The sequence below is a fragment of the Ursus americanus genome, chromosome 4 (genome assembly GCF_024610735.1).
Source record: "Ursus americanus isolate L20-20 chromosome 4, mUrsAme1.1.p, whole genome shotgun sequence".
Lineage (NCBI taxonomy): Eukaryota > Metazoa > Chordata > Mammalia > Carnivora > Ursidae > Ursus > Ursus americanus.
In genome coordinates this window covers 72,080,132-72,202,027 of record NC_142130.1, presented here as the reverse complement: position 1 = coordinate 72,202,027, position 121,896 = coordinate 72,080,132, and the positions used below count along the sequence as shown (strand labels likewise).

General features: G+C 37.1%; 1 protein-coding gene and 1 non-coding gene across 2 annotated transcripts; one reads left to right on the top strand and one right to left on the bottom strand.

Moving 5' to 3' along the window:
* Window positions 1-253: 253 nt before the first annotated feature.
* LOC123784154 (multidrug resistance-associated protein 1-like) lies at window positions 254-86,198 on the bottom strand. Its single transcript, XM_045785441.2, has 28 exons — window positions 85,971-86,198; window positions 80,775-80,836; window positions 73,780-73,927; window positions 72,902-73,044; window positions 67,407-67,584; window positions 58,126-58,380; window positions 55,766-55,831; window positions 53,596-53,733; window positions 51,638-51,784; window positions 49,298-49,382; window positions 49,138-49,204; window positions 48,631-48,757; window positions 44,219-44,395; window positions 40,986-41,153; window positions 39,025-39,187; window positions 33,631-33,700; window positions 26,394-26,454; window positions 25,717-25,936; window positions 18,507-18,661; window positions 16,441-16,596; window positions 12,940-13,139; window positions 11,090-11,216; window positions 9,400-9,501; window positions 6,819-6,962; window positions 4,315-4,473; window positions 2,878-3,044; window positions 1,727-1,921; window positions 254-1,380 (listed from the first exon to the last, which is right to left on the bottom strand). Exons 1-28 carry the CDS (start codon window positions 86,040-86,042, stop codon window positions 1,254-1,256), a joined length of 3,879 nt encoding a protein of 1,292 aa, XP_045641397.2. The 5' UTR covers window positions 86,043-86,198; the 3' UTR covers window positions 254-1,253.
* On the top strand, window positions 50,558-50,664 carry LOC148110269 (U6 spliceosomal RNA). The gene has a single exon (XR_015724311.1). It is a non-coding gene; the product is annotated as a U6 spliceosomal RNA (small nuclear RNA).
* Window positions 86,199-121,896: the final 35,698 nt, after the last annotated feature.

The following is a 121,896-nucleotide window of genomic DNA, read 5'->3' as shown; positions in this document are numbered from 1 at the left end:
TCTTTCTTAATGGAATTCAACAGATATTTATTCATTGTTTACTGAGTGCAAAACACTGATGGGCACTTCAGGGACTGTAAAGACAGGATAACACTTCTAGTGGCTTACGTTCTAATGGCAGGAGGCTTTAGATAATATAAGGTTTTATAACCTAAGGCAACTTTTCATAAATACCTGTAGGGGATGAAGCGAGGTCGTACGTGGTTGTGCACAGGAAGGAGAAAAGGTAAATAAAAGAAATAGTTGCTAGGTCTTCAAGAACATGTTAAAATATTTTATTAAGACCATCTTAAGAGGAAAATAGCATTAAAATTTGAACACCTAAAATTTGAAGGGCAATTCAAGAAATAATATTGCTTCTATTACATAAAACTACTCAATTAAAAAGTCCTTCAAAATATGATTAGTATTGCAAGTCAAGAATCTTCTTGTGAATGCATACTATCTGATACATAAGTCATAGAGGTTAATCCAGCCCAAAAAAGAATGTTGCATAGAAAGTATTGTTTTTTACTCAAAGTCAATAGTAAAAAATATTATAAAATATTATTTTTAAATGAAGTACACCACAAAATTCAGTTAATATATAATCACAATTTCCAAAAAGCTACTGAGTACTCCTAAGATTTTTTCTGTGATTCCCCCATCATTTTATATACTGTACAGTGGCTCAACACATATTATGTCTGTCTATAAATCCCTGTATTATATTACTCAAAAATGCTACGTCGTTAATTCTTCAAACATTGGCTGGGTATCAACTAGATGAAAATCACTATGCTAGGAACTTAACGTACAAAGATGACCGACACTGGCTACTTGCCTTCAAGTAGCTTTAATGGGAAGGCAGACTAAAATAATGACAATAGACTATGGTCCCTGCCATGAAACCTGTATGCACACGGGGATGGTGAGAGTACAGAAAGGGATAACTAGATCGGACTGGAGAGCAGAGGAGAAATCAAGGGACACTTCACGGAGAAGGTGACCCCTGAACGAAGTCAGAGACTTAAAGGATACATGGCACGTAGCACTTTGGGCAATACGGAGAAGGCAGATAGATATTCCAGAAGGCATGAGTGAAAGAGAGAAGACTGGGTGCAGCCCAGGATAGTTGGAACACTGATGCTTTTTGGTATTTATGCCAACATGTAGCCAGAGGCCTGCCTTTGTGCAGTTCTCCCCATTGTTATTTTTAAAGATATTAATCTATTTTTTATTCAGTATAATCAATCTATAGCTAAAAGTACTTATTATTTTGTCACTGAGTCTTGTGTTATTCCAGCTTCTGTTAGCATTTGAAAGAAAAGTCCTTTCTGGCATATCAAATTCTGTGGTGTTTCAAATTCTGTAATCCTTCCAGAGTCTAGAACAAGTACCCTGCAATGCAAAAAGAATCCAGTCAGGTAACCTAAATCAGTTTTCCGGTTTATCTTTATTTTTCTTGCTGATGTAAAACGTAGATTACCATGTGAGTTATGTCACTACAAAATATGGGTACTATTGAACTCAAGAAGTATATCCAGTTTTCTAATATTTTTTTAGCATTAACATATTCTTCTAATTGTTTGGAAAATATGTTTCCTACTATTCAGGAAAATTTTCTATCTGTCAGCATGGATACAATCCTTTATTAGCGGCAATTAGTATGTTTGGTATATTCAGTGGCTATCACTGTAGAGAGATACATAGATGTGTTTTATTTCTGAAACCAAATAAAGCTTACCTATCTGAATCGATGATAGAGTGCAGTCTATGAGCAATCGTCAGGATGGTGCAGTCAGAGAACTCTTTCCTGATTGTGGTCTGCACCAAATTATCAGTCTCAAAATCAATGGAGGCTGTTGCCTCATCCAAAATGAGGATTTTTGTTTTTCGAAGCAAAGCACGAGCAAGACAGACAAGCTGCCTTTGTCCAACGCTGTTAAAAAAAATAGTAAAATAATTTCTACAGTGGCCTCTATGGTTACACACTTCCTGTTCTCAAATTCTGATTATATCACTACTCACTCTCTTTCTAAGCCACACTTTCATTCATTCTTTTACTCAAGAAATATTTATTTTGTCAAAAGGGACAAAAATCTCTACGTGGAGTTTACATTGTCGTGGGAAGACAGAAAAAAATAAACATGATATGTGAGTAAAATGCATAGTAATAAGAAGAATTCAAGCACACAGAAGGGGAGGGCATAGAGTGTGGGCGTGGGGTGGACATTTTAGATGGGCCTGCCAAAGAAACCCTCAGTGGACTGAGGGTGTTGCCTTTAAATTCAAGACCCTTAGGAAGGGGAGAGTGAGCCATGCAGATTTCCAGTGGAAACTTCTTCTTGACAAAGGGAACAGCAGATGCCAAATCCCTGAGGCAGGCAAGAGCTGGCCTGGCATATTCATGAAACAGCAAGGAGGCCAATGCGGCAGAAACGGAGAGAGATAGGGAGAGCAGTCAGAGAGACCGAGTCACGCAGTGCAGGGCTTGAGGGGATCTAGCTCACTTTCCTTGGGTCTCTGGTCACGTGAAAGGGACTGTCATTGGGTATCAAACAGCCACGAAGGAAAAAGGAGCCATTTATTACATTCTTAAGGAAGAAAGCTATTCAAATAGGAGTCTTTACAAAAGAAGAGTCAATTAAATAGTGACTTTTCATACTGTATTGTTCCTTTTTCCCCCTTTCTTTCCTTCACCAGCGGTTTCCCAGCCAGTGGTTACCATTATATTCCTTGTCCCTCTTCCCTAGAAGGAATCAGCGATCGTGTGCTTTGCACAGACCAAAGGAGGTCCTGGGTGATTCAGGAGCAACTTCTCTTTGAGTCTAACTCAGAGTTTCTAAGGAGCCTTGGAATGAGTAACTTGGCCAAGCTGTGCTCTTAGCAGCTTACCTGAGGTTTTCACCTCCCTCTGAAATCTCATGAAGCAGCTTCTTGGGAAGGGACTGCACAAACTCTTTTAAGTGACACAGTTCTAGCACTTCCCACAGCTCGCTGTCAGAATACTTGTCTAAGGGATCCAGGTTCATTTGAAGGGTACCCGAAAATAAAACAGGATCCTAGAGGACAAAATTGTCACCAGTAATCTTACTGTCACATGAGGCACATACACATTTTTTAAAAATCAGATTCAGAAAATAAAGAAAATGCAAAACAATCAAACCTAAATAGTTATAAAATTCATTTTATATTGAAAACAAAAGCAGAAGAGAATCAGGATAAGCTGTAAGTGAATTAAATCATTATACATTTCCTGATCATCTTTCTCCTTCTCATTAACAATGTCAACACCAATTACAATAATAATGATGATGATAGCTACCATTTAGTCAGAGACAATAACATAGAATAGAATAAATGCAAACTATAGTATGTATATAATATTATCAATCAGCATACCAACTCAGAAAGATGGAAGTCAATATCCCCATTTCCCAGAGACTGAACTGGAGGGTCAGCTCGGGTCCAAAGAGCTCTTGTTCAAAGCCACACAGAAGGTAAGTGGTTGACTAGAATTTGAATAGGACAAGTCCACGCTCTTTCCAATATACCAACATGCCTGGTGAAACTGTATTTTACTACACCTGTATTTGCTTATAAGAGAGGAATGACTAATATCTCTTTTCTTCATTAAATTTTTTCTCTGCCAGAATTCCATTCAAATTTGCTTTTGAAGTAAATTCATGAATAAAAGTATATTTCTAAACAATATTGAAAAGAGATTATATTTTAAGATATTTTTAGAAGGTAATACAAAGATATCTCATAAATGCTCAGCTTAAATCTCTCAAACTCAACTGAACAAGTCATCTTTGACTGTAGATAAATATTCTTGAGCCAATTTGCATATTTGTTAATGATCAGGTTCCTTTGATGCCACAGACAGACAAATCAAAGGACTTGAAAAAATGATCTAACTGAATTATTGTTCTTTTCATCTTTTAAAATGTTTTTAAACTTCAAATCAAAGGGGCAAAATTCTACACTCGTTCTACCAATTAGGCAAAAGCCTCAGTAATTTTTTTCTTCCAAAAAATACCAATGCATTTCAGTCTGATCTCTTCATTCAAATTTTATTTGCATTTACTATTATGAAGGAAACTTGTAAAGCAACATACCAGTTTTTCAAATGGATAAATGCATTTAGAAAGACTAGTTTTAGAGTAAGAGTGTTTAATAGGATTCAGTTATGTAGTGATTTTTCATAACACATTTAAATGCTCTGGCTTCTAAAAATGAATTTAGTTGCTTGGAAGGAAGACATTTAAAGAAAAAAAAAAAGATCACCTAAAGGGAGTTAAGAAAGTCTACTGACAAAGCAGGCTTTACCTGTGGAATAATATTAAGTTTGCCCCGAAGGTCATGAAGTCCAATAGTTGATATGTCAATACCATCGATAATAATTTTGCCTCCTGATCTTTCCACAATTCTAAATAGACAATTTGAAAGTGTTGATTTGCCTGCTCCAGTCCGTCCCACAATTCCAATCTGTAATGAAATGATCATAAAGCATTTGCGCTGTGCTTTTTGTAAGGGACTGGGGCCTTTGCACTGACACCAAATACATTAGGTGTCAGGTCAGCGGGATTGAATTTTGCCAAACAGAACAACCCTGCCTGGCATGGAAGATGTAATGTGACTTCTAAGGATCAGTCTTTATCCAAACACCCATTACTCACTGGAAAGGCTCAGGTTAGTATGTGAGTTTTCTCTACCTTTGAGTAATTTAATAACCACCTGACTAGAGAATACCAGCAGCACCAAGAAGAGCAGATCACTCCTGAACCGTCCTGAGACTAGCTATTCAGAATGTGGCCAAAGATGACTGATAATGGGGTGGTTTTCTTGGGACTTTCAAAATGAGGCTTCTCTACCCTCCTTCCCCAAATAAAACAAACAAACAAACAAAGGGGAAGGAACCCTTTGCCAGAAGGATAGAAAATCCAAAGGAATGTCTACAAATTTCCTTGGTGTATCAAAACAACTCTGGCATTAAAACTATTGAGGACGGCTATGGGTAACATCTGAGGATCTTGGATTCCTGGACAAAATAATCAATTTGTCATAAATATCAAGTGATTGCACATATTCCTTTGACCATGAGGATTAAAGCAATCCCTCTGGGTGTTGATTTGTGTCTCAGTTTTAATGGGAACATTAGGCACAGAAAACTTTAAGGGGGCTGATTTGTTCTCATAAAAGATCTTAAATCTTAAATCTGACATACTATACTAGAAATATCAAGAATCTGTTGAATTAAATGGGAGAATTAAAATTCCACAATGACTTTCTTTGTTCCAAAGACATTTTTTGTCCTTGGTATTACTACAGTGGACATGGTTCAGAGGGTTAGAAAAAGAGATGTTTGGGGTTTATATATAAAAGCCAGGTCTTTAAGAAAGAAAAGTGGGACATTGTTGTCAATTTTTTTCCTCATTTTTTACTTTTATTTTCTTGTAAAATCTTTCTAAGGAAATAATATGTTTTCATAAGACATTCTGGAAAATGCGGAAAAAACTATAGTAGTAGAAATTATTTATAATCCCGTCACCTGAAGAGAACCACAATTTATGTTTTACAACCGTTCTAGGATTTTTGCTAACGTAGTCTACCTGTCTGCTTTTTTAAAACAGAAAACTGATACACTATAAACAGTTTCATATATAGCTTTTAGTAATCATATTACATCTCAAGTATTTTCTCTTCTCACTAATAATCCTGGAAAACATGATGTCAATGACTACACAAATATTCTCTCCTTTGGATTTACTGTATTTTAGGTAACTTGATTTTATTGTCTAATAAAACAATTGCTCTTTACTTAATAGAGGAAGTAAAAATAAAGTATACTACTACTGGGTATATATCCAAAGGAAATGAAATTAGTATCCTGAAGAGAAATCTGCACTCCCGTGTTCATATTCACGATAGCCAGGATGTGGAAACAACCAAAGTGTCTGTCCATAGAAGAATGGATAATGAAAATGTATACATATATACATATACACCAGAATGATTCAGCCATAAAAAGGATGGAAATCCTGCCATTTGTGACAACATCGATGACCCTGGTGGACATTATGCTAAGTGGAATAAACCAGATGAAGAAAGATAAATACTGTAAGATCTTCCTTATATTCAGAATCTAAAAAAGTCAAACTCAAAAGCACAGAGTAAACGGTGGTTACCAGGGACTGAGGGGTGGGGAGAATGGGAAGATGCTGGTCAAAGGAAATGAACTTTCAGATAAATAAGAAGAATGTGTTCTGGGGATCTAAAGTACAGTGAGGTGACTATAGTTAATAGTACTGTATTATATACTTGAAATTTGCTTAGATAGCTGATCTTCAGTGTTCCTACCACATCCAAAAAAAATTAAAACAAAACAAAAACAAAAAACCTTGTAACTATGTGAAGTGATGGATGTGTTAATTTGATTGTGGTTATCTTTTATATATATATATATATATATATATATATATATATATATATAAATATACACACACACATACACCCATATATATGTATATATAGCAAGCCATCACGTTGTACACTTTAAATATATGCAATATTTACTTGTTAATTATAACTCAATAAAGCTGAAAAAATAAAGTATACTAAAATTATACTTCATAATATAGTATGCACAATTTAAAAATACTTTTTTTAAAGAGGAAAACCTTTTTCTGTACACACCAACCACATGAGTTTATAACTTTTATATGAAATTTGAACAATGACCATCTTACATTCAATACCATATCATAGTTTGACCTTACAATGAATGAATTCAGATAAAAGGGAAAGTCAAACTTATGAAATATGTATGGTACCTTCTCTTCACCATGAGTCTGGAAAGTGATATCTTGTAATGCTAAACCAAGATCATCTCGGTATCGAGCCTGATAATTAATAAATTCCACTATCCCTTTATCAGGCCATTGTGATGGAGGCCTTTTAGACATTATCCAGGGTGCCTTAAAACAAAGAAATATTATAATAATCACCAAAAAAAATCATGAATATAAACAAAAGTGATAGAAAACATTCATGGATATTATGACCTCCTGAAAATAATTAAATATTACCAATATAAAACTTCTCATCTAGTTACAAGAAAAGCTTAGAAATAAGTTTTTGGATGTAACAAGGCTTCCCATCTTCTATACAATTATTAAGAAGAATCTTCTAAAACTCTACAAAGTTGCTGAAGGTAACCTGCTTGAAATTTTAGCTGAGATGAGGACAGTTTGTCATTCATTCCTTGCCCAAATACTGAGTATTTACTATGCTAGTCAGGGCTTCAATTGATGAAGATTCATTAGTGAGCAAAACAGATATAAATTCTTGTCCCTACAGAGCATACAGGATGTCAGAGAGAGACAGAACCACACAGCATATGTAAAATGTTAGATAGTGATAAAGCTTCGGAAGATGGGAGATAGGCAAGGTTAGTGCTGACGGTGTAATTTTAAGTAGGGTGGATAGGGAAGTCTTGGTTGGATATGATACGAGAACAAGCCATGTGGATTCCAGGCAGATGATTAACTGCACATGCTGAGGTCCTGAGACAAGGGCCTGCCTGGGATGTTGGAGGAACAGCAGGAGGCAAAAGAGTGTGGTGTTTGGGCAGCGAGGTGAAATGTTTTCATCAGAGGGAGTGATCACCAGTGTCAGAGGATGGATCAGGTCAAGTGAGGACTGAACGGAGACCACTGGTGATCTTGACAAGGGCAGGTTCAGTGGAATGGTGGGATTTAAAGCCTGTTCAGAGAGAGTCCAAAAGAGAATGAGAAAAGAATAGGCTCTGTCAGAGAATTCTTTTGTACATAGGTACAGAGAAATGGGGTTACAGGAGGGTAAACAGAATTATCTGAACAATTTACTTCTTCCAAGTCAAGAGTTTTTTTAACAATATGTGTCACATCGGCATCAAATTACATAAAGATGATTTTTTTTAAAGATTTTATTTATTTATTTGACAGAGAGAGACAGCGAGAGAGGGAACACAAGCAGGGGGAGAGGGAGAGGAAGAGGGAGAAAGAGAAGCAGGCTTCCTGCTGAGCAGGGAGCCGGGTGTAGGGCTCAATCCCAGGACCCTAGGATCATGACCTTAGCTGAAAGCAGACGCTTAACGACTGAGCCCCCAGGCACCCTGAAGTTGATTTAAAAAAAAAAAAAAGTATGGGTGTATGTGTTTTACATATTTCATTTTTTTCCAATATGAAAAGAATATATGTTAAAAATTTATACATACATAAACAAGAAGTTTATATACAAAAGTATAGTATACAAAGTATACAAAAAACTAGAAAATAGAGAAAACAATAAAATTATATAGTGGTCACCACATGGTAATAGACTGAGCAAACTGAATACTGATAATTGGGGGTTGTAAAGGTAGATTAATCTTCCATGAAATTTGTGTGAAAAAGGAAGATAAGACCTGGGGAAGAATCTAGGGGAAGATTCAAAATTTAGGTAGGAGATGGAGGATGAAGATAATATTTTAGCATATATATAGGTTGAGAGGGGCAAGGGGGTCAGGGTGCAGAGATGTAGAAATTCAAGAAGTGGTTAATGGAGCAAAGTCTGACAGAAGACATGAACAGATACCACCAAAAATATAAGCGGAAACTCAGGTTTTCTATTTGAAGGAGGGACATCTCTTTCTGAGAGTCATCAGCAAAAGAGGAACATTTCATGATTTAGATACCTTTACAAGGCGGACTGAAGAAGATACAGAAATTCAAGTCAACTTTAACATCTGTCTTGTTAATTCATGGAACTGGGGGGTAGAAGTAACCCAGATGAGCAAAATATGCAGATAACTCAAATATTATACTCTGTCAATAATCTAACTCTTTTCCTTTCTGAATTATAATTAATTAAAGGGAACAAAACAGACTGATTTATTCTCCTCCTCCTTCCCATCCACAGAGATTTTTAATGATTAGTAAACGGAGCAGAAGGTATTAAGAATAAAGATGTAGTTAATTTAAAAATTGCACAGACTTTAATTATGACATGACTATACTAAGACACTTTTCACAACGTAAATTCCTCACAAAGTTATAATCTTAGGTTGCATATTTTACTCTACATTGGTAGAGGACAAATCATTATGCCTTCTAAAAACAAGTAATCATAGTTAATCTTTACAACATAACGTATCTTATAATTTATGTACTATCGCAATTTAGGAGACTCGTATTTTTTCTATTTTAGTGATATATAAAATAATGGTGTATTTAACAGTAGATTGGGTTTTAATTTCATTGAAATGCTGAATATTACAACACGAATTTGGAAAAGCAGGTTTTGTTTAAAATTTATTTTTTTTAAATGTCAATTCAAGGTGCATTAAAATACCTTAATCCTGCATCTATCTATTGGTTATTTAGGAGTGCTTACCTCTTTATCCATATTTTCATATTCACAAACTCTTTCAATGGAAACTGCATTGGTTTCAATTTCACAAGCTTTCCTCACCCAAAAATTCAGAGATTGAGTAATCTGGAGGAAAAAACCCAAGCTTCATGAATGGTTCTTTAGTCTTATACATAATGTTAACAGTACTTTATAAAGTTTCACTCTTCATGGTTTTCATATACATTCTCTCTTTTGAGTATTTAACAACTTTAGAAGTAAGCATATTTATACATAAACACACAAGTGTTTAAGTATACTAAATTCATTCATATCATGAATAATGGTTTTTTGGCAGAAGATATAGTTCAACATATGTTGAAGGAGTCCCCATTTGGTGTAAGGAATGATGAACACCAGTATTATGGGATCTGCTTCAAGAAATGCACACCCCGGGGTGCCTGGGTGGCTCAGTCGCTTAAGCATCTGCCTTAGGCTCAGCTCACGATCCTGGAGTCCCAGGATCGAGTCCCGCATTGGGCTCCCTGCTCAGCAGGGAGTCTGCTTCTCCCTCTGACCCCCCCCTTGTGCTTTCTCTCTCTCGCTCTCTCAAATAAATAAATAAAATCTGAAAGAAAGAAAGAAAGAAAGAAAGAAAGAAAGAAAGAAAGAAAGAAAGAAAGAAAGAAAGGAAGAAAGGAACATCCCAAGTGAGAAAAAAGTTGTGCACAATATTACCTTTGGCATTCCTCACTATCTTTCATCGGAGAGAGGATTGTCCTAAGTTTTGACCACTCTTGTCTCTTCTTCTTTTTTTTTTTAATACTTTCTTCTCACCATACCCACATATATAGGTTGTAATTCAAAACTTATTCTAAAAGTCAAAAAACTCTGCCAATTCAGTTTTTTCTCAAGTTTGGTGCCAAATCATTTGATGGCCAACCTGACTTGAGAACTGATATGGGGCTCTTTAGAGTCTTTATTTAACCCACCTAGGGTAAACTTTCACACATTCCACTGCAGAACAAGTAGTTTGATTATGGGGTTCAGCCCCAGACCTTGACTCCGGTATGTGTATCATATTTCCCTACAAGCCTAAATTCTGATTTCTTTTTTTTTTTTTTAATTCTGATTTCTGAAATGCAATTTGGATTTTGGATAAGGGATGAAGGGTAGGTACTCAAATCATCTAGACTTATCTTCTAAGTAACGTGAATTATTTTTAGTAGTTTAAGGAATATTCTACTTTACAAAAAGGGCATAAACACACTCATACCATGGGTGCTTTTCAGTGTAATATAAAATAAGGCTTATTAGGGAAAAACTTACAAGGAAAGAAGAAGCAGAGCATATATTCTCCCCAGAGTTTGGATTATCTCCTTGGTTAGGCTGGGCAAACTGGAAGGACAGGCCATGGAAAGAGGAAAGAGGCCCTACCACTGTTACATTCTATACATCTAAAGGAGAGGAGAAGAGGAAACTTCTAGGTAACTAGGCAACCCCAGGAATTTCTGAGACTTCTAGCACTCAGCCTGTTCTTTCTGTGAGCTAACTTAGAATTGCTGAGCCAGCCTCCTGCTAGTAGCAAGGAGGAAGAAATGAGCCTCCAGGGTGATCCTGATTTGTTTCTCATTACTTCGTTAATACAATCTATAATTCAGACAGGCAAAGGAGAAGAGAGTTTAATTAATTGGATTATAAACACATCAACTACCACAGAATCATTAGTACTTACATTTAGGGCATAGGATATGGACAAACCAACTATTGCTGACTCTATAGAATTGGCAGCCAGCACAGCAAGCAGGGCAGCAAAGAATACCATTAAGTTGCCAAGGAATTCGAGTCTAACAGACAGCCACCTGTAATAATGGAAAACATTCCTCAGCTGAGATGCAAAAATTTGGGTGCACTTAGTATGAACTCTCCTCTGGGAAATGAAAATGTAAACATCAATAGCTGCTTGCTTTTTTTCCTCACTTACTTAGAACTCAGTCATAATAGGATCATTGCAGTGACAACAGATTACAGGATTCCTCTGCATAAAAACACACTTTACTTTTGCAGAACTTTGCTTTAAAACTTAGAATTAAAAATCACAAAAGAACACCAGCTAAAACAATGCGTCATGTTTTAAAATCTTACTGGAAAATCAATCACCTTTCTGATTACGTATCCTTTTTATATAATAAAATTAGTCTCCAAAAGCTAAAATGTACCCGGCTACCATTTAATATTTCATTTTTCTCCTTTATGTGAAACAATGACCTCAAATTTAAAATATAAATTATTGTATGCAAATAAAATATATTCTACAAATACAAAATATAACATAGAGTCATATTATGAGAAATTCTAATAGCATCTATATAACCTTCAAAAACTTGGGACCTGGGGCGCCTGGGTGGGTCAGTCGATTAAGAACCCAGCTCTTGGTTTTGGCTCAGGTCATGATCTCATGGGTCATGGGATTGAGCCCCACATCGGGCTCCGTGCTCAGCTTAAAGATTCTCTCCTTCTGACCCTCTCCTCATTCGCTCTCTGTCTCTCTCTCTCTGTCTCTCTCAAATAAACAAATATTAAAAAAAAAAAACCTTGGGACCTTATTTTCATGTAAAGTAGCATGTAGTTTTTATTTGAATATAAATAGATGCATTTTAACTTAAATGTATATTAAATATTAGAAATATTTAAGGCTTTCTTCTTTTTTAAAATAATTTGATGAAATGCCATCACAGAACACGCTTTCTGTTTAAAAGGTAGTGCACGAATGGCAAAAATAGACAAGGCAAGAAACAACAATTGCTGGAGAGGATGTGGAGAAAGGGGATCCCTCCTACATTGTTGGTGGGAATGCAAGTTGGTACAGCCACTCTGGAAAACAGTGTGGAGGTCCCTTAAAAAGTTAAAAATTGAGCTACCCTATGATCCAGCCATTGCACTACTGGGTGTTTACCCCAAAGATACAGACGTAGTGAAGAGAAGGGCCATATGCACCCCAATGTTCATAGCAGCAATGTCCACAATAGCTAAATCGTGGAAGGAGCCGAGATGCCCTTCAACAGATGACTGGATTAAGAAGTTGTGGTCCATATATACAATGGAATATTACTCAGCTATCAGAAAGAACGAATTCTCAACATTTGCTGCAACATGGACAGCACTGGAGGAGATAATGCTAAGTGAAATAAGTCAAGCAGAGAAAGACAACTATCATATGATTTCTCTCATCTATGGAACATAAGAACTAGGAAGATCGGTAGGGGAAGAAAGGGATAAAGAAAGGGGGGGTAATCAGAAGGGGGAATGAAACATGAGAGACTATGGACTATGAGAAACAAACTGAGGGCCTCAGAGGGGAGGGGGGTGGGGGAATGGGATAGACCGGTGATGGGTAGTAAGGAGGGCACGTATTGCATGGTGCACTGGGTGTTATATGCAACTAATGAATCATTGAGCTTTACATCGGAAACCGGGGATGTACTGTATGGTGACTAACATAATATAATAAAAAAAAAAAAAAGGTAGTGCACAAGACATCTAAAAAGAGACTGGTCTTGAAGTAGGTATATGGATATGACTTACCTGTTTGAAATTACGTTATTGTAGAAACAGACCAAGTTCTCATTCACCACCTCTCTGTTTTGCTGGATGAACCTCTGTTCGTGCCCAAATGCCCGGATAGTGGACACTCCTGATAAAGTCTCGCTAAAGTGTGAAATGATAGGAGAGCGGGATGCTCCTGCCAACCGTCGAATCTGCCGAGAACTCGCCACGTAGTATCTCTAACCCAAAGACAGAAAGAGGCAGTTGGAAAGATGGAGCAGAAATTGCTTCGATGGTTTGAAAATGGCAAGACATTTGAGTGACCCCAAAAAGCGAAGTTCAAGTTTTAATGCCAGTTCCTGTGAACATGGCCTTATGTGGAAATGGAATCTTTGCAGATGTCATTAAGGATCTCGAGATGAGATCATCCTGGATTTAGGGTGGGCCCTAAATCCAATGCTGAGTGTCCTTGTAGGAGACAGAAAAAGAGAAGACAAAGACACAGGGAGAAAGCCATGTGAAGATGAGTTTGGAGTAACGTGTGCATGAGCCAAAGAAAATACCAAGGATTGCTGACAGCCACCAGAAGTTAGGAGAGAAGCAGGAAGCCAGCTCTCCCTCAAAGGCTGCAGAAGGAGCCAACCCTGCCTACACCTTGATTTTGGACTGTTAGCCTGCAGAAATGTGAAAGAATACAATGGCTGTTGTTTTAAGCTACCAAATTTGTTACAGGAGCCTTAAGAAACTGATACACCCCTGGAACAGTAAAAAGCCCAAATTCTGGACAGCGTAACTAGAACAGAATTGGGCAAAGCTCCACTTTGATAATCCTTTCAAACAACCATTATTGAGGACCTACTATGGAAGAAGCTCTATGTCACATGTTCGAAACTCCCTAGTTAACCCATTAAATGGAGGAAGTCAACCAAGTGTACTGACAATATTTTTGTATCTAAATATAATTATTAGAAAAAAGGAATTATTTTTTTTGTCTACAAAAAAAAAAAAAAAAACCACCAGTGCAGCCACAAGTGTAATGGGCTACTTCTCCTCTAACTTGGTTGAGACTAATTGGGATGGGGGGAGACTGGAGAGCTGGAGGGAGCACGCCCTGAGTTAATTGGACCATCATTCATCAGCCCCAGATAATCGCTACAAATTGGAAATGAAAATCAAGAGTTGCCACCTCTTGCAATTTTTTCAGGAAAATATTTGGATCTGGAGTTTTACATAAAATTCCTGATTTGAAAATGTCTTCATTTTGGTAAAAACACTGAGCAAGCTGAGCAAAAACATATCTGAAACTACCTGTCAACTTGCAGTCTACCAGCTCTGCTCTATGCAAGTGCCCTGGAGAACACAGAGGATTACGGCATTCTGGGACTGCAAGGGGACTTCAGAGATAGTCATAAAGAAATTTTCATAAAATTTCAGTGAATTGTAGAAGCCCTGGAGTCCTTCCACGAATCTATCCAGAGTATTTAGCTTAAGAACCATTGGTCTAGATCATGTTTCTCACATTTTAGTAGAAATCACCTGGAGGATTTATTAAAACACAGACTCTGGGCCTTACCCTGATAGATTCTTTATTTCCTCCCAGTTCTATTAGGATGTGATTAACAAATTAAATATATATATATATTATAATATAATATATAAAATATAAATATATATATTGTAAAATGTGATTTTTGTAAAAAGAGGTACAACTAGAGATTCTAATTCAATGGGTCTGGGGTATAGTCCATAGGTCCAGGGACTCTAATTCAATGGGTCTGGGGTATGGTCCATAGGTCCAGGGACCATCCTTTGAGTAGTACTGTCATAAAGCAAACCTATTTTACAGGGGGAAGCAAGGAAGCCTGGAAACGGAAGTGATAAGCCAAGCATAGGAGTCAGGAAAGTAACTAGAATTTGAGGCTCCTGAATTCACATTCAGGGCTCACCCTATACAGTGTCCCCTAACAAGATATGGTTTCTAAGACTCATTTCCACTCCTGGTCATCCTATTAGAGGTAACCAACCACAAGACTATCACATATATTTTCATTTGGGATATGAGGGTTTTTTTGGTTTATTTTGTTTTTTTGAAGATTTTATTTATTTATTTATTTGACAGAGACAGAGACAGCCAGCGAGAGAGGAAACACAAGCAGGGGGAGTGGAAGAGGAAGAAGCAGGCTTCCAACAGTGGAGCCTGATGTGGGGCTCAATCCCAGAATGCCGGGATCACGCCCTGAGCCAAAGCAGATGCTTAACAACTGAGCCACCCAGGAGCCCCTGTTTTTTGTTTTTTTTTGTTTTTTTTTTTTAAGCAGGTACAATTGATTCTCAATACCATCCCTCATATCCCAGATTTTTGTCTTTTAGCCCTAAGACACAGTGTCTTCCCTGGAGGACTTACAATCTCATTGGTGAGACAATATGTGGTCTAAAAAAGATAGCCTATAATACTAGCAGTATAATAAATCCATAATACCTGGATGAGTCTGATCTCTTAGCACTATTTTGGTAGAGAATACTTCACATAGAAATGAAATATGACCTAGGCCATGAAGGGTAAGTAAGATTCAGTCAGGCAGACAGAATAGGGAAAACATAGGAAGAAGGAGGAATAATAATAGCATAGGTGTAGGAATGAGAACATGATTAACATTCTGGTTGGGGCAGATTAAATTCCAATATGAATTTTAAAACTTGAGTTTCGGGAAAACATTGAACTATAAGAACTGCATCCTTTTATGTAAAGAGCCTCAAAATGGTTTCATTTTTAAATTAAGTATGTGTTAAGAAATTTTCTTTTACACTGTAGCCTCGCAGTGACATAATTTTGGAATGTGGTTGACCACATTTTAATTAGAATACAGAGATACGTATCATGAGAGATCTGTTTAGTTCTTCTAGGAGTCCTTTGCTGATGTTAAGGATAACATGACAAAAAGTCAGTTACTGGTTTCTCTTTTGGATTTATAGGCCAATTCACTTTCTGCTAAAATGTAAACACCATATAGATTTTGTGATGGCCATAAAAATGCACGACTCAGTTCTGCAGCCACAGGGGGCACAGCTAACTGGCAGCCTGGTCAGCCGCTGTCCCTCTGGATCTACTACTCTATGAACATGGAGGCCATGTTTCCCACAGGTTGCCTCCAGGCAATGACTGAGTATGGAAGGGGTGCTAAAGCAGGCCCATTTCAGGGACCCATCGGACACTCCAATAGGCGACACTGGTAGACTTCCCATTCGTGCAAGGAACCTTTCATGGAACCGTCCTAGAACCCAAGATTTTGCCTACCCAATGTTCTTCTCTACCTCACATGAATCAGACCTATATCACTGTCTGAGGGCTCACCCAGGCTTCTCTTGCTCCCTCTCCTTTATCTTTTATAGGCATTCCCCAGGAACTCTCTACTATATGGAATCCTTTCTTGGAATCTGCTTTTTGGAGAACATGAACTAACTAACCATTGACGTGGGTCTGAACCTATATTTGACTGTGAACTTATGTTATTAATACACATAAAAAATCCATGTTCTTACCTGTATAGTGAAATAGAGGAACACCAAGGGAATAACCCCCAGAATGAAGAGTGGTAAAGCTCCTGCAATGACCAAAACTGTTCCAATAACATCCAATGTGCAATTCACCCAGGTCCGTAAGTAGTAATGGAAACGTATATCAATTATAAACATGTCCTGAAAAAAATTGATATCAGGTCACTTTATTTTTAACTTTTCATGGTTTAAAATAAGGAAAAGAAGAAATATATCATTCAATGAAAAATTTAAAAAATATTACCCAGATGATCAGATAAGTCTAACTACATGGTCTTTGCCCTCCCCAGTCCACCCTCATATAATTTCCCCCTGTGGTCAGTTGGAATAGTTAAGAGGACATTCTAGTAACAACATGCCTATGATCAAGCAATTTGCTTTCCCAGTGACATCTACACAGCACTTAGATTATATGACTAATGTCAGATTCTGCTTAAAAAACATTTAAAAAATAGAGTCCAAACCCCAGTAATTGGGTGTTTAGGGGCACTGGCCTACCACTATTTACTATTCTGTAAAATACTAGTGAGCCATTCTTATCCACTGAGAACATATTCAGTGGTCTTTTGGGTAGCTGGATCCTGTCAGCATTCCAAGAGGCAGAAAAACAAAATAAACCTCATTTGCAAAATTAGACACTGAAAGATGGAAGAGACAATGAATGAAAGAAGAACATAGGAAGGTCATGCATCAATGCACATATAACTTAATCAAATCTATAGCATAAGGTATGACCTAAAAAATCCCAGGGAGTAGGAAGATATTCAACCTAGAGGGATGGACGACTACTCAGTTCACGACAAAACTGACACAGAGTAGAGATGGAATTTTATTAATCTCAGTCTTGCTGTGGGATTTCTCTGATTATCTCACATACCAAATAGTGTAAGAGCATCATATCCATATGTAGTTTCCTGCCTGTCCTCAGAACACGCCTTTCCATATTCTCATCTGTTTAAGACCCAAGCACTGGACATGTTACTGTATAAAAATGACAGTTACTCAGTAGGGTCCTAGAGAAATGTCCACTGACAGATAAAAATGCTGGAGATCAAATTCTTCCATACATTTTCAAAAACAACATGTGCATTGGTATGATGAAGTAAGATTTAATATTCCACCAAACATTTATTATGCTAGGTACTTTCACTTTGATTTTCATGTTTTATCCTCACTTTCCCCATACACACACCAAAAATTTTTTACATGTACACACAAATGTATTGGCATATTTTATAGTGGTGGCCCTGTACTATCTAATTCAGGAACCACTAGCAATATGTGTCTATTCAGCACGTGACACATGGCTACTGCAAACTGAGATGTGCCATAAGCAAATAATACAAATCAGATTTTGAAGACTATGTAGAAAAAAAGAACATGAGATATTTAGTTAATAATTTTAAACAACTTTAAACAAGTTTGAAATAATGTTTCAGGCATTCTATGTTAAATAAAATATATTATTATAATTATTTCCAGCTGTCTCTTTTTACTTCTTTATTGCGGCTACTAGAAAATTTAAAATTACCGATGTGGCTTGCATTACATTTCTGTTGGACAGTGCAGTTGTAAGTGTTTGATAGTAAACACCAGGAGGAAAACCCTGTAGGTAAACAGAGACATTCTGGGAAGCCCCACCTCTCTCCCATTCACCATAAGTGAGTTGACAGTTTTCTTAAAGGCAGAATGCTTAAAATCCAGTTATCTTCATATAGCTTATATTTGTTTTACTCTCTCAGCCCAAAACAGTGATTCTCAAGCTAAATGGATGTAAGAATTGGAGTTGTAGACACCAGAGCACATATGCTCTTTGGATCCTTTCAGCAATTTTCAAGGGTTATTTTGATTGTGTGTGTAAGATGTGGTGCTGCTATACATCCATTATAATGTCCCAAGAATTAGAAATAAAATAACAAGGAACGCTATACTGAACATAATGCCATCTTTTCAGGGTGATTTTTTTTTTCCCACAAATTCTATTACAAGGTACTAACTATGGATCATCATTTTTAGGTATGCTATATGCAACAAGGTGTGGGTCTACTGACCTTGGTGAACCGACTGATGATCTGGCCTATGGGATTGGTTTCAAAAAACCTGAGCGGGAGGTGTAGCACATTATCCAATAGCTGAGTATGCAAAGTTCGAGAGGCAGCCAGGGATCCTCTGGTGAGTATATAGGCTCCAGAGCAGACGAAGAGACCTAACCACAAAATGTTATCAGGGGTATGTTAACCTCCCAAAGGAATTTGGTAACTTAACTCTCAAAAAGTTGCTTATCATAGCATTTTTAAAATGGAAAACTCAAAGAGCACACTTAACAACGTGTAATTGTGGACTGAACTAAGTATACATCTATATGGTGCACTGATAATAAGTATATACTCTGATGGGTTGCCATCTTATCAAAGAAGGGCTCTCCTTATTCATGGGCATAGATTCTAGAGAAATGCACGAAACATAACAGAACACCCAGGTTCACAGCATACTAGCAACTTATTAATTTTGTAATGTCCTATGGGGCAATACGATAGTCACTGGTGCTGCTAGCCAAATAATTATAGTTCTCCTAGCTTCTAGGTCCATGGTAGAGTTGCTCTTTCTGGCCTCCTTGTGATTTATGGGACCTTATGAAGAGTTCTGAACAAGTTGAAGGAGAAACAACACATAATACCAGGTTACAGCATTTAATTGCTGGTATCAGAACTGCTAAAGTTTATTACTTTTGTACGGTGCCTGCCAATATTTATGATGGTGGATGGATTGCTTCTTCAACTTGGATTCCAAGAATAAGCAATAAACCTTTTATTATTTATTTAATTTCTGGTCAGTTAACTACTGAGATATGGTTGGTGGAAGGGTGGTCCTTGCAAAGACTGAAAAGGCAGACATATAAATAATAACCATATAGCTTTAGTGGAAGAGGTTGGAAATAGTTATAAGCACCTATTGATGCTATAACAATATAACTGTTGTTACCTGCATTTGACAAACTATGACAAGAAAGAGACGAGCTCATAAAAGAGCTATCCATGTGCAAGAACAAATGAAAGGACAAAAAGTTCTCAAACTGGAGGACTTGTAAGGCTGGAAGAAGACATGCTTTGTTACAGTGATTGGTCAAAGACAAATATGTGACTCAAATTGCTTCAAGGAGAGTAACTTCATGGATTTCTATGGAGGGAAGTTCTTTGATAGAGAACATTTCCAACACCATGTGAAGCCTGAGAATTAAGCCAATGAGGACAACAAACAGAGCTAATAAATAAAGAGTAGTGGACACTTCATCTGAGCACAGGGATGGAGTGTGTATAAAGACATATGCCTGGACTTTTTAGTTTGGGGAGTCAATAAATTTCCATTTTACTTAAGCTAGTCTGTTCTGAGTCACAGGGTATACACAATTGCTCCATTGTTCTCTAATACACAAAATTGCTAATAAAAGTATATTGCCAATATGATTCTTATTCTTTTGTAAGTATGTGTAAAACAAAACAAAACAATGATAGTTGACCCTGACCATCTTAAATTATTTCAGCTAATTCCTTTACATTTTAAATAATATCACATGCTGCTGTTAAATGATTTCTTAGCTTTAAATATTTTCTATTTTTTCCTACCTCACTCCCCCCATACTTCCTTTTTCCTCTTTCAAAAACAAGTTTCACCGTCTTTCCTCAAATAAACATTCAATATTTATACTGCCACTAAGCATACATTATGCATGAAGTTCACCACTTTTTCCATATTCTTAGTTTCCTATGCAACAAGCACTAATTTATTCCCAAACACTTCAATAGTCAGCAAATCTCTTCTGAATATATTCAAACTCATCAGATATTCTATTATTTCCTTCATCCTATTTAGCCCCCTTCTCTTTGTAACATAAACTACTCTCTTGGAACCCTCTTTCTTTCCACTCTAAATGGAATGGTTACAAGATCAGACATTTGCATTCTTCACTTATGGGAAATGTTAAATATTATGAATTTGATCATTTTCACTTGCATTTACTGAAAGACACGTGAATGTTGAGCTTCCTGGATTATTCCTCTAATTTTCTCATTTATCATTTTTCATCTATCTTTTCAATGTTATCATCTGGGATAATTTCTTCTAATTTATCTTCTCACACTTGTACAATCTCTTTAAATTCTTTAAATGTTTCGAGATTTTTTTGTCTAAGATTGAATTTATTTCAGCACATTTTCACACTTGCTTTGTGGATATAATATTTTGAATCTCTGAAGACACTAACTTGACATTTTAAGCTTCTATTTCAAATAGGATTGTTTTATTTCTGGACTCCATTGCTTTATTTGTTAGCTCTTATTTATGCTATCGGTTTGATTAAAATGCAAGACCATCCATTATTATCAGTTTAAACATAGGAGATAAACCCATGGTTAATTAATAGAGGTACTTGGTGTGGCTTCCTTCTGCTACTGCACACATTAATTTCTTGCAACATTTTTTTTCCTCTAGATGGAGAGGATTGCTTCAAATTCCACATAAGTGGGCAGATGTGACAGAGAGTGTGAATATTGGGATCCAGACATGTAGACTGGAGCTTTTCCAAAAGCCATTTAAGGAGGATTTCTTCTATGTATGCCACACACATTAGGAACCCTAATTTCCTCTTTAGATATCAGCTTTCTAGTTTTCATTGTATTGTTACAATGCCAGCTGCTGTGCACATGATGGTGGTGGGTGTTGTAGGAGAGACGGATGGGCCAGGAGAACAATGGTCTAGTGAATTATTTTGATTATTTCCGTGGAATTCAATCCTACTCTCTACCTGTGACCATGAGTTTAGTGTTTCGCCATTGCTCAAATGAACATCTCCCTCTTATGTTATAGCTTCTCCCTTAACCGTTCCTGGCACAGGTTCTTCTACCCTTGATTAACTATCAGTTTAATTGCTTATGCAGAAATTTATCATTCTGAAATCTTCTGAAGTCTTTGCTTTTACATTTATTCACTGGCATCTCATTGGAATTTTGTGAGATAAATTAAGTAGATGATCCACTCACTCAACTTAAACTAGAAGCAGCAGTTTACTCTTTAAACATTGCACTTTGAAAATAAGGTGCCTATGTTTTTCACATTGGATTGGAGAAAGGAAGTTCTTAACAATGAGGCATAAAGCATAATAGATTGGGGATATTTAGAGTGTTCTAAAATATTCTAAGGAGAACAGCTGGGACCTAGGGGGAAAAAATGTTCAGAACTATTTCTTACTTAGAAAATGAGGTAAGATTTGTATTATTGTTACAAAATAACAGATCTGACATTGTGCTTTAAATGTTTCTTTTGAATGTTGCTTTCTATATTATTCACAGTAAGTCTGTAGTATTAACATGTGACAGACAATGCTGCTTATGCTTTAAAGCACCCCTGCCCTTTTTATTTTGTGAGCTATGATGATGTAAGGAATACAGCCTCCCCCTCATTGGAAAAGATTCTGTAAGATGCAGCTGTGGTCTACTGAAAAAATCAGAAATTACACATTTTCATTTCTTAGGCTTACCCACTTACAGAAAACTTATAATTGCGTCTAATAATAAGTCTTCAGAAAATTTAAATTTTTAATGCAAAAAAATTAAAAATGAAAGAAAAATTAGAGAGGATTCTTATTTTTTTTTATAGTAGGCTCCACACCCAATATGGAGCCCAATACAGGGCTTGAACTCATGACCCTGAGATCAAAACCTGAGCTGAGATCAAGAGTCGGATGCTCAACCGACAGCCACCCAGATGCCCCAGGAAGATTCATATTTTAATGACTGAAGACCACTCTACACAAAAAGCCAATCAGGAAAAAATTTTTTTGACTAGACTGTATAATCTGTTGCCTCATTACAAAATATTTCCTATACCTACTATCTAGTTAATTAAAGAGAGTCTCTTCAACAAATGGTGTTGGGAAAACTGGACAGCAAAATGCAAAAGAATGAAACTAGACCACTTTCTTACACCATACACAAAAACAAATTCTAAATAGATTAAAGACGTAAACATGAGACCTGAAGCCATAAAAGCCCTAGAGGAGAACAGAGGCAGTAACCTCTTTGACATTAGCCATAGCAACTTCTTACTAGATATGTCTCCTGAGGCAAGGGAAACAAAAGCAAAAATAAACTATTGGGACTTCAACAATATAAAAAGCCTCTGCTCAGTGGAGAAAACTAACAACAAAATGAAAAGGCAACCTATGGAATGGGAGAAGATATCTGCAAATGCTGTATCTGATAAAAGATTACTATCCAAAATATATGAAGAACTTACAAAACTCAACACCCAAAAAACAAATAATCCAATTAAAAGATGGGCAGAAGACACAAATAGACATTTTCCCAAAGAAGACAGACAGATGGGCAATAAACATATGGAAAGATATTCAACATCTCTCATCATTTGGGAAAACAACTCAAAACTACAATGAGATATCACCTCACACCTGTCAGAATGGATAAAATCAACAATACAAGAAACAACAGGTGTTGGTGAAGATGTGGAGAAAAAGGAATCCTCTTTCATTGTTGGTGGGAATGCAAAGTGGCTCAGGCACTCTGGAAAAAAGCATGGACGTTCCTCAAAAAGTTAAAAACAGAGTTACCCTATGATGGAGAAATAGCATTAATAAGTATTTACCCAAAGAATAACCAAAATACTAATTTGAAGGGATACGTGCACCCCGATGTTTATAGACCATCATCTATATTAGCCAAATTATGGAAAGAGCCCAAATGTCCATCCACTGATGAATGGATAAAGAAGTTGTGGGACGTACACACACACACACACACACACACACACACACACACACACACGAATATTCCTCAGCCATAAAAAAGAATGAAATCTTGCCATTTGCAATGACGTGGATGGAGCTAGAGAGTATTATGCTACGCAAAATAAGTCTGTCAGAAAAAGACAAATATACGATATTATTTCAGTCATATGTGGAATTTAAGAAACAAAACAGATGAATATAAAGATAAATCAAAGAAAGACAAACCAGAAAACAGACTCTTAACTGCAGAGAAAAAACTGAGAGTTACTGGAGGGGAGCTAGGCAGGGGGAATGGGTTAAATAAGTGATGGGTATTAAGGAGTGCTCTTGTTGTGATGAGCACTGGGTGTTCTATGTAAGCGATAAATCACTAAATTTTACACCTGAAACTAATGTTACACTGTATATTAACACACTGGAATTTAAATAAAAACTTGAAAAAGATTAAAAAAAGATACATGGCAAATGAAAAAAAAATATATCTTAAACTAATATTACACTGTATGTTAACTAACTGGAATTTAAATAAAAAGTTAAAAAATCTGATTAAAAAAAGTAAGACTTTACAATAGTAAAACTGTGAACACTAAACTACATGCTTTGTCTAGTATAGGAAATGATAGTGGCTGACTTAAAATATTCTTAAAAGTATATTGAATTTCCCCTAAACTTGTAACATGAGCTCCTGGATTGGTGTGAGTTTAACTTTCATATGTAGATGTGATAGACATAGATATAGAGATATTTGTATATATGGGTGTTTCTTTTGCTGCTCAGAATTCTAGACTGCTATATCTATTCTTTCCTCAATGAGTTGCAAGTTGCAAGCCAATAAACTTGACTCTCACTAATTCAAAACTAAACACAATGTATCTTTCATACTATAGACATTTCTTATATCTTGTTTTAGTCATTAACATCTCTTTCCCCAATGAATACTGCTAACAGAATGGCAAAATGAACATAAATCTATCTCATAATATTTGCATACTTTTGATGGAGACACTTACAAACAATACTATGGCCACACAATAAAGATGGGAAAGGAGAAACAAGAAGCAAAACCCTAAGTTTCATATTTTTTATCTTCATTTTTTTTTTTTTACCAAATGCATGTATCTCTTTGTGTTTTCCTTTATGAATATCCTTAGATAGCATGACTTCCACGTATTTTTTTTTTCTTGTTTGAATTCTCCCTGAATATCATTCTCCCTCAAGGTGCCTTTCTTTCCTCTCCTTATTTTTGTCTTCACCATTCTCCAGTTACCCAAACTGAACTTCAAAACCATGAATAAGGCCCTCTTAGCTTCAAATCACCCATTCTTACATATGTTTTCACTGCAATGTCTTTCCTATCTATCCTTTTTCTCCAATTGCATTGCCATTCTCTGACCATTCATTTATTTGTTCATTTATTTTCATTCATTCTTTATTCATTCAATCCTATTCCATTCCCTACTCACTGGTTAGCACTAGACTAGATGCCTCGGGTGATGTGGAGATAGATCAAAGAAGAATCTTTCTGCATTAGATTATCTTCCATCCAGACTTCCACCTAGAAGATACTTGTTTACTCCTTCCCTATCAATCCCAAATTCTTCCTGGTTTCTGATTTAATCCCTCCAATAAAAGTTCATCTTTCTTTTTCATCACTGCTAATTCATTCTTAGTTTGAAAACTAACTCTAGTTCACCTCTTTTCCCTCAAATTCTGAAAGTTTTCCATTGCCTTTCCAACTATCATCTCCAGACTACCTTCCCACTTCTAGTTCCCCTACTGCCCTACCAATAATCTGAGGACCACTCAAACTGACACCCTCACTCATGCCTCCAACCCTCTTTCTTTCCCCACCCCTGTCTTTACTCACATCTTTCTCTCTGCATTTGTCACCTCTTCTTTTCCATGATCTCAGTCTCACAAAATTCAGATCATTCTTTAGTGTCACCTTGAATGACAACTATTCCTTGGAAATTATCTTAACTCTCAGATATGGCTTTTTCTTACTCTGTGTCCTCACGGGTTTTCTTTTATTACCGGTATAACACTTACTGCTTGCCATGTAGTCTTAGACTTTACTCACAATGTAGTTTTTAACTGACTCACTTATTGATCTTCATATCAATCACAGGTCTCACATACACAGTGAGTAGCCATGTAGTCAAGACTTCTGAGTCCTGAATAACTTAGCGTATGTGCCTCATTTTCCTCGGCTGTAAAATAGGAATAATAACACCTTTCCAAATACTTTTTTGTCAAGAATAAAAGACAAATACATTATTTAGTGTGGTTTACTTTCTCAAATATGATGAATTAAAAACATATGCATTTCAATTATCTCAAAATATTTGAAAAATATGGCATAGATTTTATTTGAAATAAAATGATGCCATACGCTTGCATTTGAATAAGTTAGGTCAAAAGAGAAAAAAGAAGCAGCTGGACCTTTTTTTTTTTTTTTTTACCTTGCATTAATCCCAATAATCCATAGATGTTAAGTTTATTGCTTCTTATTTGCTCCCATTCTGTGAACTCACTCATGTGTTTTGCTTCTTTTACCCAGGCACTAAGCCATAGGTTCTGTCCAATGCCCACCAAATTCTGCCCGAGGTAAGCAGCCAGACTCAGCCACACCCAGAGCCAGCCGAAGGCTTGGAGGTACTTCAGAATGACTGAGAACTTCACCTAAAGGCAAAATTAATATAAAATTAGGTTACTGTACTTAAAAGTCAGACAAGGTAGATTTAAATCCTACATGACATTTCCTAAGCTTTCTGATCTTGGTCAAGTCACTAACTCCTCTAACTCCCAGATGACTCATCTGTAAGTTGGAATTTTAACAGCAGTCACCTTATAAGTCCATGTAAAATGCCAGCATAGTCCTGAGCACTTAAAAATGATGCATGTTCAAATAATATTGGCTACTATCATTAGTAAACAAGAATACACATAGCTAAGTAACATGTAATCCTAAATAAACACCACTATAATAAACCAACAGTTTCATTTAATGTAATTTCTTCAAACTATTATATAGCAACCCTCCTCAAATGAAAAATATATAATATTTATTAATAGTGCAATATAATCTTTTATATTTGTGTGATTAATAACAAATAATACTAGTAATTCTGGTGCTTACCCCACCAATAGGGATCTTTTCTTTTTTCATTGAGAACTGTTTTCCTTGATCCAATGAGGGCCTAATAAAACAAGATAATGTACATTTTGTAGTTTCAGATCAACCCCTTTTTTAACAGTTACACATTCTCAACCATTTTATTACATATTCCTTTGCCCTGATAACATTGTTCCTTTAATCTTTTTTTTTTTTAAGATTTTATTTATTTATTCGACAGAGAGAGAGACAGCCAGCGAGAGAGGGAACATAAGCAGGGGGAGTGGGAGAGGAAGAAGCAGGCTCCCAGCGGAGGAGCCTGATGTGGGGCTCGATCCCATAATGCTGGGATCACGCCCTGAGCCAAAGGCAGACGCCTAACTGCTGTGCCACCCAGGCACCTCTATTCCTTTAATCTTTTTGAATGGAGATTGTTTATTCTCCAATATCCCATATATTTTAAAATCAGAACGTATAGTCTGATTTTTTACTGCGTCTTCTAGGTAATTATCCTTCAAACTTGTGCCAAATCCCTAGATTATTTTAGCTAATGCCACCTGGTTGTACCATGCTCTATGTCTTCTCATCTACTTGCCTCCTGGCCTCTCAAGACTAGCATTAAGGGACGCCTGCCTGACTCAGTCAGTAGAGCATGAGACTCTTGATTTCAGGGTCGTGAGTTTGAGCTCCATGCTGGGCATGGAACCTACTTAAAAAAAGAATAAAAATTAAAAAAAAATTTTTTTTTTTAAAAGGCCACCTGGGTAGCTCAAGTTGGTTGAGCATCTGACTATTGCTTTCAGGCCATAATCTCAGGGTCATGGGATCAAGACCCATGGTGGCCTCCGCACTGAGCTCAGAGTCTGCTTGTTCCTCTCCCTCTGCTCCTCTCCCTGCTCATGAGCACTCTCTCTCTCTAAAATAAACAAACAAATTAATTAATAAATAAAGTGGCATTGGGCTCTTCATCCCACTTTGTTCTGCCTCCATTCTAGGTGATGTCATAGTTTACATAAGCAGCTTATTAAACTCAATCTCTTTTCAATCTTATGACCTTCATACTTCCAGGTCCTTCATCTGCATTCCACTTTGACCATCAACTGTCAGGACTTTAAGTCATGAATCTTATAACCTGGAACTAACCCACCTTGGAAAACCCAACTCAACATTTCAATCTCTGGCTATAACCCCTTCTATTTCTAAATTGTACATTCAATAACTCTCACTACATTTGGTTTCAATTCCATCTAAACTTCCAGCTCCTGAATCCACCTTTCTACCATCCTTGCTCTCCTAGGATGATCAATGATTCTGGTTTCCCAGATATTCCTGGTTTTAGCACTGACTGTCCCACATTCCAGGAAACCCTCAGTCCCAGGCAAACGTATTATCTCTCTCTGTTGCCTTCATTATCCAGCCTGTAGTCCACGATTACAATATCATCCAAACTGTGGTACTATTCTGAACTCTCAGGCTCTGCTTTCTTTCCATTAAACCTCCGTGTTAGAACTTACATGTCAGTCTTCATCGCACTTGCTTCAAAAAAATCATGCAGCTCTGTAAATTGGTTCCACCATGAATTAACATCTTCCCTCTGCCTGGGCTCTTAATACTACCTAGAAATTCTTGCATGACTCTTAGAAGGGGCCCACATCCTACTTGATGGAGAAAGTAAAGGCAGACAGGAAAGTCAGTCACCAAATCTCTACATTTATATGCACCTCTATGCAGCCTTTTCTAAACCACATAATCTGAATCCCATTCTGTCCCATTTTCTCAAAACACGTTTATTAACTATAGTGTTTCCACACTGTCCTGCCAATGAGTCCCTTGATGGTACTTGTTAGAAATAGAGATTATAGGATTTCCCCCTCTGGAAACCTGCCTTTCAAACAAATGATCCAAGGGATTCTCATCTTAAGGCAAATCTAAGAAACCCTAAGTTGTTCCCAATTTTTTCTAATCTTCATTTTCATCCTCCCTACTCCTGTTCCTTCCCATCAGCCCATAGAGAACAACACGTTCTTCTCATCTTAAAACCAATACCATCACCACAAAAATGATACTACTCTCAACTCCATGTCCCTTGTCAGTTACTATCCTACTTCTTGCCTTCCTTTCATAGCCAAAGATTTTTCTGCTAAACCACTTTGCCTCCTTAAACTGTGTGGCACCTGGCTGAAAGTGTTTCCATCAATGGTGCCTTGATGAAATGAGTAAAATACTTATTGTTATATCCATGGGCTACTTTAAAAATTATTTCACTTAAACTCTTCATGACATTTAACATCATTGACCACTCCCTGTTTAAGGAACATTTCCTTTTACTTCCCTACCAACACGCATTTGTATTTTCTCACACCTCTCTGGGCCTCCATGAGTTTCTCTCTTTAGGCTCCTTTCTCTGTCATCTCTTTAATGTTCATGTTTCCTCAGGCTCCATTGTAGTCATTATAGTCGAACCTTGAACAACACAGGCTTGAACTGCGGTGGTGCACTTAAATGCAGATTTTTTTCAATAAATATACATATGGTACTCTAATTGTATTTTCCTTTTGATTTTCTTAATAAGATTCTCTTTTCTCTAGCTTACTTTTTTGTAAAAATACAGTATATAATACATTTAACATACAAAATATGTGTTAATTGACTGCTGTCAATAAGGCTTCCGGTCAACTTATAGGCTATTAGTAGTTAAGCTTTTGCAGAGTCAAAAGTTATACTCAGATTTTCAGCTGCATGGGGAGTTGGTGCCCCTAACCCCTCACATTGTTCTAGGGCCAACTCTATTTCCTTTTTATGCTCCACACTCTTCTGAGTAATCTCATTCACTCAGTTTCAATGACCTTCTTCTTTGTGGGTGACTCTCAAATTGATTGTTCTAGTCCATACCTCTCCCTTGAGTTCCAGATCTATACGGTAAAATGCTTACTTCATCTCTTTGCTTGTTTATCTCTATACCACCAGATATTTCCCTACCTCCTTTAAAGCTTTCTCTGGCTTTGTAAAGGGCCACAAACACTTCCTTTGTCTCAATCTTGGCACGTTTCTAACCAATCATCCTGTACATGTCAATTCCTCTAGAACTGTATTATTGGAAATAATATATTTGGAAAATACCTAACAGCATGAAGAAAAGTAATGGCAAAGGAGGAGGGAAAAAAGAGGAAGAAGCGAAGCAGGAGAAGGAAGATTCATAATCCTATGTTCCAGAGACAAGCTAACATACTTGTGAATTGCCAGTCTTTTCTCTAAATGTGTGTAGTATCATAATACAAATGTTGTTCTAAAACCATTATTTAACTTTTAAACAATTTTATACATGGTCTTTGTAACTCAGTATGCAATGAACCTAAAATATTATTCTATAACTGCATTATATTTTTCATTTTACTGTATAGTAAAGTTCTAGTGGTTGTAGTTTTTTTTCCTACTTTTTTGCTGTAATGATCATTCTTTTTACACATCTCTCATTGTCCCCTGTAGGGACATAGAAACATGTTATATGTTAAGTTCTAAGTCATTTGATATACCTAATATCAAAGTGACCTCTGGAAATACTGAACTCAGTTTAATTTCCCTCATTTCTCCATGTTTTCCATTTTATTTATCAGAATAAGAAAGGCTTGGGGCGCCTGGGTGGCACAGCGGTTAAGCGTCTGCCTTCGGCTCAGGGCGTGATCCCGGCGTTATGGGATCGAGCCCCACATAAGGCTCCTCCGCTATGAGCCTGCTTCTTCCTCTCCCACTCCCCCTGCTTGTGTTCCCTCTCTCGCTGGCTGTCTCTATCTCTGTCGAATAAATAAATAAATAAATAAATAAGAATAAGAAAGGCTTTATTTGATCAGTCTGATGGCTCTTCCCTTTCTATCTCTCGCACTAATGTCAAGAAACATTCTTCAGGAGGTTGCAATACATGGCCTTTGTAGAATCAGCTTCACCATCAGGAAAAGATACACTATTTAACAGACACTTTCATTGGAACGGCTCCTGGTATATGATTTGGGTTAATTACTGTCATCATCCTTCAAGCCCTTGGCATGGCTTCTGTTTGGATAAGCAAATTCAGCATTGGTGTCAAGCCAAAAAATTAATTCTTAATGTAGTTGGATATAAAATGCTATGAAACCCAACTGTTAAAAGGGAATTAAAGCATCCTAATTAGACACAACTAACAAAGACCAAGAATTTATTGGACACCATACAGGAGGGCACTGCTTTTGCAAACTACAATGTTATTTATTCTTTTTCCACAAAAATACTGCATTTGGTTCTGGGCACTTTGTTGTGAATAACAGGTTCCATCTGAATTTTAAAAGAGCAAATTATTTTATGCTAGTAGAGAAGTTTTAAAAATGAGCTTTGGGTTGTCCTTCAGAAACCCTCAGGAAAGTTGGCACAATACCCATCTGCATATTTTTGTATAAAAGATATAAAATTAACATACTGAAACCATTATCCCCGAACTGAGCATGCAGTTAAAAAGTATGGAATATGTATGGGAGGATTAAAGTGATTAAAAGAGTCTGACGTGAAAGGCAGAAGGGGGCAGTCTAGTTACTGAAATAACATTCCTGACTTATTTTATCTGAGGAAGGTATTAATAAATACTTAAAGAAATAAAATAATTAATATATACCATGGAAATTTAAACCAGAAAGTGAAAAGTAAAATGTAGAAACAGTTCAAATTATTTTAGTCCCTATTAGAGAACTGAACTAATGTGTCATAAAGTAATTCTAAGTCTTAAATTTCAGACACTATTTAGTCTGACTCCCTTTTCACACCCGTCCTGATGGGCAGTTAGCCACTTCCTCCATGAACTAACTCTTCCATGAGTAAGACTCACTGCATTCTATCTCAGTACATCCCATTGTAATGAGTCTCTAACTGCTGTAAAGCTCCTGCCTGTGTGTACCTTCCAGCCCCTTGTCTTAATGCTGCACTAAGTGGAAATTGGGTAATTCTAAAAAATAGAAAGTTAGGTTAAGAAGCCAGGAAAATTTTCTCCATGTAATATTATCTTGCCATAGAGTAAAGCATATAAAAAAATGAAAGCTAGAATGAGAAGTAGCAGAGAAAATAACAAACGAGGAAATACATAGGAAGCAGCCCAACATGCACATATTTTGGAAAATTGAAATAGGTCTCTGGTCTCTCGAACAAGAGATAAAAAAAAGATTTCTTTACTATGACGACAAACAAGAAAAGATCAGCAGGGGGGGGATTCATGGACCTCCAATGACATTTTTATTGCAGTTGTTAAAAAGTAAGCTTGTATTAACAAAGACATAACATATTGGAATTGAGGTCATCTTCCCAATGTACCCATCGCTGGAGAAGCAAGTTTCAGAATGCTGGCGTCAGTCTGAGCCTACACAACTTCAGAAATGTTTAGAAATCAATTCTGTAAATACATTTTTATAGGGATTGGGATTCTTGCTTCAAGAAGAAACTTCCCAAATGTGATTCACAAAAACTTCAAGGGGTTCGATTTAGATATTGTGATTGACAATGATTTTATAAATGAGAACAACTGATGTATTCTAGAGAAACTGATGTATGTATTACATACTGATGTATATAGAGATTAAGTTAATAACTATACTTACTTATTTTTTAAATTTAAGCTTTTAAACAAGTTACATATTGACTGCATGGTAAAACTATACACAGGTGAAAATTCTCCTAATGATCAGAGATGTGTGGATCCTACAGCACATGAATTTCAAAGTCTGGGTCAGGGGTTCTGGACTCACTTGGGGATCCTCAAAAACTGACACTCATTTAAATGAAAGGCATTGTCATAATGGTAAAAAAAAAACAAAAAACCCAGAATAAATGATGGATTAAAAGACCCTTGCGTGTTCTTTCAGAATTCAGTTACTTATTCATCCATTCAACAATTATTTATTGAAATCAGCTTATATGTTATAATAACATATAACACAACTTTTCATTCAGTGTTTAGTTGAAACTTGTTTAGACGGCGATAAAGCACTGAACAAAAATTTAGGCTGTTATAAAGCTTAAAACCTAGAAGTGAAAGACAAAATAAAAGTAAATTTTTCCAGTATACTGAAAATTAATAAGAATTATAGGGGGAAAAATAAGCCTGGAAATGGTTGGGAAGTATTGTGATAAAATAGTGTGGCTAAACCCAAAGTCTTCATCGATAAGGTAATATTTGAGCAAAGACCTGCAAAAGGCAGGTGAGCAAGTCATAGGGATATCCGGAGAACAATTTAGTGGATCTACTGACTCAGCGGAATCTGATACGAAGGCAGAACTCCAACCTGGAACATCTACATCACCCACACATCCTGAGGAATAGCCACTCTTTTCAAAATAAATAAGTAAATTCAAGGTCAAATCTAAAAAATTCTGAGCCAATGGATCCCAGAGTGCTTGCTTCCCTATAATCCATCCCGATTGTCTGTTTTATAAATAGCAATGTTGATGAATGGCTGCTCCCTATAATTCTGGCACCCACTTCTTAATCTGTTTATTCCTATTATTTTTCTTTTTTTCTTTCAGTCTCCTATCTGTAACTGCTGTGGGGAATATTGGGGCAAATAACAGATTAGGGTAATTTGCTTTAATCACTGTTCATTTTAGTCACTCTTGAAAAAAAAAGTATAACAAAATCTGATCATGCTCAATGTTTTATTATTTTTATTTCTCTTTCTCCCATCCTTCTTTCACTTCCTCCCTCCCTCCCTCCTTCCCTTCATACCTTCTCCCCACCTCTTCCCTCACTTCCTCCCTCCCTCTCTTCTTTCCTTCCTTTCTCTTGTTTTATTTAACAGATTCTTCAATTCCTACGCCAAGTCCCTATTTCTAAGTCACATATCTCGGCCTGATAATCATACCAGTCCATTGTAGAATTTTCACATCTATAGCTTATTTTCACATTTACATCAGCAGTGTGTATGAATGTTATGGGTTGGGGAGAGTGCGTGCACGTGCGCGCGCACACACACACACACACACACACACACACAAATTCTGCTACCAGAATTTAGTCTAGAAGTTAGTGAGAGTCTGTGAGCACGTATTTCCCAAACTAATTCACATCCATCTCTCTTAAAACCTTAGACACATCCATCCAACTTAGAGTTTAAAATCTGGAAACCACTAAGTACATTTTGCAGCCATTGTAATGTGTAGATCCTTTATAAAGGATGCATTTTAAATGCTAAAAGTATTGTAATTAATTAGTCCATAATCCCAGTGAGCCTGGTATTATCCTAATACTCACCTATCATTTTGCTCCAAGATTTGGTCTTTCAGTCTGGAGTTGATTACACTGACTCGCTTTAAAGCATGAGCTGGAGAGGAAGATGGTGAGTGCTTTTATATACATATAAGCAAACAATGCATAAAACAGAGAGAGATAAGATGAAAGATTATACAAGTTGGAGAAATTTTTGTGTTCTGGATCCACACATATACAGGAAGCCCTTTCATTTTCCCCATTATTTCCCCTTCATTTGAAGTATCTTCTAACATCTTCTAAAATTAAGACTTCATAATGAAAAAGTCTACAGAAATTATTTTTTTGGAGATTACAGAGGAGTACTAACTTGTTTTAGGACTTACACAGAAGGGCTAGGCCCAAGAGGAACATGACTCCAGTCTTTAAAAGAAAAATGCAATTTAATGAAACCTTATAGACAATTGTGATTATTATAAAGATTACTAACGAAACACAATGGTAAATTCCCCAAGTCTCTGTCATGTTCTTTCTAATGTCACTAATACTAATAATAGCTTCCTATGTGGCAGGCCCTTTCCTAAATGCTATATATACATTCTTAATTCTCAAGGGTATCCCTACGAGGAAGATAGTATAATTATCCCTTTTTTCTAGGAATAAAAAGACAGAGACACAGAGAAGTTAAGCAGGTCACACAAACCAAGGTCTCACATCTAGAACTACAAGACTAAGGTTCAAGTTACTGCTTGTGAGTTTGATGGGAAACATCTCAGAGCTTGGCTGAGCTTTGATTTTTTTTTTTTTTTTTTTTTTTTTTTTACAGTATGATACTTAAACTCCTTGAATTTCAGACTTCTCATCTTTAAAAGAAACGAACTGGGCTTGGGAATTTCTATAATCTCTTTTACGGATTCTATATTTTCTTATTTCTAGAAGTAAACATCTAATAGCCCTTAATGGAAGAATCTGACTTACATCAACTATCTCTATGAAACACGGTGTTCCATGTCCCACAGAATGAAAATCTGATCTGGAGATGTTTCAGTCCCTCCTGCCTAAAGCACATTTTCATTTTTATAGTTTACAATACGAATTTTAAAATTTATTTATTTGCAATTGATAGAGTGCTTTCAACATACGTTACATAATTTGAGTACCAAATGAGCTTCTAAGATAAAGAGAATAGTTAAGCTTATCCATATTTTGCAAGGGAAAAATAAAACTCAGATAGGTTAAGTGACTTGCCTGAAACCAAGAGTTATCAAAGAGAGGGAGAGGAAGGGAGACAGACAGACACAGAGACAGAGATAACAAGAGTGAGGTGAGCCACACACTCCTTCCTGTCTCTTCCCACCAAGTCAATGTACTTGTTCCTGCATGTTCGATATAATGTTTAAGAGTTTGGATGGCTTCTGGCATGAAACAGAGGTAGTATCAGATTCAAATTCTGCCACTTACAATCTGTCTTAACTTGTGCGAGATATCTAATCTCTGTAAAATAAGGACCATGTGGTCTCAGGAGGTTTCCGGGAGGATTAAGTAAAGGTAGAAGTTGTGAATGTATTGACTTAATATCCATGACATCCTAGCTATCACCAGGATTATAAATGTGGGGAAGTAGCCTAAACTAAACCCATAAATATGTAAATTTATCATTAGTCCTTATATCTTTCTTCATTGACCTTTCTTCTCACCTCTGGTTGAGTCTCTAATATAATATCCCCATAAGGTGAGACTCGTAGACTTTTCAGAGCTGGATGGAGTCTTCGAGATCTGATGTATCCAAACCCAAATTATACTATAAAAATGACTTTTTCTAAGTTATCTGTTATTAACCCCAACAGTGAAGGTGAGGATGATAGGAAAAGAAGAAAAAGTGGCTAAGTCATAGTTTGGGGGGCAAGGGAATGATAAAAATATACATTGTTCAATCCTGTATTAGCCACCAGGGGAAAAAAGACTTAATTCAAGTCCCAGTTTTCATAAATGGGAACAACCAGAGGCCTTAAGTCATCTCTGTGAAGACTCACATAGTTATTCAGAGTCAGAACTAGAGCCTGGGACAACCTAAAACTGGCCCAGTGTTTTTTTCACAAAGGTTGTGCTTATTTTTACTTCTACTCTGGTGTCACATAAGTTAACACGAATTTTTAAATGGAAGGATTATGTGCCTTTTAAAAGAGGTGTTTTAGAACTGGGAATCATACTTCTCAAATTCTACTCCCTGTCCAGGTAATCCTTTCCCCCTAAATCCCAGTAAAAATGCTCTCAGATATAATTTGAGTTTTCCCTACTATTTATACAAAGAAAAAAATGCCCCACAGGGACAGGCCTGCACCTCACACAGATGGGTACCAGGGCAAGAATATAAATGAAGGCCCCAAATACCATATTCTTAATTTTAACAGTAACAGATGGAACCAACAGGCTCATAAGTAAATTCTATTGCTTATCCTGACCAATACACCTTTCCAACGACCTGAATGCTAAGGTCCATGTGACAGTGTTTGGAACCCTGAAAGCTCCTCCGGAAACATGACAGTCCTGGGTGAGGTGGTCCCAGTCAAGGCCCTTGTCCCCCTCTCTCTGACTCTGTCCTGCATCATGTCTGTGCATACCTCAGCTCGTATGTCCTGGCTGTATTCACCCTAACCCCTCCAAGAAAGAAAAAAATTCCTCAGGCCAAAGAGTGGCAAATGCCAGTAGATTAGCCTGCCTTTGGGAGCATAGGACTAAGGAGCAAGTTCATGTCATCTGGGCAGAGAATTCTGGAATCCCAAATACCTGGAATGCTCAAAAAGTAAAAGATTGGAAGGGGACCCCTGATGGGCATAATCCCTTAGGCTCTTGACAAGAGAGGCAGCTAAGAAAGGCCAGAATGGGGACTCTCTAAAGCATAGAGTACAGTACTAGGTCATGCTGGTCCAGGTCTAAGGGCAGCACTGTAAGAACCTGACACTGGGGGCGCCTGGGAGGCTCAGTCAGGTTAAGCATCTGACTCTTGATTTCTGCTTAGGTCAGGATCACAGGGTTGTGAGATGGAGCTCCGTGTAGGGCTCTGGGCTCTGGGCCCAGTGCAGAGTCTACTTGTCCCTTTCCCTCTGCTCCTCCCCCCCACTCATGCTCACATGCTCTCTCTTTTAAATAAATTAATTAATTAAATATTTTTAAAAGAGAACTTGACACTGAATGTAACCTGGTTTGAAGCTATTGTTTAGTGGGGTGTTTTATATCATCAAAATCTACTTTTGTCTTGCTCTGTGTGGCCCCTAAGGGAATTACACTACACCTGGCTGAACTTTTACAAATATCTTTCTAACATCTAGTATTATCATGTGTAATTTTATGACTGCTTTTAAAAAGCCTTTACGTTTTTTTATTCAGCATCCAAAAAAATCAAAATCCCAGAGATATTCATTTTCAAGAATGTATTATTCTTAGTACAAAAATTATCTCTACCTATCACCTTCCTTTATTTTAACAGAGAAGACACAATATCGAAGTCCTTAGGAAAAAAAAGTTCAATTTGCATTTTTTTTAACTCTGGCATATTTCTGATGCTGATATAACAGCCCAACTTCAAGAATAATACTGCTTTCCATTTGTTACCATAGAGGACTCATGTACATAAGAAGGTATACAGAAATAAAAGAGAAGGCATGATATTTGTTTCCAAAACTGGGGTTTTAAACAAGAGCAAATTCCACAACTTTCAAAAGATACACTGTTTGTAATTTATGGTAAATTAAATATTGAACATAAAACTTATGCATTGCTTGCTTTTTGAGCTATATTTTCCAAAGTAATACAACTTATATTTCATGTGGCCTTTAAAATAAATGGCCACATGAAAAATACACTGGCTCGTAGCATTCCAACTCATCCCACTGACTCCTGAGGAGACATACTTCCAGCAGATTCACCTGTTCAACAAACAGCTACAGAGGACCTGTAATGTGCCTTGCACGAGGCTACCTAAGTGCTGGGAATAGAGAAAAATGAGAGACCACATTTTCATCCTAGGAGACACTCACAGTCCTCTCTTTCCCATGCATACAGTAAGCATAAATTATTACTTAGCCTGGCCAAAAAGGCAAGAGGATCATTTCTAAAATTGCTAGCCATTAAGAGAAGAGAAGGTGCTTCTTTTATTAAGAATGACCATAGCCATCTGATGATGCTTCAGATATTTCTGAATGCATCTACAAATAGAATACTTGAATTTAAGAAAGGAATAAAGACAAGAAATAAAAAAAAAATAGTGGTATATAACTAAAGTGTCTTAGCTTAGGTCCAAAAAAGAAACACATCAACAAAATCACTTTGGTTTTTGATTTCACAACATTCAAATAATAAATTGCACTGATCCTGTTATAAACTGGTTTCATATTTTTATGACTTTTAGCAGTGTAAAGTGATTAGTAGATACAAGTTTATATAGGAAATACTGAGCTATAGCTCTATATTTCTTCTGTTACCCTGGAATTATGAAGCAGTTAACTGATTTTATAGTCATTTCTCAGTGGTATTCTGGAAAGTTATAGGACAAGGCTTGTAGCGGTCTACCTGAGAAAGCATCTACAGATTAAAAAAGGATGATGCCCAATACACTTTTCTTTTTTTTTAAATTTTATTTATTTATTTGACAGGGAGAGAGCGTGCACACAAACAGGGGGAGCAGCAGAGGAAGGGGGAGAAGCAGACTCCCTGCTGAGCAGGAAGCCTAATGCAATGTGGGGCTCCATCCCAGGACCCTGGGATCATGACCTAAGCTTAACCGACTGAGCCACTCAGGCGCCCCTACACTTTCAAAGATGGGAAATAACTGACCTCTAGAATACTAAGCTAACACTCGACTTCAAACATCCTTGTGTCTTAATTAGGTAAGGATCAAACCACTTCATTTACATAAAAATTTGTAATCTTAATTTAAAATGGTAGGAGTGTAACAAAAATTAGTAAGTAAACTCAATTGTTATCTTAAATAGTTAGACAAATATCATTCCCCTTTGTCTTTCCACAGATTCCTTTTCTGTTTGTTCGTTTCTCCTCCTCAGCATGCAGCAATATGTTTAAAATATTTATTACTTACTTGACATGGATTTATGCTTCCTGTTCTTAATTTTAAAGAAAGCAGAATGTTTTGACCCATTATATTCTAGACCCACAGTACAGCTTATAAATCATCTAATCTTTTATTTCATAGATGAACAAACACATCTTGGGGCATAACATTTTGCTTAAAATATCATAAATGAGGTTAATTTTTACCTGATGTGTCCCAATGTATGTTTCTTTTCTAGACAAAGGAAGGTGCCCAGCTCCTGACTTAAGCAGGATGGATGAAGAAAAATGCATTGTAAGAAATCACACAATTAATGGACTTTCGGAATGGCTAGGCACACAGCATCGTAGGCTTATTTTTCATCGTCTCACCTTTTTCTTGTTCACTGAAGGCCTGCAGCAAATTTGTGAGGTTTCTGGTTTTAGACAGCAGCTCCTGGTACGTTCCCATGTGTGCCACTCTGCCACTCTCCATTACAACAATCAGATCCATCTGTGGCAGAAGTGTGAGGTTATGTGTCACCAAAATACGAGTCTGAAAAACAGAGTGTTTTATTCCTTGGGTTACCAAAAAAAAAGGCAAAAATAATCTGTTTTAAAGAAAGCTGTAGTCTCTCCTTTTTTTTTTTTTTTTTTTTTTTTACTATTTCAGAGCGCAATTGTTGGTAGGTACCAGTTTAAGGCAGCATATGCCTATTTCACAATGATGATTATACGCTGTTAGACAAAAAACAGATTAAAAAAAAAGGTTACAAGTGTTTTAACACTTTGGTTCAGGTATTCCTCATTCATTAAAAATGAATCAATTTCACAACAAATTTAAAAATTTCGTATCTATCATTCATGCTTACTTTTTAAAGGTCCTACAGCATTACAATAAAGTGTTTGATTCCAGTCATAATTCATAGTATTTATTTTTAAATCTTTGCATATTATTGTACACATACACATAGGATTGAACCAGAAGTTCTTATTTTGGGCTCATTTTAATAAGTAAAGATATTTATCTATTATTTACTTAGATATATACTTTAACATTTTATGCATTTATTTAATGTTTTCCAGAGTGCCTAATATTAACAAGTTTATAAATGCATATTATGAAGGAATGAGTATGGCTTTGTGGTCAGACAGACATTTTAAAATCTCTGCAGTTCTTTTTTTTTAAATTAAAGTACAGTTGCCCACGATATTACATTAGTTTCAGGTGTACAACATAGTGATTCAGCAACTCTACATGTTATTAAAACCTCTGCTGTTCTTTTTTTTTTTTTTTTAAGATTTTATTTATTTATTCGACAGAGATAGAGACAGCCAGCGAGAGAGGGAACACAAGCAGGGGGAGTGGGAGAGGAAGAAGGCAGGCTCCCAGCAGAGGAGCCTGATGTGGGGCTCGATCCCATAACGCCGGGATCACGCCCTGAGCCGAAGGCAGACGCTTAACCGCTGTGCCACCCAGGTGCCCCAAAACCTCTGCTGTTCTTAAGCTAAGCAACCTATCTCAAATTATTTTGAATCTCAAGTTCCCTCATAGTAAAACAGGAATAATGATAATACCTATTCAGAAACTTGCTATAAGAACTAAATGAACTAATTTAGTGTCAAACATGGTATGCACTTGGTAAATATTAATTCTCTTCTTCTTGGCCCTTTCACAAGAGAACTGAATTGTTACTGTTATGTTAATAATACCATAATTTTAAGTAATAAATAATCAGTAAAATTAATAATAGAAAATCAGTTAAAACAGCACATTTTATGCAAGTGCTATGTATGAAAATACCATTTAAAAATAAATCAAGTAATCAGGGGTGCCTGGGTGGCACAGCGGTTAAGCGTCTGCCTTCGGCTCAGGGCGTGATCCTAGCGTTATGGGATCGAGCCCCACATAAGGCTCTTCCGCTATGAGCCTGCTTCTTCCTCTCCCACTCCCCCTGCTTGTGTTCCCTCTCTCGCTGGCTGTCTCTATCTCTGTCGAATGAATAAATAAATAAAATCTTAAAAAAAAATTAAAAAAAAAAATAAATAAAAATAAATCAAGTAATCAAGAACCAACTCATTTTGACATACAAATCCCCTTAGAGTATGGTACCAGTCTATAAGGTAGCAATCACACAAATTATTGTCAGAGTAAACTCGTAAAAAACAAACAAACAAAAAACTTTTAAAAACATTCATTAAAATTTACCTGTAAAAAGACCAATATGACATTCCCTTTTTCATGTGAAATTTCACTACTTCAACAAATGAACAAAATATTGGAATTTCAGGCACAATGCTGTGCAGATTATCCTCCCCTTTCCCCCCAAAAATATAAGTGACACTATGGCTACCTTGTTTTTCAAAATACCCGAGGGCCCAATCACTTTCTCAAAAAGTTGCTTTCCAATATGAACATCAACTGCAGCAAAGGGGTCATCCAGGAGGTAGATGTCAGCCCCACTGTACACAGCTCGGGCCAGACTTACACGGTGCTTCTGGCCCCCACTTATATTCACACCCTGGAAATGGAGCAGGAGGAAAAAACCAAGACCAAAAATGTGTAAATCTCAAAGCACATGTAGTGACATCCAATTTCTCTTCTAGAGCATGGATAGAAAACAACTCAAGATTAACCCTCAAACCATTCTTTATTCCCAAATCCAATGGCCTACTCCCATCCCCTATCTCCAATGCTACTAACTTGTGCAAATTAACAGATATATCTACATTCTCTTAACTGCTTGCTCTCAAAAGTAGGTACTAGCAATTAAGGAGAAAAGAATTTCCAATCCCCTAACTCTGAAAAGTCATACCTCTGAAATATTAAATGAGACTTTTGCTGCCAACAATATACTGACACCAGTGATCATTTTTGAACTGACACATAGAAAATTGAGAATAATGGCTAAATTACCAAAGCAGTAATCACCATGTCCTATTTTATTCTGTAGAAAAGATTAGTACAAGTCTTGTTGGCAAAAGTACAACTCTAAGAAGCAAGAATAAGGAATATACATCATTCTGTGTGAGAATTAAAGTCGACATGTACAGCCACGTATAGAGAATTATGGGGCCAGGCCCAATTTACTTGATTTATTTTATATTTAGTGTTTACAGATCTGGCTTAAAAGCCCTCCTTGCAGCACAGAACTCAGCCAGCTACCTCTAATTGTAAAATGCCATTGCTTTTTTGCCTTTCTCATCCTCTGTCTACTCAACAAATACCTCCTTTGTATAACCATATTCTGGGTGCTATGTTAACACTTGGGATTCAAAGATAAATGAGACCGAGCCTCTATCATCAGGAGGTCACAGTTTAGCAGGGGAGATAGGCATGTAAAAAAATATATATATATAAAGTAATATGATACATGTGTGTGTATGTATGTGTGTGTGCATGTGTGCATGTGATTATAACAGCCCCCAACTCATGTGTGTGTCATGAGCATTTAATAAGATGAGTGTGAAACATTTACAACAAATCCAACACCAAGTACAGATGCAATCAACATCAGCTCTTATCACCCAATCACTCCTCTCTCCAATGCATGGTCTGCCTTGTCATTGCATATCCTGTGATTACGTAATCACCGTGTTTAAAAACCTGCGATGCCCACATCTCCTGCTATCATCCATGAGCAACGGAGAATTCCTTAGTATAAATCTACAATACTTATGTTCTCGTATTAACTCATCCTTCAACCACTCTCCCAATACCATCTTCATGTGACTGCAGCCTGCCAACCGGACTAGCAGAGGCTGGTCACTCTGCTAGGGAGCCCATATACTCCCTTTTCAATTCAAAAGCTGTTCACTCCAGGAAGTCCTCTTTGAAAGCAATCTTCCACCCAGTGTTCCAAGTAAACGGATTCGGATTCGTTCCCTCCATTTTCCTGTCCTAGAGGTGCTCTATTTAGTCATCCCATTGCCAGAAATGGCTATACCCACATCAGTCTCCCTCACTAGACTATGAGCTAATTCATCCTTGCACTCCCAGCACACAGACTGTGTCTGACACGGGTGATTAATAAATATTAATAAAGACAATTGATAATTTCATTGGCAGAGATCCACTAGACTAGAAATCTCTTGAAGGCAAGGTGATAGCTCTCTTGCTCATCACTGTGTACCCCACAGCAGAATAAAGGCATATAATACATTAGTAAATATTTGTGGTCAATTGAAGAATGCCAAAGGAAAAGATAGATACAACTGAGGAAAACTCTCCATTTGTTATCTTGGTTGTCTCCAAAACAGCTATAAACAGATTGACTTCTGAAATATTCAATTACATGTTTATTTTAAAATATATCATCAGATTGGGATACATTTAATAATAAAAAGCAGAAGTTATAAAAGACAATAACATTTATGCCTATATTAAATATATACTTCATATTTTGAATTTTTTTCTTCTTTAGATTCTTTTTAGTTACATACTATAAACTATCTCATATTATTAGAGATTGCCTTTATTAGTAGAATATTCAATATGTATTAACAAGTTTGAAGAAGTCACATTTCTGCATAATTTTAGCTATGGTGCCATTTTGCCTGCAGGTAATGAAGACACCAGAAAAAAACACAGAAGTGAGGAAAAAAACTAAATCTATTTAATAACTTGAGAAAATACATCTGCAAAGTAACAGACTGTGAGCGAAGCCAACGTAACTCTACTTAAAAGGTAAATTTGGCCTCATGCGAGATTTTTAAATATGTCTACTTTCTATAATTTTGTTCTCTATTTTATTTATCAATTCATATAAGAGGACGATTAAACAACAGGGGGCCAGGGGGGAAATGCCTAACAATGCTACGCTGACTCTCTTTTCAGAAATTCAAAGCACTTGGCCAGGATTATTGACTCATCTTCACAGCACACATGAATCGCAGGCAGAGGCTGCTTTTGCATTCGTGTTTAATTAATGGAGATTTTAGTCACGGGTCGGAGATAATCTCTCGGGGTTCATGCTTTGGCTCACGCTATCTTGTTTCGTTTTGTTTTAACTCCAACACACGGGCAGCGTAATGACTATTCATTAATGCAACGAAAATAAAATAGAACAAAGACTATGGGAAACAAGATCCTCTTAGGCAAGAATGAGCAAACACGGAGAAGGCACATTAATGACAGCATCGTCCCTGAGCCTCTTTAGAACCTGGGCTCTGTGCCACCACTGGGAGACTGGCGCTCTGTTGCTACTGTCCTAGGCGTGACTTTGTGCACAAGAGACACAGAGAAAAAACCCCCCACAAAACTATCATTCACTCATTAGATAGTGAACAGCATCATGCCAGCAATGAAAACAAAGTGCTGATGATCCAGTTGGTGGGCTTTCATTCCCCCACGCGGATCCTAACGACAGAATTTCCTGCTGATTTTAAATCTGTTTTCCAAATAGTCAATTATAGATAATTATTTGTCCTTAATATTGCCATCTCTTTCATAGGAATTCTGTAATGATTTTTTAAAATAATAGTTGTGTATGGCTCTCTAGGACCTCAGGAAAAAGACTATAAATATTTTATTAGCACGGCTGAATGGAGTTTTATTCCCGCATATGATAAATTATATCTTCCTTACTCTTTCTCCAATCTCAGTTTGATCTCCATTTGGTAACTGCTCCAAATCAGGAAGGAGAGCACAGGCTTCCAACACTCGCTCATAAAACTGCTTCTGCATGATAGAGCCAAAGAGAACGTTTTCTTGTAAAATGCAATTCTGAATCCAGGCCTGCTGGGCAACATAAGCCACAGAACCCTAAAAAAGGAAGAAATAAAACAAATACTTTTAACAAGGGAATAGAAAAAGTTGCATGTACCACATGTAAGGAACATATTCAGTCCATGGTTTTGCTTCCTTTTACTTTAAACTGAATTTTTAAAAAACTAGGTTATTTCTTAAATGTAAATATATCCTATTTACATGTTAATTTTATCTATGTTTAGAGGCCCCTTCAAATGAGTTACTTGGTGCTTCTTATTTGCTTTCACTGTAGTTTCTGTCAAAGTTATTTTTCTCTGGTGGAGTTTTCTGGAAGGAGAGGCTGAATGTATTAGTTAGCTCCAGTTGCCATAACAAGATACGACAGACGGGGTTGCTTAAACAACAGAAATTTATTTTCTCACAATTCTGGAGGCTAGAAGTCTGACAACAAGTTGTCGGCAAGGTTGATTCTCCTGAGGCCTATCTCCTTAGCTTGCAGATGCCTGTCTTTTCCTGAGTCTTGACACGGCCTTCGCTCTGTGTGGGTATGTGTGTCTTAATTTCTTCTTCTCTGAAGAACATCAGTCATCTTGGATTAAGGGCCATCCTATTATATTTTAACTTAATTAACTCTATCTTCAAATACAGTCACATTCTTGGGATTAGGACTTTAACATATGAATTTGGGGGGAACACAGTTCAGTGCATAACCCTGAGCCTGGAGTGCAAGTTGTTTCTTTGGGATCAATTCTTGTGGAAGGAGAGAAGGTAGGAGGGTTGGGTGGATGGAGAAGTCGCACCGTGATCCAGATCCAACAAAGCTTTGACCAACCCTCTAGAGAGATGTAGAGTATTACCCATCAGAGCTGTTCCATGTTAGGCTAAACTGGCCTGGCTTTTGATTGTGAGGCCAGGCTGTTCTCATCAGGCCAACCCTGAAGGAGCTGACTTGCTGCACACACGCCCATGCTGGGAGGCAAGCGCTTGCTAGACAAGGTATCTGGGTGGCACATCTGTATCTTCCACATACCCACTGCTCCTACGCTTCTTTTTTGATGATTTTAGGACTCAAAATGATTCCTGAATATATGACAGTCTACTGTATAATATATCCTTTTAACTAACCCTTCTTTTCTTAGAAAGGACCCACAATATTTGAACTAGACTTACCTTTCAATCTGCCCCGTGGACTCTATCCAAACATTGATTTTAGAGAATTTATTTTGACTACTGTGTGCTGTATAACAATACAATATACTTAGAGTACTTTTTGACCTACGAACCTACGTATATGTATGTAACTATGAGCCTTTTGATGTTTCCAGGTATTTAAAGATCAAAGATTAACTTTTAATTCTTTGTTGAGCACGTAAGACATGGAGTGGCTTTTGATCCCAAACAATATAATTCTGATCTGACTTGATCTTGAACACAAAAGTAATTGCTCTTGAATTGCCTTGCCTAGTGAATAACCTTTGATTAAAATAATATTAAATCAATTCTCCAGTGATAGAGATTTTGAACACTTCTGTATTTAGCAAGATAAGGGGAACAGAGGAAGAACACAGAGAAAAAGACTGAAGAACAGGAAAAATGGTGCAAAATATAAAACAGAAACTAAATACTACATTGAGAGGTAAAGACTTGATGTGCTGGTATGACTGGAGCTGAAGAACAGTTGATCCATTTTCACAGAGGTGTAAATTTTTCCTTTAATTTTTAGAATAATTATTATTTCAATTTCACATATGAATGAAAAGGTGTTTTTGTTTCATTTTATTCTTAATAATGACACCACAAGAAAAGTTTTGCTAATTCAAACACTGTCTTCCAAATCTCTAATGTTCCATCCAAGAACACTGAATACAGAAAACTCTGCATGAATGGTGCCTGGTGTGAACCTTTGAGAACAAGGGGACTGAAGGTTGAACGTTGTGATATATGCCTCAAAAAAATGCTCATGTGAAACCTTGAGGAACAGAAAGATAAAACACAAAAGCACCTTGTAAACACTTAGTGTTAAGTCCATTATTATTTATTTTTATTTTTATTTTTTTTTTATTTTATTTATTTTTTTTTTTAAAGATTTTTTATTTATTTATTTGACAGAGATAGAGACAGCCAGCGAGAGAGGGAACACAAGCAGGGGGAGTGGGAGAGGAAGAAGCAGGCTCATAGAGGAGGAGCCTGACGTGGGGCTCGAACCCGGAACGCCGGGATCACGCCCTGAGCCGAAGGCAGACGCTTTAACCGCTGTGCCACCCAGGTGCCCCTATTTATTTTTATTTTTATTATTAAATGAGAGATGATAAGAATCACAGTTATAAAATTAGGATTAAAAATGTTTTGAGGGGTGCCTGGGTAGCTCAATCAGTTAAGCATCTGACTTGGTTTCAGCTCAGGTCATGATCTCCAGGTTGTGAGATTGAGCCCTGAGACGGCCTCCACGCTGGGTGTAGAACCCACTTGATATTCTCAAGATTTTCTCTCTCCCTCTCCATCTGCCTTTCCCCTGCCCTTCTCTCCCTCTCTTAAAAAAAAAAATGTTTTGGGAAAGAATTTAGAGTGTGACACCTCTAAATTCCGGACCAAAGAACTTCCTGCCATTGTTCTGGACCAAAGAACTTCCTGAAGGACAAAATTGTCGATTATACTGATAGATACTATCTTTTCTCTTCCACAACTCTGGCTTAATATAAACAAAGGGTGTCCTCTCTGTCTTGTGATTAGTAACAGTTTTGTTATGATTTCTTGCATCACCATGAACATTTTCTTAATTTCAAACCCTCAAAGGTATCAGAAATAATCTTTAAATCTTGCCATGAGAGCTTCAACAATCATAATAAAGATAACAATAACCATAAAAATTCACAGGGAGCTAGCTGACTGTGCTAAGAACCAGGCTAGGTCTTTGCACATTAATGCATTAGATGAAATCCAGAATTAATAATGTTTTTATCTTGATCAATTCCTAATTATTTTTTAAGATCAAGTAAAAGGCTACCATCTCTCTGATCATTTTTCTAACTCTTCAGAGTTTGTTGTTTTTTATACTTTGATTCATTTTTTTATCTGATTTAAACACCTCTCATAATTGATTTTAGTATCTCCCTCACGAGACTATAAACTCTGTAAAAAGAGGGGAATATCATATTCATGCCTGTTTCCCTTGTACTAATGCCGGACACATAATATGTGTGCAATAATTGCTCAGTAAAAATAGCTGAAGACACTAAATAAATGAAAATAAAGTCAATATGACAATCATATTTTTAAAGGATACTCACTGACCTAAGATAAGTTACAGTCATCTTCAACGATAGACAAATGACTGACAGCAATCATTATGAAGAACATAAAGGTACAAAGACGGTATACTTAAGGTTAAAATGTAGTGCTATTCATGAAGTATACTCTTATTAGATAAAGTCCCAGATATCATAGTAGATCCTAAAATAAGTAATAGTAATGCTGAAAGAGAAAAGAATAAAGAAAGGACTAATCATTAGAGGACTGGAATCAGGAAAGATATAAGGATATGAGGAAACACATATTATGAAGAAAAATTCAAGAATTAGAGTTGATTCTTCCTAGAGAGAAAAACTGCAGAAACTTGTCTCACATCATAGAACTGCTCCATCTTGTCAGAAGTGAGAAGGAGGGATTAGGTTAGTATTTTACCCAAGAGTTAGTTAAATCTAAGGAAAAATTCATTAGATAGTCTACGGTTTCAAAAAATAATGGCTGATTAAGAACCTGTTGAATTCTTATTCCTATTGACCTTTAAGAATAGAACAAAAGGCTTGGAGTAGTCCTCTCCATAGTCCAAGAGCTGAAATTTAAAAGTAAGCTATTAATATTATTATTTTTCTGATTTTTTTTTTCCGGGTCAAAGATCCTACCCTTGAGCAACAATAAGACTTCTTAGAAATGTGGCTGTAATTGCTTAGGCAACTTTGCAATGAATGATAATTAGAAACCAAATCAAATTAAAATATAAATCACATTAGTTTCTCTATAATTGGTTGCAATTCAGTTAATATCATCAAACAATTACCATAAGCATTCATAAACGATTCGCTAAAGTATTAGGTGCACAGAATGCTGTTACTAATCTATCCATAGCTAATCAATTTTTGTGCAAATTGAAATGTTTGCGACAAACTAGAAGTGCCCATTAAATACTTGCATCTTCAATTTAATTTGATAAGTTCTTATTGACGCTAACCATGGGATGGCCACAGCCTACTACACTAGGAGATGTGGGATGGATGTATTTTTGGCTTTACCTTTCTTTGAACAACTCCTGTAAGTTTCTCCATTTCCCCCAGAATGGCAGAAAGCACAGAAGATTTTCCAGATCCAACTTGCCCTACAACAGCCACTAAAGCTCCTTCTGGAATCTTTATGTTCAAGCTGCACAAGAAAAGAAGAGATAATATAGGAAGTTCTTGTTACATTTTTAATGTTTATTCCCAGATAAGTTAGAGTACCGAGCATCATCCTTGAAATTGTTGCTATTCATATGATACTACATTATTCTATGAATACCCAGCCCTCCAAAATGCAAACAACAAATGCTGCAGAGGAAACGGAGGAAATGAATAGAAAACAAGAGCGAAAAAAAAAATTCCATAAAAATGGAAGGTATCGTGAAAAGTTAAATAAAAAAGTCTTGTAAAATTTAATGTATTCATCTTCTCCTTTAAAAATACTAAGAAATAAAAATATGGAACACTATAGAATTCAGTGCTAAAAAAATTTTTGTTTTTCATCTTCCCTAAACTGTGACTTACTTTTCTAGTACTGGAATCCCTGTTTTATCCCAGGAGAAGGAAGCATTTGTAAAACCAATGGCATGATCTGAAAAGAAAAATAAATACAATGGTGCCTTTTAGAGCCAATTATCTTCAACCTGGAAGTCAAATAAATATTGAATGCTGTGGAAATGCTGACCTCCTACGTAGTTTGTTTCAATATTTTGAGGATGAAGCTCCTCAGTGTTGAGAAAGTCTTCCAAACGATCCAATGATATTCTTGTCTATCGAAATAAACACAGACAGAATTTATTTGGAGGTCAAGTAGAACTTCAATTAAAAAGATGATTAAAAATTTGTGATGCAAATTGAAGATAGTGAAATAAATATTCAGCAAGCATAGCTTGAATTGTTTTAATGTTTATAAATAATTTCATTTCTAAAAAGAAAGAACGGCTTCAAGAATCAAAGATCAAACCAGATGTCATTTATGCAGGAAGGCATGAGAAAAAGAAACAAAAATTCCTCCTTAACACTCAAGTAAAGCCATAAAAACTAATTAATAATTATAGAAAGATAAGTTTTTAAAAACAACGTCAGAACTGTTGAATGAATTTGGCTTCTGAATATTAAATGATAGCTTTGGCAATAATAACACGGAGTTTCAGTAAAATAGCTACAAAATGCTTAGCTACAATTAGGATAAATAAGATCAATTTTGTTTTCCTGAAACTGACTTACATGAAATCTCTAGTGCATTTTTATTCACTCTACGCTAGAAGACATCTATTGTTAGTGGATAAGATGTAACTGGGCCATGGTTTTGTTTACCAAGTGCATCATATTAGTATGCAGGGCTGCTTCTCTTTCTTTCCTTTCTTTCTCGTTCTTTCTTTTGATGATTGCTCTTGGTATTTATTAAGTGAAGGCAGAAGTGTACCACTAGGAGTTGGAGAACACTTTGAGATAGCAGACCTTTAGCTAGATTCTAATTTCAAAAGCAAAACAAAACTTATTCGAAGAATGGCATTTTTCTTAAGAGAAGAATGCTATGAAACAAGTGTTAAAAGCGTCACATCAACAGTACTTCTATGCCCTCTGTTGGTCATTATTAGTAAAATAACAACAACAAAAAAAGGTATGCTATAACAAAAGTGGATTACTTGGTATTCACTAATTATTTACTCAAATGATATACTATTATTACTATTATAATTTTAATATAATTAATATAATTTAATATCATCATTACTATTATAGCTACTATGAAGTAACCATAAGTTATTATTTATTCAAATGATATAAAAATTTAAAGGCAAATTTCTTAGATCAAAAAGCTGGTTCCAATAAGCCAAGCTTCATTTTGTTTACGAACTCAGACTTGAGAAAAAGGATTCAGTGGGGAATACCCAGGCAATCCAAACCTGACATTCAAAACATTTAACAGAAAATCGGGGCAGTGCTCGCTTCGGCAGCACATATACTAAAATTGGAACGATACAGAGAAGATTAGCATGGCCCCTGCGCAAGGATGACACGCAAATTCGTGAAGCGTTCCATATTTTTCAAGCAGAGAAAGACAACTATCATATGATTTCTCTCATCTATGGAACATAAGAACTAGAATGATCAGTAGGGGAAGAAAGGGATAAAGAAAGGGGGGGTAATCAGAAGGGGGAATGAAACATGAGAGACTATGGACTATGAGAAACAAACTGAGGGCTACAGAGGGGAGGGGGGTGGGGGAATGGGATAGACCGGTGATGGGTAGTAAGGAGGGCACATATTGCATGGTGCACTGGGTGTTATACACAACTAATGAATCATCGAGCCTTACATTGAAAACCGGGGATGTACTGTATGGTGACTAACATAATATAATAAAAAATCATTATTAATAAAAAAAAAAAAAAAAAAGAAAGAAAATCTTGGGGCAGAGGATTCAAGGAACTCACTTCTTCACATACCCTGTGGTTTTAGCAGCTTTCTACTCATTATAGTGTTCAAAGAGCCTCCAGAGACTGGAGATTACAATAAAGGTAAACTGAACCAAATACCTCACACATGGTTTGCTGGCAGAGTGATATTAGCAATGCACTTGTCTCCCTGCTTTATTCATTCAGTACAGATGAAATGCTGCTGAACCCTGGGAAAACATTCATATCCAGTTCCATGCAAAGCATCACATTAAAAATTTTTTCAACTGGAAACAGAAAATGAGCCTTTTGATGACATAGTGTCTGACACCAGCTTTTAAAAAGCTAAATAAAAGAAACTAATTTTTAGCAAAGAAAACAGTATCTTATATTGAAATACTTAAAAGTCATTTTGATAGAAAAGCATAGGCAAAGAAGACATGATTCCTTCCATTCTTTAATGTTTTCTATTACTCATTAATTCAGGGAGATAAATTTGGAAAGCAGTGTAAAACAACCACAAAAAGTGAAACAAATAATGAAAAAAAGACAGATATAAAATGTGCAAAACCACAGATTCCAGTAGATGAATGATTCTTAGTTTAAGCATATTTTGGATGTACCTGGACCACTGCTGAGATCACCATTGGTAAATCAAACAAAGGAAGCCTCAAAATATTAAACAAAGACATAGATGTGAACACTTTGGTGGCTGTTAAAATGTTTCCTTCATCCAATAAGAAATAGATGCCAAATGTCGCCAGGGACACCTGAAAAATAGAGATATGTTCCTTCCTTCAATTACTCCATGCTAACAACAGGATGAGCTAAGGTTCAAAAAATTAGGAGAAAAAATTTAAAACCTTTTTTATTGTTGTTTACCAAAATTCAGTACTATACAGTACTATTGCTGAAGAATATAAATGTTCAGTACACTAAGATATACAGACCATACAATTGTATATCTTAGACCATGGCATCCTTGAGACCATGTGGTCCAGCTCCCTTCTGTTGTAAGACACTGCGCTCTTACTAGAGTTACTTCTCCCATTTAAAATGTATACTAATTGGGACACCTGGGTGGCTCAGTGGGTTAAGCATCTGCCTTCAGCTCAGGTCACGATCCCAGGGTCTTGGAATTAAGTACTGCATTGGGGTCCTTGCTCTGCGGGGAACCTGCTTCTCCCTCTGCCTCCCACTTCCCCTGCTTGTGCGCGCTCTCTCTCTCTGACAAACAAATTTAAAAAATAAAATAAAATAAAATGTATACTAATTCATCTTTTTTTCAAGATGGAGTTATTATGTAAATTTATTTTCCAATGGTATGTGTATACATTCTGATTCATATGTAATGATTATGCTTTCTGTGAGTCATAAAATTAACTGAAGAAAGTATGAATAAATTATGGCTCATAACATTTATATTTACTCTTGTAAGTTTCATTTAGAAAAGGCAGAAAAGTTCATATATGCATGAGATGTACTAACTATCATGGACCTAGGACTTATCGTCAGCAAATGCTTCTTGGACATTTTTACCAAAGAATTCCAAATGTATTTGTTAAAAATAAAAGATAACAAGATTTTATTTTATTTTATTTTAAAGATTTTATTTATTTATTTGACAGAGATAGAGACAGCCAGTGAGAGAGGGAACACAAGCAGGGGGAGTGGGAGAGGAAGAAGCAGGCTTCCAGTGGAGGAGCCTGATGTGGGGCTCGATCCCACAACGTCGGGATCATGCCCTGAGCTGAAGGCAGACACTTTAACCGGTGTGCCACCCAGGTGCCCCAATAACAAGATTTTAAATTACCAACAAGAGAGATATATGGAACTTTTCCTGACCCTATGACCATCGGGAATGGTAACTTTGATTAAAACTGATGCTTCAGTTCTATGTGGTTTTGTTATCCTTTGGTTTTCACTCATTGCTTCATACCTCAAAGCAATTTATACTCTAGTTTAATCAGCATGGGATTCCTAATGTTTACATGGTATGATAGAGAATGCCCTCCGTCCATATCAATTTGCCTCCAACTACGAATTCTGTAACTTTAAGGATGTTTCCCAAACTAGAATGGGCTTCCATTTCCTACTGTGAAATCAGAAAAGCAATGCCTTATTATTGCAAGAATGAAATAAGGCAATCTCTGTAACTTGTCTGGCATGCAGGAGAAACATTCAATAAATGTTAATTCTCTTTCTGACTCCACATAGGGTGTCTTTGGGTCTTGCCTAAGAGGGATTAATCACACAAATCAAGACATTCTAGAGCTGAAATGAAACTCAGAAATGCAGGTTATATTTTAAGAATAGAACAGCACATGTTTGATCTGTGAGAAATTTACAAAGAAGTAAAATTTTATTATGTGTAAAAAATACAGACCAATGAGAATGCATATATTTTCCTCTTCTTTAAAACTTCCATTCCCTAATCTATATAAATCGGTGACTGCATTTCTTGAAAATTTTATTTCAGATATAGAGGATTTCACTTTGGATACCTTAATTCCAGGTAATCTGGAGGTGAATCTGCAAACCAAATTTGAAAATCAAAACCAGAAATATTACACTCACTCACCAAGAATGGAATGCAAGTTAATGTCAGCATAGAAAATACAGCAAGATACCCAGACAATTTTTGGACTTCCAGTTCCTGTTCCCGAATTTCAATAATCTTCTTTTTATAAGAGGGTTCCCATGCATAAAGTTTAAGGATCTATAAAAGAGTCAGACAATGACTATTTGATAATCAATATCATAGAAAAAAAATAAAAGGATGCATACATGCAATTATACACACTATACCCCCCACACGCAGACAACTGTAAAAGTTAAAAAAAAAAAAAAAAGATGGTCAATTCATAAAGTAAAATGCTCCTATATCCAGCAGAGCCAAAATATTCCCTTGAATTGTGTTTTTTTGGGGGATAGGTGGCTGGGAGAAGAAAATCATCATCTCTCTAGCCTTATGTCCTTCTTACCCACCAATAGCTTATTCCTGAGTCAGACTTGGGCAACATCTCAGCTCTTGGCATGAGCTCCACAGCAGTTTGTTTAGCTTAATCTTGGTACTCTTCCTGCTGGTCCAACTCACCTCAATTGACTCCCCATTTCTTCATAGCTATGCTCCTCTCTTTCTGGACTCCCAATTTCTTGAAAACTGATGGCGTGGGGCTTCAAGCCATTTTCAGAAAGGTGACTGGTGTTTTGAGATTGTAAATTGGAATATATATATTCCCACACATCCTCTTGGTTCTGTTTCTCTAGAGAACCCTAAAAATCTCTCACTGGCTCTGTGAACTTAGACATGATACTTAATTGATGGAGACTTTGTTTCCTTGTTTGGAAATGAGAACGAGAAATTATTTTCTTGGGGTTCAATAAGAATTACATGAGGAAATAGATATAAAGTGATAAGTACAGTGTGTGATCCACAGAAAAGTTCACTAAATGGTAGCTATTATCATTATCAGAGAGAGGCTATGGCATCTGTTATCTTTACCCCAGGGATACTGACCACCCACACTTTGAAACTATGCTATATTCAACTTGCCTATACTTGGTCCTCTACCAGTATTCTAATGTATTCACTGCTGGGACTGCTATTTCGAATTTCAGACTTTGCTCAGATCTTTAGGAGATGTTCTTTTATTTTATTTACACTGTCCTAGTCCTTCTGATAATATCAATTTCCTTTTAAGAATATCAATATTTAAAACCTATAAACATATATTGGTGTACTTTTTATGAATACAGGGTTATCAATTAACCCACTGACAGTACAAGATGCATTTGGATCACATTACTTTGGGAGTGTATGATCTCATTACATAATCTCAGTTATTCAATAATTTAATTTGAGTTAAATTTCAGAGCTACTTAAGGCTATCCTTAATTTCAGATAAATAAATGAATATCAGCCTCTTTTCAGGATATCTTTTATCTAACAACGTCTTTCACTTTAATTTTCAATGCTGTGAAAGTTCTACACAGAACTTTTATTGATTCCTAAAGTGAATCAATGTGTACATATAATGGGCATATCCTATGTTTATAGTGATAGATACACCAGACAGAGGAAATTTCCTATGCAATTATCAATTCCAGAAGGAAATTCCACGTGGGCTTTGCAAATTTTGCCCTCTAGAAAAATCTGATAAGGCATAATCCAGGTGCAACAGGATTTGAAATTCTATCTATCTATCTATCTATCTATCTATCTATCTATCTAAAAGTTCATGAGGTTGGTTTCACTGTTTTATCATACAGAAAATATTAATGGCATGGGTATAGCTTTTCTATGGAACAAATATTTATAACATATCTTTTGCAGAATAACATTTGTATGATCATTTCTATTCCACATAAAAGAACCTGAATGACATGTCATCACTTCCCCTGTATAAATCTGCCTTCACACTGATGATAATGTTATTGCCACTCTTGCCTGCGTCATTCCATTTCTTCCACCCAATCCCCTCAAACAAGTCACAGTTTGTGTCTTTTGGGATATTTGTGTTCAGTTGTTGGGTGAGAAACAAAAAGAAAACACCTGCATTTTATTTGGTTTTATTTAAATGCTATTTTAGCAATAAGAATTCCTATACATCTGAAATCTGATATACTCTGCCAACAATTTTATATACATATATAATTACTTTGATATTAACAATGAAAAAAATTCATTTATTGACTAACACTGCTATATTCTAAATAGTGAAATTAAAATCATATTCCTTGTATATTACCTTAATTCCATGTAAGATTTCATTGAGTAGTTTTATCTGTTTATCTTTGTTCTTCGTTTGGCTCTTCTATTTAAGGGGAAAAAAATGATAGCATATTTGACAAAGGTTGCTAATAATTTAACATATATGGCTACAGCTATTTTTAAAAAGACAGTCTATTCTCTCTATTTTATATAATATTTAGTTGAAAACCATCTTAAATTAAAATCACATAATATTATTCTGTTAATAATGTTAAAAATTAGTTATAAGTAGATTTTTAAAACTTAAAAGTAGTCAGCAGAAGAGTATAAGCAAGGTGTATATTTTACAAAATAATAGAAAATGCAATATTTGTTTAGATATAATTTGTTTCAAACTGAGTAATAAAATAACATCCATCTTCTATTAAAATGGGATAAAATTCCCCAAACTCTATCAATTATTTACATATAAAATACATATATAACAGAAGTATCACAGGAATAAAAAACAGGTCTGTATATTGTAAGTATACTATCTTGAGTGTTAATGCTTGTGATTAAAATGTGTATTTTCAAATATTGACTCTTTTTTGGCAAATCCTATGTAATTACTGTATATGTATTCAAATATTTAACATTTATTTTATACTTATCATTGCTTGGGTATTGCTTATTAAGGGTTTCTTCCAATAATATTGTCATAATTATGATATAAATAGTAATAAGTACAGTATTAGTATATCTAACAAAGTACACATTTACAAGTTAACATCCATAATATTATTTGTGTGATTAAAGGCATATTTTCTGCTTAGCATATTTGTACATAATATTGCAGTCTTTGAAAATTTTAGAGCCCTATATTAAGGTCCCCCAAATCTATTTCCATTCCTAAATATTTGAATTTAAATTATTTAAAATACAGAATTTTTTAAAAGCTAGTTTAAAAGTATTTATTAAAATTATAAACAAGCTTGTTATTCTAAATACTAGTGTGTTAGTAATTCATAATTCTTTCTAGTTATATAGTATTTTCTAGTTCTTATCTTTAAAGGCTAGTCATCTTTTCGGTAATTATTTGGTAATTAATCTGAATTTTAAAAATTTGGAAAAATATAAAAGAAGGTGTAAATCCTCATCACTTAAATGTATTAAAGTAGTAGTGAAAAATCTCCCCTCCTTCCATCTAATTCTGCTCTATAGGTAAACTTTTTTTTTTTTTTTTTTTTTTTTAAACATAGGCTCCACACTGGGTGTGGGGCTGAACTCACGACCCTGAGATCAAGGTCTGAGCTGAGATCAAGAGCTAGCGAGCTAAGTGCCTGAGCCACCCAGGCACCCCTATAGGGAACTATTCTTAAAAGATTGGTGCTCTATCTCTAGATTATTTCTATGCTTATACAAATTCACTTATATCTGTATCTATATAACTTCATTTATGCATCTCTATCACATCCACGTGCATTGGTATATTCACATTTTAAAAACTGGATTAAGGATATTTATGTACATACATACATACATATGTTTCTTTCTTTTTTCCCCTAATACACGACTGACACAGTTCCATGTCCATACATAGATATTATTAATCTTTGATCTATTTAAAATAATAAAATAGGTGTCATAAGCAATTGCATCTGTTGTTACTTTAACACATGAAACCATCTGTCTCTCCCCTGATGGTGTGCGTGGCTTTTCAGTGTAGTGAACTATGTCCTGTCTCTCCATTCCTACTGTACAGCAAAGTGCACACTGCCTGGCACATGGCAGATGTCAAAAAGTGTACTGATAGCAAGATGAATGACTGAATGTAAAGGAAGAATATTCAAATGAATTCAGTTAAGCACTTACTATCTACTTGCTGTATGAAGTCAGTCCTTGCTCACTGTAGCCCATTCTTCAGACAAAATGAGCATACCCTTACCTCCAGGCTGTGTGCACACTGTTCCTTTTGCTTAGTAAATCTTTTTCTCAGACATCCATAAATCTTTCCTTCAGGCATCCACATGGATTCCTTCCTTACCCTGCTATATACTGTTTCCTTCCGGAGGACTTTACTGCCTCTGTATGTGAAATGGTGCTCTTTGTTACTCTATCACCCTAGCCTACTACGTTATATTTCTTCGCATACAAATTAACACCAGGCATTATATGTTTTTTATTTATTTCTTAATGCCTGTCTCCTTTTAATGAAAGCTAGAACTTATCAGTTCTCCTCACTGCTGTACTTCGGCACAGAACAGATGTCCAATCAATACTGGTTGAATGAATGAACGAATGATAAATCTGGATTATTTCCACATGTACAGAATTAACTAGATGGTTATTGTCAACTCCAGTCAGAAAACTCAGCTTCTGTTTAACACACGTAACACGAGGCTGTCTTTTTCTTACCTTTAGCTTTTTTACTCTAGTTGCAACTAAAGCATTTATTGGTATAACAAACACAAGGACTGCCACCCCTGCTAATACTGCTGGACCCAGCTCTTGCCAAAGAAGGGATACGGCCATCAGGATTTGAAAAGGGGCTGACCAGAGAAGATTGAGATTTGCGGTCAAGTCCATGAGCTGCTGGGCATCTGCTGACATCAAGTTAATAACTTCCCCAGTTGAAAACCTCTTTCGAGAAACATTAGATAAAAGTAGGGCCTGAAAAAAGAGAGGCGAAATATTTAAAGAGTTCTGTAGATCATGGGGCATCTTTATCGTCAAACAATAGTAACTTTCAATATCAATTTCCAATATATTTAGGAAAACCTACAAGATTATTTATATATTAGGATTATGAAATATTGAAACTTTTAAAAATGTTTTTAGATGAGGAGGTGCTTGGGTGGCTCAGTTGTTGAGCGTCTACCTTTGGCTCAGGGCGTGATCCCAGGGTGCTGAGATGAGCTCCACATTGGGCTCCCTCCTCCGCTGGGAGCCTGCTTCTACCTCTCCCACTCCCCCTGCTTGTGTTCCCTCTCTCGCTGGCTGTCCCTCTCTCTCTCTGTCAAATAAATAAATAAATAAATCTTTTTAAAAAATGTTTTTATTTTTATTTTTTAAAGATTTTATTTATTTATTTGACAGAGAGAGACAGGCAGTGAGAGAGGGAACACAAGCAGGGGGAGTGGGAGAGGAAGAAGCAGGCTCCCAGCGGAGGAGCCTGATGTGGGGTTCGATCCCAGAACGCCGGGATCATGCCCTGAGCTGAAGGCAGATGCTTAACGACTGCGCCACCCAGGTGCCCCTAAAAAAATGTTTTTAGATGAGAAAGATACAATTACTGATCAAAACACATAGTTTTAAACTTTACTGCCTGCTGGTAGAGAGTAACATTTGGATTCCCAAGCAAATATGTTCACCAAGAACCCTCTATAACTTGTTGATTACAAAATTGCAAAAAGAAATCTATTCTAGGGGCACCTATCTGGCTCAGTCAGGAGAGCCTGTGACTGTTGATCTCCAGGTCATGAATTCAAGCCCCACATTTGGCACAGAACTCACTTAAAAAAGTTTATTCTGGATTTCTAGTATCAAGATCCCCTCTATTTGTTGTCACCCCTATAATGCTAAGCCATCTAAATTTTATCAATACAACGTACATAAAATGATTCAATAAATATCTAATGAATGCTGATGAACAGTACTATGCTTGAAACCAGAAAATTTAAAAATGACACTGTCCCAATTCTCAAGAAGATTATAATTTGGTTGTGGAGCCCACCCTTCCACCCACATATACCTCCCACACAGGATGATCGTAAGCATAAAAATAGTTAGGAAGGGCCATGGGAATTTAGAGAGATAAAAATATTGGAAAGGCTTCTTGTAGCAGATGGAAATACATCTTTTCTTCCAAAGCTCAATTCTCACTTTCTGTGCACGTTATTTTAATATTTGTATATTGAATTCAACATTCTCAAGCTTAATTATTGGTAACTCTTACTAAGGGCTGATCTTAGGAATTCATTTGTTAAATTCTCCTCCCATTAAAATTCCCAGTGAAATGCATAAATAGTCATAGTAGTGGAGAATTGTTGTGTACTGGAAGTCAGGCAAAAGTCCATTTATATGCAAGAATTTTAAGGAATTTCCACTACGTTGATTTAAAGAGACAGGATAAAGAGGTGGAACTAACGAGTAAATGTGATACAGGAGGCACTCAAAGTCTGTTTTTTCAATAAATGAATAATATGAAGCCTCCCCAAAAAAGGCCCATGTGGAAAATAAGTAATCAGGGCCTTCAGTGGACCTCTTCTAACATTCCCAAGCTTAAAGCAGGAGGGCTTCAGGCAAAGGGGGAGACCACGGGGCCCACCGGAGGGACTGCACAGCCCTGGGAGGTTCACAAGGTCCCAGGATCCCCCAGCCCTATGGCTACTGCAGTGTTCAATCCTCATTTACATTTCTACACAGTCGATTAGAAACGTTTCTGTTACTAGTTACTAATACTAATATTAACTAGTAACTAGTAACAGTTACTAGTAAGGGGGGGGACAGTTGTGCTGATGATGAAACAGAATGACCACTACTGCCACAAGAGAAAAAAAAGGGAAAGATACTAGTCACTACAGCAGTTAAGCTTTAGCCATGTCTCCTCCAAAGGTAGCTCTTTAACCTCCTCCTGATTCGTTATTGACTGCCTCATGTGGCCAAGCGAAACAATGGAAATCCAAGCACTGGAACTCTCATTTCATTAAGTCTAACATTTCTTCAGATAGGTCCATTGATCTCTAATAGAATCCACCAGCAACTTATAATTATAAACAAATATATTTTCTCTCACACTTCTAGAAAGAAAAGATAAATAGTATTTAGTATTTATGAAAATATTAGCAGACTGAATGGTTCAAAGTAGCTAAATTATCCAAGGAATGAAACAAGTGACCTCCTATTGGAAAAAGCATATCACAAGAAATGTGAGAAATATATGAATATCTCTTTGCAATCTTTATAGTGAAAGAACATGCTATCCATTAAAAATGAGTAAGAATAGAAAAATTACTTCAAATTGGAAGCACAATGGTCAAATTTTTAAAAAATGTAATGGGGGACACCAAAAGTACAAATGAGTAATACAACAAATGGAATTCTTTTTTTTTTTTTTTTTAGATTTTATTTATTTATTTGGGAGAGAAAGAATGAGAGAGAGAGAGAGAGCATGAGACGGGAGAGGGTCAGAGGGAGAAGCAGACTCCCTGCTGAGCAGGAAGCCCAGTGCAGGACTGGATCCTGGGACTTGATCCTGGGACTCCAGGATCATGACCTGAGCCAAAAGCAGTTGCTTAACCAATTGAACCACCCAGGCACCCCCAATGGAATTCTTAAAACTGTGAGTACATATGTTCAAAAACTTTTCCCAGAAATTAGAGAAAACTTATTTTTTAAAATGAAATGATTTTTTAAAAAGATTTAAAGTATGGAGAAGTTTCAGGAAATCACACACATGCATACACACAAAATATAAATATATACACATTTATGTATATATTACATAAACATATTAATACAAATATTAATATATTTACATTTCTTTATAAATTCAGAGTAATGAATAACACAACTTCTAGAGCAGAATGCCTGGGTCCCAGGGCCAACTACTCTGTTTCATAACTCTTTGACTATGGGTAAGTTACTCATTGTTCTGAGTTTAAGTTTCCTTAAGTATATGTATACATAGACACATATGAGCATCATGTCTACAGCTACCTCTATATCCACAACTGACTGTGTATCTATTTCTATGCACATAATAGCGCTTAAAACAGAGTGCAACACATATATGTTAAAGTGTGTTTATTATATATGTGTATTATATATATACATAAAACATAACACAATTACTTTACAAATAAAGAATGAGAAGAAATAATTAAAGAAAAAGATAGAAGACAATCTCTCTGAATGAGGGAAAGATTTCAAACCAAAAGCAGTCAGGAAGTAGCAGTCTAATTAGAAAGCAGTATACTTCCTCTTACCCTGATGAAATTTGTAAATTCAATAACGTTAGAGTTATCCTTAAAAAGAAATACTTACAAGCACCCGAACACAGAAAAATCAAAACAAAATAGGTTATCCTAAAATGGCAGGTAAGAGGTGGAGGTTGGCAACAACTTTACCTGTCATACCTACTGTCAGAAGACAATGTTGCAATGGTTGTAAAGAATGTTGGAAAAGGTACTTTGATATGTATTGAGTGGACCATATGTATTATGAGTGAAGATGGTAAGCAAGGTGGAAAGCAAAAGAGGGAAAAAATGATAACAGTAGGGGAAAAGTTTAATTTATATATGTAGGTTTCTGCTATGCATTTAAATTTGTTTATATGTAAGAATAAATGTACTTAAAAATAAAATCATTATTTTTTTAAGATTTTATTTCTTTATTTGAGAGAGAAAGAACATGAGCAGGAGGAGGGGCGGAGGAAGAAGCAGACTCCCCGCTGAGTAGGGCCTTAATTCCAGGGCCCTGGGATCATGACCTGAACTAAAGGCAGGTACTTAATGGACTGAGCCACACAGACACCCCTCAAGCAGATTAAATACACACACAAAAAAAAAAAAAATCATAAAGAAATCATATAATAATGTATTTTCTCAGTATGTTTGGTCATGATATATTCTGAAGTAAATAACAGATTATAAAACAGTGTATTACAAATATATATGTATGCATGTAAAATAAATGTTAGGGGAAAATACACCAATGATTATCTTTGCAATCTAGAATTAGGAGTGGCTGTCATTTTCTCTTTCCTATTTTATGCATTACACATATTTTCTTCAACATACAAATGAATTTTTCTTTAAAAATTAATTGCTTTCAAGATATTAAGGAAAAGACTAAAGGAGACTCTAAAATTGGATGTTGTTCTGCATGGCATTTTTAACATCAGGAGCCCTGATTTCTCTTTCAATATTTTTTTCTGCCAAATAAACTTTCACATTTCTGTAAGGGACAAAATTTACAAGCCATGAAGGGGAATTAATTACCACTTACTGCTAAATTATATAATCTAAACTGCCTCTTTGTTATATGAAACAATTTGGAAAAATACTGCAATATGACACCACAATTATACCAGATGATGCAACATGTTCTAGAATTGTCTGGTAAGAAGTATTTAAAGAGATAAAAGAGAGAAAGCCAGAGTGAGGTTAAAAAAACAAAACAGGGGTGCCTGGGTGGCTCAGTCTAACGTTAAGCATCTGCCTTCGGTTCAGGGCATGATCCCAGTGTTCTGGGATCGAGCCCCATATCAGGCTCCTCCGCTGGGAGCCTGCTTCTTCCTCTCCCACTCCCCTAGCATGTGTTCCCTCTCTCGCTGGCTGTCTCTATCTCTGTCAAATAAATAAATAAAATCTTTTAAAAAATAAACTGTAAAATCTAAAACCGTATAAAAAGTTGGGAGTTTATAAATACTCTTCAATCAAAATGAAAATTAACCCATTTTCATTTACAATTATATTGTAATCACAATCACTTTCACAAAACTCTCTTATTTTTAAATTCCATCCGATTTTGAGATTTCTTTTCTAGAATATTTTCTTTACCTCGTCTACACACACACACACACACACACACACACACACACTCAACACACAGCACAACTCTGTGACTTACCACTTTCTAAAACATCATTGATTTCATTTACTGAATTATATCCCAACAAGACCCAGATGAGCCATGCAGGACTCCAGCCTCAAAAACCTCTCTTATTGATTGGAAATATCTTGATTATCCCTGAACTCAATTCATTAATATCTCACTTTATCATCTGATGATGAAATATGTTTGCAATTTTACATTCTCCCTCTTATAAATTTGTTTCTTTCTAGACTCACTGTCATGGTCCCAGTTCATATTTTTATTTCCAGACCTATTGAAATAGTTCTAAGGTACTCCTTATTTCCAGCCCTATCTATTTTCATTACTTTCTCCTGATCATCCTCTGCCCTATGGCTCAAATGAGTCCCAGTTTCCTCTAGAATTAAAGTCCATTTTTACAATGTATCAAGTTTCTGAAAAAAGAGTTACAATACCTTCTGTTTTACCATCCTACCCTTCCCCACCATCCTACTCATAAAAATATTATCTCTAGCTAAATTGATCTACTCATCATTTTCTGAGCAAGCCATGTACTCATTTGTGTACTCCCTCCCACAATATATTTCCAACAGTAGAGTCTTTGCCTCATGCAATTCATCCTCCAGACTTAAATCATGCAATATTATGCAATATTAACCATGACATCTTCCTGGCCATCCTAGCTGTAAGTCATAGAAATCACATAATTTAGACCTGGACAAGGGTCCTAAAAATTCCTCACCCAGTGATTCTAGACCAACAGTTACTATACTTCTAAAGAGATATTGTGTACCTAAAGGTGGACCCTCATAACATTTATAAGAACTCATTCTTCTTCAGTTCCTCTGTATGCACAAAAGTCTGCCAGGATTCTCTTTCTGACTCTAAGTGCAGGATTTGGATTCTGCGTCTCCTCTTCCTGACTACACTTAAATGTTTCCATTTTTTTTAATTTACTGAATTTTATTAACTTTCTTGCATTTTATAATTATCACAATTAAGGTTAAGAACAAATTTTTAAACTACAAATACAGCCAGTTTAGACACTGCACTACTGTCCAATAATGGTAGCCACTAGCTATGTGTTGTTATTGAATTTAATTAAAATTAAAAATTCACTTCCTTAGTCTTACAAGCCAGAGTTCAAGGGCTCAATAGTCATATGTGATTAGTGGCTGCCAAACTGGATAGTGTGGATGTAGTACTTTTGTTTTGTTAAAAAATGTTTTAGAAGTCGGGAAGTTTTTAATTTATTTTGCTTTATTTTACTTTATTTCATTTTTTTCCCCCAGATACCTTCTTCAATATAAGACAATACTTTGGTCTCCAACTCAAATCTTTTCTCTCTGTCAGCATCCCATGCTCCAAATCTCTCCTGTTTTTCCTCCCCCCCTTTTTTAAAAATTGTGATATATTTAATTGACATATATTAGTTTCAGGTGTATAACAAAATTATTCGATATTTGTATACATTGCAAAATGATCAACACAAGTCTAGTTAACATACATCACCACACACAGTTACAAAAGTTTTATTTCTTGTGATTAGAACTTTTAAGATCTATTCTCTTGGCAGCTTTCAAATACACAATACGGTATTTTTTTTTTAAGGATTTTATTTATTTATTTGAGAGCGAGAGAGAAAGCACAAGCAGGGAGAGAGGCAGAGGGAGAGAGAAAGGGAGAAGCTGAATCCCTGCTGATCAGGGAGCCTGATGCAGGGCTCGATCCCAGGACCCCCGGCTCACGACCTGAGCTGAAGGCAGATGCTTAACCGACTGAGCCACCCAAGTGCCCATCACAATACGGTATTATTAACTATAATTGCATGTTGTACAATACATCATGACATTTATTTCTTAGCCAGAAGTTTTGTACCTTCTGATCACCTTTACCCATTTTTAAAATCACAAAAATTCTACTGGACAGTGGTGGAATGCCCCCCAGACTGCCCATATTAAACCCAGGACTAACTGATGCTGCTTTTGAAGCATATACTGTTTCTTAGTCCTCAAGAATTGTCATGGGGCCTGTACCTGTGAGCTAAGCGGTAACAAAAGCTGAGCTTGGAGACTCATGAACTCTTAAAGTAATCAAGTGGAATGGGGTCCATGTTTTTCCCACAAACCTTAAAAAATGATATTCCTTGAACTTTATTCCAAACTAGCAGAAGTCACGTGGATGGATAGAAAACAAGAAAGTCCTAACATCTCACTTCCTCACCAAGAAAAGGGTCTGAGACCATGTTTACCTCACTCTAATAATAAGTCCCTGATGAACAGAGCCAATGTCAGATTAATATGGGTTATCTATGAGAGCCATTTTGGATATTGAAGGTATCTAAATATGATGAAGATCAGAATTCTACAACCTCTAAAGAGAATGGAAATCTACCCCAGTTAGTCCCACAGAGATAGACTCTCTGGAAAGTGAGTATAGGATAGAAGACTCAGAAAAAAGGCCAGCCTTACATCACTGCCACCTGCACATGCTATCTCAGTGCATTGATACAGGTTATAACAACACAGGTTATGTCTTCTGCTGCTGGTTTGATGGACTTGGCATTAAATCGTAACCCATACAGCAAGCTCTACTGGGCTAGCTTGATTGCTATACTCCTTTGATTCTGAGTGCTCTTTGTTCTTAAATAATCTCTCTAAGGAGAGTCAGTGTCACCTCTTCCATTTTTATCTCTGGGGTCTCTCTGCCCTTGTAACAGACTCACCCACAATGCTTGATTTTCTTTTTTTATTTGACAGCTTCTTCTAATTTCTACTGCAGTCTGCTCTTTTATATTTGTAAACCCATCCAAATCCTATTCCCAAAATCCAGTGTTTTAATGACTGAATGAAATCCTGTTCCATATGGACTATAAATCAAAAACAAGTGTTAACATTTAAACTGATTCCTAGACTCTTTGATATCCTTCCTCCATATTAGGATTGGTCGAATTTACAGCCTCTAGAATTATGGCCATAGCAGTCATGTCCCTGAATTTGGACTAAGACCATTCCATACCCCCATTTTGGCCCAATATGGCCAAATGGCCTATAAGCTTTATGCCCAGCTCAGCCCAAATTATAATACTTCCTTCCACTAATACAAATTCTACACCTTTCCCAAAGACCATTTCAAGTCTTCCTTTCTATGTGAAACCTTCTTTAACTGCACACAATCACTGCAGATTTCCTGCTCATCTGACCTCTTATAAAACCTGCATTTAGTTCCACACATTTATTATGTATGCTAATAATTCCCCCCCAATTTCTTGAAGGCAGTAGCTCATTTATTCATTTCCTCAGTCATCCAACTTTTATAAAAATGTATAAAAGTCACTCTCCCAGATGATAAAGGTACAACAGGTAAATAGGTTTCTATTCCAAATCTTAAAGAGCCCACAATTTACAGAAGAGTACAGAGCAAGAATGCAAAATACACTTGAATTGAATAACTCAGGTGAATGGGAAGGAAGAAACTCTTTAATTGTTTATAATTATGATGTAAGTAAAAGGCTCCGGATGGTAAAGAGGTGGTATTTAAAATTGCATTTTCAAGAAAGAACAAATTAAACTTCAGCGTTATCACAGGTATAAGGATCATCCAGGTTGTTCTGGAGGGTGGGTGGGTGCAGAGACAGGGCTCAGAATGAAGAGAAGCAGATACTGATTGTCTAGAGAAAGATGACTTTGTGGCATGAGTAAGTGAAGTAGAGTGAGCAGAGGAAGAAGAAAAAAGTAGTATGCAGAATGAAAATGATCATGAAAAGAAGAAACTTTATTGATACATAAACATAGACAACCATGAAAACATTCATTGCCATTCACTTTGGGAGGCGGAGTTCAGTGACAGTGACACAACAGTGGACAGAATCCAGCATCTAGTTTCATGGATTAGGGCTCCCCGGAAGTTGCAGGGCTGAAAGGACTACAGAGAGTCCTATAGAGAAATTAATACAACCACTATCAATAAGCCAAAGTTCTTTCAAAGCAAAACAAATGTACACTCAAAGGGCACCCTGGGAACATTTTAACATACTGTCCTATTTTAAAGTATGGAAGGAAAGAATCCATTTAGAAATTGAGAATTCCTTAATTTTTTACCTTTTTATAGATGAGTCCAATTACGGCCGTCTTAATTTTTGCTGAAGTGAGCATGTTAAAACGTTGGTATTGCTGAAGGATCAAAGTTTGCAAAAAGACTACAACAAAAAGTGCCAAAGCATAACCATAGCCACTCCATCCAAAATCTGGGCGATGTTCAAAGAAAATGATCATTTGCCTGAACGTCAGACAGAAATTGAGAAAGGGGAAGCAATGTTAAACATCTAAAGTAGTAAATGCTTATGAGAGTTAAGTGTTGTCAAAATGTTACACACATGCATATGTTTACCAGCTCTTTTTCTCATCTTGACCAATTTGGCCTCTTCCCCGCGTTTATTTTTAATTCAAGTATTAAATAATAAACAGAATCAACAGTTACTTTCAGAGACTTTTGAGTACAAGGTTAATTTCTAGTTTTCATATGGAAATCTCACCAACTAACTGTTCTGGTCTAACTTCATCATGCAAGTTGAAACACAAAGACCTTTAAGGCCTCTTTTTTTATCATAATCATGAATTCTGTTAAATATAGTAAAACGTGACAATTAGAACGTTAGGTAGTGAATCTCTCAGAATGGCACATGTTTTTTTTCAAAGGCCTGAATTATATCTCACGTCTTATTACTTTTATTCATATCCAGTTTCTCTCTACTCTGTCTTCCCTTATGTAATTCCTCTTAAGTTTGGTGACAGCACGGACATGATGATTACGGTCAACGCTGGGCTACAGCTAGACAATGGGGATGGTTCTAATCATAGCTCTCTTGGTTGCTTATTGCCCTTCAACTGTAGACACTGGTTAAAACTCCAAATGCCTTATGTCATTGTTAATAACATTATATAGGTGCTCTCAACCTTTTTTAAACTGCATCTGTGTGACTAATAATAATAATTTAAAAAGTCTACTTTTACATATACTCTACATCATGGTGAAAACAACTTGGATATATTCTCTCAGATACTACAGATTAATATGTCATTTATTTAGCAGGCTCAATTCTTGGTTGATTTAAGTAGTTCCTAATATTTTATAGATAAAAAGTATAATATTAGATGTTTTAGAAATGTGCATTTTTTTTTTTTTACCCTGAGTTCTGGAGATGCAGAAATGTGCTTGTTACTATCAATAGCCATTTGAGTTAACTTAAGGTTATAACCAGAAGGAAGCCATGTGTAATTAGGTAGGACTATACTTTAATCTTTTTAAGACCATTGACTTTAAAAACTCATTCTTTATGTGAGTTTATGTTTTTAAAGTTTACATTTTTAAAAAATACAAAATTAATGTCTAACACTTGATCTATTTTATTTGCAGCTTGGACAACTTATGGGTGAAAACATTAAAAGCAATTTGTGTTTCCCGAATTGCTTTACAAACCAAGTACTTCAAAAGATTAACTTTATTGGAATTGGACTTTGGAATCAAATATATACCAGTGTTTCTAAAATTACTATTAAAACCTCTAGTCACTGAAAATTATTTGGAGCATTGTGCATTCTCAGTGACACTATTAAATTATACCACAACTCACCTAGATGAAATAATAGGAAGTTCTGTATTTTTAGTGGATCTCTATCAGTTGCCATCCATTGGGACACCACATTATTTTTACAAGAGCAAATTACTAAATGTCTTCTTGGTCTATGAATTAAATTTCCTGAAAGAGGTGCACTTTTCTTCTTATTGTGGATGTATCTACCAATTAGACTTCTTTCCTTTCTCATAAAATCAAACAACTAGATGACTATCAACAGGTACCATAGTGGTTCTACACATATAAATCAGAAAGTATTAAAAATAATCTATGAGCAAGACATGGTGCAGACCATACAACCAAATTCATCATATCAGATATGAATACTCATTGGTCTGACTAATATTATAATAAAATTCATAGAAAGGGGGAAAAAGAGTAAGCATAACGATCAAGAAACATTTCTTCTAATAGTAAGTTAATGAAAGTATTATTTTTATATGTTTGATTATTACACATATGAGTCATAATAACACAACAGTGTATTTTCATCCTTAAAGATAGTAGTCTCTAGTAATTTCCCTTTTCAAAAGAAAAAATACAGGTCTCAAAATCAGCTTATAAAATTAGCTCCCCCAGACTTAGATTATGATCATATAAACTCATAAAATTATTTCTTCATGTTTTAAGTTTTTATTTAAATTCTAGTTAACATATAGTTAAACCCATAAAATTCTTTCTGATCACTTATTCCTCAATGTGGAAATATTAAAGCTATTCAGCTACTCTAGAATGAGAATTTCTTGAAAAATTGTAGACAATTACTCAATCTTTCTGGATTGGCTAGATGACTGTCAGGGATCCCCAAGGCTACTCCCTAGTTAAATGATTCATTAGAAAGACTTATAACAGTCAGCATCTAGTTACACTAATGACTATGATTTATTATTTGAAAGGATACAAAAAAAAAAAAATCAGCAAAGAGAAAAGGTACATGGGCCCAGGAGAAAACAGACACAAGCTTCCAAAAGTCCTCTCTCAGTAGGGTCATACAAAACACACTTAATCATCCCAACAACTAGTTGTGGCAACAGACATGAAATATTGTCTACCTGATAAGCTCATTAGAGATCCAGCATCCAAGGCACCGTCTTCCTAACATATACCAAAATTCCAAACTTCTAGAAGGAAAGTGGGTATTCAGCATGAACCATACTGATTGTTAAGTACTTTGGACATATTGAGCCACTCTTAACAGTTACGGTAGCAGGAACCCTCCTGAAATGCAAGTTCTAGGTGCCAACCAAAAGTCACCCCTATAAGCTGCCCAAAGGACAGCAGTCAGTCAGTTCATTCCTTCCTGCAAAATGGCTAAAATGTATTTCAAATTTAGCAAGTCCAAAAGGACAGCCCACTTCCTACTCTATTCCTTCCTGAGCTTCTACATCTCAGTAAATGGTGCCTCATGTACCCTGTGACGTCAACAAAAAGCTCTGAAGGCATCCTTGATTCCTCTCTTCTCTCAACCTATGGTCAATCCATTAGTATATTATGTTGACTCTACCTTTAAAATAGAGGCAGAATCGGACTCTGAGTTATCACCTTCACTGATAAAACCTAGTTGAGGCCACCACTGATCTTTACCTTTCTCCATCTTCCAACTAGTGATACTTCTACTTTTGCTCCTCTTTACATTATTTTCCAAATAGCAGCAGAGTGATCCCCGTAAAAGTTAAGTCTAATCATATCAATTCCTATTCAAAATCTTCCAAAGTTTTCCCTTTTAACACAGAATAAAAGCCAATATCCATATCACATTCCATAAGCCCCTTTAAAATCTTTTTCATGCCCGGACCTTTCTAACCTCAATCATACCACATTTCTTCCCAGCTTCTTTGCTCTAGCCTCACCTACCTTCTGTGGGTCCTCAAAGACACCAAGCATGCACCTGCCTGGTGGTTCCTACCCTTCCTGTTCTTCCTATTTGCAATGGATATGGCCTTGGCTTCTTCCCTTACTTCGTTTAAGACTTTTTTCAAATGTCACCTTACCACCAACGACTTCCCTAACCTCCTTAAATAGAACAGCACTTCCATCTCCCCAGAGTGGCATTTCTAATCCCCTTCCTTTATGTATTTTTTTTCCTTAACACTGGTTATTTCTTAATATCATTCATATTTATTCATCTGTTTACTATTTATCTCATCCCTCTAAATGTCATCAGAGCAGGGACTTTTTGATTTTTGTCTATCCCCAGGGTCTATCAAGAAGAGTGGTATGTAGTAGGTGCTCAATAAATATTGGATAAATACATGCCTGGATATTATCTAGGGTTCAAGTAACTAAGCATTAATTCTGTTTTCATGAATTACATAGTTCTTAAAATAGTTCCAAAGGTTTCTTGTAGCTTAAGTACCTAATTAAATAGTTCTCCAACAACCTGGAAATGTATTCAATACAAAAATATTATCATAGATTAATTTAAAAAAACTTGTGTTTCTTTCATATAAGAGGTAGGGCAATGTCTTCTTTTTTTTTTTAATTTTTTATTTTTTTAAATGATTTTTTATTATATTATGTTAGTCACCATACAGTACATCCCCGGTTTCCGATGTAAGGCTCGATGATTCATTAGTTGTGTATAACACCCAGTGCACCATGCAATACGTGCCCTCCTTACTACCCATCACCGGTCTATCCCATTCCCCCACCCCCCTCCCCTCTGAAGTCCTCAGTTTGTTTCTCATAGTCCATAGTCTCTCATGTTTCATTCCCCCTTCTGATTACCCCCCCTTTCTTTATCCCTTTCTTCCCCTACCGATCATCCTAGTTCTTATGTTCCATAGATGAGAGAAATCATATGATAGTTGTCTTTCTCTGCTTGACTTATTTCACTTAGCATTATCTCCTCCAGTGCTGTCCATGTTGTAGCAAATGTTGAGAACTCGTTCTTTCTGATAGCTGAGTAATATTCCATTGTATATATGGACCACAACTTCTTAATCCAGTCATCTGTTGAAGGGCATCTCGGCTCCTTCCACAATTTAGCTATTGTGGACATTGCTGCTATGAACATTGGGGTGCATATGGCCCTTCTCTTCACTACGTCTGTATCTTTGGGGTAAATACCCAGTAGTGCAATGGCTGGATCATAGGGTAGCTCAATTTTTAACTTTTTAAGGGACCTCTGCACTGTTTTCCAGAGTGGCTGTACCAACTTGCATTCCCACCAACAATGTAGGAGGGATCCCCTTTCTCTACATCCTCTCCAACAATTGTTGTTTCTTGCCTTGTCTATTTTAGGGCAATGTCTTCTTGAAGAAGGTGCCACAGAGTCAAGGTCCCAATTTCATTGTCTGGCTATAAATCATCGCATATAGATATTAAAGAAATATCAAGGAAATTCTTCTAACATTGTCTCTCTATGTATACATCTGTATATATATATATACATACACATTTACATATATGTGTATACACACATACACACACACACATTTATATTTATTTATGTTTATATATTACTACCCTGGCTGAAAAAGTTCAACTCCCAAAAGGCCACAGCTAAGAAAAATAGTAAGGGTATGTATCATTTTATTTTCTAAATATATATTCAAGACAGACTTCCTAGCTTTTAATTATAACTCTGGCAGGTTCTAGCTATGTGAACTTAGGCAAATTACTTAAACCTTTGTTTCTGCATCGTGATAATGATTGTACTAATATTTCCTATCTCATAGACCTGTTGTAAGGATTAAATAAGATAATTAATATAAAGATTTTAGAACAGTGTTTAGTATATGTTTGACTTCAGTAAATACTGACTATATTACCATCATTCACATTTGTATTATAGCAAAGCTAACAGAATGTTCATATCCTAAATAAAACTTGCAATAAGGACCTTCGCTACTCTTTTTTAGTAAAACTTTTAGAGTGGAACCACTTGCTTAGCATTTACCTGTGAGAAGATAAAAAACCTAAAAACAAAACAAATAAAACCACAAGACTACAACTTACTTCATTATGAGTGGGCTAGTGAAGGACAAAATATCAGCAAACACTTTGAATAAAGCAACCTGAATCAGCACAAACTTAAAGGTATTCCACAATGCATAGACCAGAGATGGTTTCCTGGCATGTGCCTCTTTATGAAAGGATGCCTACATAATGAAAGAAAATAAGAAACAATGAGAAAATTGGACAGAGCTAATAGAAGTAAAAAATGAAATATATATATAAACTAACCATAAAATTAGTAATGTACTCCAAAAATAATAAGGTAAGAAGAAAGGGATAAATTCAGTTAAACTTGAAAATATGACCTATATCATTGGGATGTCTCCAGACCACCTGGTATTATTTACACCATGTGGTATAAATGGGCAAGAGAAACAGTCATATTTTATTACTTTTGTGAATGTTGAAACTGTTTCATTAATGTAATTAATTAATATAAATACAGTTTTATCTTCAAATTATATTTCTTTTTGAGAGTTCTAAAGAGGACATATACTGTGTGTATACATGACACGAAATAGATATGGAGTACCTGTCCCTGCCCCATTAACTTTGGTCTTGGTCACCATATTACTAACTTGGACCAACAGATATGAGGCCATAGGGAGATACAGAAACCATCTTTGCCACAATAGTTGAGCAAAAGATACTGGTGAAATGCCAAAGATAACACATTGTTCCTGATATTAAAAGGAGGGGTTGCTGAATAATTTGATGACAGAAATTAGTTACAATAACAACCAAATGTACTTATGAAAATGGCTTGTCATCTCACATATTTTAGGGACTTTCTAAATTAATAATAATTATATCTCCTGTTTGGAAGAAGCTCTTTCTAGTTTTAGGTAGTAATTAGGTGCTTAGGATTTAAGCTTTACCTTTACTTTTTGCCTCTCTTGATTCCTTAAAACCTCCTTCCTCCACTGTTTTTCAAAGATGGGACACACAACATAGGAAGAATCACTTTCATTCAGTTCAAAAAGATCCTCTCTTTCCAAAGGTTTCTTATAGCCTAAAACAATTATTCTAAAAATGAAAGAGTAAGATAAACAATTCAGCAAAATCAATAATCAGGTTAAAAATAATTTTTTTTAAGATTTTCTTTATTATTTATTTATTTGACAGAGATAGAGACAGCCGGGGAGAGAGGGAACACAAGCAGGGGGAGTGGGAGAGGAGGAAGCAGGCTCACAGCGGAGGAGCCTGATGTGGGGCTCGATCCCATAACGCGGGGATCACACCCTGAGCCGAAGGCAGATGCTTAACCGCTGTGGCACCCAGGCGCCCCTAAAAATAATTTTGCATGCACTTATCTTATTCTCTGATTTATAAATTATTTTTTTAATCAAGATGCAATGACTAGATTGTATTTTGAAAAATCATACAACATATCCTGCTGTTCAATAATGTGCAATAATCATTTGTAGCTTTTAGAAGAATTATTCGGACATCCAATTATTCAGTGAAACACTAACTTCATTTACTCATTTCGTATTGGAAGCACCTACTACTTTATGTCCCTTACTGAAATTTAAATAGCTAACTTTCACAGTCAGGTATTCACTTCAAAACCCCAACTCCTCTGTCTTGTATCCAACCTCTGCATTTGAACTTCTCCTATGCCACTGGGACATTATACACCCTTTGCCACCTGACTTTACAAATTGTCCAACTAGATGTGGAGTACCTGTCTCTGCCCCATAACCTTCAGCCTTGGCCATATGACTTACTTTGACCAATAGAATACGAGCCAGTGTGACAGTGCTGCTTCTTAAGATGCCTTAAGAAGTATGGCAAGTTACTGCGAGTTTCTGTACCTCCACTCTCCCCCATTCAATAAGCTTACCCCAAAGGACACTGAAAAATTATGCAAGAACAATGGGTCTAAATCAGGACTGTCCCAGGCAAACTATGATGCATGGTCTAGTTACACCACAAATGTTGTTGTGGCAGACAATAAATTATACTTACCTTACAGCCATCCTTCTGCCCCACCGTCTTCTTACCACCAGGAATCTGGTACTTACGCAGTTGAAAATCTCTTGAACTCAGGGTAAGTTCTTATCCCAGCCACAGAGTCATAACTTATCGTTGGTCTAAAATAGTCTTGGTAATCTCAGTATATTTTGCTTGGCATTAATAATTTAACTCAGTTATGGTTAAGGATACCTAAACAAAAGTCTGCTGAGGAGAACTTACTTTTTCAAAAGGAGGCATAAAACTTCAAGAGGAGAAAATGTTTTGCCTCCTTTTTCTTTCCCCTTCCTCCTTCCTGCCTGCACTGAAAGCATAATGCTCTGACACAGAGAGGCCATCTTTGCCACCATGGGTGAAAAGCCAAATAATAAGGATGGGAAGTGGAAAGAGAGAAAGAAAAACTCTGGGCCGTTTATAACACAGTTCACCAGCTTATTCCTAGCATTCTGCCCAATAAAAAGAAAATAAATACCTATTTGTTTCAGCTATTATTATTTGGCTATTCTGTTGCTTGATATGTTCCTTGTTTTGTTTTTTTTTAATTTTTATTTAAATTCTAGTTAGTTAACATATAGTGTAATATCGGTTTCAGGAGTAGAATTTAGTGATTCATCACTTACATATAACACCCAGTACTCATCATAAGTGACCTCCTTAATACCCATCACCCATTTAGCCCCTCCCCCACCCACCTCCCTCCATCAACCCTCAGTTTGTTCTCTGTTGTTAAGAGTCTCTTATGGTTTGCTTCTCTCCCTCTCTCTCTTTTTTCCTTCCCATATGTTCATCTGTTCTGTTTCTTAAATTCTACACGAGTGAAATCATATGGTATGGTATTTGTTTTTCTCTGATTGACTTATTTCACTTAGCGAGGATACAGAGAAAGGGGAAGCCTCTTACACTGTTGGTGGGAATGCAAACTGGTGCAGCCACTCTGGAAAACAGTATGGAGGTTCCTCAAAAAGTTAAAAATAGAACTACCCTAGGACCCAGCAATTGCACTACTAAGTATTTACCCAAAGGATACAAAAGCCAGACAAGTTCCTAAGTGATGTAGTTCAGATATGCTCAGTTTATGAGCTTGGTGACATGACTTGTTCAGGAAGATATTAAACCCACATTTAAACCCAGGCCTTCCGACTCAATAGTTTCTGTTCTTTCCATTATAAAGTACTTTATTAGTCCAAGAGACCATAACAAAGTATTACACTACTCCAACTTGGGGCTGCTTTCACTGTCATTATTACTGAACAATCTCTATTGATTGACCCTGAGATGGATTTAAACCCTATGGTAACCAGAGTCTGCACTGGATTCAATTTCACTTTTATTATACTACATAATACCATATTACAATTCATATTTAACAAAAAGGTTTAAATGCAGTAAGAAAGGACCTTCAGTAATCATGCTTCTCTTGGCTCCAATACCCTGGACATTTTCCTGCAGTGCACTTTCAAAAACATATTAAGCAATAAACTACTTTTATGTCATATTAAGTCTTTCTATTCCATTCCAGAAAATAAATATTCATTTTCAAAATAAGATGGCATTGATTTTCACAAAAGCATTTTTAATAACATTTACTGCCTCAGCATTTTGAGTGAGAACTGTGCAAAACTCAGCGGTTTTGGTTCACGGGGATAAGTGACCCCTGGCTTTCATGCTGAGTCTCCAAATAATGCAGCATCTAAAAGTGACACTTCAATTGAATTGATTGTGATGCACGTGGCTCAGTTGTTTAACTACTGTGACTTCCCTTTTCCCAGGTGTATGCTCCTTCTTCCTCTTTTTGCTCTCTTTTGGTAAATTTAAATCCTCTCATCGCCCTGTCTGGACTTTCTATCACACATAAGCATCCACGAAAAGAGGAAGGAATGCTTCTTTAAAGCAAATGATGAAGCAGCTTTTGGGGAAGAATCTAGGACCAACAGCTGACCCTTCCCAATAAGGGGAATGTAGCATGCACCAGGTCCCATAAACTTGGGGACTTGATTCCTCAGCATGCATCTTGTATTTTTTAGACTGATATTTCTTTTCAAAGGTCATTCAGTTAAATTAATTTGATCCTGGCAGCTCTCTCAAGCAGGCAGAGCAGTACTAATTTCCCATGACTACAGGTGGCTAAACACTAGGAACTCCAGAGACTGGGCAGTTTTTTAAATGTGACACAAACCAGGGCTAACTTAACCAAAGGCAGACAATGCCGTTAAGTGTAATATTCCACTCTGCTTTCAATTTTGTGATCTTAGAGAGAATTTTGAGTATATTTCACATAACGAGTATGAGTAAATATCTCCTCCAATTGATGTTAAGAGCAGCAAACCAGTAGCAGTTCGCTAGGAAGATGAGATGAAACGCAAATTTTGTAGATGGGTAATATTGGAAAATATAGATATATAGTTGCATTATCAATTTCACTACTGTTAATCACTTTTTTAAACATTTCTGGAAAGGGATAATTGTGTTATGGGAAAAGGCAAAAGGTCAGTCTGTCCAAAACTTACAAGATACGACAAAGTCAGGTAATACATAAATTTTATTAATACGTGAGGAAAGGGAGGACAGACTGAACAGTGTATCCCTGGTTAAAATAGTGATTCAACTGTGACCTACAAAAACTTTAACTGGATTTTTCCATGTATGTCAAGGGGATTATTCTATAACAACGATTATTATATGCTGATGACAGATTATATTTGCTAATAAAGGCTTCATAATTATTTGATCATCAAAACTATCTAGACAGCTCTTGCCTTAGGAATTAAGGCTCATAAGCATATAATTCCCTAATTACTTGTATCATCTGAGCACATTTTTTAATTGAATTATTCATATAATTATGGGAGCTTGAATTTGGCCCAGGAAATAATTTCTGACTTTATTCTGTAACTCAAAGAACAGATCTGAGAACACAATTAACTACTGTCTTCAAAGAGACATTCTCTTAAACAATAGCTATATTTTAGCTGCAATTGTTTAATGACCAGATAAGAAATCAAATTAGATCCATGCCACTGACAGTTCCAGATAGCAACATGCTATAAAAGTATTTCCTATCTAGTTCTGAGATGTTAGATCTAAACAGAAGATAAATGTGATATTCAACAATTACAGCTTATTGGTTTGTTTGATTGATTTAAGATATGGACTTCAAGACATTGAGTTGTTATATATTATAAAATTTGCTAAGCCTTATCTTGCTTATTAAATTTAATTTTAGCTTATATTTTAGATCTCCTAAAATGGTGTTTGTAATATTTAAAAGAAATGCATGTAGTCTTTATAGTTTGAAAAAGTTTTAAAAGTACATTTCCTTAAAATTAATTTTATTTGCATTATTTAAATTCTATGATATCCTGGACTTAAAAATGATAGTCTAAAAATTTTTAAAGCCAGAACAGACATCACTCTTCCTCTCAACACATGAATGAAATATAACTCAGGTTTGGAAAATATATTTATACATACACAAATTTGAAAAATTAAAATCACTAAATGTAAATAGCCCACATTTACATAATTCCTATTTAACCATTCTTTTTTCTAGTGTGTAACTTAATGTAGCATATTGATGTAATATTTTTGCCATCCTCTTTAAGTGATTCCTAGATTTGTGTTAACTTGGAATTCTTATAATTCAACCCAATTTATTTGCTTCTGCCCAATTATTACCTCACCAAGTGTATCAGTTTTCTACTTAAACTGCTTTCATAAAAATCACCAATGAACTTTTACACTGCCAAATTCAATGAAGAATACTCAGTTCTTTTTTTAATTTATCCCTTTTCAGTATTTGGCGCTACTGACCACCTTATTTTCCTCCTTTTTTTGACAGTTTCCTTAGCTTTCAAACACGCTCTTTCCTTGGTTTGTCTCTTACATTCTGAATGCCTTTCCTTAGCTTCCGCGGTAGATGACCTCTTCTTTCACCGTTTAGTTTAAATACTGAGGATTCTCATTGTTCTGTTTGCTCATCCCGTTCAATAGGCTCTCTCTTTCTGGATGACCTCATTCAGACTCACGGCTTCAACTACTGACATACAGTCAATGACTACCAAATCCATATCCACAGATCAAAAGCCTATATATCCAAACACCTATTAGATATTTTTTATGGGAATGAGTGAGGCATCTCAAATTGAAGCTTCTCCAAACTGAACATACAGTTTTTGCACCACACCTGAATCAGGCAGTTATCTGAGCCAGAAACTGATTAACATGTTTCCCAGGTCTTCAATTTCATTATCTAATCGGCTCGATCCGTTCATTAGCGTTTGAATCTGTTCCTTCCTCTTCATCCTCTTTATCATTGCTATAGTTCAGACTGTAACCAAAAATTTACAGCATAATTGAAGAACCTCCTAACCACTCCCTCTGTCTCCATTCTCACCTGGTACATACCATATCCACACGACACTCTTGCCACGTCAACATGCTGCAGTGTGGGAGGGGTCAGTCCACGCTTGCCTCTCTGGTTTGCATACAGTGTTTGCTCAACTTGGAATGCCACTTGGCTCACTCTTACATATTGTTACGTGTTGGGTTAAAGCATTAATTTCTTGTAAAACATTCCCTAACTGTGCAAATGTGGTTAGATGACATTCCTAAAAATTGTGTTTCTCTATCATGCTTATATTGCCTTTGGCCTTTTTGGGTAATTGACAGCATAGTTTTTAATCTTTCTAAATCTACTATGAATTCCTAGCAGATAGGAACTAGGGCATTTATCTCTGCATTTTTAAAGGTTAGCATAATGCAGGGCATCCAGCACACAATCAACCTTTCCTTTTTTTTTAAGCATTCATCTACTCTTGTGAGCATATTTGTAGATCATATTGGGCAATTTTGTTTCTACTCACTATAAAACAAGGGGCATAAAGTTAAGATAATAAATTTAGTTTCCTGTATCATAATCTTTCTGTTATGGGGGAAAGAAATACATTTCTAAAGAAAGCTTCTGAATTTATAAAATTGGAAAAATCAATTTTTCTCTTTTAATACAACTTAATTCTGGTTAAAACCCTCATCACACATTATAGATGAATTATTCTGTGAGATAAACCATAATATATGTCCTATAAAAATGACTGTGTGTGTGTTTTAATAGTAGTATATATATGTATTTGTGGCAGCATTCCTAGTAAAGAGTAGACTATCAAAGTGAAAAGAAAAGCATGAAACATGGACTCAAAGAAACCAACTTCCAACACCAAGTTGGTGTGCTCCTTCTTGGGTATCAATGGACAAGTTAATTCCTCTCCCTAAGTTTCAATTTTCAATTTTCTCATATGTAAATACCTATCTCATAAGACTTGGGGGAGAAGTAAGTGAAATTATACACATATATATACCGGATGTTAAAAAAAATTCAAATTTCTGGGGTGCCTGGGTGGCTCAGTCAGTTAAGCCCCTGACTCTTGGTTTTGGCTCAGGTCATGATCTCAGGGTCATGAGATAAGAGCCTTCCCAGGAGCTCCCTACTCAGCACAGAGTCTGCTTGAGATTCTCCACTTATCCCTCTCCATCGGCCCCTCCCCCCACTCGCTCCTGTGCTCTCTCTCTCTCTCTTTCTCTGTCTTTCTCAAATAAACAGAATCTTAAAAAAAAAGAAAAAAAAAATCAAATTTCTCTCCTTCCACAGTCCTAACAGGGTTACAAATCCTATAAAGGGACAGACATATTGCAAGAGTATTAGCAATCTTATCTGTGGAACTACTTAGTATGTTACTATCTGTGATTTCTCTGTAATAAAATAGCATAAGAAAAAAAAGTCTTTACAAAGTCATTTTATAAAAATATTCATGCTTAGATTGGAGGAATAACATTTATGTGTCATCTTCCTTGGAATCTTCCTCAGGATGGTATGCTACAAACAAATTAGTAAAATTCCTACCTGCTAAACCAGGAATATGTCATCCGACTGAAGAATGAAGCACTCTTCTCTGGATTGCATTTCTAAAAAGAAAAATATAACAAGTAGTGTATGAAGAATATGCCTTTATTAAATTTGAAATATCTTTGTCAACAGGTAGAAAAGTAAACATGAAATAATTTCATCTACCAACAGTTGCAGCTATGTTGATATTATAATCCTTAAGGAATAAAATTAAGATATTAGAATGATGGTTGGACTAGAGGCATTTTAAGATTTCTCCCAACATTATCATTATGACTCTGTTTCCATAGCTAGAAACCATGTAGGAAAGGAAAATCATTTCTGAAATTTCTACTTCTCATTCTATCTCTCTCTCTCTATATATATATATATAATTACTATGACTGTGTATATATGTATGTATATGCATATGTATACTTACATAATTTAGCATCTATATATAAGCTAAATTTAAAACATTTTAATCACTAAATTAAAGGTAATTTTGTCTTTTTTTCTGAAAAATAGAAAAATAAGAGAATATAATAGGCATTTGGTTTACTTCTGTGTGCTTAATTACATATTTTTTGTACAAAGGTATAAATATATAAACATTTATTTATCACAATTACATATTATTTGGGGAGTTTATAACATTACCATTCTTCCTGTGGACCTGGTGAGCTCACCCAAAAGAAGGGCTTAAAAAAGAAGGCCTCAAAATTAATCATTCTATTTTTAGAATCAGCACCAATGTCTATGTTTTAAAAAGTAAAACTGATCACCACAGTAGAGGTCATTATTAGAACTTGCCCCATATTTAACAATTTTAGCACTGATCCTCTCTAATCCAGTTCTGATTTCATACATAAAAGTGTTTACTATGTTTTAAAAAATTCTTATCCTAGAAGGAATGTGTGCAACAAAATTCCATCCTATAGAGCATAATGTCCTGAGTAGTGAGGAGAAAACATTATTCACTCCAAATCTGTCCTCTGAGTTACAGCAAATGACATACTATAAATCATTTACTCAATTGCTATCTATCCTTATATTATCGTTGCAAAAAGTAAATGCAATGATAGATATAAAACCATCATCACACTGTGGCCCAAAACAACCATTCAACATGTGAAATATAATATCATCATCACTACTATTACCAAACATATTATTTGGAAAATAAGTGCACACATTGTGGACAATGTTCTAAAAATTCTTGAATTAACCCGCAAGTCACGTTTTATTTCACAGGGAGTTGCCAATTTGATAATTTACCACCAATGCAAAGATCTTATTCACTTCCAAAACACGTGTATTCCTGTGGAAGACTGCAAAGGGCTACAAATTCTTTTTTTTTTTTTTAAGATTTTATTTATTTGACAGAGAGAGACAGGCAACGAGAGAGGGAACACAACCAGGGGGAGTGGGAGAGGAAGAAGCAGGCTCCCAGAGGAGGAGCCTGACGCGGGGCTCGATCCCAGAACGCCGGGATCACACCCTGAGCTGAAGGCAGACGCTTAATGACTGAGCCACCCAGGCACCCCAGGGCTACCAATTCTCAGCAGCTTTTCCCATCAAGAGGTAAACTCTATTCACCACCCCTTGAACAATTTTGATCATGAAAATGCCACGAGAGTGACACCAAGAGAGCTCCAATTCTAAGCCTCAAGAGGCTTGCTGTTCTCAGAACCCTGAGTACACCATGTGTCTGATTCCGAGCTGGCCTGCTAGAGGATGAGACCCCACAGAAGAGTAGTGAGGTGCTCATCTGACAGTCTGTCATCCTAGCTTGGAAACTGCCAGACATAGGAGCAAATTAGTCCTAGACTGTCCTGTCACCAGCCAACTTTCCATTGGCTATAGTGCCTAAAAGAGTTCAGCAGAGATCAGCCAAGCTGATCCAAACCAAGTCATGACCCAACTGATCCAGAGAATCATGAGCCAGGTAAAAAAGGTGGCTGCTTTCAGCACCCACATCTAGCAAAGCTACTAGAGAGGGTTATTTTAGCAGACCAAAACCTCAGTATTTGATTTAACATTCCCTCTAAGCCCATTTTCCATTTGAAAGTATCTCATATGAGGCCCTTTGAGTCCTCTGGAAATAGCCTCCTTCGATGTGGGCCAGGCACCTTACACTGAATTTATCATAGTAAATTCCAAGCACAGATACCTCCTGGAAAAAAATTACAGTAGACAGGTAAAATACCTGGTGAAGGTAATAAGCCTTATCAAGCACCAAGAATGTACAAATGACTTTTTAATACTGAATTCATAGCATGGGTCTCACTGACTTCATTATTGTTTATTGCTACAAAGTAACTTCTATGTAGAAAACCAAGACAGGACAATACTAAGAGTATCTTTCAGTGCTCTAATTTACTCCCATCTTCTCCATTAAACATTTCTCAGTCCCTTCTAACTCACTTCTCACTCTGACAGCATTTCTGGTCTGCAGACCTGACACCAAATGTTTCCCATTTCCATTGTCACCCCAAGCCCTCTACAGGCCTTTGTTTTCTAATCCATTTTCTTATCTATTGTACTTATCTACCATTGTGTGTATAGCAGGCATCCTGTAAAAATACCTTAACATTGCTGACTGAAGGCAATTTTCATTTGAATGGAGGTCCTGTTATTTCTGGATTATGATGGAGGAGCAGAAAATATTTAGACCATGAGACACAGCATAGCCTGGGTCCAGGATTAGTGAAGTGTTTTGCTTTCAATCTTCCTTGGGTTCAACCTTGAGATGTGGTCCCACGGAGGACATGGGTTTGTGTGACTGCTACATTTAACAGTATCTCATAACCCCTAACTTCAGGAGCTTCCTTTGTGCCTACCGGCGCAGGGTTCTGGGATTGGTGGAGGAAGTTAGGGGGACTGGAAGGACAGCCTCATGGAGAAGGGAAAACATCCCGAAATCAAAAAATTTATGTTTCTTAATCACTTATTGTGTGCCAGATGCTGTACGAGACATATTATCTCATTAAATACAACATGTCTTTGCAGGGCACCCGGGTGGCTCAGTTGGTTAAGCTCTGCCTTTGGCTCAGGTCCTGGGATCCAGCCCCTGGGATAAAGCCCTGTCAGGCTCCCTGCTCAGTGGGGAGTCTGCTTCTCCCTCTGCCTCTCCCTCTGCCTCTCCCTCCTGCTCAAGCTCACTCCCTCTCTCTCTCCCTCAAATAAATAAAATCTTTTAAAAACCATTTTTGCCAGCCCCATTTTACAGAAGAAGAAACTAAGGCCCAGAGTTTAAGAAACTTAAAGAAGTTTAGAAGACTGGATCTAATCCAGTTAGTCCAGTCTATCTTCCAGTCATAATTCCACACTCTCAACTCAACCTGTTACAGGCTGCTGCTACTTAGAGATTCCTTTCCTCCTGCCCACATCCTTGTACTTCATGTCTGACTAATTCTACTTCAAGCCTATTTAAGATTTATTGCCTTTAGAAGAAAAACAAAAGATTTATTGCCTTTGGTAACTCCTTTCCTCCCGTCCCAGCCTTCAAGGCTTATACCCACGTTCCGGGTTACCACAGCAATCTCGACATATTCCTCAGGGAGGATTTACGGGGATCTTCATAACTGTCTTTACTGAATTTACCCTCACTCTTACTGACTATGGAATTCTTTGCTGACAGGTGCTTCTCTCTTGCTAGACTTAGTTCGCTGGAAGACAGAAAACTATATTTGATTTACCTTTATATTTTCAGTTTTAGCCCAGGGCCTAGCTCACCATAAACATGCTTTGGGGGGGAATGAATGAATGGCCGCTAATCACAAGTATTTAGAAGTATTCTATTCATAGGTCACCATGCCAGCACTAGAAACTATCAGAAAGTCATGTTCTCAGCTTACAAGTAGGTGGGATTTTTGTCTGATCTTTTATGTCGAAATATAAAGTCTCAGCAATGAAATCTAAGCATATAAGGTTTTCAATATGCTTTGAAGCCATCAACTATTTTTTTTTTTAATTTGGCATCATAGAAGTAACAAAAAGAAAATGCAAGTAAAACTAGTATTTTCAATCCTATCTATATGGACTACTACTGGTCCATAAAGCTCTTCAGGTTGAATAATAATAGTTAAGGATATAAACGTTGTTGGAATCCTATAGGAAGTACTGACTTCAATTTTGGGTGAGAAATTTGAGTTCTATTATTTCCCACACTACAAGTTTGTGATTCACCGCCTTTGGCCACCTCTGTAGTTGCACCAATGATGTTAAACCTGGAAGCCTGCCATCTCTCCTGTAAAGTTAAAAAAAAAAAAAAAAAAGGTGTATCGTCCTGGTGGAGCTCTTTTCCATTTTCAAGGGATTTATTCAACATCTATATTTTATAGACTTTTAAAAGAATACATATGATTTGCTTTACTTTCAAAGACATTTATAGTTACATTTTATATGTAATTAGAAGAATGCTGTCATATTTATTTGACAGTTGGAGTCACTAACAAGAGCCAGGATTAGAACAAGGTACCCTGAACCTGAATTTTTTTTTCCTTCTTTTTAGAACTAAAGAACTACTTATGTGAGGCCCTATTTCTTAAGACTTTGTCTTGTCTAATGGCGAAAAGCAAAACGAGTGGAATTTTTGTTAGGGAAATTGCTCCTAACACACAACGGAAATGTTCATCGCCCTGTACTCCTGTCCCAGCACATGACTCGTATTGTGGAAGAAGCACGTGCTGTCATGGGGGCAGAGCAAGGCACAGTTAAGTGTCTGCAGTTTCTAGATTGCCCCAACCTCAGTCTCCCAACACCCCTTCACTTAACACCTGTCCGTTAACACCGTGTTATTTATTCCGAATCTCCCCTGCGGTTTCGGTGGCTTCTGCCACGGCTGGTGGAATTCCATCCCCACCTCTCCTCCTTCGGTGATGCCAGGTCCATTAATGCTTTTCTCAAATGCTTGTTTCTGTTGACGGGGGAGTTATCCACCCCTTCAAAGATGCCTCTTTCCCTCCTCCAGCAGCCACCTGGACTGAGATCTTGATGATTCAGATTTCACATCATCCTGAGGACTGCCATCAGCTCTCACGATGGCGCGCGTGCGTGTCCGTCTGTCTCTGTGTGGGATGACTACTAAAACGGGGCTCTAAAACACCAGTTCACAGGCCAGCGTCCGAACAAGCGGCTCTCCCCCACCTCCCTCTCCACCCACAGGGGCGAAGACCGCCCGCCTCTCCCCGCAGGACCAAGGAGCATTACCTGCGCCCCAGGCCCCTCGGGGACCCGCTCGTAGTCGCTGCTGGCGCCCCACCTCCGCGGGCTGAAGAACATGGTCCGCGGGCGCCTGGCGACGAGAGGCTGTTCCCTCTGTCTCGGCTGGGGTCCGTCAGTCCTGGGTCCAGAAGCTGGGAGGACGCGCGCACTCAGCCAGACCCAGTTGGCAGTCGCTCTGCCCTGAGCCAGTCCCTCCCGCGAGCGCGCCCTGGACGACGCAGGCGGCGGGAGGCGGGCACACCCGCGCGGGGCGGGGGCGGAGGCGGAGGGCGGGACCGTGTGTAGAGTGCAAAGATCTCTGCCTCTGGGGCAGTTTGCGCTTGATTCTGTCCTTCTCCACTCTTCAATTCCCAGGACTGCTCTGTTAGAAGTTGTTTATGATAGAAGCACAAAGCTCGTTCTTCCCTGGGATGACATGTTTGTAAACAATATTACAGCTGTCCCGAACAGAAAACTGTTAAGGACAACAGGTGTCAGTAGAACTTGATGGAGCGAATTTTATTGCAATGACTTTAAGATCAGAAACAAATGAAATACTTCCCTTAATACTTCCTAATATTAGGAAACCATAAGAGTATATGAAATCTAAATTTTACTCTTCAAATTAATTACAAAGCAACATAATAAATGAAAAACCTCGTAGTAACTAGAATCAGCAAAGGACTAAATGAGAAACATGACATAAAAAAGGGAATATGAATATTAAAGATGGCATTAAGGAAGTCTGTTTCCTGGAGAAAAAGGCCCAAAGATGATCCCTGCAGGAAGTTTTGGCTTGCCCACAGAATGGGTCAAACTGTGAGGAACCAGACAACTTCTATATAAGGAGTAGACTAAATGATTCATCATAGAATTAAACTTCTGGGAGATGTTTAGAATACAGTTTATTTGGCTTTCTTCCTCTCTTTAGACCATATTTGTCTGCCCTTTGCAAAGAGGAAGTCGTAGGTTTTAGTTTAAAACAAATGTGTCTGTGAAGAATTGAGGTTGCTGCTTGGGATTTAGAAACTTTGTCTCACTTCTTCCAGAACTTTATACAAACTCAAGCACAGTCTGGGGACATTTCATATTCAGCAGCTTCAGCCCGAGGGGGCCCTTCTCCATCTGTACTTTTAAAATGCTCACTGTGTGGATTCCATGTGGAAAATACAGGACCTTCTAGAGTTAGTCCTTGCTTTTCAGATACAAGGAAAGAAGGAACTTGGAACCTGTGCCATGGCGGAGGAAGCCAGGAAGAAGAGAACTAAAAATAGCTCAGGCTTTAAATTCAACATGTGTTTTCCTCCCTCCTCTTGGAATCAGTCCTCTCAGAAAAGGCTGGTATTCTAGCAACTGAAAGCAGACAGATTTCTACACATACTCTGTATAGACACACAATCCATGATCAGTGGGAGGAAACAAGAGATCCCCAAGGTAATTTAGTAAAGGCGAGAGAGGGCTGTAGTTGTGTTGGGGAACTGGAATGATGAAGTTTCCACTCAAAGGAATTGGAGGGGAACTCTCTGGGAACCCCACAGAATTACATTTTAAGTTTCTCCATTTTGAAGGAGGCTCAAGGTAAGATTGTGCTACTGAGATGAAAGGCATGAGGGTTTTCAAGAAAGGGATGACCATTTTCATTGATTCAATGAAAAAAACAGTAAAATATTTGCTTAGGCAACAGAAAGTATAAGATAAAATGACCTTGACATAAGCAAAACATTGCTGCAAAGTTAGCATTCTATCACTGAATTCTCACACTAGCTGCATTGTGAAATAAATATTTCCTTCTCAGCAAAACAAAAACAAAAACAAAAACCTTGGGAAGTTGGAATAAAGGGCATGTGGATTTAGTAATGGGTGGAGCATGTTTTATGTCACAGTATTCCATTTTTTAGGTTCATTTTGAGGATTCTTTTTTATTTTAAGGTTATTTGTTTATTTGATAGAGAGTGAGCACACAAGCAGGGGGAGCAGCAGAGGGAGAAAGAGAAGCAGGCTCTCCCCTGAGCAGGGACCCCGAGTCGGGGCTCCACCCCAGGTCGCTGGCATCATGACCTGAACGGAAGGCAGACGCTTAACCGACTGAGCCACCCAGGCGCCCTGATTTTGAGGATTTTTGTCCTCCCAGGGATTCTGTTCTACCTTACAAGTTCTGCAGGCACTCAGCTCATCCTTTCTTGTTGAGAGCTTCACAGATCAGGGTCAGAATCTCTGAGGCTGATTAGAATAAGGCTGAAAGAGCTGCCTGTTTCCCATAGTTAGCTGAGCAAATGGTTGTCACCATGGCAGAGAGGGGAGACTTCTTTTCCTCAAGGCAACTGTAGGTTGTGTTTGTATGGGGGGTGGGGTCTGGAGTAGATGTTATTTTCATTGATATTGTTAACCTTGGTATTAAAAATTGAATTAACAGTACTCTTCAGTTCATGGCATACTACCATCATTTTGTGAAGCACCATTTTTATTTTATTTTGTTTTCTTTTTATTTCCCCACTGACTCTATTTCCGATCCATTTGTTACCCACCATAAGTCATTTATCTGGAGTGAAACAAAAGCAAATAAATGGCATTTTCCTTATGAAGTCATTACAATACAATTCCTTCTCCCCCCCCCTTATTTTTTAATTTTTTAATTTATTATTTGAAGAGCATCTACCCATGTGAGGCCATGAGGTACTCACCTATTTTTCCTGAACTTCTCCGTGGTGCTTTGTTCTATGCAAATACCACAATTAACAGGAACTTGAATGTGGTTAAGCACATAGACTCTGAGGTAAGCCTTCAGGTTGAAGTCCAGCTCTACCATTTAACACAAATCATTTAACTTCTCAGGGCTCACTTTCCCATCTATAATATGGAAGTGATAGAGATGTCTTCTTCATAGATTTGTTGTAAGGATGACACAATTCAGTCATGTAATAAGTAAAGCACTTAGAACAGCATGAGCACATGGTGTATATCTAGTCACCTAGTGAACAAGGTATAGGCTGAGTCCAACTCCTTGCTCCCATGGTCAGTGCTGTGAGGAATATCTCTCTGAGGACTGCTGTATTACTTTCTCTTAGATCAAGAGAGCGAACTCAAACCTTTTGGACTCGGATATAGGACCTTTATAGTCTTCAAAATTATTGAGTACTTAACTAACTTTTGTGTATATGGAGTATCTCTATGGATATTTACTATATTAGAAATTAAAATGAGACTTCAAAATTTTTTATTTATTAATTTATTTAAAGATAATAATAAAACCATTACATGTTTCCATTAATGAGAGATTATTTATAAAAAATAGCTATATTTAAAGAGCAAATATTTTTTTCTGAGAATACTGGCATTGTTTTACATTTTAATGTCTGGTTTGCTAAAAGATGTATGGACTCCCATACCTGCTTCTGCATTCACTCTATTACAATATATGCTTTTGATCGAAGGAAATGAAGAAAATCTGGCTTCCCGCACATATGTAGTTGGAAGAGGTGGATTAATTTGTTGCTTTTCAGGAAGTTCTGGGTATTTTTCTTTGATAAAACAGCAAAACTCTGTTAGTTTCTTAAAAATTAGTTACAATGTGGAAGCTGAAGCACTATCAGCCACCTGATAGGTTAATTTACACATTAAAATTCACTGGTCTCTCTTGCATTTTGAATGGGTCTTTTATAACTGTATGATTTTGTAATATAATGTATTGGTTATTTGGAATATATTGGTTCCCTGAGTTATGAGTACCTTTCAGATGTTGACACATAACATTATGTAATATTAAAAAAAAGTTTATTGGGGGGCGCCTGGGTGGCACAGCGGTTGGGCGGCTGCCTTCGGCTCAGGGCGTGATCCCGGCTTTGTGGGATCGAGCCCCACATCAGGCTCCTCTGCAATGAGCCTGCTTCTTCCTCTCTCACTCCCCCTGCTTGTGTTCCCTCTCTCACTGGCTGTCTCTATCTCTGTCGAATAAATAAAAATAAAATCTTTAAAAAAAAGAAAGTTTATTGGTATCACCACCAATGTCATCAAAAAATTCGTTAAGTGTTGGAAAGCTGTCCAACTCCTTGGGTTGGATACTGGTAGTCTAAAAATATAACTTTCTCTAAAAACTTTGAATTTTTCATTGGCAACAAACACTGTCAATTGTATTCCTTGAAACATAGGAATCGCTTTATTTTCTCTTGAGTAAATTTTGCCAGGTATCCAAGTCTGAATAACCACAGTTTGTCTTCAATCATTCTTCCGTGTAAAAATGGTGTTCCATGAAATAGTGGCCAATTCAGCTTCAATTCAAACTATTGTATGTTTTTCCTCAAAGCTACTCTCGTACTTTGTCATGTAGCAGAAGTGTTTTGTGGGTACTTTGAATTTCATCACACAAAATATTAGAAATACATAATCAAGAGTCAAGACTGAATACTTGTACACACACACATTTTAACTTACTGTGAATGCACATGGTAAAGACTGTGATGACTGTACTCGGCTTTGCTGCATTCATTTGTTCTAAGGAGCCAGCAGTTTTACCCATGATTACTTTTGCATCGTGGGTCCAAATATTAGCAAAGTGAGAAAGACAAGTGAAAAAGACTAGATACTAAGACTAGTTATTTGTCCGTGGTGCATTACAAGACTCCCATCCAGGAAAGTTCTGAAGAGCGTTTACATTAAATTTAAATGTAAATTTTAATTTTAATTTTAAATAACAGAATTCACCATTGATTCATATTCTATCCCAAGAGAATAAGCATCAATGAAATCAAATACTTTATTGATAAATATTTTCACGGGGTCATTATTTATACATGTGGAACAAAGAAAAAGTAAATTATAACAATAGGACAACCTTTGAGTTAATTATATATACAGCCACATGATGCAATACTATGTCATGATAAAAATGATAAAAGTTAATATCTGAACATGTGATTTATGATAAAAGTTAATATCTGAACATGCTAGCAATATAATTATATAATTTTAAAGGATATAGCCTTTCTAGATGACATCAACTATAAAATATATGTGATTAATTAAATTACCATAGTATAAAAATGTTTAATTATTTAAAATGTTGATTTATTTACTGTTTGCAAATAATCAGCTGTTTATAGTGGTCCCCAGTGGATAGTAAGATTATGAAAGATTTTTATTCTCTATATTGATATATTTTCAAAATTCCCTGTAGCAAACATGCATTAGTTTTAAAGGAGACAAAAATAAATGCTAAATAAGGGAGGTTTCGCCAACAGGCTGATGTGCTTTTAAACAGGCACATAATTCTTTAACACAGGCTTTGCACCTTCACGGCTCACGTTTCCTCAAATGATTTATCAGCGAAGGAAAGGAGGAGATGACTGAGGGCTGGGTGGAAAGCAGGGCTCGAGTGCGAGACCAGAGGTGGAATCTGGGTTTGCATTTGCTATCTGTGTGAAACTACGCAAATCACTTAGCTTCTGGAGTTTCTTAGCCTCAGTTTTTCAGCCTAATTTTTACCTCAAAGGGCACCGAAAGTACTATATTAGAAACTGAATTAGAAACTAGATTAAAATGTTAGGCACAGAACCTGGCATGGGATAGAGTACTCAGTAAATATTGCAATCATATTACCTGTAGAGCCATATCTAAAAAGTCTAAAGGTTAGGGCCCAGCTCGGATTGGAAACCAGAAATGTAAAGCAGGGCCAGTGAGCAGAATTATGAGGCTGTCTTTCCAGACCTTCTCAACAGGAGAACAAGAGTATTTAAAGGAATGATTGGATTGACTCAACAAAGAAAACCTGTAAAATATTAAGACGCAAGAGTTGAGAATGCTTGCAAGTGTCACTGTGGCTGTCCAGATTGGATAGAAACGTGATAGGCAACTGGGGATCGAAACATCTCAGAGTATAAAACTTTTTGAGTTATATTTAAACAATCAGTCACCAGATCGCAATTCCAACTACGCCCTGGGAGGGATAGATGGAACAACTTTCCACCTGACTCTGCCAACAGACTACTGCCTGTTAAAGGTGAACTTGGCTTTCTTTTACATACATGGAAATGTATGTGCAGGTCCATCATTTGGAGTTGATAGCTTTATTCTTGATTGAACATGGCTACTGTTTTTTCCCCAGTAGTATGCATAACCAAATCTCTTCAGAATATCCCATACTGATCAGAACAATAGCATTCAGCAGCAAAAGGGCAGGTATTGGTGTTGACAGGCAGAATCAAACATTTTTAAAGTTAGAATGCCTTGGTGTATTTCTGTTAAATATGCACAGGTTTTTATCTCTGAAGCTCAGACCTCAGAATCTGACAGCATTGAGAAAATTGCCCACTTTTTAATCCCTGCATTCTTCCTAAAATGACAGCCAATAGCAAAATGGAGTGAGAAGAACATGTTGGCCTTAAAAAACAAAAGAGCCAGTCATTTTACCAGCAAAATGAGTTAATTCCAGAACAGCAGAGGAATTGCAATTAGGGACAAGCAAACTTTGGAAAACCAGAGGCGAGTCTGGAGAACACAGGAGATGGACTTACTTTCATAGGAGGAAGGAGGAAGCTGGGAGGGGCTGTTTTGTGAAGTTCAGGGTGGTGATGGCTTCTCATTAGCTGAGTGTGGCAGTTTCTCATTGGCTGGGCTACTGATGGGCATAGAGAAATTCTTCCTTCCTTTTGCTGGGGTATGTAAAGCGGGCTTCTTTCAGTTGGGGAATGTGAGGTATGCTTCTTTCATTGAGTTGGAGTGCATGAGAGCGCCTCCTTCAGGGCTTCCCGACTCCGTTTTATATTTATTTATTTATTATAAAAAATTTTTATTATGTTAGTCACCATACAGTACATCAAGTTTTTGATGTAAAGTTCCATGATTCATTACTTGCGTATAACCCCTACTGCACCATGCAATACGTGCCCTCCTTAATACCCATCACCAGCCTATTCTGATCCCCCACTCCCCTCCCCTCTGAACCCCTCAGTTTGTTTCCCAGAGTCCATACTCTCTCATGGTTCATTCCCCCTTCTTTTCATCGCCCCTTCCTTCTTCCCTTTCTTCTCCTACCAATCTTCCTACTTCTTACGTTCCATAAATGAGTGAAACCACATGATAATTGTCTTTCTCTGCTTGACTTATTTCGCTTAGCATTATCTCCTCCAGTCCCGTCCATGTTGCTGCAAATGTTGTGAAATCGTTCTTTTTGATGGCTGAGTAATATTCCATTGTATATATGGACCACAGCTTCTTAATCCAGTCATCTGTTGAAGGGCATCTCGGCTCCTTCCACAATTTGGCTATTGTGGACAATGCTGCTATGAACATTGGGGTGCATATGGCCCTTCTCTTCACTACATCTGTATCTTTGGGGTAAACACCAAACGTGGTTTCTCTTATATATTTTCATGAATAACAGTCAAAATAGCAAAGTCACTTATTAATTCCATGTATCAAAAGCAAGTGCAGGTTGGTCTGCTTTCGACTGCATTACAAAAGCTAAAAATCAACACCAGAGAAATTAAAAACAAAACAATAGTAGAAAAGATCTCAAGTTCTGAAGGATTTATTCCAAATTTACCATGTCACAGAGGAGAAGAGGCCAGGAGAGAGTTCAATGACTTTCCCACCATTACAGTTAGAAAGAAAACTGGGGCAAAGTATTAGATTTCCTTGAATTCGGGATTCTTTGTGTTTGCTTTTCCACTATACCAAGATGCTACCTTTTCATTTTTCTTCAAAAAACTAGTGATTTGCAAATGTGTGTGAGAGAAGCTTGTAAATCCACTCATCTGGTAACAATATATTTGTGATTATTTTTGTTTAACCCCCTAAAGCTGTGTGCACATTATTTGGCAAAAAGAAATTTCCAAATGTTTTCCAGAGAATCTCTACAACTCTTCACTGCTTTATTTAATTAATGTATTTAAAAACCACTAAATGACTACTTCTCTGTGCCAGGCATTCCTGTAGGTGCTGAAAATGTAGTGAAATGTCCTTATCCTCATTGGATTATACACTAGTGGGAGGAACCAAGAAGAAACAAGTATACCAAGTAAAGAAATAACTACAAAATGTATGATGCTATGAAGAAAATGAACAAGATGCAGTATTAGAGAACAATGAATCAAGATATGGATCACCTTCCAAATTAGTTGGGGAAGGCTCAGAGATTAGAACATAATGAATAAACTGTAGCCAGTCACAAGAATAGCAGGAGACAATCAATTTCAGGTAAGGAAATACTGTGGGCAGAAACCTAAACACCTTTTCTTTGTGTTTTTTTCATGCTTTTTATGATTCAAATTACTTGAGAGCATATAAAACATATAATCTGTGCATGACTAGGTATTGCTAAACCTGCAGCAGAACAGTATTCTTTTTTTTTTTAAAGATTTTATTTATTTGAGAAAGAGAGAGAGAGCACGAGTGGGGGAGGGGGAGATGCAGACACCCTGCCAAGAAAGGGCTCAATCCTAAGGACCCAGGGATCATGACCTGAGCTTCAGGCAGACACTTAACCAACTGAGCCACCCAGGCGCCCCCAGAATTGAATTCTTTATTTCTCTATCTTTCCTCATCTTTGCCTGAATCATTATTTGGTTTCCAAAGAGACATACGTGGGGCAAAGTCCACATTTATCTTTTTTAAATGAACATTTATTGAGCCTGTACATGTTTCTTTCTGTACATTCTGTGCATAAGGCATAATGCAAATCTATTATAATAGATCGGAATAATTTTGATCAAACTCATGTAAGATGCTAGAACAGAGCTGTGAAGACTTTAAGCTCCAAACTTAATAATGGCTAATATTTATAGTGCACTTATTATGTCAGTTGGCATACTATTTACACTTATAATCTAACTAAGTCCGCACAACCAAATTCATGAATTTTTGAGAAAATAAGTAACTTGAAAAGAATCATCTGGCTGATGATTTAAGAATTGACCAGAAACAGTTTTACCATCAAGCTCTTCAGAACAGAAGGTAACAGTGCAAAGACGGTGTCAACACAAGTGGGGTTGTTATCATAGAATAGGGTTCAGAGAGGAAGACATTCTCTCAGTGTATAAACCCAGCATTTCAAAGGGAGGGCAATCCCTGTGAACTTGGAATACCTTTTCTGAATTTTCCAGTGCAGGTGAATAGTCATTTAGTCATTCATCTCTTATTCATTAAATATCTATTATAGAGAAAGCACTGTGTTAGGTGTCAGATAAAATTTTTTTAAAAATTAGAAAAGTAAAAAAAAAAAAAAGTGAAATCCTGCCCACATAAAACTTACACTGTCTCATGTTTGTGGGGACACTGAACACATACATAAAGAAATGTTTTGATGTCCGCATGCTATGGGGAGAAATGCTGAGGGGAAGAGGCAAAGGAATATGAGTGATGTTGTTGCAGTTTATATGTGGTGATCGGCAGAGGTCTCTCTGAACAAGGATTTTTAAGCAAATACCTAAGGGAAAAGAACAAGGAATGTGGTATCTGACAAAATTCAAGGAAACTGTGGCATGAAAATTTGTAGAATGGGCGTCTGCAGTTCGGAAGAAACTGGGACGACAGTGGGACACTTTTCAGAACACCCACCCACACCAGTTCTTGACGGCACAGAGGACGATAGGGTGCGGGAAAAGAAGACCAGAGCAACTCTGATTGGAAGAGAGATTCATAAAAGTTGGATCTGCATACAAGGAAGTTGTAGAAATGTGTCCAATGATTTGGTTTACTTCTGTATATCATTTTCATGTAGGCACAGCAGTGATAAATAAAACCTCTGTCTAGAGCCTTACAAAATTCTCTATGTGAATGGAAAAGAACACATCTGATAGGTAAGAAAACATTGTTTCATAGTTTAGTTGGTAATATTGTTTTTCCTTAGCGGTCCATGAAATAATGGTAAATCCATTATTTGACATCTTAGATCCAATGACTTACAGTATTGGGGACAGCAGATAATGGAATTCAATAAAGGATAAAGATTTGCAGACGAGGCTTCTTAGTAAAAAAAAAAAAAAACAAAAAAACCAAAACTTTTCAAAATAAAGCTACTGTTGTTCAAGTACCTAGAAGCAGAAATGGTAAAATCACATGTATTTAAAAGCTTGAAAATAGGTCATGACAGGCTGTGCACAATTTCTGCCTCTTTCCCTGTCCCCCGCTTGGCCAATATTCTCTTACTTAGAATCACCATCAATCTTTATCTATTAAAGAAAAGGTGGTGGTTATGACACAAGAAAGTAGTCATTATCTTTCCATTAACATTAACAAGATGAATTTGTGGGATAAGGATAAGCCATAGAAGCAAGAGTTTTATTATTTTGGCCTTAAAAATGCACATTAATGAACAGAGAGAAATAAAAAAACTTTAGATTCTTCCAAGACTACCAAAGTGATTATCTAGCCTTAATTGTAGTAGACCCTACAAAAACTTAGACATGGTTTCTCCCCCCAATGATTAATTGTTATTTGAGATTTAATTTAAGGATTAAAGAGAACAATTTTTTATCCAATTTGGACAAAATGGAAGAGAAAATGAAAATATGTATTATTTAATATGTTAAATTTATTTCTTCTTAATAGCTGAAACTATCTAATTTAAAGGTCACATTATTTCGAATTTAAATGTCAAATATACCTATGTTCATATTTGAAATAATTATGCTTAAAAATATATTAAGCAAATCACCTGAATGTATTATTTCACAGTTTTATGAATTGAACAAACATAAAAAAGATTTTTAAAAAGAGCAAAGAAAAAAATCACCCAGATTCCATCCTCCTCTGATGGCCACTCTATGTATGATTTTTTTATGTTCTGGTTCTCTCTATAAGCTCCATCATTGCCTTTAGTTGCGATTTTACCAGGACTGCATTTATGCTCTTCCTTTTGCTACCATGGTTTCCTTTTGTTATGTTTTCTACATAACTATTTTTTAAAAACTACCTAATATTCTATTGTTAATGAGGCATAATTTAATTCATGAAGTAATGGTGATTCTTCAAATTTTAGCTTATTTTCACATTTTTACCATCACAAAGGACTCCTTGTGCAGAAAGGGTTTCCGTCCACTTCTTACCACTACTTCCTTGAAATGAATTACCAAGAATTATTAGTTCAGAAGGATTAAACATTTCAATGGCTCTACTTAACTTTGGCAACATTATGCAAGAGTATAAATGACTAACTTGTATTCTTTCACCTGGTTCTGCAACACTCCACCAGCTCTCTGGGTAACAATGATCATGACGGTGACAACACCGCTAACAATGTTAAAACCAATCTAGTTCAAAATATGCCAGGCACTATTCCAAGCACTTTATATACAGTTGTAATGGAAAATTACAGATTTTATATTCAAATTAACTTGTGTTTGATTCTTTACTCTTCTACTAATGAGCTCAGTGACCTTGGGTAGGTTACTGACTCTCTGCGAGAAAAGTTTTCCCAGTCATGCTATGCAATTAGTACTTAAAAATCTTGCAAGTTTTTTGAGAGAATTGGTTTTCTTAAGACTCGAATTTGTTTGGGGCGCCTGGGTAGCACAGTGGGTAAGCATCTGCCTTTGGCTCAGGGCGTGATCCCAGTGTTCTGGGTTTGAGCCCCACATCAGGCTCCTCCACTAAGAGCCTGCTTCTTCCTCTCGCACTCCCCCTGCTTGTGTTCCCTCTCTCGCTGGCTGTCTCCGTCAAATAAATAAATAAAATCTTAAAAAAAAAAAAGACTTGAATTTGTTTAAATCTACCCCTTTAATCTAACTGGAATTTATTTTTAATATGTTAAAATACGTGGATATAATCTTTTTAAATAAATTTTTCATTTATCACAACATTGCTAATTAAATATTATCCCTTTTGCCATTATTTAGTGTTATATACTTCCTTGTATTCTAAATTATCATATACAATTGTATCTACTTCTAAAATATCTATTCTTTTTCATTGATATATTTTTATGGCAGTACAATAATACTTTAGTAACTGTTGGATCAAAATATGTTTCGCTCTTTGTTAAGCTATATACATTCTTTGGTATTGCAAATTTATTTTTACCAGAAAATTTCTTTAGTTGTAATATAAGTGTACTGGGTGAGATTGTGTTAAATGTATATGTTAACGTCAGGAGTATTGATGTGTTTTCAATACAGTCAAAGTGAAATTGTTAAAGTTTTGTTGCTAGGTTCTCAATGTATCACAGGTGCACCAATCTCCCTAAATGAGACTGTTGGGGAGAGAGGAAACTTCCGGTGCTCCCATCAAAGTCACTTAAATAAACTTTTATAACTATAGCAACTATATGATATGATTGTATGATTATAGCTATAGAACTAACTATATGATTGTAGTTATAGAATTAACTAAAATATATTAAGTTGGATATCTTACTTGAAGTATATAAGGTGTGCATTCCACATAAGTATAGAACTCCCAACTATATTTCAATCATCAAGAATGTAAATATTGGGGCTGCCTGGGTGGCACAGCGGTTAGGCGTCTGCCTTCGGCTCGGGGCGTGATCCCGGCATTGTGGGATCGAGCCCCACATCAGGCTCCTCCACTGGGAGCCTGCTTCTTCCTCTCCCACTCCCCCTGCTTGTGTTCCCTCTCTCGCTGGCTCTCTCTATCTCTGTCGAATAAAATAAAATAAAATCTTAAAAAAAAAAAAGAATGTAAATATTGGCATATTGAGCCAGAATGTGCCATTTATAAAATACAAAGAGGAAATTAATTCTGACTCCTGAATTAAATTCTGATTTAATTGAAATTCATTTAAATTTAATTACATATACTCTGTCATGTTACTTCAATGAAAGGTAATAACATTGCATTCTATAAAGAAATTTGCTTTGCATAAAATATTCAAATAAGAAGTAAGGACACATTTACCCTAAATGAGTGGTCCTAATTATACAGTAAAATTTTAGTATTTTAGACACATGTTCACAAAATTTAAATTTTTTAAAATAATAGTGATAATACTATCAGCATTTATTTAGTGCTTCTTATATGCCAGACATATTCTAAGTGCTTTATTTGTATTCATGTTATCTCAGAGTAATTCTATGAAGAAGAAACTATAATTATTTTCATTTTATAGCTGGGGAAACTGAGGCACAGAGTGAGTCTAAGAACCTTGCTCCAAATTGTACAGAAGTGTGTGAACCCCGGTTGTTTCCTGAGCCTATGCTTTAAACCATTTTGCCCTAAACAATTAAATCCTTTATACGCTATAACTTCAACTTTGTTGAACAAGTGTTTTTGATTATCTATAGCTTTGTAAATTAAAATTAAATCCCTTATAATATCTCAGTTATTCATTTCAGCTGATGGGGAAATTCCTATAAAAGGTCAAATAAAGCTTAACAAGTGTTCTTGTTCAGGGTTAAACACTAACTGTAGAACAAAATAGTATGCATAGTATGGATTAAAAATTGACCACATCTTTCAAATGTGACTTTTCAATTAAAATATATGATATATGGTTGTAAAGTATTGTCTTTGTGCCCACACACTTTTGATTTAATTTCAAGAATATTTTATGATTCTATAAAAACTATATCAGTAAGTCTATAAAAGCTAGAAGATATTGGTTTAACCTTTATTCTTTCTACACCCAAAGTAAAACAAGCAATTACATTCAGCTTCTATATAGAGGCAGGAGGCTGTCTAGCTAGCATTTACAATTGTAAATGCAGCCTTTACCTTTCCAAGGCAAAGGACAGCTGGCAGTGGGAGCAAATCAAATCTTGGACTAGCCTGCAGGAGCCCCCAAATCAACTGTGCATGTTACTTGGGCACCATCTGCTGGACACTTTAAATAATACTCCATTTGCTGTGAACTTGACAACACCGAGACACATGCAGGGAGAACTGAATTCCCGATCTACTTACGCCTTGTGTAGTAGCAATCCATTTTCTCTACCTAGTCAGAATTAATTGCCCACTCAGGACATTTACCCCCTTTTTTGCCTATTGATTTACAGACATGAGGAGCTGAAAGTGGCCAGGCGGTAGGCTCAACTTCCAATTTAATGGCACAAAATTACTGGGTCGCCTAGTGAAAGAATTACTCCATTGGGAACCAAGATCATTAAATTAGTGGAAGCACAAATCCTGAGGGCCCTAAGGACAAAACCACTGAACGCTGCCATTGCGGTGTGGAAGCGGCCATAGACAATGGCGTGGCTCCATTATTACAACGAACATTTACTTAAAAAAATAAGCAGCAAGCTGAATGTGGCCTCTGGTTCATAATTTACCAACCCCTGATATCTGTGATATAAATCTTTATAATTTTTAATGACTTGCTTTATGACCCAGTGTAAGTTCAGCTTCCTTAATCATTTAGTGTTCTTGTTGATGTGATGATAGATAGATATGGAGAGAGAGATAAATAGTCAAATAATTGAATTACAGTTGTAATTGGTATCAATAACATATATGAATTAAAAATATTTTGATATCAGTATCAATTAATTAAAATTGATAATTGCATTGTTCAACTTTTCTAAATCCTTTATTGATTTGTGTGTGTGCTTCTTTATGTTCTGTATAAAGGTGTAAAAGTCTCTCAGTATAATTGTGACTTTGGCTATTTCTCTTCATATCTCTGGCAATGTTTTGGTTGATGTGTTTTGAGGATGATATTAGGTACATAAAATTTGAGATTTATATCAAACTAATGAATTGAACTCTTTATTATTTTTAAGTGCCCACTTTATCATGTGTAATAGTGTTTGCTGATATTAATACATTTATGCCAGGTTTTTTCTTCATGTTTCCATAACATATAATTTTTCATTCTATTACTTCTAACATTTCAGTATCCTTTTCCATTAGTTGGTTTATTGTAAATAGTAGATAGGTGGACTTTTAAAAAAGTTGGTGTGAAAATGTCATTTATCTAGAGCTCTCATATTTCATGTTATTATTGATGTATTTGGGTTTAAACATACCATCTTATTCTTTCTTTTCTTTCTTTCTTTCTTCCTTCCTTCCTTCCTTCCTTCCTCCCTCCCTCCCTCCCTCCCTCCCTCTCTTTCTTTCTTTCTTTCTTTCTTTCTTTCTTTCTTTCTTTCTTTCTTTCTTTCTTTCTTTTTCCTGTGTGTCTTATTCAGCCTTAATGGCATTGCCCAAGGCCATGCATTCTGGGTTGGCCTACATTAAATGTAGCTGATAGAGGTTGGGGTATAAAGACCAGGCCATTTTAGTCCAAAACAGGATAGCTCTGAATATGATAGGACGCTCAATGTCTCCCTCTGCCCATTGCTGCTCACATCTCCCTCCTTGGGTGTTGATCCCAAGGATACTCTCGTATAAACATCCTGTACACTAAATTCCATCTCAAAATTTACTTCCTGGAGAATCCAAACTGTGACACATCCTTTAAAAAGTGGGACAGCCATATCAAAGGATTGTATAAAGCATAGGTAAATGTGAAAGTGGAAAGCAGGTAAAATCAGTATACTGTACACAAACCATTACTGAGTGAATGCTGAGGTGACAGTATTGCCCTGACTCTGAGAGATATGTTCCAGAATCTAAGGCAATAGTTTTCGAAGGGAAGGCGCAGTAGAGATGATACATACCGAAGGGATCTGAGCGGAAGAGTCCAAGACTGGGTAGACGTTGCACTGCTAGGAGAATACCTTCTGGGCGACACAGTCCAGTTCCGTGAGGAGCAGGTGGGAAAGATCTGTACAACCCATGTTTTTCACAGACTCAGAATTTATTGCCCATGCTTTATAAAGCTACCCTATTGTGGGTGGCCTTTCAAAACAAGACTCGTATCAGGGGCACCTGGGTGGCCCAGTCAGTTAAGCGTTTGCCTTCTGCTCAGGTCATGATCACAGAGTCCTGGGAGCAAGCCCTGCATCAGGGTCCTGGCTCAGTGGGGAGTCTGCTTCTCCCTTTCCCTCTGTCTTTCCCTCCACTCCCCTCTCCATGGGCTCTCTTTGGTTCGCGCACACACTCTCTCTCTCAAATAAATAAATAAAATCTTAAAAAAAATTAAAAAAGGAAACAAGATTAGTGTCTGGACTGGAAAGCAAAAGAAAACTAAAATGAAAGGAGCACCAAGGTTCAGCTAACTTAAGGAAAAGACTCATCCTCCAAGGTTAAATTCTCAGAAACTTCTGGAAACTGTTGAATTTAGCTGAAGCGGTAGGGGGATAGCACAGGGAAATTGCAGGCTACAGTGTGTAGCAGACGCTGCCAATGCATCTTCACTGTGTGCTTCCCCCCCCCCCTTTACCCCCCCCCCCTCCCCGCCCGTGCATCGGAATTCCTAGCAGTTAAATACAATGCCCCATAGCTCACAGCTTTCTCCCTGCAGGTCTCTTTCCTGATGTCTGTAGCTTCTCCAGTGCCCTAGAAAGGCTGGCATGGGTAGTTGATGTGCGAGGGCAACTCCTAACTGATAGGGGATGGGAGTCCAAGGATAAATGGCCAGACTTCCCACCCTCCAGTGGGATGACTCTGAGGTATGAATTTGGATATTGTGATTTGTAGTAAGAAATAAATCTCCATTTCGGGCACAGCGTTCCTAAAACCCTTGGAATTTCCTAAGAGATGAGAGTTACAAAGGGGTTTCTTGTTATGTTAAAGAGGTCACATTTGGAAACCATGTGAGGGTGGAGGCTGGTTGAGAGAAGACCTAACTAACCCTGTGATATGAAGGTCGGACCTTTTAATCCTATCTCCCTGACCTCAAAAGAGGAGGATGGGCTGGAGGTTGAATCAGATGCTGATGGCTGATGATTTAGTCATCCGTGCCCATGTCCTGAAGCCTCCATAAAAACCCAAAAAAGATTGGCTCAGAGAACTTCCAGGTTGGTGAACACGTGGAGATTTGGGGAGAGTGATGTGTTCAGAGGGAGGTCATAGACGCTCTGCATGGTTTTCCCATACCTTGCCTTACGCATCTCTATTTGGTTGTCCCTTAGTTATATGTGTGTATATATATATATTATATATATATAAAACAATAAACTGGTCCTCTAGTAAGTACAACGTTTCTCTGAGTTCTGTGAGCTGCTCTAGCAAAGTAATTGAACCAAGGAGACAACTGTTGGTATGGGATCCAGAGCCAGCTGGTCAGAAGCACAGATGATAACCCAGACTTGTGCGTGCTGTGCGAAGTGGGGGTACTGTAATTGGGGCCCAAGGGTGCAAGAGCACCTGGCTAGGGGGTCTCAAATAGACCAGGTTAGGCACTTGCCACTGACAAAAATCAAAGGCAGATACGTGAGTGGTGGTTTCACAAGAAAGGAATTCATTTCAGTGAGGCCGACACTGGGAAGACAGCAGGCTCATGTCTCAAAGACTGTCTCCAAACTGCTGAAAATACTTTCTAGGATTATATAAAGAAGATGTGGGGCAAAGGTCAGTGGGTAGAGGCAGCAGGGCAGTAAAGGTTGGGTAGATAATTGTCTTGGGGTTAATCACGTGAGGTCTTGGTGTCTGGGTTATTGCTTGAGGGGGTAGTTCAGGGTCCCATCAGGATGTTTCCGCTGGCTGCCGTGTCTTTTGCCTAAACTAAGAGATAAGCTGGAAAGAAGAATTTAATCAGTTAGAAAGTACAGACTGAGGTCAAAATGGAGGTCATTAAACTCCTCTTTCAGAATCGTGGGACTGAGCCCTTACTCTCCATGCAGGCTTAGAGAATGCGTATCAGAGTTGAAAGGGGCAATTGAGGTGATAAACTTCTGAATATTTGGGGGAGTACCAAAATAAGAAACCTCAAAAAACCTGGTGACCAGGGCTATCACCCTAGGGATTTTCTAAATTTTATAAGGCAGCAGTCTCTAAATATCTCAAAGAAAGGAAATGGATACACAGATCTACTTTTCCTTCCAGATGTGAGAAAACACATTTGCCATAATAAATCCTTGGAAGGGGGTGCTCTCCAGTTGCTTTTATTGGATCTGGAAAACTTATGGAGACTGTGAGGCAGAACCTGGGATGTAGCCACAAAGGAAACCCAGCTCCACCCAGTCATGGAGAACCGCTCAGGCTGCTACCGAGAAGAACACAAAACCACGAAATGTTTCAGTTTCTTTGGACTCTGACTTAACATTCGTAGAGAGTTTTGGTGCCTTCACTTACAGGGCAAGATTATTTGATTTGATTAATTTTGTTAGTAAATTTCTCCCTGGGAACACGGTAAGGGATTATATTAAAATGAGGAAATCTTATAGTGGCATTTTATCACTGAAGCTTTTATGCATTGCATTGTTGGGGTGTCCTCCTGGCCTCACCACCTGCGGTCTGCATTAGCTGTCGAGGCTGGACAGAGTGGGAATGCAAAGTCAGAATTTGCACTTCTAGTTCCAATTCCTTGACCCCAAGTGAAAAACGGAGCTTCAAATTCCAAGGTGAAAAAACTATGAAACACAAAAGAAAGCTGCAAGCAACAGGTGTTCTAAGGGGGCCTTTGAAAGAACAGATGCAAACTGGAAAGATCTGTGAACACTGCCTCCCATTGAGTGTAGACCCTGACACACCAAGCAATGAAGTTTCGTTCTGTAGAGCTGACAGATGTTCCCAGGACTGTGGTCTCATGTGGGTCCAGGGCAGATGGGGAAGAAGATATGAGTTAAATCTCTAGGGCATCCAGTTTTTATCAATATGTCCATATAATCAGAAAATGTGGATTAACAAGTTTTTTTCAAAGAACTCCATACTTCCATAGGGTCAAGTGAATAAGATTTAGGATAGAAGGCCATGAAGAATTATCTGGTGGATGACCATGGAATGGAAACATGAGGTGAATGAACAACAAATTTCCCTCTAACATATCCCTAGGCTTTTCATTCTCTTAACTCATTGGGCTTAACCCTTAAGTCAATAGCTAATCGGGGACAGGATATCTCCCCTGAGAGGGGGAGACCAGCCTCCTATCAGGCAAACAGCTTCCAACTTTAATAGCCAAACTCTTCAATACCCAATACTGCTCTATTTATAGATTTCCTCCTAGGCCTACGAAGAAGCAGTTTGTATTTCCTCCCAAGCAGCAGAACACTAAAATCAAATGAACCCAAAACTGAGTTTCAAGGTGACAGAGCATTGCCCCAAATTTGAGACATGGTCCAGAATTCTACAGGAATAATTTTCTAAGGGAAGTCACCAAATATCACCCTAGTGCTTTATGATATACTGACCTCCCTATATTCTAACGATATTAACAATCTTTAGATATGTTAGGAATTTTGTTAACACAGAACTGTTTTGATTAAATTTATTTCTCAAGCCCACAGCATTGGAATTAGTACCACTATTGATGTATTAACAGTATAGTTTTCTTTCTATCATAAAAATATAAATATAAATGAAATAGAATCAAAGAAGAGTTGACAAAGTCATTGGTAGGGGTGACACACCTCTTCCAGAGCTCCCAGGAGACAGAGGCCCTAGGGCTGCTGCTCAAAGGAGGGGTTCACAGTGGGTGGGCTGGGGGGTCACTCCATCTGGATGACCTTTCTGCAAATAACCCAACAGATTACAGTGTTCATCGCACCTGCACCTTCTTTGGCTCCCGCTTTCTACAGACTCTGGGTCTAGAGTACTTTTATTGCTGCCCCCTCATTAGGAGCAGTATCTTCCATGATAGTTTGGGCTATGCTTTTCTTTCTTTGAAGATTCCTTATGGGTTTTTTTTCTAAAGAAGTTATTTATTAATTTGACAGAGAGAGACAGCCAGCGAGAGAGGGAACACAAGCAGGGGGAGTGGGAGAGGAAGAAGCAGGCCCCTAGCGGAGGAGCCTGATGTGGGGCTCGATCCCAGAATGCCAGGATCACGCCCTGAGCCAAAGGCAGATGCTTAACGACTGCGCCACCCAAGCGCCCCTCCTTATGCGTTTTTAATCCCTTATTTTTGGCAAATAACAGCTAGCTAGCTAGATAGATAGATGTAAACACAGATGCATTTCTAGTAATTAAGAGAGTCTACTTGCCTGCTGAGACCATTTTATCTGACACTGGGAACCAGTAACCCCTTAAAAGCTCCATGCTAATCTTTATCTCAATAAAAAGGCGTGTGTACATGTGTGTCATCTAGAATCTTCTGTGATACCTAAGCTCTTTCAACTACTTAAGATTGTAAGATTGATTCAAATCCCAAATCCATGTCTTATGAAGTATGCAGGGGGCTCCTCAAGATTTCTAGGAATACCCAGCAGTCATATCTGTGGTCATCTTTATCCTCAAATTCTTGCTTCCACTTAATTAGTATAAATAATACATTGGCACCGCTCCACACCTTATTCACTCAGACACTGAAGTCGGTCTTCCTCATTCTCAGCACACATGCCTGTGTGCACGTGTGCAGAAGGTCTTTGCTGGCCTACTTGACTTTACTGATAATCTGGACTGATGACCTAGGTTGACATTGCTGTAAAGTAATCTGAAATTGTAAACAGTTTGAAAACGAGTATAAAACACTGTCTCGTGGTGCTTTCCACCAACGAAGTGTCCAGTCTCACACTGTTTTGATCGTCTGTCTTCTCTCTTACTCTCCTTTCGGTTTTTCTCAATTTCCCTTCTTTACTCTCTCTCACACTATCTTATTCATTTCTATGCAGTGCTGGTATTTTGCCTGGTTTCCCACTAAGCATTGCCCTCTAATGGTGTCTCAAGGTATTCTAAATGAAGACTTAACTGCCTAATCACTCCTGTCAGCTGTTAAGATTAATTCATCTTTAAACAGTTCACTTACAATAGATTAAGCCAGTTACCAGCACAGTTTTTACTTAACTTTATTTTGTAACTTATTTAAGTTGTTGAGGAATTGATTAGAAAGATCTTAAGTATTTTTCCACAAGAACATGGTTTCTCTGAAAAGAAATGATCGCTCAATGAACAATATAAAATAAAAACATCTTCCAGGAAGTAATTCACTAGGGCGGCATATCAGCGTGACTCGTGATGTTTTGTGTAACGGAGGAAATCATTAACATTAGAAGGTTTAAAACAGCCACAGGGAGGGTTTTGTTTTTTGTTTTGTTTAATGGTATTGGCAACTGGCTTTTACTACCCATATGTAAAATTCTGTTGGCGGAAATGATATTTTTCATTCCCAACGATCAGGTGACAGTCAAATACCTATACAAATTCTTGTGGAATTAAAAATATGTATATATTTTAAAGCTGTCCACTGTCACCCCTGAGATACAATTTAGGAAAGTTCCCTCCTGAATCTGAAGAAGGCTCATTTTTTTGGAGCAGAGCTATAACCTCCACTTTTCTCCTTCTGTTCTGCAAAACAATCAACTACATCAAATATTTGCAGTTAAGGCATATTCTAGGTACCTGTGAATAAGTCACTGGTGTTCAGGAGAGAGCTTGGGGCTGGAATATGGACTACAGGTATGATTCACAGAGATTATGGATGAGATATTTTTGAGAAAGAACATAGAAAGACAAGAGCAAAGGGTTAAAGGAGATGTATTGGTCAGTCCTAAAATATACTGAGTGCCCTTTACTAGAAGCTCAATGTCTAAAGCTTCTTGAATTAAGAAGTGAAGTTTGATTTTGCTTAATATACAGATAATTAATTGTTATACTCTATCCAAACTCTGGATTTGATCATTCAGACTGAAAAAAATATCCTCTACTCAGGATTAGCTGGATTAATAACCAAGCCCTTTGTTTACGGTTATTTACAAAACTCCAAAGTACCAATGGTTGGAACTCAAGAGTCCTATTCTCTGGAAATAGTTTGTGGTTTGCCCTATAGTTCTTAGGACTGGAAGGATTTCTTAGCCTTCCTTTGACATCTGCTAAGAAGGATCAATGCTCTATAACCTACCTATATTCATGAGTGCCATCTCTCTTCTTCAAAAGCTGTAATTCTACAATATTACAACTCTCAAACACATGTAAGGTATAACTTTTCTCTTTCTTATTTCTCATTACAAAAATGAATTTTGTAAAGGATTTCATGATTGTTATATCCATGGGAGCAAATGGAATGATGAGTCAAAACATTAATGTTTTTGCATCAATAAAACCATAGAATAAGTAAGGTTGTCTGGTGAACACTTATGTGATCTGGCCATGTCCCTATGACATCACTGCACTCTGGAATACCCAAATAGTTGCCTTGGACTTGCTAAGAATTTTAACCTGCTTTCCTGCTGTGTCATATGGTAGCAATTTTCCCTTACACTCTGACTATGCTAGTTAGATAATGGGTAAACAATTTGAGGAAATGAGATATATTTCTCTTCTAATCAGGTTTTCTACAGGGTAAAAAATATTAAAATGCTTCCTTACACAGATAACTTGAATTGGAGAATTGTATCAATTATCTGACTCAGTGGATAAACATAACCAGAGATATGGAAAACTGAACATAGCTATAGCATATCCTTGTATTAATATTGAAAGCTATTAAATGGTGTTGCTGTGTTGAGTGTTTTCTCACTGATGTGGAACAGAGCTTTGCTTTTAAATGTTTGTATGGAAAAAATATCAGTCCATTTCCATGCACCCTCTTATGATTACAAACAGAACTCTTGCAATAAATATGATGAATTAGATTTTTTTGTAGTCCATAAGGAAAAATAATATTTACTAAATATTTATAAGGTGTCTAAGACATTCTCAGTTGCATTTATCCTTAACATGTGAAATAGATCATTGTTTTCCACTTTGCATATGAATCAACTGAGAATAGAAATGGTACAAGTTTCATGGCCTATGTTTCTATATTTGATTTGGATTGGATATAGATTTCAGACATTCAGTTTCTTGAAAAAACGTTAAAGGATCTGTTATCCAGAGAATTTAGGACAACTGGCATATGGCTATTTCTGAAAATGTCCTAAGGAACGATATGTCAGTTTAACTGCATATGTTCCTGCAATCAAATTACTTACCAATGCACATTGACTTAAGTATTAAGTATTAGTAGACAATGATATCATCAGATGAGTACTAAGAAAAATCAATACCCAATCTGCTTGATTCAAAGGTATTATGAAAGAATGTTTATCTAAAACAGAAACAAAGAATATCAAATGGAAAAACTCATGCATGTGCCCTTAAGCAAAACTTAAGGATTGAGAGACTGATTTCCCCCCAAATACCTAACTTATAGAAAACCAGTAATATTTGGATGTTTTTAATGGTAGGGAAGTAATCAGGGATTGCTTCATAGCCACTTTGGAAAATTTTCCAGAGTCTTGAACAAGAAATGACACAGGTTGGGTTGGACTGGAAAATGAGCTGAATCGAACATTGTCTGTATGACTGGACTAGTTTTGTCTGCTCGTCGAATTTGCAAGGCTCGTCTCCATTTGTTTTGATTTTTATCAGACTCTAACTGAACTCTCCCCTCTTTATATCCCCTGCCCATAAATACAGCCCATCCCAAACCTCAGTGGATTTGCCTGTAGCTTGCTACAGTTTGCCTGTCCCAAATTACAATTTCTCTGTTATTCCCAAATAAACTCATCTTTTTTTAAGAGAGGAAGAGGAAGGGGGAGGGCTTGAGGAAGGGGTAAAGAGAGAACCTTAAGCAGGCTCCATGCCCAGCATGGAGTCCAACATGGGGCTCAATCCCACAACGCTGAGATTATGACTTGAGCCGAAATCATTTTTTTAAAATGATTTTAAGCTTGCCTCTTTATTTAGGTCGATAGTACTATATCTTCCTCAGAAGCTATGGGGACAGAAGAGATGAACTTGCTTTCATGCTTTGACACTGCCATTAAGAAAACTAATGAGATTTTTACAACATATTTACTCTTTCTGTTTAAATTAATTGTGCCCATGGCATGTATTTAAATGCTTTTCTTAGTAAAAGATAGAGTCAGCGATAGAAAGCATCACTGGTTTGCATTTTCTTTCAGGATTATTTGAAAATAAAATGCATCTTTTATATAGTATTTTGCCCACATGCTTGTTTGGGTTTCATTTTTACATCTCACAAATAGAAAGCAGTTGGTTAATGACCTTTTGACTTTTTAAGAAAATGGCTATAATTAATTTGCCTCACTCAGCTTCTGACTGAAATAATTGATTCTCGAAGCAGAAGAAAAGAAAAACTTAAAATGGCCACAGTAGTAAACTCATCTGAATCATAGGAAATTTCCTGTCAGGCTGCTAGAAGTGAGAAGCCAGTCAGCTTAGCTGTGAGAAGCCAATCAGCATTCTCCCTCTGTCCTCTGCCATTCCCTTCCTGTTTCAGAACTTGGAAATCATTATCAAATAGAAATTTTTTTTAAGATTTTATTTATTTATTTGACAGAGAGAGACAGCCAGTGAGAGAGGAAACACAGGAAGGGGGAGTGGGAGAGGAAGAAGCAGGCTCCCAGAGGAGGAGCCTGATGTGGGGCTCGATCCCAGGACTCTGGGATCACACCCTGAACCAAAGGGAGACGCTTAACGACTGAGCCACCCAGGTGCCCCTCAAATAGGAAATTGACAGCTATTCCTCTACTTCCTAGAAGCTAGTAGTACTTTGTAAGGTCAACATCAATATCTACTTCCCATTTTAACTTCTACACCTAATTAGATATCAAAATTCCCATAATACAGGTGGGATAGAACCAGGAGCCACCTAAAATCAAGACTGGTTGTGGCAACTTACTACCCTCTGCAAAAGGTCATGCTCACAAATAAAGCATGAGAAACAGGGATGGGGTCAGGAAGACCTCTGGCACACTGAGGGTTCTACAGATGCACGTGCATTAATCTATTCAGAATGTTGAAAAACCCAGGTGGTGAATATAGAAAAGGCTCAGCTCATTTCTGCAGGACAGAAATAGATAGAAGGCTTGTAAGTAATGAAAGAGCTTATGAACTCAGCACATGCTCCTGAAACAGTGTTCTGGATAAAGTCCCAACACAAGAATGGGAGTTGCACCCAAGTTGGCACACAATGGACATAAACTCATTCCTCATTCCATGTAATTTCGTAAACACTGCTTGAGGAGAGTTCTCATTTAAAAATGAGTACATTTTAAAAGAGGGAAATGAAAATGTATGATAAAGCAACAGAAAAGAAGTCTTCAAAAAGTTTCCAAGAAAAAGAGGAAACTCTAAAAATTATTTACTTTAAGCAACGTAATAGTGAGCATGTTTATTTACCTCATGACATGGGAGGTTTCCACATTAACTAAGCATGGCAGGAGAATCACAAAGAAATTGCAGGTTGCTGTGAAGGTGAATAAGACATGATAAAAAGGGAGATGCATGAGAAAGAGAGGAGATATATATATTCCATAAATGAAAAAAAAAAAAGCCGAATTAGAAGATGAGTACAGCGTATCTCAGGTAAAATCAACAAGAATACATTCGCACCTTTAAATATCCTGTAAATGAGATGAAAATAACACCTTGAACATACCTTCAGATTAAAAAACAAGAATGGTAAAAAGAAAAATCCTGAAAGTATAAAGAGGCAAAAACTAAATTTCTTACAAAGAATAAGAGAATACTCATACTGGCTTCAAAGTTAATCTTTGGAACCTTTATCCCCCCCACATATTCGTTGCCAATTTGTTTTTTGTCTTTTGTGAATCACTGGTTAATATCATCTGCTATTTTTAAAACTAAAAGATTTTAGCTCTATCATTGATTCATAAATGCTGGTTCTTATTTTAAAATTCAAGCAATACAGAAGTACAAAGGAAAAAAAGGTTTCATATCTCTCAGTCCTCATTATAACTCCTCTGAGCAAAGCTAGTCACTTTGGACTAACGCAGCAGAAGTATTTAAAGCGCTCATCTTTCTGAATCTATGCACCCCTGGAAATTCATATAGTAAATAAATTCATTAACAATCAGCAGTTTGCACAAAGATATCCAGCACACTATTATCTATGAGAGTGAAAAACAGTTCAAATTTCTAATAGAGTCATCAAGCAATATTATGAAATGTGCGTTCTATCGCCTACATTAGCTCAAGGTTTAAAATGTGATCCTATGAGCTCTTATAATCTCTATCTTCCTCACCTGTTAATGGAAAGACAGAAGTTGTTCAGTGAAGTGTAGAATTCTTGAAATTGAAATATGGAGAAGTTGCGTTTCTTGGTAATGGGGCAAAGGTCTAACATATGAGCATGGGAGTGAGTGTATGAAGGTAAGAGTTGAGAAGCTTCGAGAAGAGTTTGGGGAACTAATGGACCTATGCTTTGGAAGGATCTGCTGGGTGTACATTGACATCACTGAAATGTTGGCGGAAATAGTGTTAAAGACACTGACAGTGAGCCAGGAGTTAGATTCAGGAAAAGAGAGAATGCTGTAAATGATGCAATGAAAAGGTATGGCAGGAGATCTATTCCAATGGAGAGAAGAACGGAGAGTGGTCTTGAAGTGGCAATGTCAGGGAAAGAGACAACTACCCCTCTTCCAGGCTGAGCAGTAAGGGGCCAGTGCATGAAGAGAGGAGATAGCCCCCCATGGGAGGGCTGCAAGAGAACCAGTGTCCTCCAGGAAGAATCTAGTTTTAGTTAGAGCAGGAAAGTATGGGAACAGGTTAAGGAGATAGGATTTTTCTGTTGAAAGACTGAATTATTTTTTTTTAAAGATTTTATTTATTTATTCGACAGAGAGAGAGACAGCCAGCGAGAGAGGGAACACAAACAGGGGGAGTGGGAGAGGAAGAAGCAGGCTCCCAGCGGAGGAGCCTGATGTGGGGCTCAATCCCAGAATGCTGGGATCACACCCTGAACCAAAGGCAGACGCTTAACGACTGAGCCGCCCAGGTGCCCTGAAAGACTGAATTCTAAAAGCACAGCAGGAAAGTTCAGGAATTGGGAAGGGATGAAATATAGGTAAAGAGAAGAATGTTCACAAATTTCTGGTCCCAATAGTCTGGGAGATGAAGAGTAACTTAATGTGCAAGACGACTTGTAGCCACTGAAGGAAGTCAAGATGAACACTACAGTAGGACTGATCTTAAAGGTCTCAGGGAAAGTAATGATGGGGAAGCTGTGGGTACCAGGACGGAAGGTAGGGGGAGAGAGAATGGTGAGGCTCTCACCAGAACATCACAGCTACGGAGCCCTCCTTTGTTAGTACTGAGGAGGCCAGAGGAAGGGGACATCTTGTCAGTACACAGCTGTCCCTTTGGATGGAATCCCAAAATAATCCAGTCTACTGAGGGATGTAGAACTCTGATTTAATCACAAAACAGCTAGATAATCCAGATTCTTATTTATAGAATACATTATATTCTACACTTTCTTATATCTAAAGTCTTATTTAAAACTATCGGAAATACTGGGGAGCCTAAAACTGCTTAGAGGCTTGCAGTTAGAAAGCCTGAGAATAACAAGGCTGGATCTGCAGGACAGTCACTGTGGATAAACAGGATGGATTTAGAAAGAAGATGGGAGGAGACGACTGTGTCTCCCTGAATGAAATGTAAAGAAATGAAAGGCCTTTCGTGAGATAAACGGAGCTTTTGTAATCTCACTCCACCTTAGAAGATTAAAATGGATTTGAAGATTTTCTAGGTTGTGCAGCTTGCAATGACCAGAGTTAATTGTGAGGGAAGAAGGCCAAGAGATAGCTTCACAGATGGCCAGCTCGGAGAGGACACCAAAAGTCAACAATAAGCAGAATACGAAAATTCTTAGAACAGCTTTAATGCAAGTGGTTTCCCAGGACTTCTTAAGACCAGATTTTAAACATATCTGTTTATGGATATGGCGTACGATTAAATGGGATTTTTTGTGGTTTAAATTAAATGAGCAATAAAAATTTTACAGATTAACTGTAAGGGTTGAAGTTCTGTAATTTTACTCACTCTCTAACCATAAGGAGGGAGAGGTGCCATGGAGATCTCAACTCCCCAGTTAACAGATATGTTGCAAAAAGATTAAAGGCAGGTTGACTGCAGAAATGCATTTAAATTGTTCAGTGAGCATATGGAAAGTTATTTGCATTGGTTAATGGAACGTGACAAAAAAAATCAGCTCTTTCCTCTCCATCTCACTAGTATTTAAAAGCAAATAAAACCAATCTGATTGCATTAAAATTCTGAAAATTGGGCTAGGCAGAAATACTTTAGAGAGGGATGAAAAAATATCCCCCCATAGCTCCATCTGAATTCCAAAGATATGAGAAGACAAGGAGTGGCCAAAACATAATAATCTTTATTAATAAAGCTTGGGAGGAAAATGTAGAATATTATATCTAAATAGCCCCCAGGTATTGAACTCCAAGATTCAAAAAAGCTTACAAACCCAGTAAAGGTGGTGCTGGAAAAATGTATTGTATGGGGAACAGATGGTACCTGCCCCTGAGGCCAACTTTACCCCAAGAAGTTCAAGGGAAACAGCAGTTCTTCTTTTCTGTATTTAAATGATATGAATGCTTTTTTTCTGTGTCACACCAGCTGCAGACTCATATGTCACACTGAAACGTTGTTCCCGTTATCTATGGCAGGGCAATGAATGACCTCAAAGTGGCTAAAACCTAAGTGGCGAAAAAACAAAACATTTTATGATATTTCATGATTCCGTGGGCCAGAGATGTAGGGAGGGCTCCACCGTGGAGTTCTGTTCCTTATGGTGTTGGCTGGAGTCATTTTGGTGGTATTCAGCTGATGGGTCCAAAATGGATTCACTCATATGCCTGGCTTTCCCAGGAATTGCTGGAGGATTGGATTCAGCTCTGCTCTTCTCCCTCTCTGGGCATCTCAGGACCTCTCTACAGTCGAACTGCTTACAGGGAGATTCAAGACTCCAAAGGTAAGTATTCCAAGATACAGAAAGTGGAACCATTAGTCACTTAAGGCTGAGGCCCAGAGACTGGCACCTAATCACTTTGTCCATATGCTATGTGCAGTCAAAGAGCCCATTCAGATTCAAGGGGAGGAGACAAACACCCCCTAACTCAATGAGGAGAGTGCCAAAGAGCTTAAGGTCATCTTTATTGTGTGGGAATTTGCCTGCCCTCCGGCTATACCAAAAACACATTCAGCCCCTCCTGTGACCCCTGGGCTTCTCAGGGTAGAGCATCATGCTTGGGTGGTCCTCACCTAACTCGTCCAGGCCTGAGTGAGGTTCTTTGGCTCCCGGGGCGTGGTTCCTCTCTTTCCGATAAGCTGTAAACTAGGGAGCTCTTTAGTTTTAAAGTTTTTCTACCAGAGCATGATGGTGAGCCAAAAATAAGTGCAGTAGGAACTCCAGTTCAAATAGGGACGGAATCAGAGGCACAGCAGTTACCGGGGTTAGTACTTGTGAAATCCAGAATTGGGGACAGTTTTGCTCCTGGGAATGATTCTCCTTGGTTCTTGGCACAGACTTCTAAGTTCTTGGTTTTGTGTTTGGGTCCTTATCTAGACTGGATGGCCAATTTTTTGCAAAAAAGTGAGCTTCTCAGCCTGGTTCCTGCCCACGGTAAATCAGGAAGGTCCAATGACTTCTTTTTATTTCGTACTTTTTAAATCCATTACATTAAGCATAAACCATACACACACACACACACAATTCTTTTTTCCTTTCCTTTTCTCCCTTCCTCCCTCCCTCCCTTCCTCCCTCCCTTCCTTCCTTCCTTCCTTCCTTCCTTCCTTCCTTCCTTCCTTCCTCTCTCTCTCTCTCTTTCTTTCTTTCTTCTGAGACAGGCTCTTAGAGGAGAGACTTTGAGCCAAGAGCAACGATGGTAAGGATGTTTTGGGGCAACATCTCTATGATCCTGTAGAGCCCTAGGAGAGATGCGTTTAGTTTTTTGTGTTGTTTTGTTTTGCTTTGTTTTTGAGGTCTCAACACGGGGATTTATAGAAGCCACACACCTGCAATCCTTACCCTGAGTTTCTTTTAGTGTGCTGGATTTTATACGTGCTACAGCTATTTCTTTCTTTGAGAATCTTTTTCTGGGATTAGCTGAGGATGAAAACCAATTTTATTTTCAAATCCCCAAATCCTTGGATCCTTTGTATTTTGTCTAAATTCTTAAAATCCAAATGAAAATGGTACACTTCCTTCTTTAGTTTCTCTTCCTCTTCTCATCCCCCCTCCCATCTTGTATTTAATTATAGGAAGTTAGAAGCCTGTTGAAATTTTCCACATTCTGTCTATAAATCTCTCCAGCTAGATCCACGAATTCATTAAATACCCTCTTTATTTTCTGCATTATGACAGGAAGCTATGTTACCAAACTTTTCAGTAACAATTTCCTTATTGTTTTTCAAAGCCTCGCAGTCTTCTGAAGTCTCGTGCAGCTTGACTCTCTACAATAGGACTAGTATTTCCTGCTCTTGAACTAGAGGTCATGTTATATGAATTTCAGATTAGCCTCTTCCTGGTTCTGGATATGAGAGGACCATGCCATTGGAGGGCGCTCCAAGAAGAAACTCCTCTCTAACATAGATAATATGTTTAAGGCTATAGATGTTTAGTCCTTTTTAAATATTATGTATCAATACCATTGAAAATAGAATTAACACATTTTTATAAATGGCAAAGAATTTGCAGAAGAAAAATTTCATGATACAAGAACTATCAATTGAATAAAGATAAGAGAAAAGAGGGAAAAACAGAAAGCAATATTAGATTGTTCACTTTCTCTTATTATTTATTTCTTGTCTTTAAGATTTCTTTATGGGGGGGTAGGGGCAGACAGGTAGAGAATCTTAAGCAGACTGCTTGCTGAGCGTGGAGCCCAATGGGGGGCTCAATCTCACGACTCTGAGATCATGACCTGAGCTGAAACCAAGAGTTCTTCGCTCAACCGACTAATCCGCCTAGGCACCCCATCTTATTATTTATTTCTAATGATGCATTCAAATAAAATGTTCAAAAATATTGGTTCTGTTTTATCCTTTTTACCATAAATAGAGACTACTTAAAACTAGAGTGATTGACAAAATGTAAATTACATTGACACAAGAGGGCAGGCTTTCCATTTATATTTATCAAATAAATTGCCAGGACTTTAATTCTGTGGCTATTTTAGCTCATATTACAAAAGAAGTGAAAGGAATCCCAAAGCAAAATTAATCCTTCAAGGTGATTATCTTGCCAGTTTCCTTATTTAATCACTGGCAAGTAGTTCTTGAATCTGAACTATTTTACATCAATACAATAAAACAAGCACAAAAAAAAAATTAACTGCAAAGAAATTTTATTGATTTAAATGTTTTATGGAGAGAGAGGCAAAAGGCTGTGGAGATAGAATCTTTTATTCTGAAGCTAGAGTAATTAAAACAATGTAGTACTATTGTAAAGCCCGATAGTTCAATGGAATAGAATAAAAAGCAAGAAACACAAACAAGAAAGAATTTATTATATGACAAAGGAGTCATTTTAACTAACCATTTGGAGAATGAATAAGGTTAGATTCTTAACTTATACCAAGAGTGAGTGCTAGTGAGGGGGTGGGAAGGGGCAGAGGGAGAAGGAGAAGCAGACTCCCTGCTGAGTAGGGAGCCCAATGTGGGGCTCCATCCCAGGACCCTGAGATCATGACCCCAAATGAAGGCAGACGCTTAACTGACTGAGCCACCCAGGCGCCCCTTGATTATATATTTTACTGTTAAGTATTAAATAAAATGCCAGAGGAAAACCTGGAAATAGTCACATAATTTAATAGTAAAAAAAAGCCTTCCTGAGAATGTCATGCAAGGCAGGTACCACAAAGGAGGAAATGGCAGACTTGAGTACAAGCTAAATTCTCCAGCTCACAGGTACCTAAACAAACTTGAAGGCAAATGACACACAGAGAAATATCTGCAACAATTATAAATGTTAATCAATAATATTCCTCCTATATAAGGACCCCCTTAAAAATAATTAAGAAAAATAATGAGGAAAAAAATGGACAAAGGACTTAATTCACATAGACTAGAAATGGTCAATAAGTTAGAAAAAAGGTTCACGTTCTTTTTCTTCATAAATTTAATTTATAACAAAACATCTGAAAATTTAAACAGGAAGAATAGCATACTTGTCTTTACTAGATTGGCCATTATAAAAGAAATGAAATATCGAATAAGGTAAGGTTGCTGGAAAATGAGCTAGCCGTCTCATACTGTCATGGACTGAATGTTTGTATTTCCCTAAAATTCATATGTTGAAACCTCAGCCCTCAAGGTGATGGATTAGGAGGTGGGGTGTTTGGGAGATGATCAGGAGTAGATGAGGTCATTAGTGGGGAGCCCTCACAAATGGGATTAGTGCTCTCAGAGTCAAAAGAGAGCTTGGTTCACCTTCGTGCCCTCTGCCATGTGAAGACACAAAGAGAAGTACGTTGTCTGCAACCTGGAAGTGTGTTCTTATCAGAACGTTACTGTACTGGCACTCTGGACATCCCAGCCTCCAGAAGTGGGAGAAATACATTTTTTTCTTTGTAAGCCACCCAAGGAGGGTACTTGTTGTAGCAGCCTGAACTAATGCTACTGATAGAAACGTAAATTAGCATAATCTTTCTGAAGAGAAAACCAAAACAAGAACTGCTAAGCAACTTAACCCTGAGTAACAAGAGAAAGTGACAGCACCCAGATTTTAACACAGAGATTACTACCAGCTAAACCTAGGGTCCTTACCTTCCAATAAACGCTTGGATTTAAGGAGTGCATCACTTAGGATGTAATTCGAAGACCTAAGCAAAAGGAGGGAATTTACTGTAAAACTACAGGGGTCTTAGGTAGATTTTTTGAATAAGGGTCTAAGGTGTCTTTACTACTCCCTTTCGTCTCTGCTTTTCGCCGCATGTCTCTGTTGTTCTATTCTGTAAAGGACCTCACCTGTTTTCCTTACCCACAGAGGAAAAGCCAGCTACAGACAGCTCCGAATTTTCATTTTTTGAATAAAGCCACTCTTTCTTTTCCTTTTTGTACTTTCCAGCAGAAGAGACCGTGATTGAGCCCCCTCAGTCAGATTGGGTGCCAATCCCAACCAAGCACTTTTGACCACAAGTGGGAGGAGACACGGATTAATTTGGGTTCGGTTTTATACGTGTAGCTGCTCCTAACATCTGTAACCACGGAAACAGAGTCCTTCTATCAAAACGACTGTCCTAATGTGTTCGTGGTGAGGGAGGATTGATCTTTAAATGAGATGATTTACTATGAGGCAATCCACAACAGGTGTGCGGACAGAATCAGTTTCCTGAACTTCAAAAAGGAGGACTAGACTCTTTAGAGACTCTTCATACTGAATTTAACACTCCCTGGGAGAACTTCTGCAGCCCTAGTTACGGGGTGTTTCCCTCAGGACTAACATCTGGCAGGCAGGCCCCTGAACAAACAGTGGTTATTATGATTATTAGCCTCCTAGAGCTCCACGCCATGGGCAGCAACCCGGCTCTATACCATACCTTTCCAATCTCAAAATAGTCAATAGGCCTCCATTTCAGGTTTCTTTAAGCTAGTGACATAAAAAGTTAACCAGGCAAACGCAAAAGGTGAAGTATTTAAAATTCATTACGGGGGCACCTGGGTGGCACGGCGGTTAGGCATCTGCCTTCGGCTCAGGGCGTGATCCTGGCATTATGGGATCGAGCCCCACATCAGGCTCCTCCACTATGAGCCTGCTTCTTCCTCTCCCACTCCCCCTGCTTGTGTTCCCTCTCTCACTGGCTGTCTCTATCTCTGTCGAATAAATAAATAAAATCTTTAAAAAAAAAAAATAAAATAAAATTCATTACGAAGGTGGCTTTTCATTGTCACTCACCTTTGCAGGAGGTGGTGTTCTTACATTTAAAAATTCCTTTAAATTTTTTGCTCCTGATGTCCGTCTTCTTAAACACACGCACGCACACACACTCGACTAGTCCATTTGACATTTCTCATGTTGACGGGGGTGAAAGGTACGGCATAGGGAAGAGAGTCAATAATGTTGCAATAGAATTGTATGGTGAGCACAGCAAAACGTGTAGAGCTGTTGGGTCAGTATATTGCAAACCCGAAGCTAACACTGTGTGTCAACTATACTGAATAAAGTTTTTAATTTTATTTTAATTTAATATTTAATTAATTTAATTATTTAAAATTTAATTTAAATTTTATTTTATTTTAATAAATTTCTCATGGCTGTATTTCCTAAATGGTGCATAGTCAGTGGAAAAAGACAATTGAAACTTGGGGAAATAGAACTGAATTAGGATTAGGGTATCAAAGGATAAAAAAGCAGTTTTGTCATAAAATGGTTCACTGGCACAGAATATTGTTGGAAAGGCTCCACTGAATTTACCCAGAGTAACTTTAATGTTTTGAAATTTGTTGTTGGGGCAGAGTCTTTACAGAGAGCCTCATTTTGAGTCACACTGACCACAGGGCCCTACATCCTGTAGGGAAATTTTTAGTACCAACAGTGCGATAATATATTTAGAGCACCGGAACAGGGCAGTCCTCGCAAGACTTATATTCTAGGTTTCCTCTGCTGAAAAAAGATGTGTGTTTTGGGGCAACTGAATGAACCTCAGCTCCTTCATTTATAGGGTGTTTTTCTCAGGACTAAGGTCCGGCATGCAATGGCCTGAATACATAGTAGTTATTTTTATTAACCTTGTACAGCTTTGGCTCCTCATTTATTCATTCATTCGTTCCTACTCCCCAAATCCAGTGATGAATATTTAGCAGTAAACAAAGTTTGATCAATGAATGGAGAACATTTTTACTCTTGCCCGAAAATTCCGTTCTCTGAAGCAGCTCCGTGAGTTTATCTGCAGCGTTCTCCTACCTTAGGTATTCTGCACAATCCTTTCATAAGGTTCCCACTTGCTTCTGGGGTACAGTGGATCAGAATGATTGTCGTCATCCTGTTTTGAGGGGGACAAGGAGGGAAGATGCTGATATGGGGGCAGCTGCAAGATCTGTAGGTAGAAGGTGGAGGTCGTACCAGTTTGTGAGAAAACAGACCTGAGATTTCCACCCAAAAAATGGCTTGTAACCGCCTCACTCCCGTTTTCACATACAACCCATGGGCTAATGGTTTGGAGTTGATCTTCTCATTTCCCGAACATGACATTTATTTTGGTCAGATTCTTCCTGTGTGCACGTGTTCTGAGGGAGGAAATCCGGCCACCTGGCTGGTCTGATATGCCTTCCAAAATCTCGTGACATGGCCCTGAGCTTTGCCACGGCCTAGGAATGAGGTTTCAAGCTCAGGAGATTCTAATTAAATTTTAAAGCAATATAATCACTAATGTAAGAATCTCTAGTTAGGGAAACATGCCAATTTTTCAGAGAAAAGTATTGTACAGGCATTTGAACAATTAAAAGTAGTACGATATAGGGATATGCATACAGAGGTATATGTTAGTTGAACCAGAAATGCCTTAGCTCGTAGTAAATAGAGTTCAGGGTTACTGAATTTTCACCATTTAAGAAATTTCACCATTTAAGAAATATATTTACATAAATATAAACAAGCAAGCATATTTGCTATTAAAGGGACCAATAACCCACCAGAGTGATATGAGGGTAACTTTAAACTGAAAACATCTGAACAAATAGCAGCCTTTCTCAGAAAGAAACCTTACCTAACTTCCCTTTGCTGTCTTAAGCGGGGTCATAAACCCTCCTCAGAAGGGGTTTCCTGTTTGAGGGAAGACTGATCCTTAGCCCTGGCACATGAGAGTGCAGCTGCCATAAATACCCCTTTGGGGGAGCTTCAAGCCAGGAATTAGACTGCCCATCAGCACCTGGATGAAAGCACATGCAAATATATGTAAACAGCGGAACCTTCCATACGGTCCCACTGAAGCCCTTAACCCACCAACCCCCACGTTTGTTAAGCTGGTATATAAACCATCGCCCCTTGCAATTTGAGGAGCCAGTCTTTATACTATGCTCCCACATGCATGTGAATTAAACTTTTGTTAAAGTCCTTAATTCAGACAAATAATTCAAACAAAATTAATTCATTAACGTTTGTCAATTTTCAGGCCCCAGACTACTTACACCTAAGTTGGTACGGGAAACGTTTTCTTCCTAACGCTCTCCAGCTTGATAATTAAAGCTATCCATCTTGAATATATACCACTTCTTCCCATGAAGTTAAACTCAAATATCTTTA

What these genes read in the sequence shown, in the direction of transcription:
- LOC123784154 (XM_045785441.2), bottom strand. Translation starts at nt 86,042, where the DNA reads ATGTTCTTCAGCCCGCGGAGGTGGGGCGCCAGCAGCGACTACGAGCGG. An exon ending in AAACTGAGATTGGAGAAAGA is followed by an intron (nt 41,154 to 44,218) that starts GTAAGGAAGATA and finishes CTCCATTTCCAG; the next exon opens with GGTGTGAATATAAGTGGGGG. An exon ending in CCATATCCTATGCCCTAAAT is followed by an intron (nt 9,502 to 11,089) that starts GTAAGTACTAAT and finishes TTTTTCCTCCAG; the next exon opens with ATTACTCAATCTCTGAATTT.